The sequence below is a fragment of the Schistocerca serialis genome, chromosome 2, assembly GCF_023864345.2.
Source record: "Schistocerca serialis cubense isolate TAMUIC-IGC-003099 chromosome 2, iqSchSeri2.2, whole genome shotgun sequence".
NCBI lineage: Eukaryota > Metazoa > Arthropoda > Insecta > Orthoptera > Acrididae > Schistocerca > Schistocerca serialis.
In genome coordinates, this window is record NC_064639.1 from 867,494,688 (window position 1) to 867,628,351 (window position 133,664).

Genomic DNA, 133,664 nt, shown 5'->3' on the forward strand with positions numbered 1-133,664 from the left:
TAGCATTTATATATAACCGCTCGCTCACAGAAAGATCCGTACCTAAAGACTGGAAAATTTCTCAAGTCACACCAATACCCAAAAAGGGGAGTAGGAATAATCCTCTCAATTACAGGCCCATATCACTAACGTCGATTTGCAGTAGGGTTTTGGAACATATACTGTATTCGAATATTATGAAATACCTCGAAGAAAACGATTTATTGACACATAGTCAGCACGGATTCAGAAAATATCGTTCTTGCGAAACACAACTAGCTCTTTATACTCATGAAGTAATGAGTGCTATCGACAAGGGATGTCAAATTGAGTCCATATTTTTAGATTTCCAGAAGGCTTTCGACATCGTTCCTCACAAGCGTATTCCAACCAAACTGCGTGCCTATGGAATATCGCCTCAGTTGTGCGACTGGATTCGTGATTTCCTGTCAGAAAGATCACAGTTCGTAGTAATAGACGGAAAGGCATCGAGTAAAACAGAAATGATATCCGGCGTTCTCCAAGGAAGTGTTATAGGCCCTCTATTATTCCTGATCTATATTAACGGCATAGGAGACAATCTCAGTAGCCGCCTTAGATTGTTTGCAGATGATGCTGTCGTTTACCGTCTTGTAAAGTCATCAGATGACCAAGACGAATTGCAAAATGATTTAGATAAGATATCTGTATGGTGCGAAAAGTGGCAATCGACCCTGAACAAAGAAAAGTGTGAAGTTATTCACATGAGTACTAAAAGAAATCCGCTAAATTTCGATTACGCGATAAGTCACACAAATCTGAAGGCTGTAAATTCAGCTAAATACTTAGGGATTACAATTACAAATACCCTAAATTGGAATAATCTCATAGATGATGTTGTGGATAGAGCAAACCAAAGACTGCGATTTATTGGCAGAACACTTAGAAGGTGCAAAAGGTCTACTAAAGAGACTGCTTACACCACGCTTGTCTGCCCTATTCTGGAGTATTGTTGTACGGCGTGGGATCCGCACCAGATGGGACAGACGGATGACATCGAAAAAGTACAAAGGGCTGCTCATTTTGTATTATCGTGAAGTAGGGGAGATGGTGCCACAGACATGATACGTGAACTGGAGTATCAATCATTATAAGAATGGCGTTTTTCGTTGCGACGGGATCTTCCCATGAAATTTCAATCATCAGTTTTCTCCTCCGACTGCGAGAACGTTCTGTTGGCACCCACCTACATAGGGAGAAATAATCATCATGATAAAATAAGGGAAATCTCGGCTCGCACAGAAAAATTTAAGTGCTCGTTTTTCCCGCGCGCCGTTCCAGAGTGGAACGGTAGAGTGACAGCTTGAAGGTGGTTCATTGAACCCTCTGCCAGGCAATTTATTGTGAGTAGCAGAATAATCACATAGATGTAGATGTCTCTTCCTCAAATTTCGAAATCGAATTAATTTTTTCTTGGATGGGCTTCTCATTCTTTAATTTATTCAAATTCATCTTGGTTTGCATACCAATAAAATTGGCAGTCTTCTGTTCATTCAGACAACTTCGAGTATCGATTAATACATTTCTTGTTTCAACTACCGAGATTTTATTTTTCTCCATGCTTTTTATATTTCTTTCAAATAGACCAAGTTTGAGTGCAGAAACATAAAGTGAATTTCACTGATCGGAGTACTGAAAAAAATCTGAAATTATTGTAGGTGGCCTGTCTTCGGCGTCATAAAATTGTTTTAATGGAATCCAGAGCTTAAAAATTCTGTCAACTGCGGGCATAACGATAGCCACCTTGTTTTTGAGTGGGGTGAGAAGAGTCTGACGATTGACATCAACGTATAAGCAGAACTCTTTCAGTTTCTCTGTCCTTACCGTGTATATTGAAAAATAATTATATATTTCATGACGATTATTTCAATGTCGACAGTTAAGACACCAGTAGCGCTTGATATAGTATTGTGGAGAATATGGGCTGGGCATCGAATTCCCTCTACGTTTTTTCCTCGTTCTTTTTTAATTTGGTGAAACATTCCGTTGGCCGCGTCGATGAAGCCCTCCGAAGTTGGTTTTGGTAATATCTCTACAAAAAGCGATTAATTTATCTAATGGAATCTGCAGTTGTCTTAAAGTGTCTAGAAAAAACTTTGCAGTTATCTCCTATGTTTAGTTATTTAGCGAATCAAACTTCAACAGCTTCTGTTGGTTTCCGTCAGTTTCAGTAAAGTGTTGAAGAACGAAAGGAAACATCTTCTCAGCTTTGTGGCTCGATACGCAGCCCTATGCCGTAAAATGAAAATTTTTGCAATTGTTTTATGCGTTCGGATACGGAGTATGGCGCGAGAATATTTTTAACAATCACTGTAGCTTTGGTCCTAGCTATAGACTGCTTTGCATTGACTTTGGCGGCAGGATACATTGTGGCATTCAGCTTTACGGTATAATCAATAGAACCGAAGGATTGATCATGTTTGACAACTTTATAAACTGTTGTTAGTCCTGCAGTAGCTACGAGCAATTCTTCCTGAGTATTTTCTTTAGTCATGAATGTAGAAATACTCTTTGATGTCTATGCTACCTTGAATCTCTTTGTATGACTCTTGGTAGAAATGTGATGCCTCACATCTGCCTTACCTCCGTGAGTCACTGAGATGAAACAGCTACAAAATCACACAACTCTTTCTGATACGTACATCCTTTCTTGACAAAGCCACTCTTTTGTACAATCATCCGAAAAGTGACACTTCCTCTTTTCATCCTTGGGCATTTTCGTAAGATATGGTAAGGTAAGTTTATTAGAGGGTATACAGTCGACTTATGTTATTGAAACAAACATCACTATACACTTCATGCCTCATATACTCGCAGTAAGCACTTCAAACTTTAGTAACTTGTACTTGTTGTTCGTATTACGTTTAGAAAGAATCGTGTTAATCAGATCGCTATTCAAACGGGAACTGCCCGATTCTTCCGCGTGGCCCTGCTTAAGTAGTTCCAGCCTGTGTCTGGTATTTTCTCAAATGATGGCGCTAGATCTAGAAGGTTCTTCCATCGTCTATAGAGGACGCGAACATGCAATGCCATCTGTGATACGACCTTATCAACATAAACTTGTTGCCATAAATAAAACTAACTGAGGTTGCATTGACACCCTGCGCTAACAGATGGCGTTAATTCAGTACTTGAGCCAAGCTCGTAACAGTATTTTGCAAAATCGGAACAAGATTGGGGCTTGAAAAAAACATTGTTCAAAAATTTGTCGAGAGACGGGCATTAAATCGTAGGCTGAAGTTATGGAGTGATTTGCCAATGGATAGATGTGAACGGTCTTCTATTGAAGGTTATTCATTTGTGTATACCGTATTTTACTGACTGTATACGCTACACACTATAAGACGTACCTTAGTTTTTCAGCAGTTTTTTTTTTTTAAATAACATTTTTACCATTTTTTATCATTGCATTACAAAGCCAGACTAAAAAAATTCTTAGTTTACAAAATCGAACTGGTCTTTAAAATCTCTGAAAATCGTCATCTGAACTTCCTTTTTCTTCTTCTTCTTCTTCCTCTTAGTCGTCATCGTTGTCCTCTTCATAAAAAAGATGCTCTTCACTGCCATCGAGAGCGTTACCTATGCCGCACTTGTTGAAAGATTTAACAATAATCTCTTCTCTCACTCTATACCAGGACTGTTTTATCCACAGACACCCTTGTTTAATTGTAGGTCGTTTTAAAGCTCCCTTCGGTAAGAATTCACGTTGGGTTTCACCCATCATCCATTTGTTCCATTCCTTTCTTATACACATGTCAAACAGTCTATTTATCGAGATATCAAAAGGTTGCAATTATGAAGTAAGTCCTCCCGGAATTACAGCAAGCTCTGTATTTCCCTGTCTCTATTCTCTCACAGAACTTTTCAAATGACCAGTAAATTGATCTAGCACAACAAGAGAATTATTCTCCAATAAAACATCTCTCCTTCACTCCCACACTTCGTTAATCCATAATTTCATATCAACATCGTCCATCAAACCCTAATTATGTACGTGAACAATAACGCCTGGCGGTGTTGCAGACTGTTTTGGCATTGTTTCGGGCTTGAAAATGATCGTTGAATTAAATTTAGTAGCGTCAGCACAACAAGAAAGGACAACAATGTGATGCCTTTTTGCATGTCCACTTGTTTTTATAGTTATAGTTTTAGCACCTTTCATGGCAACAGTTTTGTTGTATTGTATTGTATGTTAACCGGAAGCCTAGAAACGACGGAGAGGCTCCGTCGCTGCCGCAGCCGCAGTGGTCCACAACGACTACCGCAGTGCACTTCACCCCTCCGCCGCCCCACACCGAACCACTCTTTCAGGGTTATAGTGCGGTACGGACCCCGGTGGAGTGGACCCTCCCTCCCCCCCCCCCCCTCTCCCAGGTAACGTCTCACACCAGACGAGTATAATCTCTACGTTTGCGTGGTAGAGTAATTATGGTGTACGCGTACGTGGAGAAGTTGTTTGCGCAGCAATCGCCGACACAGTGTACCTGAGGTGGAATAAGGGGAACCAACCCGCATTCGCCGACGCAAATAGAAAATCGCCTAAAAACCATCCACAGACTGGACGGCTCACCGGACCTCGACACAAGTCCGCCGGGCGGATTTGTGCCGGGGAACAGGCGCTCCTTCCCAATCCGGAAAGCCGTGCGTTAGACCGAACGGCTAACCGGCCGGGCAACTGTTCTGTTACTCACCACATCAAATGTCAGAGGAATGTCGTCCATACTCGCTATTTGGCTTAGTTCCACATTGGTTTTCTTTCATACTCTTATGACATTTTCGGAGATAATTTGATTTTGGTTCGCATGCTAAGTCCATGACGTTTCACAAACCTTTAGCATCAGTCAACTCCACCCTTAAAGTCTGTTAAGTTCCACTGCAGCGCCAGCTTACGCGCATGTATTTGACTCATTTTCGTATTAATTCCGGTGTTATTTTGACGGTGTCGTTGAATCCAATTCATACCTCATCTTCTGGTTGGCCATTTTGCATTCAGTCATCTATTTACACATTTAGTCTTCCTCATTTTTTCTTCTTTACTTGCCCGCCAATCGTGAATGGTTTTTTCTGTTGGAGGAGGTCCTAAATGCCGCTCAGCTGCTCTGTTTCCATGTTCTTCTGCATATGCTGTTACTTTCAATTTTTTTCCATTGCGAAACTACCTACTAACAAAAATATTGTACTGTTACCGATAACACAAATCACTTTCAGTTCAGGTTCACTGGCACCGTAGACTGCAATGACGCATCGTAGGCTAGACAGTGTTCTGGGTTTGTGATGGCGGGGCGGGTGGGAGACAGTGTTAGCGAGCTGCTGAGAATTCTTTCGGGTTGTATGGCCGTGGTCCATGGAACTCTTCCATCCCTGACGTTTCGTCCAAAGCTACGTTGGACATCTTCGGAGGTGCTCCTGGTTGTGCTGAGTCTTACCAGTCGGCAAGACTCAGCACAACCAGGAGGACCTCCGAAGTTGGACGAAACAACGGGGATAGAAGAGTTCCATGGACCACTGCCATACAACCCGAAAGAATTCTCAGCAGCTGAAACATCCGGTCGTGAAAGTCTTCATTGTATGAGTGTTAGCAAGCTTGTGAATCATCGTAAGTCATGTTCGACGCATCGGTGCACTGTTGGGGCCAGTTGAGTCGAACGTTGCTTGATAGAGATAGGTTTCCCGAGGCATCGAATATATAGCCCTTTTTAAGAGTGGGGGGAATTTTAAATCAAGCACTGGACACTTTTATATTAATTCATATTATAAGACGCACCTCATTTTGGAGACAATTTTTCGAAGAAAAAATGTGTGTCTTATAGTCCGTAAAATACGGCAAATGTTAACGAATTGAAAAAACTCGTGGTATGTCGGTCTCGAAAAGGTATTTGTGGAAAACTATTTAATGTTAAATCGATTATCTTCCTTTGTTTCTGTCCAGGATACGAACATCAAGCCTTCGTTTTACGTGACCATTAATATTCGTTACAGTTCGCCACTGATTATAAGAGGGAATGCTTCCACCCTTGCCTCAAAAGTAAAATGTAAACGTAATCACCACTGAGGGAGTATGCCTCGGGCCTGTCCCGACTGGCCAGTTACATTCCTACAAGGCAGTACGAGGAGCGGTCTGTCATCTTGAGACGAGTGATCAGCACGTCGCTGGTCCCTCGAACAGTTATGGCCAGTAGATGAGTCCTGCTACTGCCGCTGCTCCTTCTTGACTTAAGTAGCTGGCCACACGAAAGCGAGTAAATCCCGTTCGAGACCTGCCTACCTCAGAAAAAAATGTGAGGGGTACCGGAAATCGAACACACATTCTTCAGCACCTAAGGCAGCATCGCTAACGATTTTCTTTTCCCCTCGTTCTCCTATCTTTTTCTTTATCGATTTGTCGTCTTCGGATCGATGAGGATGTCTCTAGACATTTCTCAAATTCAGTCGGTGAGAAACGTCACTCACTTTTTTTTATTACGGAGGGTGGCCAATTTCCTCAGCGAACATGCAGACCTACCGTTAGCCATGAAGGCGAGCAAGGAAAATGTCTTAATGCTAAAACCGTACGGTGCTATGCGGTAAATATTTTTCGCCTGAATGTTTTGACACAGAGGCCTGTGATCTCGAAAGAAAACTAAAGCAAGATGTTGCGCCACCTATATTTTTATTTTACTTCGCATTTAGCACGTAAGAAATAGAAAGATAAAGCCACAAGCTCAGAGAACTAGGTCGCTAATTGTCGTCTGCATCATATAGTGATGTATATGTTCCATTTGCAGCTTTTTTATTTTACACTTGTAATTTGCTGCTACTAAGAGCAGAGCGGGCTGTTTAAGATCCGTTCCGTTACAAAGCTGCACTTCTAAATGTGGCTGTAAGAGAGGCAGATGCACTTCGAACTAGGAATGTGTAATGAGTGGAAGGGCGTTTACAGTGCCAGTGCAAATGATTCAAATGGCTCTGAGCACTATCCGATTTAACTTCTGAGGTCATCAGTCGCCTAGAACTTAGAACTAATTAAACCTAACTAACCTAAGGACATCACACGCATCCATGCCCGAGGCAGGATTCGAATCTGCGACCGTAGTGGTCGCGCGGCTCCAGACTGTAGCGCCTAGAACCGCTCGGCCACCCCGGCCGGCCTACAGTACTACAGTGCCGGCTTTCGCCCTGAAACCGAGGGAAGCTTCCCGAAAACCATGGTCGGAACCGGAGGAGCATCGGCCCTATTTTAATTTATTTTTGGGACAATTTTGTGCATTATCCCAGACAAAAAAACCACTTTGTGTATGTGTCTGTTTGTGTGTTTTTTCCTGAATCTGTACCGAGATGACACTATAGAAATTATTAAGCACAATCGATTAACGTACTTTCATTCGTTTCGAAACTGCATACGATAGATGACTGGTTTAGTGAGTATAAACATCTACGAAAATTACAATGTCCTGTTGTTACTGAGTGAGAGCTGGTATTATTAGAGAATTAATAGTCAGGATCTATTGAGAGAAAAATTTCAATTGCAGAATGCGGGTATTTACCCACCTAGCAGCACTTTTTCTTTTTTTTTTAAATTTGCGAATATATCTGATGTAGTCAGAATACGAGAAAGCGATCGTAAGCAAATAATCAAACATAAAATTAAAAAATTTTAAAAACTGTCTATACAACTTTTTAAAACTTTCAAAATCGCATTTAACATTTAATTTTTTTACAAAGCGATGACTAGTTTTGGTAGGTTAACTACCATCTTCAGATCTGAGAACAGACAAATCAAAAGAAATATTGTCTTAAGTAACAACGTTACGTAAAAATTGCTATTGACTTACTTTTAATTTTTTTTAATTTACAGGAAATTAAGATACCACACGTAGTGTTATAAATGCACTCACAGTGTGCTAAGTCCGTTGCATCGTCCATAGCATTCTTATTTTACATCTTCAGGTAAAATATGCAATGTGCAGCCTAAAATGAACTAAGGAAAAATACATCGTGTACTGGCAAACAAATAAGGAGAAGAAATAATTCTTTAGAGAAAAGACTAGTTCGTGACGTACGTAATTGAAACAAAAATCCTGTAGAGAGTGTTAATTTTTTTATGTATTGACGCCTCAAGTAATTACACTCTACATCTACATCTACATGATTACTGTGCAATTCACATTTAAGTGCTTGGCAGAGGGTTGATCGAACCACAATCATACTATCTCTCTACCATTCCACTCCCGAACAGCGCGCGGGAAAAACGAACACCTAAACCTTTCTGTTCGAGCTCTGATTTCTCTTATTTTGTTTTGATGATCACTCCTACCTATGTAGGTTGGGCTCAACAAAATATTTTCGCATTCGGAAGAGAAAGTTGGTGACTGAAATTTAGTAAATAGATCTCGCCGAGACGAAAAACGTCTTTGCTTTAATGACTTCCATCCCAACTCGCGTATCATATCTGCCACACTCTCTCCCCTATTACGTGATAATACAAAACGAGCTGCCCTTTTTTGCACCCTTTCGATGTCCTCCGTCAATCCCACCTGGAAAGGATTCCACACCGCGCAGCAATATTCTAACACAGGACGAACGAGTGTAGTGTAAGCTGTCTCTTTAGTGGACTTGTTGCATCTTCTAAGTGTCCTGCCGATGAAACGCAACCTTTGGCTCGCCTTCCCCACAATATTATCTATGTGGTCTTTCCAACTGAAGTTGTTCGTAATTTTAACACCCAGGTACTTAGTTGAATTGACAGCCTTGAGAATTGTACTATTTATCGAGTAATCGAATTCCAACGGATTTTTTTTTGGAACTCATGAGGATCACCTCACACTTTTCGTTATTTAGCGTCAACTGCCACCTGCCACACCATACAGCAATCTTTTCTAAATCGCTTTGCAACTGATACCGCTTTTCGGATGACCTTACTAGACGGTAAATTAAAGCATCATCTGCGAACAACCTAAGAGAACTGCTCAGATTGTCACCCAGGTCATTTATATAGAACAGGAACAGCAGAGGCCCCAGGACGCTTCCCTGGGGAACACCTGATATCACATCAGTTTTACCCGATGATTTGCCGTCTATTACTACGAACTGCGACCTTCCTAACAGGAAATCATGAATCCAGTCGCACAACTGAGACGATACCCCATAGGCCCGCAGCTTGATTAGAAGTCGCTTGTGAGGAACGGTGTCAAAAGCTTTCCGGAAATCTAGAAATACGGAATCAAGAACGATGTTTTCTGAAACCATGCTGATTACGTATCAATAGATCGTTCCCTTCGAGGTGATTCATAATGTTTGAATACAGTATATGCTCCAAAACCCTACTGCAAACAGACGTCAATGATATAGGTCTGTAGTTCGATGGATTACTCCTGCTACCCTTCTTAAACACTGGTGCGACCTGCGCAATTTTCCAATCTGTAGGTACAGATGTCCACAAAAAACAGAACACCTTGAACTACTGGAGATAGGAAGGTCATATTCAGGGGACATGTACATTAGTATGTTCTGCAGAGAGAATTAGCATTTGAACCACGTCGGTCCGTCAGTTCAAGGTCAGCATCGACATCGCGGCGCAAAACCACCTACCGCTAAAATGAGCCTGCGCCTCTTGTCGCTACAAACTCAAGGTACTGGGTCAGTACCACTTGAAAAAACGAGCAGAATGCCTAGCAGACGTGTGCGCGAACATTACCGTCAGGTCTGCGCGTTTGAAAGAGGGCGCATTGTTGGCATGAGAGAATGTGATGCATCCGTCCGGGAAACTGCTGCTCGTGTGGGACGTAGTGTTTCGACAGTGCAGCAGGTGTGTGCAGAACGGTTGACGGAAGGCCGCAGAACACGACGAGATGGGTCGAGTCGCACCACCCAAACCACCCCGTGAGAAGATCGACACCTCAACCGAACTGCATTGGAGGACGGCTCTGCCGCAGCACCGGAGCAGTGTAACACATCGTCAATTTCAGGGGCGGTAGTCCGTCGCCGTTTATTGCGGCACGAGATACGATGTCACTGGGGTTAGTAATGGCTTAAGACAGGGTTTCAGACGAATTCAGGTTCTGTTCGTTTGAAAATGATGGCCGCATTTTGATTCACTGAAAACAGGGGGAGCGGCATCACAGTGACTGCATTCGCACAAGACATACAGCACATCTTGAACTTTTATGGTCTGGGGTGCTATTGGGTATAACCAAAAATCACAGTTGGTTAATGTCCAAGGCACTGTGATCAGGGTGACCTAAGCGAATGACATCCTGTGACCCACAGCCATACCCTTTCTGCACTACACCCCAGACGCCATTTTCAGCAAGACCATGCACGACCAATGTTGGTGCACGAACACACTCCTTCTCGGTGTTACAGGTTGTCAGTCTTTTGCCCTGGGCCGCCAGATCAACAGACTTCCAGCCAATCGATAATGTGTGGGATATGGTAAAACGACGGGTGCAGCGCTGTGACCCAATGCCGACCATCACAGATGAATTTAGGAACCAGGTGAATGCAGCATCGATGGCAATGCCACAGAAAGCCATTCGCGCCTTATGCGCGTCGATGCCATCGCGCGTGGAACAATTTATCGGGGCCCATGGTGGACCGAGGTGACAGAACTGATAATCATTTCTGCAGAACATACTAATGTTCATGTCTTGTGAATATGAACGTCCTATCACTAGTCGTTCAAGATGTTCTGTTTTTTCTGAACATGATTGTATTTCCGTTATAGTCAATAACTTCAAGATTTGCCTATGAAAAGGAAGAAGCAAGTGAGAAATTGTTGCTTTTAGTTAGCAGTGCAAAACAGTAATATGTTTATTCAAAATAATAAAATATTCGCAGTGAAATATGCCATGTAAGCTGTACTTGAAGTCAACAGTAAAACCTAAAATATATGTACACACTGCCTAACATATCCAAACAGCAAAGACATATGTACTCTGGGTGACACGTGACCCCACGTACTCATGTGTTGTGGTCTTCAGTCCAAACACTGTTTTGCTGCAGCTCCCCATGCTACTCCATCCTGTGCAAGCCCTTTCATCTCCGAGTAACTACTGCAACCTACATCCTTTTGAATCTGCTTAGTTTATTCATCTCTTGGTCTCCCTCCACGCTTCCCTCCAGTACTAAATTGGTGATCTCTTGATGCCTCAGAACGTGCCCTACCAAGTGATCACTTCTTCTAGTCAAGTTGCGCCACAAGTTCCTCCTCTCGTCAGTTCTATTCAGTAGCTCCTTATTAGTTACCTGATCTACCCATCTAATCTTCAGCATTCTTCTGTACACTACATTTCAAAAGCTGCTATTCTTTTCTTGTCTAAACCATTTATCGTCCATGTTTCACATCCACACACGACTACATACAATGCAAATACTTTCAGAAAAGTCTTCCTGACACTTAAATTTTCTGCTCCCTTAACTACTTGAATAATTTCTTTTATTTCATCATACATGTCCTCAATCTCCTCCTCATCTCTCGAGCTAGTTGGCATATAAACTTGTACTACTGTGGTAGGTGTGGGCTTCGTGTCTATCTTTGCTACAATAATGCGTTGAATATGCTGTTCATAGTGGCTTATCTGCTTTCCTATTTTTTTACTCATTATTAAACCTACTCCTGCATTATCTCGCATTACCCCTATTTTAATAACCCTGTATTCACCTGACCACAAGTCTTGATCATCCTGCCACCGAACTTCACTTATTAGCACTATATCTAAATTTAACTTATCCATTTCTCTTTTTAAATTTTCTAACCTATCAGCCCAATTAAGGTATCTGAGATTCCACGCTCCGATACGTAGAACGGCAGTTTTGTTTCTTCCAATAGCGACGTCCACCTGAGTAGCCCCAGCCCGGAGATCCGAATGGGGGACTATTTTACCTCCGAAATATTTTACCCAAGACGACGCCATCATCATTGAACCATACAGTAAAGCTACATGCACTCGGGAAAAAATTACGGCTGTAATTTCCCATAGCTTTCAGCCATTCGCAGTACCAGCACAGCAACGCTGTCTTGGTTGATGTTTCAAGGCCAGTTCAATCAATCATCCAGACTGTTGCCCCTGCAACTACTGAAAAGGCTGCTGCCCCTCTTCAGGAACCACGTGTTTGTCAGGCCTCTCAACAGATACCCCTCCGTTGTGGTTGCACCTACGGTACGGCTATCTGTAAAACTGAGGCACGCAAGCCTCCACAGCTACGGCAAGGTCCATGGTTCATGGCGGAGGCACGTACTCATAGTTACAGCAATACTGTACGATGTGTTTACGTTGAAATGGCAAGTTAACAGTTAGAGAAAGTGCTGATAATTGGTGTTGTACAAAAGCGATAAGTGTGGGAAAATATTTTTTTTCCTTCTTTTTCTTTTTTGAAACAGAAAGTAATTAAATTAAAAATATGTTAATGCATATTGGAAAGGGCAACATTTCTTTCAGTTTCTATGGCCTCATATCGGAAGATGGCAGCTAAGCTACCGAAATTGGTTCAAAAATGGTTCAAATGGCTCTGAGCACTATGGGACTCAGCTGCTGAGGTCATTAGTCCCCTAGAACTTAGAACTAGTTAAACCTAACTAACCTAAGGACATCACAAACATCCATGCCCGAGGCAGGATTCGAACCTGCGACCGTAGCGGTCCTGCGGTTCCAGACTGCAGCGCCTTTAACCGCACGGCCACTTCGGCCGGCCCGAAATTGGTCATCACTTTGTAATACAAAAATTTATGTTAAATGCGAGTAAAATATACAGAAAATTTTGTGAGTTTTAAAAGGTTTTGAAGAAAGTTTTTAAAATTTTTATAATTTGACATTTTATTATTTTTTAAAATTTGTGTTGAGAATTATTGCAGTAAGTGAAGTAGATCCGTGTGGCACGAATGGCTGGAAGACACCGAAGGGTAGGCTCAGCCGCCTAATCGGAAAGATTTTTGCTATCCTTTGCGCCTTTCCTTCGTATGAGAATTGTGTGTGTAAGTGTCGGTGATTGTAATGTATGTTTAGTGTAATGAAGTACTGTGTTCGTGTTGGAGGTGACGAGAGAAGAGAGAGGGTGAAATTTGATGTCGGTATACAGCCTACTCCTCGCAAAAAGCACCATGGGGCCGCTGAGCTTAACGTCCCCATCCAACGGACGGGTCACCCTCCACCCGTACGCGGGCGGTCACCCATCCAAACACTGGCCACGCCTGACGCTGGCGACGATGTGACCGGAGACGGTGTATCCACCCCGGTAAGGATACCGACGAGAGTTAGTGCAGAAACGTGAGGTTTGCTGGTCCCCAGATCGAAAACTCGTTGTGTGGGGAAGGTTTTGAGGGACCAAAATGTTGTCTTGTCTCTCTCCCTACAACACTTTGCTGAATAAAAATAATTTCTGATGTATTCTGCTTCTTTTCTTAATATTGTTTCAGTGTTGTACTGGGTTCAGTAACAGTCATAATACGTAAACGTCATTTTATGTAAAAGTCGGGCGTGACAGGTTAAAGCTGATCTCACTTTTGGTAACAGATTAACAATAATTTTACATAAATTTTAGAGCAATCGCCGGGAAACGGAAAGCTTCCTATCAAACTGATGATTTAGCTTGCAGTATTGCTAGTTTTCGCTAAGCCCGACATACAGGTCCAGTCCAGGAATGTAGCTGAGAAGAGTAATGAAACCGAGACACTAACAGTAGAACTTAACAACTGCACTATTACCTCCATGTATAAACATCCACGCACTGAAATGAAGGCCAATACGTTCTGCTCACTTGGCAGTGAAAAGATACATTTCGTGGTTGCGGATTTCAACAGCCACAGCAGTCTCTGGGGGTACCCCGACAACGACAAGAAAAAAACACAAAACCACATTCCAAAACTGAAATCAAAACCGGACAGACACCGACAATGTGGTACTTATCAGCTCAGTTGCAGAGATTGTGAAAAAATATGCACAGGGTCGACTAGCAGGACATTTGACACAGGAGATAAAAAACACATCATAGCACTGAAATACAGTACAACGCAATCAAAATTTGCAGACCGTCTAAACCAGGAATACTACAGACCAACCGCTACTGAAAATAACATGAACGTCATAAGAATCAATAAAGACAGACACCTCCTCCCTTTCCACAAAATCTCCACATACACATACACAAAATATAAATACTTGCTCAATGACGAAATAAATATTGGAAACCAGGCACCATATAAAATAACTGAAGAAATCACATTAGAAAGAAAAGAGTCTTTTCCATCCTTCACCCTCTCCCACTCAGCCCCCTCCCCCAAATACGAGCGTTACATGGAGGAGATCGATGTACAGACGAAACGTATTAAAGAGGAAATTTTACCATTATGCAGATGGGTTTTTGGTTGGTAGAGGGAAAGATGGACCTAATGTAGAGTAAAGCATTATGTGGAGGAACGTTATAAAGAGATTTCACGTGTAGCAATTGATGATATGAAGTACACTGACTGATATATGCTTAATGCATATATTATTAGGGAAAGTGTAACTGTGAATCACGCAAGTGTGAAGTGAACGAAGAAACAAAGGAAAGTAGTACACAGCCTGCAAGCTCAATGATGACAAACGAACACTAACCGCTAGACGCTCTATTGTATAAGAAGAAACTAAACACCTCCAGAGTGATGCGCATGTGAAAGCAAAACACAGATATGAACAACAATCATAGTGTTCATCAGAGAGAAACTGTGTATCTTCTGTACGCTGTGTAGCCCGAAAAATCTGGAACAGAAGGGACGATCATGACAGCCAATAAACAACGTGGTCATGGAAACACAGTCTAAATCATACTCAGCAAGCCACCCAATGGCGTGTGGCGTAGATTACATTTTGCACCACTAACTGTGCGAATAGCGCATGGGAAGATGATTATCTGTGAGCCTCTGTATTGGCTCTAATTTCTCGATTTTTTTCCTCATATTCATTAGACGAGACATGTGTAGATGGAAGCAATATGTTGTCTGACTCTTCCCGAAAAGTGCTCTCTCGAAATTTCGATAGTACATTTCTCCGTGATGCACAACGCCTCTCATGTAAAGTCTGCCGTCTGTCGTTTGTTGAGCATCTCCATAACGCTCTCGTCCCGACTAAACGATCCCGCGACGAAACGTTTGCTCCTCGTTGGATCTTCTCTACTTTTCTGTCAGTCCCATCTGGCAGGGATCCCAGATAGATGAACAATACTCATGAATGGGTCGAACAAACGCCTTATAAGCCATTTCCCTCGTAGATGATTTACATTTCCTAAAAATTCTTCTTAAGAATCAAAGTCTGGCATCTGCTTTTCCCACTTAAGATCATTCCAGATGGTTACTACTAGATATTTTACGGCAGATACTGTTTCCAGAGGTTTGTCGTCAATAGTGTAGCTACAAGTAGTGGATTTCTTTTTCTGTGTATGTAAATCTGAAGCCTCCAGACTGGGCTGCGTGCAACGACCAGGTCCAATGCAGGTCCACAAGGATGCCTGAAAAGTGTGTGTAGTGACTACAAACTGCTAAAATATGTAAATAAAAACTATGTATAAACTCCCTGAGAAATGTTGTGATAACAGTAATGTGACTTACTTAAATTAATTAACAACCATCTACTTTGATACACCTGATGCAAGAATTTAGGTTAATCAAAGAAGAAGAGTAGCAGAGTAACTGTGTTCCTCTTTTTGTTTAATAGAGTTGTGTTCCTTTTTATGTGCATCATTAATAATTTTGTTGTTTGAAATGTTTCATGTACCCTGCCACCGGCTGGCAAGTGGCAAGCCATAAGTTTCTACCCTGAATAACCTACCCAAATGAACTTCAAACCTTGCCTGAAATCCATCCACCTGCCCCAGTTCATTGTATCCCACTGTATCAATGTACATCCACTTAATGATGTACAAATACTACGAAATATTGTTGTTAAACACAAACTTTTTTGTAATCATTTTGTGTCAAAAATTTCCAACTGTAACATCTTGAAAGAAAAGTTCAAATCAATGTTCGAAAATTTAGTAAAACTCTAAAGTCATGTTTCAAAATGTATGAAAAGGAATAGACATGTAATGTCACATTTAAACTGTTTCTGTATCTGAAACACACTCTAATTTTTAGGAAAAGTACTCTTTACAATGAAAATGCTGAAATTGTAAAAAAAGTTAATTAAATGTGAATTTGTAATAGAAAAATTCTGTGCAAGTAAATGTTTCATGAAGCTGAAGGTCTCCTCCTTAATTTTGCCAGGTTTTCCATAGAAACTGCAGCTGAATTGGGAGGCAAATACATACATAAATACTATCCAGGTTTTGTCAGAAGCATCCAGTCTCATGAACAGCCATAATCAGTACAGATACTGAGTCACATAACTCGTGAAATATCATCATTGTTGTGATGCTAATGGAAATTTATATCAGAAACTAATAGACTACACTCTGAATGTTTCAGAAAGAAAAATGATCTTCACTGTGTAATATTTATCTCTTTTCAAAATGAACAATAAAATTGAGATGGTACTGATAAAATGTGTCCACAACCACTATAAGAGAACGAAATCTGTTAAATGTCGTAAATAAAACGAAAAATCATAGTAGCAAGCGGATGTAGAATGGTTTGCTCCTCGGCTATCATCAATAATCCAAGCCTCTCGTCATTGGAGGCAAATGTAATATGTCTGTTTTAAAATGTATTTAAAATATGTACAAGTGTCCACGTGGCTTGGTAGCAATATCTTTACGTTCAGCGGCTGCCATCCAGAGAAGCTATATCAGTTTTCAATCTAGGGGTTTTGTGCATCCACTCACTAGTTCTTTATGTATTATAAAATTATTTGTAAATCGGCTTGGGAGCCCTGTTCTTCTTGGCTTCTGCCCACTTCTTCCTGAGTTAGTCTTGCCAACTTCCTCTTCATAACTGATGAATGTAGTTGCTCAGGTATGATATACAGAAGTGACAGTAAAAAGTGTTATCTTAAATGTGTGTTCTTCTTTAGTAATATGCAGTTGAACCACGACTTTTATCTAAAGGACTTAACTTGACATCACCTTCCGTGACATATGAAATTTAGCAAATATCCTTCGGCTATTCAAATATAATTCATTTAAGGAGCCTTCAGCTCTATTTGCACGTATATTTACTATGTTCTCAGCTTCAAGTTCTTATCTGCTGTGCAGGATTGCTAATGAAGTTCACAACACAAATTAGAGCCTACATTCCTTTACAAAGTCTGATACCCAAAGTTTATAAGTATTATCACAAAATTTAGCTTTATTATCACCATGTAGGGCTGGCGAGGTGGTGTAATGCAATAATGTGAAATAGTGCCTAAGAATTTTTCTAAAGTTGTTTCTCTTGTAAGATTGTCTCCTTTTAAAGAACCAAGACTTTTATATACTTACAATCTCTCACAGTATGAATTGGGTTTTTTTATTGAACTAATGAGGTTTATGAAGGGAATGGGTGAACCAGAAGGATCTTCACCAAAATTTCTTCAGGTTACCACATTTCCACAGATCACTTCTGCATTGAGTTTACTTAAAGTAGTTTCAGGGAAACTAATTATAATGTCCATAACTGATTGTGTGATGTAATGTTTGTAAGCACTGTCTTACAGGAACCCAAATGACATCATGTGGAATGCAATAGTACTGTTTTATAAAATGGCACTCACATCTATGTAACACACACATGTAAATTGTGATCTTTTTTGCTTTTTGTGTCATATCTTATATGTGAGTGTGCAGTAAAAGAGACAGAGTGGACACACTTTCAGGTGCATAATGTTACATTTTAAATTCTGACCATAAACTGGCTTACAAGCAATTAACACTTCTGCATACATTGTTACATGAGTTTAGTAACCACTACTTTTCATATACCATAGTTGTTTGAATAAATGAAGGGTACACCTATTGAGAACTGAGTTGATCAGAAATGTTAAATATTGATCATAAAATTTGTTACAGTTCTTACATGGCAGTAAGGACAGAGCAAGTACAAAGAAGACCAATGCTATCACTATGATCAACAATGGCTGGCAGAATTTGACACACTTTAGTTCACATTATTGAATGCACTGGACAGCATTTCTTAAACTTGCTAGTCCAGCCAGATATGAGCCTCTTAGTGAGATAGTGAGTGTACTTTTATCTACCATGGACTCATGGTCAATGACTGATGATGTGTCAGACACCAAACTTAGTAGCTCTGAACCAAACACTAATCATTGTGATGAGATAAAACTATGTATTTTTATTGGGCTTGAGCCCACATGCATAGTGCTCTTCCAATTTAGAGGCAATTAAGTACTGTAAATGGATCAATTCAAATAATTAACTTGCCACTGGTTCCTCTCAACTCCCACCAAATCCCACAGTCACTCTCACGCAGTACTGCCCCCTGAAAAAAGGGACAGCTGATTTGGTCAAATAGAAGTGTTGCATCTGAATGAAATATCTTGCTCTTTTACTGTAACAAACACAAATCATCAATTGTCCAACACAGGAAATGCCCCCAGTAAGAGTAAAAGACGGTATTGTATCTTTTTATGAATGTGAAATAAAATGTGAAAGTAAAAATTTTTACCAGTGATTAGATTCGTCATAAGTAAAGGCCAGCACAGATAAATGAAATTCTATCTACATACACAAGTCCCTTATCCACTTTTGCATCTGTGAGTGTTGTATCCAGATCCACAAGTATTAAAATTCCATAAGGCGGAATTCTGATTGTAGGCTTGCCCTTGGCTTGAATTTTCGTATGCTGAAGTCGGACTTCGTAATTTGCATACCTCTGACTCAGACAACGGTTCCCAACCTTTCTGAGATCGTTACCTCTGAGTGCAATCAGATATTAGCTAGTCAACCTTCCCCAAGATCATCAACATTAGCATATAGCTAACTGCAGAATGAAAAATAATGTTCCTTGAGCACTGTTATTTTTAAGAGGATGGAAGGTGAATGATATTTAGTTTCTGTAGGGTTTTTAATTGAAGTAGAAACTAATGAGTTGACTGTTATTGCTTTTTCTAAAAAAAATTTTTTTACATAATGGTGAAGCAATTCATCTATAAAGCTTTCTCAGAAAAGAAAGCTGACTCTCTACATTGAGGGTAAACACTTCTTACAAAACATACTTCCCTTGCACCTCTCCTCTTCCTAGTGACACTGTCTTCACCCCCATCCTGCACTTCCATTTACAGTCAACCAAATTAAAATTTATGCACAATACTTACCATTCATAAATAATTTGATGTAGGGGCTCCTTATTTCTGAACCAGTAGAAATTCAAATATTTCAAGCTGCAGTGCTTTGTATATGACTGCTGCCACTGCTGCTGCTATTACTACTATTACTACTAATAACAATAACAATAATAACAAAGATAATGATACTGTGTGGGATTTGCAGTGGTGTAGTAGTCATTACATAGTTACTGTTTTGTTTGTGTTTTCAATTAGTTTGTTTATTTATTGTGAAGAGAATAATGTAGTTCTTCCTGGTGCATTGTGGAAACTATCAACATTGCGAAGAAGGCATTTTCAGGAGACATTTAAACAAATCTGACGTAAATGTCTCAGTTTTGCTGTCATAGGTACATTATGCATATGTATGTCTATGGTGTATGTTTGTAGTGGGGTGGACCATGTTAGGGAGATGGTGATGATTTGTTCCTTTTACACAACATAACCTCCACCACGTTGTGTTGTGCCCTGATGCTAGTTTTGAAACAGAAAGTAATTATTGATAGCTTATGTTATCAGTTTTACAGTCTTACAAAACTGTGATAATAGTAAAGATCGTTACAAAATAATTTAGTTTTGGGACCAAGACACAATCGAAACCTTATGCTTTTAACCCTCAGAAAATTTCGTTTTCTCCTCATAGGGTATTTACCAGATTGGAAATCACTGAACTAAAAACATAGAGATCAGTCATGATCACACTTTAGTACTACATAGTATGTCATACTCTTGACACATTGCTTAAGTTACAACTTTTGGTCATAATTATTGGAAGGAATGGTTGATAATAATGTCTTAACTAGTAATAATTATTATCTATGGTTTGAAATATAAATAGACGAAAATCATAATACCGACACAGTCCTTTAGCTCTTGACCATGCATATGTAATCTTTGAACCTGTGCAGACCTATAGTCACAAGAAACTCGCAATTTTCCAAAGCTGCTTCCACAATATTCTATTTCGGGTTTGGTATTTGCTTTTTAAATTGTTCTTAATGCAAAAATAAGCAGAAGGAAACCATGTACTGATTAGACAGATTTTGTTAAAAAAAGTATTTCTCCTTAGGATCAAATAAATGATACACCAAAATCGTTCACACCTGTGGTTTACAAAGCTCCAGAGATGGAGATAATCTTTATTCTCACAGACAATCTATTTCTATTTGAGCTTTCTTGTAACCAGTAAAAGCAAATGAAGGACTTTGTATCCCTCTTAGCAAAGAACTGTCGACAAGAATATAAGAATATGGTCAAGATGATGAGCCACTTCTCGTTCACCTGTCCACAAGAAACTGCTACAGTTGTGTTTGGGGCTGGGACCCTTGTGCAACTGCCTCCACCACCAATTCGTTGACCTGTAAAAACAATTACATACATCAGCTGATAGAAAAAATCTTTTCACAGACTGTTGATGAAAGTAATTGTTTACATGACCAGTTTCGTACCATTTTCAAATGTGACATGGAAAGAAGTGTGTTGTAAGTCTCATGAATATGTTGTTAGACAACATAATCATTAAAATAATTAAGAGCCACATAGAATAATGTTATTGAATTTTAATCAAGCAATGGAACTAGCTGGCTCTAGATGTCAATATAGTGCAATGAATAATTTACAAATAGTGAAGGAGCTTTAGAATAGAATATAGCTTTCATGAACAAGTGGGGTGAATGGAATGGAGAGGAAGTGGGGTGGGAAATAGATAGGAAGGAAATAAATCTTCAAGGTACACAGGCCATTGTGTCTATACAATGGCGAGAGTTGAAACAGCCAATGAAGAAATACAAACATTTTAGGTTAGGTTTTACTGTGACTGTTATTGACATTAAATGGAACAACAAGTTTACTGTTACCAGTCAATGTTTATTTACATCCATGATGCGTTTCAAAGGTTTAAACTTGCATCATTAAGTGGATTTACATTTGTTGGTATGACAGTGTGAGTGTGTTGTGTTACAATTTTTTGGAGGAACTTGTAGCACAGTCTAGTGGGAGAAACAAAACACTATTTCAGAACACGATTTTAGGTTTCTTTTGACAAAAAACTAGGTGTGCATCTAACAGTAAAAATAAAATAAGTAAAATAGAGTACCTCCAGTGGTCACAGGAAAACTATCTCGTGCAAGGATCATATAGCAGAGGAGAAACATTATCACAAAGCACAAAGAATATACATCATAAGAACATTATTACAGAATAAATTTTAAAGGATTTTGGAGATCCTAGTTTTCAGGTGTTGAATAAATATGTTGGAATACATATTTGATGTGGTATATAAATCAGATTTTGTCAGGTTAACATAGCTTGACCTTCATATCCATTTATATAACCAGGTGACATGTTACAACCTTTAAGTACAACAATTATGTTGGCTACAGTGGTAAATTATACACAAATAACAATTCTGATCAGGAATCACAGATAGAAATTAAAGGCTGGATGTAGAGCAAGAGGAAGACAAAGAGAAAGTGTGTGTGTGTGTGTGTGTGTGTGTGTGTGTGTGAGAGAGAGAGAGAGAGAGAGAGAGAGAGAGGATGGAGGGAGTGATTGGACGAGAGCAAACTTTCCAAAGCAGAGGTTCTTAGGATTATGTCTGTTACATGTAATAACTACCTAAAGGTTGGGGTACTACATTGGTTGATGCTTTAAAATATGCATATGGATGTACAGTTTGTGCCATTAGTTGATGTGCATATAGTTTCAAGCTGTCAGGGGGTACAAGCTGTTGGTGTGATGATGTATTTGTAAATGAGATGAGTCCCTTGGTCATTTGGGGGATGTCGTTGTAACATAACTAAGTATTTATGGTAAATATTAAGGTGTGTGTGTGTGTGTGTGTGTGTGTGTGTGTGTGTGTGTGTGTGTGTGTGTGTGTTTGTGTGCATGTGTTTGTTTGTGTGTATGTGCATTGCAAATTTAATTATATAGGCAGTTGCTGAAAACAGAGATGGTACTAATGTAAATATTGTCATTTTTGTCATTTAAGATGAATTCAGGTTCTTTTCTTTGGTATATGCATATTTGGAGTGTTTCAAGGACATCCAGTTTCTGTCTTTAGGTTGGATGTGTAGGATGCTGACACTTGTGTTGTTGACATGGAGTTTTGTTTCAGCATCCTACACATCCAACCTAAAGTTCATCCAGTAGTTCATTTTCAATTATATAAACACTGTTTCTCATAGATATTTGACTGGCTATACTAGCACTGTCAGTTGCACAACAGAGATTATTACATTTATATACCTTATGTACTGTACAATTGTACCCTTCTGTACATTAAGGGTTATCTGTCAGTTTTGTGCAATGCTGCTAAATTTTCATGATCGAGCTACACTACCTGGCAAATAATGTGAAGCACCCAAAGGTATGGTTGGATGTCAGTGGAACATCATACAGGTACACACATTTGATGGCTATGTAAATGATTGGGGTTGCATATCTCTGTGGCTGACGGAAAGGCCGCCACGGAGCTTTAGTGTCCTCTGTTACCAGATCTATAGAATATATAAGGGGAGTGAACAGTGTCAGATATTGAATGTTGTTCACTGTGGAGGACACGGAAATGACGTGTACACCTGTGAGATAGCATTATCGGCACCTGACAGAGTTTGAAAGAGGCCTCGCTGTGGGTCTCTGTTTGGACCGCTGTTTAAATAGTGCAATATAGAGATTTGTACGTCATTCAGATGAGACAGTGACCTGATGTAGGACCGTATGAGAATGTGAGGACATGCATGCTCGTTGTCAAGCTTCCAGTCAACCACTTCTGACCACCACAAGAGGGCACAACCATATAGTGCACCAAGCACATCGATGCCACTTCATGTCTGCTCCTGCCATCCATACAACTTTCTGTGTATACATGCACCACTGGCCGATGAATAGCAAAAGCCAGACTAGGGAACCAGCATTCCATGCATAGGCTGCTGTTATCATCACATCACAAATGGCTGCATCTCGAGCGGTGTACAGTGATAAATCATAGGTGCTACCCAGGATGACTATCATTGGTGAGTACGGTGGCGACCTAGGGAGAGTTCCCATGCTTCCAATGTTTTCGAGACAGTGGTGTTATTCCTGGCACCATGTTGTAGGGTGACAACTGGTAGTGAATGGGGGAACTGGCTGGCACAATGGTATGCCACATACATCCTCCATCCTCACATGTTGTCCCTCGTGGGACAGTACCATGGTACCATTTTTCAAAAAACAGTACTCGTCCCCACATGCCACATGACTCTATGACTGTGTGTTTGCTGTTGAGCTACTCCCATCGCTAGCAGGATGCCCAGATCTGTCCCCAATAGAAGATGTGCAGGAACTGCTCAGACAATCACTCCATCCCAGGGCGAGTATCCAGGGTATCAAGGACCAGCTACAGCAGCTGCGGGCCAGCTTGCCTCAAGAGAGGACACAATGGCTGTATGACGCCCTTCCCAACTGAATCAGTGTGTCCATCCATGTCAGAGGGTATGCAGTATCATACTGATAAGTAGGCTCATGCTGCTAAGTTCTTTGTAAGTCTGACTCGGTTTTATAACCACTGAAACAGCATTACATATGCTCTCAGTCTTGTGAAATTTCTTTTCATTTCCTGCTCCCCTTCTGAGTGCTTCGGCGTTTTTGTGAGGGGGTGTATATATTACTACAGTTTCTGTTGTAAACCTTTACGACAGATGAACAGGCCACCTTAGATGCAAATGAAAGTATCTATTAAGTCATTCATATCATCATCAACACTGTAATTATAGTCGGCGGTTTGACTTACATGGCTCAGTATGAGCCTCCTCTACAATCTTCTGTACATTTCAAGCACCAACTGTATGTATCTGTGCAGCTCCTGTTTACTTCCTAACGCCCTTGCCCACCTTTTTTTAAGCAATCATCTCAGTCTTTACTTCTTTCCTGGAATCCAGCAGATCTACCACACGTTCACCTGGCTACATCTTCCGTTCGTTTCTATTTAATTTTCATTACAGTCATAATTTCTCTTCTCTGGGCAATTTTTTTGTTTTGCTGTCTCTGGTAGTAACTCACTGAGAAATTGACACTTCTTTGAAAGGTTTTCTTATTAAACATCCATGTTTCACCAAATATCTCAGATATATAGAAAACTTTGCTTTGAAAACCATATTTAGTTTTCAAAATGTACTCCAGACAATTTTTTCAATCTATTCATTTATTTCAATTCCATACAGTGGTTGTCTTCAAATCACTTAAATATTAAAACTGAATAGCAGACTATATGTTTTCATTGCCAATTTGCGCTACTTTTGTTTTGCCTGTACATTACTTTAATTGAATTGTAGTTTCAGAAGAGATCTGACCACACTGGAAAATTTTATATTCATTCCATAATAGTAAGGCATAGATGTTGAAATCGTATTTTAAACTATAAGACGTTTCTAGGGGCAGATGTGGCATCTGCCCATAATTAATTGGTTATGAACTCCAGATTAAAACTTAGGAAATTACCAAAAAGTAGGAAGTCAAGGACATGAGAGCTGAATAAACAGAACGAGCCAGAGGTTGCTGAGGCTTTCAAAGGAAGCATTAGATAACAAGTGATTGAAACAAAAGAAAGAAATACAGTAGATGACGAAATATTGGCATTGAGAGCCGAAATAGTGAAGCAGCATAGGATAAAATAGGTAGGAAAAAAGCAATTCCTAGAAGAACACACTGGAATCACAAGAGGTGCTGAATTTAATTTATGAAAGGAGAAAACATAAAAATACAATAAATGAAGCAAGCAGAAAGGAACATAGTCACCTAAGAAATCAAATTAACCGAAAATGCAAACTGGGTAAGCAGTAATGGCTAGACAATAAATGCAAGGCTGTAGAAGCGTACAGGATTGGGCAATACACATATATTCTACCTACAGAAAAATTAGAGGGACTTCTGTAGGAAAGACAAGAACTTGTATGAATATCAGGAGCTCGAAATGCAAGGAAGTGCTAAGCAAAGAAGGGATAGCTGAAAGATAAGAGGAGTGTATAGAGGGGACTACACAAGGGAAATGAACTTAAAGGCAAAGGGAAGAGCAAATTGATGAAGACAACACACTGAGATATGATGCTGCAAAAAGAATTTAACAGTACTCCGAAAGGTCCCTGAAATAGACCACATTTCATCAGAAATATTGACATTTTAAGAATAACAAGCCATTACAGAAATATTCCACATGATGTGCAAGATGTATGATCCAGGTGATATGCCCACAGTCTCAAGAAGAATGTAATAATTTAAATCCCAAAGAAAATCAATTGCTGATAGTTCTGAATAATACAGAACGATCAGCTTAATCACTCATGATTGCAAAATATTAAGATGAGCTGTTTATAGAGGAACAGAAAAACACGTAAAAGCTGACCTCCGTGATCAGTTTGTGTTCTGGAGAAATGCAGAAACATGTATGGCAATACAGACCCTACGACTTACCTTAGAAGATGAGTTGAGGAAAGGGAAATCCACGATTTTAGCACTTACAGACTTACAGAAAGCTTTTGACAATGTTGACTGTAAAATACGAAAAAGCGAAAATACGAGTTTTCCTTTTATTTAACAGTTGGTACAAAATTACTTCACAGAGAGCATTCACCCCATCATCATGGTCCCTAGGAGTTGGGCTGCAACGCCACCAGAGACGATTTATCGAGGGATGTAGAGAGGTTTTGGGCTTATCAACACTTTGCTATTTGCGAGGGACAATTGTGTGCCACCAATGACTGATTCTACAGCCACTTCAGCCTCCATCTAAAAATTTACGACAGTGAGATTGAGCTGCGACCTCAACTTGATACGAGGGATAATACTGCCACTATATGGAAATTCTTAAGTAGATTTATATTCGGGTATCTAGTGCACTTTGCACAAATTTTGAAATTATTAAAAACAGTAAAATTGCACTAGAAACATGATTTTATTAAAAGATCAGTAAACAATAACAAAAAATAGCCATCTCATGTACATGTATAAAAATTACCAGTTCTATTGATAATTATCATACTTCATAATTTTGGCCTATGTTTTCATGCATTTTTTGAATATTTTCTTATTTTAAAGTTTTTTCACTACTTCCTTCGAAAATGTCGTCAAATGGCCAATTGTCCCCTATAACTTTTCAAAAATTTCAAGGAATAGTCATGAAAATTCAAGCAAAAACATAAAAAATACATTTCAAGAAAATAACTTCCAAACTGAAAATTCTATATCAAGAAATTCATTGTAATTACCTTGTTTCTCTCTTCCTTTGTATCTCAAATTAATATTTTTATTTTCAAAAACTAAAAACCTCATTAACTTTTAGTTTCAAAATTTCTTTGACAAAATAATTTAAAATTCATTGTTGAGATCCATACAAATTTTTCCTCCATATTTTGTATTTAGGTAATCTCATCCATTAATGTTACATAAAACATAATAGAGTTTCTTAAACAGTTTCATAATACTGGAACATATTAGTTCAACAAATTTTCTATCTCACTTTTCAGCTGAAATGGACATTAATGTTTTTAGCACACTTTTTAACTCAAATGGACAGTGAAATTAAACGAACTAAATTAACCCTTTTTAAAACATTTTTCAAAATATTCGCTCTTTTTACAAACTTTTTCACCACTTTATCAAGCATTGTCGTATTTTTCTCGAACATTTAACATCTGATTAACCAACTGCTGGACAACACAAATGGACAGGAGTGATAAAAAAATGTGGCATCAAGTGTAAATGAGGGTAAATGAAGTAAATAACTGTAAATGAATTAAAAGGAAGTTAAATGAATGAAAAATGAAGGCAAATGATTAAAAACTGTGGGTAAATGAACATAAATGGCTCCTCCACTAAGATAATAAAAATTGACAACACAATGAGCTACTACACACAATACAAAAAATGAACAACAACATATGGAAAACAAAAAATTGACAACAAAAAAATCATATGACATCAAATGCACATCAAAACGTCATGTACCATCAATAGGACAGCAAAAGTGGACAATAAAGGATTAACAAATGGAGATCAAAAAGTTATGCACCATAAAACAAACAGAAAAACAGGGTAACAAAAATAATAACCATCAAAAGGACAACAAAAATTAACACCAAAAATTCATGTGCAATCAAATGGACAATTATTTAAATACAAAGATAAATAAAGGTAAAAGAATAAAAACTGATGTAAATGAAGGAAAATAAATACAAAATTGAAGTAAATGAATAGAAACCTGAAGTAAGTGAGAAAGAATTTTGGTAACTGAACGAAAAATTAAGCAAATGAAACAAAACAGAAGGGGAAAAATGAAAGTTGAGGTAAATAAACGAAATATTGAAGCAAGGAAGATAAATGAACACAATTAAATACAAGATTCATGTATAAGAACAGAAAATTTAGCATTAGAACGTAAGGTAAATGACATAACTAAATGAAAGCTTAAGAAAATCATTGGTAAATGAAGGGAAATTAATGAAAATGAAGGTAAATGACGATAATTTAATAACATGCATATACAAGAAAGGTAAATTATGGTAAAGAAACGTAAATAAATGCAAAATAGGGATAAATAACATAAATGAATGAACATTCAAGTTAAATGTGGTTAAATGAGTGAAAAATTAAGGTAAATGTTGGTAAATCAACCAGAAATTCAAGTAAACTATGCTAAAAAAATGTAAATGAATAAAAAATTAAGCCAAGGAAGGAAGATGTTACAAAACTCAGGGTAATTAATGAAAAATTGTGGTAAATAAATAAAAAATTGAGGTTAATACATGGGTAATTGAGAATGCAAAGCAGAAGAAAATTATGGTAAAAAAGATAAATTACAGTAAATGATTGTAAATTAATGTAAAATCAATGTAAATGATAGTAAATGAATGTAAATAAATGAAAAATTAAGATAAATGATGGTAAACCAAAGTAAGTGAACAAAAAAGGAAGGTTAATGAATACAAATTTGATATAAATGACTAAGAAATTGAGATAAATGAGTAATAAGATGACGTAAGTGAATTACAAATTGACATAGAGGAATTAATAACTTAGGCAGATGAATAAAAAAATAAAAACTACATGTATAAAAGGTTAATAAATAAAAATTAAGATAGATGAATGAAAAATGATGCTAAGGTACTTTAAATGAATGTTTCCTTCAGGCAACAAAAATTGATACTAATAATAATAGGTTTTTATTTTGTATATATTAAATAGACAACTATTTTGACAACACACAGCAGACCATAAAAATGTACTAAATATAATGTGGTTAATCAAATGAATGAATATAGGAACAAGTTAGACAAAATATGAGTGGTCTGTAATTTATGTGTAAAAAGGGTCAGCTTAACAGATATTATTCAAAGAAAATCTATAATGAAGGTGACATACACAGTTCTTTGGATGGTATTGGACAGGTATAAAAATTGTGCTAAATGAGAGCTAAAAAGCTATAACAGAATATGAGAAAAATTTTGCTAAAATCAGACCAGTTGGTAAGAAATGCTTAAGCTATGATCGTGTTTGTAGATATTATTTTTAAAAATTTGGTAACAAGCAGAATAAATTGAACAACATTGACACTGACAATAATAATGAGAACAGACTTAAAAAGACATACCAAACGTAATTGACAATGAGCTAAACAACAAGAAACTAATAACAACAACAACAATGAAAGTTCGAAAATTTGTTCATTGTGTAAGCATATAAAAAATTTAGAACCTTTTGTAAAAAATCAGGGAATGATACATCAGTTTGTGGATTTTGTAGAAAGTTAAGAAGATCATCAAATATAACTAAATAAAAGTATATTATAAAATTTACACCTCTCCAGATTGGAGAGATTGAAAGGAAACGAAAAATCATCTATATTTACTGATGCAGCAAGTTCACATTCTCATAATTTTATCATCTAAGAAAACTTGGCAATTAATTATGGTAAATGAAGATGAATAATGAAAGAATATAAATTAATGAGAAATTATGTTAAACAAAGGAAACTGAACATAAATTAACTGAAAATAGAAGTAAAACATAGAAAAATAAATACAAATTAATGAAAAATGATGATAAGTGAAGGTAAATGAACATAAATTAATGAGAAATAATGGCAAATGAGGATGAATAAATGTTAATGAAAGAACAAAGAAGGTAAATGAAGGTAAATAAATAAATATATATATATATATATATATATATATATATATGTGTGTGTGTGTGTGTGTGTGTGTGTGTGTGTGTGTGTGTGTGTGTGTGTGAGTGTGTGTGTGTGTGTGTGTGTGTGTGTGTGTGTGTGTGTGTGTGTGTGTGTGTGAATGAAGTTAAATGGTAGTAAATCAAAATAAGTCAATAAAGAATAACCATAAATCAATAAAAAATCAAGGTACAGTGATTGTTGTTGTTGTTGCGGTCTTCAGTCCTGAGACTGGATTGATGCAGCTCTCCATGCTACTCTATCCTGTGCAAGCTTCTTCATCTCCCAGTACTTACGGCAACCTACGTCCTCCTGAATCTGCTTAGTGTATGCATCTCTTGGTCTCCCTCTATGATTTTTACCCTCCACGCTGCCCTCCAATGCTAAATTTGTGATCCCTTGATGCCTCATAACATGTCCTACCAACCGGTCCCTTCTTCTTGTCAAATTGTGCCACAAACTCCTCTTCTCTCCACTTCTATTCAATACCTCCTCATTTGTTATGTGATCTTCCCATCTAATCTTCAGCATTCTTCTGTAACACCACATTTCGAAAGCTTCTATTCTCTTCTTGTCCAAACTATTTATCGCTTTTGTTTCACTTCCGTACATGGCTACACTCCATACAAATACTTTCAGAAACGACTTCCTGACACTTAAATCTATACTCGATGTTAAAAAATTTCTCTTCTTCAGAAACGCTTTTCTTGCCATTGCCAGTCTACATTTTATATCCTCCTGCTTCGACCATCATCAGTTATTTTGCTCCCCAAACAGCAAAACTCATTTGCTACTTTAACCGTCTCATTTCATAATCGAATTCCCTCAGCATCACCCGACTTAATTCGACTACATTCCATTATCCTCGTTTTGCTTTTGTTGATGTTCATCTTATATCCTCCTTTCAAGACACTGTCCATTCCATTCAACTGCTCGTCCAAGTCCTTTGACGTCTCTGACAGAATTACAATGTAATCGGCAAACCTCAAAGTTTTTATTTCTTCTCCATGGATTTTAATACCTACTCCGTTTTTTCTTTTTTTTCCTTTACTGATTCCTCAATATACAGATTGAAGAACATCGGGGACAGGCTACAACCCTGTCTCACTCCCTTCCCAACTGCTGCTTCCTTTTCATGTCCCTCGACTTTTATAACTGCCACCTGCTTTCTGTACAAATCGTAAATAGCCTTTTGCTCCCTGTATTTTACCCCTGCCACCTTTAGAATTTGAAAGAGAGTATTCCAGTCAACATTGCCAAAAGCTTTCTCTAAGTCTACAAATGCTAGAAATGTGGGTTTGCCTTTCCTTATTCTTTCTTCTAAGATAAGTCGTAAGGCCAGTATTGCCTCCAATATTTCTACGGAATCCAAACTGATCTTCCTCAAGGTGGGCTTCTACTAGCTTTTCCATTCGTCTGTAACGAATTCGCGTTAGTATTTTGCAGCTGTGGCTTATTATACTGATTGTTCGGTAATTTTCACATATGTCAACACCTGCTTTCTTTGGGATTGGAATTATTATATTCTTCTTGAAGTCTGAGGGTATTTCGCCTGTCTCATACATCTTGCTCAACAGATGGTCGAGTTTTGTCAGGACTGGCTCTCCCAAGGCCGTCAGTAGTTCTAATCGAATGTTGTCTACTCTCCGGGGCCTTGTTTCGACTTAGGTCTTTGAGTGCTCTGTCAAACTCAACACGCAGTATTGTATCTCCCGTATCGTCTTCATCTACATTCTCTATCATTTTCAGAATATTGTCCTCAAGTACGTCGCCCTTGTATAGACCCTCTATATCCTCCTTCCACCTTTCTGCTTTCCCTTCTTTGCTTAGAACTGGGTTTCCATCTGAGCTCTTGATATTCATACAAGTGGTTCTCTTTTCTCCAAAGATCTGTTTAATTTTCCTGTAGGCAGTATCCATCTTACCCCTAGCGAGATAAGCCTCTACATCCTTAGATTTGTCCTCTAGCCATCCCTGCTTAGCCATTTTGCACTTCCTGTGGATTTCATTTTAGAGATGTTTGTATTCCTTTTTGCCTGCTTCACTTGCTGCATTTTTGTATTTTCTCCTTTCATCAATTAAATTCAGTATCTCTGGTGTTACCCAAGGATTTCTACTAGCCCTCGTCTTTTTAACCACTTGATCCTCTGCTGCCTTCACTACTTCATCCCTCAAAGCTACCCATTCTTCTTCTACTGTATTTCTTTCCCCCATTCCTGTAACTTATTCCCTTATGCTCTCCCTGAAACTCTCGACAACCTCTGGTTTAATCAGTTTGTCCCGATCCCATCTCCTTAAATTCCCACCTTTTTGCAGTTTCTTCAGTCCACATCTGCCCCTGGAAATGTCTCACAATTTAATACTTGGTTCCTAAATCTCTGTCTTACTATTATATAATCTATTTGATACCTTCTAATGTTTCCAGGATTCTTCCATGTGTACAACCATCTTTTATGATTCTTGAACCAAGTGTTAGCTACGTTTAAGTTATGCTCTGTGCAAAATTCTACCAGAAGGCTTCCTCTTTCATTTTTTTCCCCCAATCCACATTCACCTATGTTTCCTTCTCTCCCTTTTCCTACCCTCGAATTCCAGTCACCCATGACTATTTAATTTTCGTCTCCCTTCACTACCTGAATAATTTCTTTTATCTCATCATACATTTCACCAAATTCTTCATCATCTGCAGAGCTAATTGGCATATAAACTTGAACAATTGTAGTAGGTGTGAGTTTTGTGTCTGTCTTGGCCACAATTATGCGTTCACTATGCTTTTGTAGTAGCTTATCCGTACTCCTATTTTCCTATTTATTATTAAAGCTACTCCTGCATTACCCCTATTTGATTTTGTCTTTATAACGCTGTATTCACCTGACCACAAGTCTTGTTCCTCCTGCCACCGAACTTCACTAATTCCCACTATATCTAACTTTAACCTATCCATTTCCCTTTTTAATTTTTCTAACCTACCTGCCCGATTAAGGGATCTGACATTCCATGCTCCGATCCGCAGAACGCCAGTTTTCTTTCTCCTGATAACGATACCCTCTTGAGTAGTCCCCACCCGGAGATCCGAATGGGGGACTATTTTACCTCCGGAATATTTTATCCAAGAGGACGCCATCATCATTTAACCATCCAGTAAAGCTGCATGCCCTCGGGAAAAATTACGGCTTTAGTTTCCCCTTGCTTTCAGTCGTTTGCAGTACTAGCACAGCAAGGCCGTTTTGGTTAAGGTTACAAGGCCAGATCAGCCAATCATCCAGACTGTTGCACCTGCAACTACTGAAAAGGCTGCTGCCCCTCTTCAGGAACAACACGTATGTCTGGCCTCTCAACAGATACTCCTCCATTGTGGTTGCACCAACGGTACGGCCATCTGTATTGCAGAGGTATGCAAGCCTCCCCACCAATGGCAATGTCCATGGTTCATGGGAGGTAAAGCAATTAAATACAGGAAAATAATGTAAATCTGTAATTTTTAAGGTAAATGAAAGTGAATAATTAAAAAAGCAGTTAAGTAACGATAAGTGAATATAAATGAGTGAAAAATGAATATAAATAAATGAATTCATTTTGTAGTGTAATTTTGCTCTAAAAATGAACCAAAAAACTTCAAACAATGGAAAACAAATATTCACCAAATATGTGGTACAATTTAGTTGATAATTATTATTCTTAATGAATTCAGATACATTTACCATATTTGTTAGTGCAGCTTTGACACAGTAAATTTAATCGAAAAACTCTTATTGTTAATACTTTTTGTTCAACATTATAATTTTTTTATATTTTATCTAATTTTCGTTTGTTTTCATACCCTATGGCCATTTCCATTTTGTAATTTATATTCAAAATATTTTCTATCTGATATTAAACAATACTAGTTAAAAACATTTTAAAATTACTCAGCTTCTTCTTTTTTTATCATAAGAGAAAATAAGTATAATTCAATAACAAATGTAGATGAGTTTTCATTTCCTTCCAATGGCTCCAAAGTGAATGAGTTTTAATTTTTCTGGTTTTTGATGAAAAAATTGAACTATACAAAACGTCTTACACTCACTGTCATTGATTTATATTCATTTATCTTCAGTTTTCATTCTTTTACATACATTTTTCATTGATTTATGTTCATTACGATGACTTACCTGCATTCTTTACTTATTTGTTTTTGGAATGTATTTTGGTAATTGTAATATAAACTCTTTTATTTCTTGATACAATTTCAGGGGGTAAATATTTAGGGACTTCAATAAGATACACAGAAGCCAAAATATGAACTATTTAGGACATTTTTCTGTTCAAAAAGGGAGCCAAATATCTTTGAGCCATGTAACTAAATGTTTTTGATAATCATTTATATTCATAAATTCAAGTATGTCTTTGGTTTTCCACTAATTTATATTCAGTTTCCTTCATTTATATCATTACTCATTATTTTATATTTAATTTTCTTTAATTTACATTTATTAATCTTCATTTACCATCATTAATTTACAAACTTTCTTAGATGATAAAAATAGCGAACATAATCCTGATACACTAAAAATATACACTCCTGGAAATTGAAATAAGAACACCGTGAATTCATTGTCCCAGGAAGGGGAAACTTTATTGACACATTCCTGGGGTCAGATACATCACATGATCGCACTGCCAGAACCACAGGCACATAGACACAGGCAACAGAGCATGCACAATTTCGGCACTAGTACAGTGTATATCCACCTTTCGCAGCAATGCAGGCTGCTATTCTCCCATGGAGACGATCGTAGAGATGCTGGATGTAGTCCTGTGGAACGGCTTGCCATGCCATTTCCACCTGGCGCCTCAGTTGGACCAGCGTTCGTGCTGGACGTGCAGACCGCGTGAGACGACGCTTCATCCAGTCCCAAACATGCTCAATGGGGGACAGATCCGGAGATCTTGCTGGCCAGGGTAGTTGACTTACACCTTCTAGAGCACGTTGGGTGGCACGGGATACATGCGGACGTGCATTGTCCTGTTGGAACAGCAAGTTCCCTTGCCGGTCTAGGAATGGTAGAACGATGGGTTCGATGACGGTTTGGATGTACCGTGCACTGTTCAGTGTGCCCTTGACGATCACCAGTGGTGTACGGCCAGTGTAGGAGATCGCTCCCCACACCATGATGCCGGGTGTTGGCCCTGTGTGCCTCGGTCGTATGCAGTCCTGATTGTGGCGCTCACCTGCACGGCGCCAAACACGCATACGACCATCATTGGCACCAAGGCAGAAGCGACTCTCATCGCTGAAGACGACACGTCTCCATTCGTCCCTCCATTCACACCTGTCGCGACACCACTGGAGGCGGGCTGCACGATGTTGGGGCGTGAGCGGAAGACGGCCTAACGGTGTGCAGGACCGTAGCCCAGCTTCATGGAGACGGTTGCGAATGGTCCTCGCCGATACCCCAGGAGCAACAGTGTCCCTAATTTGCTGGGAAGTGGCGGTGCGGTCCCCTACGGCACTGCGTAGGATCCTACGGTCTTGGCGTGCATCCGTGCGTCGCTGCGGTCCGGTCCCAGGTCGATGGGCACGTGCACCTTCCACCGACCACCGGCGACAACATCGATGTACTGTGGAGACCTCACGCCCCACGTGTTGAGCAATTCGGCGGTACGTCCACCCGGCCTCCCGCATGCCCACTATACGCCCTCGCTCAAAGTCCGTCAACTGCACATACGGTTCACGTCCACGCTGTCGCGGCATGCTACCAGTGTTAAAGACTGCGATGGAGCTCCGTATGCCACAGCAAACTGGCTGACACTGAAGGCGGCGGTGCACAAATGCTGCGCAGCTAGCGCCATTCGACGGCCAACACCGCGGTTCCTGGTGTGTCCGCTGTGCCGTGCGTGTGATCATTGCTTGTACAGCCCTCTCGCAGTGTCCGGAGCAAGTATGGTGGGTCTGACACACCGGTGTCAATGTGTTCTTTTTTCCATTTCCAGGAGTGTTGATCAGTTTTCATTACCTTTTAATCTCTCCAGTCTAAAGACATATAAATTTCATAAAATATTTATATTTATTTATATTTGATGATCTTCTTAACTTTCTACATGCTCCACAAATTGATATAGCTTTCCATGATTTTTCCAAAAGGTTCTTAATTCTTTTAAAATTACACACTGAATATATTTTATAACTTTCATTAGTGTTGTTAATTTCTTATCATTTAGTTCATTGTATATAACATTTAGTATGTCTTTTTCAGTTTATTTTTACTATTTTATAAGTGTCATTGTTGTTCAAATTATTCTGTGAGTTACTAAAACTTTAAAAATAATATCTACAAAAAAACCATGGTTTAAAAAATGTCATACAAACTGACTCCAGTTTTCCAAACTTTTTCACATGTTCTGTTATATTTTTTTCATCTCATATTTAGTACAATTTTTAATACCTGTCCAATGTCATCCAAAGAACTCTGTATGTCATCTTTCATTAGTGCTTTTGTTCGAATAATGTCCATTAAGGTGACCCTTAGTTATACATATTTCACAGGATGATCTTATTTTGTCTAACTTTCTCTCAAATTCATTCATTTGGTTCAACGAATTGCATTTAGTACATTTTTTTGTCTACTGTGTGTTTTCCCAATATTTGTCGATTTAATATACAGGGCTATTACAAATGATTGAAGCGATTTCATAAATTCACTGTAGCTCCATTCATTGACATATGGTCACGACACACTACAGATACGTAGAAAAACTCATAAAGTTTTGTTCGGCTGAAGCTGCACTTCAGGTTTCTGCCTCCAGAGCGCTTGAGAGCTTATTTATCATCATTTATCTCGATTTTTCGTTTATTTACTACCATTTACCCCAATCTTTCATTTATTTACCGTCATTTACCTCAATATTTCATTCTCAATTTTTCATCTATTTACAACAATTTTTTAGTTATTTACCTCAATGACTAATTACTTTACCTCAATTTTATAAATATGAGTTACCTTTATTTTTCATTCATTTACATTTATTAACCATCATTCACCTTTTTTGTTCCTTTTCATTAATTCACCTTCAATTACCTTAATTTTTCAATAATTTACATTCATTTACCATCATTTACCTTAACATTTCATTCATTTGCTATCATTTTACTTAATATCCCATTCTCCATTTTCTATTCTGATACACAAATTCTTTCTTCATTTATGTTCATGTACTTCTATTATTCGTTTATTTACTACAATTTTTCATTTGTCCCCCTTCTTTTTCTTTCATTTACGTCATTTTTCAACTATTTACCACAATTCTTTATTGTTATTTTATTTTCCTTCATTCACATCAACTTTTATCATGGAAGTATAAACTTACAAACGCCTTCAGTCACAACTTTTAGTGTTGTATTAAGTACACAATGCGTTTAGGACCCTGTGTGTCTGTCATCAGGTGTAATTTGTTTTAAAACATACTTTATTTTTTTCTCTTGAATGAAGTGATATGCATATTCCTGTAATTAAAAGGTTTGGTGTTAGGCTATGAATATTGTAAGTCAAACAGGGAAAATATGTATGAAATAGTGGAAAAGATGAACAGTATAAACTTACTACATAATCTAATAAAAGCGTTTTTAACGTTTTAGCACCAGCATAGATTCTTTTCTCCATCGTTTTCGTACACATCACTTTATTTAAGAAGCAGATTTGCAGACACATGTTTGTAAACACTTCACAGATGTTTTTCTACATGGTTTAATCAAAGATCAGTTTATTTGTTGTGCTAAAGTTATGATTATTAAACAATTGACATATTCAGGAAACAAATTTAGAATAGGTCTTTAAAATTAGTTAAATAACTGTGGTTTGCGTGATCTGTTTGTTCATTTAACAAAGATTCTGTATTTTTTATTTTGTGGAGGTATATCTCCAGTTGTTCTAAAAATTTTAGTGTCTTACCACTGGCTTAAATAGGTAGTACTATCAAATGGTTTTCTAGAATTTTGATGAAATGTTTCGTTTTCGACTCATATTGTGGAAAGACTGATTTTTCTAAGTGGTTGAGCCTGAAAGCATTAACGTGTTCTTGAAAATGGGTTTTGAAGTTTCTGCCTCTTTTCCCTACATAGTAAGCAGATCGACTGGGGCACAATACTTTGTACACTCCACTGTTGGTGTATGTTTGCATATTTGATTTTATGTTATGGGCGAGTAAGTTTCCTAACTTATTATTAGTTGAGAATGCGACTGTTACATTTGTTTATTTGAAGAGGTTAGCGATATTTGTAATATGGGACCCACTTATGGTTTCTGGCAAATATTTTCACTTCTTTCACAGTGTTGGCAGTCGTTGTCTTACTTTTGTGTATTTGTCTGACTGAAGTGTCAATTGTTTTGGCTGTATAGCCACTGTGTATGACAATCCTCTTTCTTGTATCTATTTCATTCTTCAGTGTGTTTTCTTCCAAATCAGGAGAGTGTACTCTGCATAGCATGAACCTAAATGCAGCATGTTTCTGTGTGGTCGGATGGCATGACGAGTTGTCCAGTGTTATGTCTGCATATGTGCATTTTCAGTGTAAACTGGACTTACGTTTTGTTGGTGGTTGGTAATTTCAAGATCCAGGAAATTTATGCTTTTGTTGTCCTCATGATCTATTGTGAATTTTATGTTTTTATGGAAAGAACTGAATGCTGCTAGTAGTTCTTCAATCTCATCTTTTGTTCCATAAAAGAACTTACTTGCCAGATGATTGAGAAATATGTCTGCCAGAAAACTTGATATGCTACTGCCCATGGCAGGACCCTCTTTCCATTGGTTCTTTAATGAAAACGATATATTCAAAAGGAAAATAATATATTACTGCAGAAATGTTCACAATACCAGACTGTGTATGACGACTGTAGGTGTTTGTTAATCCATACTTCCAGTGTGTTGAGTACAGTCACATTTCAAGTTGCAAAACATGGATAAAATTAATTTTTTATCATTTAACTTTGTTAACATTTGCTCACATTTGTTATCCATTTTTTGCTATGCTTTTGATGATACATGGTATTTGTTGCCCATTTTTTATTGTTTGTTTCAGTGTCATTATTTATGGTTGTCCAGAATTTATTGTCTATTTGATGATCCATGATATTTTGTTTTTCATTTATTGTTGTTTACTTTATAGTGAATGATTTTTGGTGTTCATTTTTTGTTTGTTTACTAACTCACTTTGCTGTACATTTTTTGTTATTGAGAGAAAAAGCCATTTACATTCAGACACCTTCATTTTTTATTCATAGTCCTTCATTTTTCTTTCATATACCTTCATTTTTAATCCATTTACTGTCGTTTACTTCATTTACCTTCATTTACATCTGTTGACAATTTTTTTTTTATTATTCACCTTCGATTTTGTTGTTCAGCACTTGGTAAATGTTTGAAAAAATATGACAATGCTTGAAAAAGTTTGGAAAAAATCGTGAATATTCTTAAAAAATGCATTGATAACGTGTAATTTGGTTCGTTTACCCATTATACTAGAAATAGTAATGTAACATCCAGAAAGCCATCTGAAGATGTACCTGAAAAGGTTCGAAAAAACCGGTTCATGGAATAGTAAATAACTATTACAAAAGTGACTGGTTGTAGGTTTATGTATTTACATTCATTTACTTTTGTTGTCCATTTGAGTTCAAAAGTCAGGTATAAACTTTAATGTCCATTTCAGCTGGAAAGTGAACTAATAAATTTGTCATCCATTTGCTTTACATACTGTTACTGAATGTGAATACCTAAATACGTTTTGTTTTTACCACGTGGCTAGGGCCTCCTGTCGGGTAGACCATTCGCCTGGTGCAAGTCTTTCGAGTTGACGCCACTTTGGCGACTTGCATGTCAATGGGGATAAAATGACGATGATAAGGACAACACAACACCCAGTCCCTGAGCATTGAAAATCTTTGACCCCTCTGGGAATCGAACCCGGGCCATTAGGTATGATATTCTGTCATGCTGACCACTCAGCTACTAAGGGTGGACAATACGATATACTGAGAAAAAGTTTGTACAGGTCTTAATAATGAATCTAAAATTATTTGCCAGACAAATATTTGCAATTGATAAGTGGATGGGATTTTCAGGTTTTTGAAAACGGAAATATTAAACAGAGATACAAAGTTAAAAGAAGGTGATTATAATGAATTACATTATACTGGATTTTTAGTTTGAAAATATTGTTCTTGCAACATTTTTGGACATTTTTGCTTCAAATTTTACCACTTTTATAGAAATCTTTGGAAAATGAAAGAGGAATGATCGGACCTTAGAAAAAGTTTTCAATCAAGTGATGAACAACTTGAAAAATAGTGGAAATATTCAAAAAAATTATGAACAAATCCGAGAAATGATGAAATATGATGAAAATTAACAAAAAATGAGTAGTTTTAATTATGCACATGTAATGTCCAATTTTTGTTATTACTTTCTGAAGTTTTGTTAATGTCTCGTTCTCTGGTGCTATTTTGCTGTGTTTTGACCTATTTTTGTGGCATTTAGTCAAATTATACGATTTACTAAAATTTGTGAAAAGTACGCTACAAAGTGCAATATATATCAACTTCCTTAACTTCAGGCCAAGCATCACTTTGAAGCATTGCATTCAGATTCAGTGACGAGCTTGCTTTCAGCTTTGACCACAGTTTCAACAAATTACCTTCTGTAGTACTGCTTGCCTTTTCTGATAATGGCATCACAGTCACAGTAAATCTTGGCGATTGCATTTGTCTCATTTACATGGTTATTTGAATCTTACTTCAGGCTCTTTTATCAGACACTGCAAGTTTTTACTATGATAATAATATCATTGCTTGTCAAATGTTTTCTTTAATTGGAAAAACCGAATTAATTGTGATTCTTGTTTCATTTAATGGTCCTACTTCATTATTTTGAAGGGGTTAATCAACAATTTCATATATGGGGCCCAGTTTCCACACCAACTTTGAATTACACGACTCTAAGCTAGCATCCCACTCTATATTTAGTGATAACTTGTCATCAAGCTTATTGTTCAATTTTTTCCTTACATTTACGTACCTAGAATATTGTGTGAATGGTAATTCGTTTGTCTTAATTGTTGGGAATCTCATATTTGGTAGATACTTTGATATAGTCATTTTTATTAAGAAGTGTGTTTTGGGTTAGCACAAGTTATCAGTCTGTTGTATATTCATGAGGTAATGTCATGTATGTTGTTAAGGTTAGGGTGGTTAGAAGCCATCAAGGGCACTCCAAGATAGGAAATTAGAGACACAACGCAGAGAGCAGGCAAAAGTGGTAGCGCTTAGGTTACTGGAGCTAAATAGTAACATTAGAGTCTCGCAAATTGTAGACGCTCTGGGCAGATGTCCAGGGAAGAAGTTTTACTTCAGAGAATTAACTGATAACTCCATCCACCGATTAGATTATGTTTAAGGCGTTACAGTAGAAGAAGGCCACGAAAAGGCAGATATTAGCAGAGGCAGCAAGCTTGATACTTGCTCCTGAGAACTGAAACACCAGTATATTTATACAAGTTAGAGTGCTACTACAGCAGTCTCCACTCATAAAAGGACTGAGGGTGGGGTCAAGTGACATAAAACACTGTTGCTGCTGGCCATAATAGGAGTGGCAGTGGCGTTTAGCTTTCAGCTGAATGCTGTTGCTACCAAACTTGGGAGTTTCTTGATGTAAAGTTCAAAAGTATCTGTACCTATTGAGTAGGAGAACGGGAGGAATCTAAAAGTGCCCAGAATGAGATTTTCACTCTACAGCGGAGTGTGCGCTGATATGAAACTTCCCGGCAGATTAAAACTGTGTGCCCGACAGAGACTCGAACTCGGGACCTTTGCGTTTCGCGGGCAAGTGCTCTACCATCTGAGCTACCGAAGCACGACTCACGGCCGGTCTCACAGCTTTACTTCTGCCAGTATCTCGTCTCCTACCTTCCAAACTTTACAGAAGTTCTCCTGCGAACCTTGCAGAACTAGCACTCCTGAAAGAAAGGATACTGCGGAGACATGGCTTAGCCACAGCCTGGGGAATGTTTCCAGAATGAGATTTTCACTCTGCAGCGGAGTGTGCGCTGATATGAAACTTCCTGGCAGATTAAAACTGGAGAATTTCTGTAAAGTTTGGAAGGTAGGAGACGAGATACTGGCAGAAGTAAAGCTGTGAGACCGGGCGTGAGTCGTGCTTCGGTAGCTCAGATGGTAGAGCACTTGCCCGCGAAAGGCAAAGGTCACGAGTTCGAGTCTCGGTGGGGCATACAGTTTTAATCTGCCAGGAACTATCAATCTAAAAGTGATTGGCCAGAAGCGCCCTGGAGGTGCAGAGTGGATCGCCAGATCGACCAAAGCTTATTAAGTGCTGGTGGATTGGTGGGTCGACTACAGGAAGACAGAAATAATTTTCCACCACGATTCTTTAGTAACCCATGTTTTTGTCTTCAGAGTGAGTTCTCAGTCAGGTCGTTGCTGCACCGACTCCGTGGCCCTCTTGGCCAGTCTCAGTAAGCGCCAACATGCCTGTTTTCTCACTTGGAGTGCTGCTCTCGAGTTTGTACTTAACATGCCGTTAGTGTTCGCTACTTCTGTTAGCGCCCACCCCCATGGATCCAGACACTGACTGCTGTTGTGCAACCTTAGCCTTCAATGTAGCAATTAGTCTGATTTCTAATAAAAAATGTTTATCAGATCTCTGCACTCCGTAAGTCTCCTGCTCCAAGAATCCTGTTGTGTTCTAGAATCCGCGCCTCTCGTAGGTGCCATGTGGCAGTGTTCGGCGTTTTTCCACGTCATAACTTCTTTCACTCAGAATTTGTCTTTCTGCATATGCTCCTCACCACTCGGAAATTGCACACTGACTCAAACCCGTCTTTCCTCTACACTGTGTCAGGACATGACAAATGTAAACATTTTCTTGTGTCAGATGTGGAATATTTTGTTAAAGATTTTTGAGACAGATAGGGGCTTCGCACATACTCAGCCCGATGTTGTGACTGTACTGACGTCTGTGAGACTCAAATGAGAAGAAGCACTTGGTATCCAATAAGAACAGATGGAGTGCGAAGAGCAGATGAAAGATGCAGAGGTCCGGAAATTGACATCTGACAAGGGAAGATATGAACAGGGCAGCACTTTCTACAGGACTTCACAACAGTGCAGGGCCACGGCAAAGCCTGAGTGACAACAAGATGGAGCTCAAGGTGCGGTCCAGGAAGGTCCACCAGGACAGCGACATGTGTCAACAATGCGACTCAGCAACGGAGGGCATGTGGCACCTTCGCAGGTTTCAGTAGTAGCAGTGGCCAACAAGCAGACAGCAGGTGGCAGTGGGCAATGGCGTGGCACAGTACAGTTGAGGGCAACATAATGCTGTGGACCTCACACAGTCACATTCTGCTCGACTCATCTTACCTCAGCTCAGATCTGCTCACCTCACCTTAGCACAAGACTCCACTTTCAGCAGCAAGTCACCTCGCCTCTGCACAACACGTCAGCAGACAAAAGTAGGTCTTGGCCTCCTCGAACAATGCAGCTGCCGACGGTGGAACAGTAGTATGTAACATTAGTAACAGTGATTGCTTTAAACTCAATTCCTATGCTTTCGTTGGTACAATTTATGCGTTAAATGAATTTGTCAATAATGTGAACATACTTTTTGAATTAGTATGTAATGCAGACCATCCAATATTGTTACAATTCGTCAAAAAACCCGTATTCAGGGTCCTGCACAAAGTAAACTGCTCGTACATGAATTATCATCCACATAGGAAGAGGCAAAAAATAATTTGTTGGAAAATTATGCATATAAACATAGTTTGTATTACTATGCTTGTAATATGTTTTCTAATAGGCAGACAAAGGGAAAAACGATTGTAGATTGGGCCACTAAAGTAGATACACTTCATCAGTTGTTTCGTGAAGCTCTCCATAGTGCAATGCTAGTATCAGAACTAGCGGAATACTTGTCATTAGTAGGAAAATTAATTCAGGTCATCTATGATGAGCGCATACAGACAACATTGTGGGTGTAACAGGCGAAAACATCACCTTCACTGAGGCTGTTGAGGTAGCTTTGACAGAAGAGTCGAGAATTATGTCCACCAAGGGAAAAGAATTTGCTGATGAAAGTCATCAGGGTAAGATGGGGAAGGGCACCCTTAAGTATTTTTCATATGGACATGTAGAGTATAGGACTGCAGAAGTAATGTTAAGAGTAGAATCTGTGGCATACCAGGGCATTTAACGTGAGACTGACGACCTGAGAAAGAATACGCAATGTAGAATCAGCTCAAGCTTGTCGAGAGAAGCCAGGACGTGTATAAAACTGAAGAAAGTATGAAGATTAAAGGTATCACAAGTCCGGTCATACATACATATGGGATGGCAGTTTTAGATCTTGGAATAGATCAGGAATCAAGAGTGTAACGTAAGTTTCATCTGGTAGGAGGGGAATTAGATATTCGCTACGCCAGTTCAATTGTTAGAGATTTCTATAGGAAGAATGGTGTAGTAGTTAATAGACGATGGTCAGTTGCACCTCCATGCTGTTTAAAGTGGATTTTCACCGTTTAGAATATGTCCAGCACATGTAAACAGACCTGCTGCTGTATGAGCGATATATATATATATATGGCCTCTTGAAAAAGGTGCTTTATGTTTTAACTATTTTAGTCATGTTAGACCTTTTATAACGTGCTGACTTTTGTCCACTTGACAACTCTAGGTGAGGTTCATCGGAAAATGAACATGTTTCACAACAGAGTGGCTTTTAAGATCTGAGGATGACACAAAGACTGTCGGAACTGGTTGTCTTAAATAAAGAAATATTTTATGCAATATGGTTCAAATGGCTCTAAGCACTATGGGATTTAACATCTGTGGAAATCAGTCCCTTAGACTTAGAACTACTTAAACCTAACTAACCCAAGGACATCACACACATCCATGCCGGAGGCAGGATTCGAACCTGCGACCGTAGCAGCAGCGCGGTTCCGGACTGAAGCGCCTAGAACTGTTCGGCCACAGAGGCTGGTTGCGATATAGGTTGTTGAATGTTTTTAACAAGTAAACAGATCGCTCCTTCAGTACTCTAAAAATCAGAAAATTCAAGCGAGACTTGGAGCACTTCCGACTGTTTGCATATGATACTGTCACTTACAAGGGGAGGCCGCCAATTGTGAAATTCAGATTCGATTCATACTGCGCATAATAAAAGCTCATGGCCAGAGGTGTAATGTGGCAAAGCACCAAGATGCACTTCTCAGCCGTTGTCGAGAAAATCGACAGTTAAAAGAAACCGTTGCGGTGAAATACTCTCTACGATTAAAGGTTTACTACAGCGTCGTGGCGCAGCGGTAAGCGCTAGGGTTTGTAATCCGAAGGTCGCCGGATCAAATCTCGCGCCATGCAATTTTTTTCATTATTAGTTTTTTGTAATTCAAATATATATATATATATATATATATATATATATATATATATATATATATATATATATATATATATACTATTAATGAATTGCTTATGCATGTTGGTGAAGGCGGCTCGCTCTCCAATTGTACCGCCTCCATTTTTCCGTTTTTTTAACAGGGTGTACCAAAGCTCTCCCGTCCCCACTGATTTTCGACGATGTTATAAGTTGCGCTAGGGACCGCATCTACCTTCTTTCTAAGTTGGCAGGCAACTACGCTGTTATGCGGCGGCTCGTTTCGGCCCATTCAACATCTGTCCTTCAAGTGTAACGAGCGAGTAACGGAGTTTATATTTCATACCTGCCACAGCGAATTTGTGTTCGTGGGGTCTCTATTCTAATTCGAACGTTTGACTTACGCTATACGTATTCGTTTCGGAATATCGTTTCTACGTCTTCCGTTAACTATACGTGGTTAACATTATGAAGACAATTAATAACATTTGTGAAATACAACTTTGTTTGCGGAAAACATAATGATGTTCGAAGTCGCCAGTTTTTCCACGACAAACGACTTTCAACAACTTTATATATATATATATATATATATATATATATATATATATATATATATATATATATTTGAATTACAAAAAACTAATACTAAAAAAAAATATTTACACGGTGCGAGATTCGATCTGGCGACCTTCGGATTACAAACCCGAGCGCTTACCGCTGTGCCACGACGCTGTAGTAAACCTTCAATCGTAGAGAGTATTTCACCGCAACGGTTTCTTTTAACTGTCGATTTTCTCGACAACGGCTGAGAAGTGTATCTTGGTGCTTTGCCACATTACACCTCTGGCCATGAACTTTTATTATGCACAATATGAATCGAATCTGAATTTCACAATTTGCGGCCTCCCCTTGTTAGAGTCTAGAAGAGTAATCAGAAGATCAAAACAAATCTCAAAATCAGTTATACACGATATCTGTGTAGTGCGAAAAGTTGCAGCTGTCTCTGAATAAGGAAAACTGTGAAGTCATCCACATGGGTACAAAAAGAAATCCGTTAAATTTCGGTTACACGACAAAACACACAAATTTAAAGCCTTTCAATTCAACTAAATACCAAGGGGTAACAATCACAAACATCTTAAAATGGAACGATCACATGGATCACGTTGTGGGAAAGACAAAACAAAGACTGCCTTTTATGGCAGAACACTTAGAAAATGCGACAGGTCCATTACAGAGACTGCCTACACTGCTGTGTGTTACGGGATCTTTACCAGATAGGGTTAACGGAAGACTTCGAAAGAGTCGAAAGAAAGGCCGCTCCTTTTTTACTATCGTGATATAGGGGGAGTGTCACGGATGTGATAAGTGAAATGGGGTGGCACTCATCAAAACAAAGGCGTTTCTCGTTACGGCGAGATGTTTTCATGAAATTTCGATCACCAGTTGTCTCCTCTAAATGTGAAAATATTTTGTTACTGCGTACTTACAAAGGAAGAAATGATCATTGTAATGAAATAACAGAAATCAGAACTCGTACAGAAAGATTTAAGTGTTCATTTAGAGTGTTCATTTAGAGAGTCAAATGATAGAGAAACAGTCTAAAGCTGTTTCAAAGAACTGGGTAAATGTGAAGAAATCATGTAGATGTGGAGACAGATGACAGTGACACTAAAGCGGATTTACTGAACAGGGTTTTCGGAAATTCGTTCACCAAAGAAGACGAAGACAGAATTCGAATCGAGAACAACTGCCAACTTGAGTAACTTAGCAGTCGCTGTCATGGGCATATCGAATATCTTAAATCACTTAAAGAAGGCAACGCCTTCGATCCAGATTGTACTTCAGTTAATTTTCTTTCAGGGTATCCTGATATAATAGTTGCATACTTAGCAATCATGTTCAACCACTCGCCGGACGAAATATCCGTACTTAGGCCGGCCGCTGTGGCCGAGCGGTTCTAGGCGTTTCAGTCCGGAACCGCGCGACCGCTACGGTCGCAGGTTCGAATCCTGCCTCGGGCATGGATGTGTGTGATGTCCTTAGGTTAGTTATGTTTATGTAGTTCTAAGTTCTAGGGGACTGATGACCTCCGATGTTAAGTCCCATAGTGCTCAGAGCCATATCCGTACTTAAAGATTGGAAAGTTGCACAGGTCACGCCAATACTCAAGAAAAGAATAGGGCAATCCTCTCAATTACGGACCCATATCAATGACGTCGATCTGAGGATTCAGGAAGTTATACTATGTTCGAACATTATGAGTTATCTCGAAGAAAACTATTTATGAGCGAATAGCCAGCACGGATCCAGAAAACATCATTCGTCTGAAACGAAATCTCAAATGACTTCCATATTTGTAGATTTCCTGAAGCCTTTTGCACCTTACCCCACGTCCGCAGCGTGTGGTCTAGTGGCTAGCGTTGCTGTCTCTGCATCCCGGGGTCCCGGGTTCGATTCCCGGTCGGGTTGGGGATTTTCTCTGCCCGGGGACTTGTTGATCCCATCATGTCATCATCATCATGATTCGTGACAGTGGCTAGATTGGGACTTTGTTCGGGCGCTGATGACCGCCAGTTGAGCGTCCTACAAATCGAACATCATCACCACACCCCACAAGCACCTTCTAATGAAACTGCTTGCCTACGGAGTATGGCATTAGTTGTGTGACTGGATTCGAGACGTCCTCTCAGAAAAATCTCAGTTCGTAGTAACTGAAGGAAAGTTATTGAGTAAAACAAATGTGATATCTGGCACCCTCAAAGGAAGTGTTAATACTTCCTCTGCTGTTTGTAATCTATATACACGATTTAGAAGACAATCTGAGGAGCTTTCTTACATTTTTGACAGATGATGCTGTCATTTACATCAAGTAAAGACATCAGAAGGTCAATACCTATTGCAACATGATTTAGACAAGATATCTGTACGGTGCGAAAAATGTCAATTGACACTAAACAAAGACAAGTATGAGGTCATCCTTAAGAGCACTAAAAAGCATCCGCTAAATTTCGGTTTAACGATATGGCACACAAATCCAAATGTTGCCAGTTCAATTACAATTACGATCAACTTAAATTGGAACGATCAAATAGAAAATGTTGTCTAGAAGGCGTACCGAAGGCTATGTTTCATTGGCAGAACACTTGCAAGATTCACAATATCTACTAAACAGACTGCCTACACTACACTTATCCATCTTCCTGTGACGTAATGTCTCGCGTTGTGGGATCCTTGTCAGATAGGACCGAACGAGGACATCGAAGGAGTCCAAAGAAGGGCAGCTCGTTTTGTATTGCCGCGAAATAGGGTATAGTACCACGGATAAGACACGCGAGTTTGGGCGGCAGTCATACAAAGACGAAAACTTTTAACGAAATTTCAATCATCAACTTTCTCTTCCGACTACGAAAGTGTTTCCTGACGCCCATGTAAACAGGGATAAATGATCATCGTAATAAAATAACAGAAATCGGACCTTGTACGAAAGGATTTAAGTGTTCGTTTTTCTCACGCGATGTTTGAGAGTGGAACAGTAGAGAAAGAGTCTGAAGGTAGTTCGATGAAGCCTCTGTCAGGCACTTAAGTGCGATTTTTAAAAATGAACAGTCGAGATCGCAATAATATTTCTTTGTTAACCGTTTTCGGCTTATCTACAAGCCATCTTCCGAACTTTTTGGTCCTGCAAGGGTAGGAACAGTGAGGTTACAAACTGTACTATTACTTATGGCCTTTAAATAAGATACAGAAAAGCTGTAGTAAAAATTACAGACAGTGCGATTGTATATGGCGTTAAAAAATACAGAAAGGTTATAGTGTTTAACCTTGTGGTTGGTACTGGCGGCTCCTAGGATTTTCCGAGATACCACGATTGTACACTGACTGATGACTGGAGCCACGGGTTAAATAGTGTGCATTTCGCGCGCCGACTATGGCTTACGTCATCACCAGCCAATGGCAAACGCTTCGAAAGAGGATTGGGTTGGGTTGTTTGGGGGAGGAGACCAGACAGCGAGGTCATCGTTCTCATTTGATTAGGGAAGGACGGGGAAGGAAGTCGGCCTTTCAAAGGAAGCATCCCGGCATTTGCATGGAGCGATTTAGGGAAATCACGGAAAACCTAAATCAGGATGGCCGGACGCGGGATTGAACCGTCGTCTTCCCGAATGCGAGTCCAATGTGCTAGCCACTGCGCCACCTCGCTCGGTACTTCGCATGAGCTGTGTGCAATTTGCACAGTAAGTTCGCGTAGTCCACGTACTACTACGTAAGATGTTAAAACATTATCAAGCATAAGGAAAGTAGTCATTTATATTAAAATAAAATAAACAAACTTGCAAAACAAACAGAAGGAGCAGTGTAAACTATTGACACTGGTGTGGAAGACAAATACTTCGTTCTTACAATGTTTTGTCGATAAAAGGAATAAACAAGGGAGTGATAATTATAAACACATAGATATTCATAAATAATGAGAGGTAAAAATGTATTAAAAGATACAACTATTAAAATATGTAAAAGCCGTGTGTGTTTAATAGGCAGGGCCCTCTGATTGGAATTTAAAACGACGCCGTTGCCTAGACAACGTGAAGGTTGAGATGGCCGCTATGGTATCATAGAAGTGTGTACTGACAAGGGAACTTCAACAATCGCTTAACACGATCCAGACTTTTTGTCAAAGATTGTTAGTGGCGAAGAAAGTTGGGTTTTAGCCGTGATTGTCGTAATGAAGAGTCATTCCCATAGACGAAAAAAAAAAGCTCGACAAGTCAAGAGCAATATTAAGTGCTTATTGATCTGTTTCGTATATTGACTGATGATAAAGAGTTCGTCTCACCTACTCACAACGTCAATAAATGGCTCAAATGGCTCTGAGCACTATGGGACTTAACATCTCAGGTCATCAGTCCCATAAAACTTAGACCTACTTAAACGTAACTAACATAAGGACTTCACACACATCCATGCCCGAGGCAGGATTCGAACCTGCGACCGTAGGGGTCTCGCGGTTCCAGACTGAAGCGCCTAGAACCGCTCGGCCACCAGCGGCCGGCGTCAATAAATAGTTTTGTCGCTTTACTCTAAGAGGTTTCAGAGAGGGCATGAGGAGAAAACGCCAATAAGATGGCTTACGAACGACTGGATGCTCTTCCGAGACAATCAGTGACCGCCTAAGACCTGCATTGTTCAGAAATATTTTACTACAGACAGGATGACAGTACTTTTCCGTACCCGCCATACTCACAACACATATCTTCGTGTGATTTCCTCCTCTTCCTCAAGCCGAAAAATCAAGCTGAAGCGGCAACTATTTGTTAGAGGGAAGATGATTTAAACGGAATCAAAGAGGGTACTAAACACATTTACAAAGAAACATTTCCGGGATACATTTCAAAAGGGGCAGTATCGTTGGGACCTGTTTATTCACTCTGAAGGGATCGTTCGAAGGTGGTGGTGCATTATAACAAGATGCACATAATAAATAATTTTAAATGTTGTTGTTCTAGCCTTTCCGAAGGCTGGTTCGATGCGTCCAAGCTACTCCATTCTGAGCGAGACTCTTCACCTCCAGATTACCACTTCAGCCTAGATCCCTTTGAACCTGCTTATATCCCATGGTCTCCCTCTACGATTTTTATCCCAAACACTACCCTCCAATACGAAATTGGTGATTCCCTGGTGTATCAGAACATGTCCTATCAACTGATCTCTTCATTTAGTAAAGTGGTACCACAAATTTCTTATCTCTCCAACTGTGCCCAGTACCTCCTTATCAGTTACGTGATCTGGCCATCTAATCTCCACCATTCCCCTGTAACACCAAATGTCAAGTGCTTCTGTTCTCGTCTTAACTGAACTGTTTATGGTCAATATTTCACTTCAATACAAGGGTACTCTCCAGATAAGTACCTTCAGAAAAGACTTTCGAATACTTAAATCTGTAATCTCTTTTAGTGTCTCGCGTCCTAATCTAATTCTTTCAACATCGCCTGATTTAATTAGACTACATTGTAATACACCTGTTTTGCTATTATAAATGTTCATCTCTCTTTCAAATTCTGAACGTGGGAGGGGTAAAATACACGGAGCGAAGGGCTATTTACAATTTGTACAGAAACCAGATGGTAGTTATAGGAGTCGAGGGGCATGAAAGGGAAGCAGTGGTTGGGAAGGGAGTGAGACAGGGTTGTTGCCTATCCCCGATGTTATTCAGTCTGTATATTGAGCAATCAGTAAAGGAAACGACAGAAGAGTTCGGAGTAGGAATTAAAATCCATGGAGGGGAAATTAAAACATTGAGGTTTGCCGATGACACTGTAATTTTGTCAGAGACAGCAAAGGACCTGGAAGAGCAGTTGAAGGAATGTACATTATCTTGAAAGGAGGTTATAAGATGAACATCAACAAAAGCAAAACGAGGATAATGGAATGTAGTCGAATTAAATCGGGTGATGCTGAGGGTATTAGATTAGGAAATGAGACACTTAAAATAGTAAATGAGTTTTGCTGTTTGCGGAGCAAAATAACTGATGATGGTCGAAGTGGAGAGGATAGACTGGAAATGACAAGGAAAGCGTTTCTGCAGAAGAGAAATTTGTTAACATCGAGTATAGATTTTAATGTCAGGAAGTCGTTTCGCCGGCCGAAGTGGCCGTGCGGTTAAAGGCGCTGCAGTCTGGAACCGCAAGACCGCTACGGTCGCAGGTTCGAATCCTGCCTCGGGCATGGATGTTTGTGATGTCCTTAGGTTAGTTAGGTTTAACTAGTTCTAAGTTCTAGGGGACTAATGACCTCAGCAGTTGAGTCCCATAGTGCTCAGAGCCATTTGAACCATTTGAAGTCGTTTCTGAAAGTATTTGTATGGAGTGTAGTCATGTATGGAAGTGAAACGTGGACGATAAATAGTTTAGACAAGAAGAGAATAGAAGCTTTCGAAATGTGGTGCTACAAAAGAATGCTGAAGATTAGATGGGTAGATCACATAACTAAGAGGAGGTATTGAATAAAATTAAGGAGAAGAGGAGTTTGTGGCACAACTTGACTAGAAGAAGGGATCTGTTGCTAGGACGTGTTCTGAGGCATCAATGGATCACCAATTTAGTATTGGAGGGCAGCGTGGAGGGTAAAAATCGTAGAGGGAGACCAAGAGATGAATACACTAAGCAAATTCAGAAGGATGTAGGTTGCAGTAGGTACTGGAAGATGAAGATGATTGCACAGGATAGAGTAGCATGGAGAGCTGCATCAAACCAGTCTATGGACAGAAGACCACAAGAACAACAATGTTCATCTTATATGCTACTTTCAAGATAATGTCTATTCCATTCAACTGCTCTTCCAAGTCGTTTGCTGTCTCTGACAGAATTACAGTACCATTGGGAAACCAGAAAGTTTTTGAAACTTCCTAGCAGATTAAAACTGTGTGCCGGGCCGAGACTCGAGCTCGGGACCTTTGCCTTTCTCGGGCAAGTGCTCTACCAACTGATGTACCCAAGCACGACTCACGTCCCATCCTCACAGCTTTACTTTTGCCAGTACCTCGACTCCTACCTTCCCAACTTTACAGAAGCTCTCCTGCGAACCTTGCAGAACTAGCACTCCTGAAAGAAAGGATTTTGCGGGGACATGACTTAGCCACAGCCTGAGGGATGTTTCCAGATTGAGAATTTCACTCTGCAGCGGAGTGTGCACTGATATGAAACTTCTTAGCAGATTAAAATTGTGTGCCCGACCGAGACTCGAACTCGGGACCTTTGCCTTTCGTGGGAAAGTGCTCTACCAACTGAGCTACCCAAGCATGACTGACGCCGCGTCCTCACAGCTTTAGTTCTGCTAGTGCCTCGTCTCCTACCTTCCCAACTTTACAGAAAATCTCTTCTGCGAACCTTGCAGGTGAAAACTTCAAAATCGTTATGCGTCTATACTGCCGATAATTTAAACTGGAAAAAGCACATTGTGGAACCCCTAAAGCAATTTAGTTCAGCCAGATTTGGACTTATAGTCATGGCAAATCTTGGGAAGAGACGTATCGGTGAGTTGACGTATTTTGCGTATTTTCATTCAGTAGTCTTGTATGGAATAATGTTCTGAGTTAACACACCTTTAAGAAAGAAAATCTTCATTGCTCAAAATCGTGCTGTAAGAACATTACTTGGTGCTCACCCACGATCATCTTGTAGAAGTCTGTTTAAGGAGTTGGGCATTCTGACTACTGCTTCACAGTATATTTATTCCCTCACGAATTTCGTTGTAGATAATTCACTACAGTTCAAAAGGAACAATTATGCACACAATTACAAGACATTCATTACCCGAAGTTAAGACTATCTTTAGCACGAAAAGGGGTGATCAATGCTGGAACAAAATTTTTTGATCACTTACCAGGTGATATAAAATGTCTGAAAGACAGCAAAGTATAATTTAAAAAAAAACTGGAGAGGTTTCTCCTTGACTACGCCTTCTATTTCGTAAGAGAATTTGTATCGTTGTAATATGTAAAAAGTGTTGGGTAGGAATTGCTTAGATCTGTATATTTAAATAAATCAGTAAATGAAATAAAATAAAAAAGGTTATAAATGTTCAGCATGTAGCTATACTTACAAGTTAGTTAGTCATGTGAATGTAAAATGAGTCGTTCCACGTCATTACGATTTATTGTGCTACATGATTCCTGGGATAAGAAAGTAACAGGTATATTTCGGGAGCTTTGTGATACCACATTGTACATTAGTTGCAGCCTGTGCCTTTCTAAATCAGTTCTTCGCTCCAAGGACGTGCTGTGTATTGTGGTCAGAGAGAAGTAAAGGCGGTACCCGGCGCAGCTGCGCTTACCTGCACGTGCGAGGGCGTGCTGAGAGCGTAGAGCAGCGCGTCGGCCACGTCCTCAGGCCGCAGGTGCGGCCGCGACAGCACCGCCTCGCGGGTCAGCACTTTGAAGTCCTGGAAGACGTCGGTCAGCACCAGGCCGGGGCTGATCACCTGCGGCACCACAGGGGGTGGAGTCAGCCGGGAGGGCACCGCCAGCACAGTAGGAGCAGGGTAAACACTTCAACATGTACAAGACTGCGATGGAACCTCAAAAAGTAAGTTCCACGTTATTACGACGGGGCAAGCAACTTATATTGAACGCCGAATGAAACAGATACGAGGGGAGTTCAATAAGTAACGCGACACATATTTCTCTCAGCCAATTTCGATTCAAAAAATGCTGAATTTGTTGTCGGACATCATGGAATGTTCCCGCTTCAGTCCCTATAAAGGTAATATAAAGGTAATATATATATATAAAGGTAATATATATAAGTAAAGCGACACATATTTTTGTCGGCCAATTTCGGTTCAGAAATGCTGAATTTGTTGTGGGACATGATGGAATATTCCCGCTTCAGTCCCTATAATTTCATGAAGTTGCGACAGTGGTGGCCTTATATGTAGCCTACAAAATGGGGTCTGTAACGGGGTGCGTTCCAAGCAGAGAGCTGTCACTGAGCTACTTCTGGCGGAAAACTAAAGCATCGCAGATATATTCATAGGCGCTTTCAGAATGTCTACGGAGACCTGGCAGTGAACAAAAGCACGGTGAGTCGTCGGGCGAGGCGTCAGTCATTATCGCAACGAGGTCGCACAACTGTGACTCTTGCAGTGTTGGAACGTGCGGACACTCTCACTCGAGGAGATCGTCGGATCACCATCAAACACCCTCCTGCTCAGCTGAATGTCTCTGCTGGTATTGCCGACATATTCGTCCGCCAGTTGGGGTACTCAAAAGCTGTGAGCCCGCTAGGTTCCTCACCGCCTAACAGAAGACCATAAAGAGCAACGAAGAACCCTCTGTGCGAAATTGCTCGCGCATTACACGGCTGATTGTGAGAATTTTTCGTCGATCATCCTCACATTTAATCAAACATGGGTTCATCACTTCGAACGGGGAACAAAACGGCAATCCGTGGAACTGCGCCACATCACTTTTCCTCCAGGAAAAAAAAAGTTCAAAGCCGCACCTTCAGCCGATAAAGTCGTGGCGACGGTCTTCTAGGACTCTGAAGGAATTATTCAGTTTGATGTCCTCTCTCACGGTGCAACGATCAACTCTGAAGTGTACTGTGCTACCCTCAAGAAATTGAAGAAACTTCTTCAGCGTGTTCTTAGCCAGAAAAATGCAAACGAACTTCTCCTTCTCCATGACAACACAAGGCTTCATACAAGTCTGCGTAACCGAGAGCAGCTGACAAGACTGCATTGGACTGTTCTTACTCATCCGCCCTATTGTCCAGATCTCACAACTTCCGACTTCAGTCTGTTTGGCCCAGGGAAGGATGCACTCCGCGGGAAGCAGTACCTGAATGATGGACAGGCTATTGATGCAGCAAGATATTGCCTGCAACGTTGACCAGTAGAGTTGTAAGAGGTCCATGACTAAGGAATTTATTGTTAGCGCACTTGAGCAGATGTAACTTCGATGCATTGCTCACGCGCTGCCTGCGATATGTAAGCTACAATAGAATCGCAGAAGAGAGAGCAGTGTCGGCAGCTGTAGTAGTAGTAGCTCGCAGTCGGGCGGTTGGGCCAGGTCGCTCGTAGAGAGCAGTTGTCGAGTTGTATAGCACACCGAGAGCACTTGTGTCCTGGAGTTCGGACAATGGAGTCGTGTTTTGTAGCTCGAGAAGAGCAGTGGAGTTATGGAATTACCAAGGCCGGTTGTGGAGAACGATGGCGGTGCCTGAGCGATGTAGTATAAGGTAAACGCAAAATATTGTTGTTCTTTATTGCCGCGGACGTATGTTAATTGCTACAACTGATTTTTATACTATTGTTATATCAAAGTCCCATGTAAATACTTTTCAAAAATCTTGCAATAATAATCTTTCTCATAAAGATAACTTTTGACAGTCATTCATCTGAATTTAAAGTTTTTACTAATTTCTCTATCCATAGTCATGCCATTTATCGTAAAGGAAATCAGCTGTTTTTCATACATAAGGCAGAATATAGTGGCCAGCACTGTACTGGGCTGTGCCAGAAAAATTTCTTACAGGAGCAAATATATATACGTTATTCGGCGACATCACTGAGGTAAGAATTTTCAGTTTATCCAGCATAATTTTTTAGGGCCATAACGCAGCATTGCTGACGTCCAGATTTACCAGTTTAGAGTCACAGTCAGTTAATTATTGAAAGGTTACATTACGAGATTTCTTTTGAAAAGTTTTATATGAGTCACATTTTTATTGGGAGGTTAGTCCCTTTTTATTGGTAGGTTACGGAATTTATTTATCTGTTGGGAGGTTACAGAATGGTACCACTCGGCAATACAGGCCCTTCCAGTAAGGTGGCGTAAGGCTGTCGCGTTGAACGGAGATTATGTTGAAAAATAGGATTTTGTAGCCAAATGTGTGGGGGAAATAATATGGTGTATTGGAATCCTGAACAAAAACCAACCTGCTTTCAGAAAAAAACGTCTTGCATTACTCCTTGAACGCCTCTCGTACATGTCCCTGTGGAATTTTTCAACGTAGTCACCAAGTCTCTGTAACCGACGGTCGCAACGTTCTAACACCCTTCCAGTTCCTCGGCGATAGAAACCCGCACCTTTGTAACGGAGCTGTTCGAGAAGCGTTCTCGTCATCGGCAAACCTGCGACTGCTGCCATTGCCCGAACAATGTCGCCTGTCGACGACGTCGATGGCCTTACTTCCCAACCAGCATCGCCCACACGTGCGCGACTTAGCCAAGTTGTTGGCACCATTTCACAACGACACTGCGCTTGGTCCGTATACCGCAAGAATTACACTGCGAATCTATGTCCAACTCACACACTTTACCGACAAGAATCTTAGTGTCCCTCGTACTTCAAATTTGTAGTACGCGTCCAGTTGTCCCTCCATCACATTTAAACACTGTGATACGCCTGTTAGCCGCACGGCAGCAGAACCCTGTCTGCAGGAAACCTGGAGTGCGTACTCCTTTCTAACAATGTGCCACTCCTGGTACACATGGTTCCTAGGGTGGGGACGACATGTGCAGCTTACCCTCTGAAGTCACCTCGTACCAGCAGCGTCAGACAAGTCTTTCTTTCCAGGCCGGCGTGCTCACAAGCGGGTTGCGTTAAGTAAGCAGTAGCCAACTACTCAACTGTTAGAACACGTCAACAAGACTACGGAAGCAAGCGCGTTCGCTTGTTTCGAAATCTGGGACGTTCCTCCGTATACTCCTTGGCGTAGGGATGGGAAAAAAACAGACCGATTCAAACCGATACCAGTGTCATAGTTCTGAATAACCGGTATTTTTAGGTCTTTATTTCATCTTCAGATAGTGAAGGGAGACGAAAATTTAATACTCATGGCTGACTGGAATTCGATAGTAGGAAAAGGAAGAGAAGGAAACTTAGTAGGTGACTATAAACTGGGGGCATGAAATGAAAGAGGAAGCCGCCTTGTAGAATTTTGCACAGAGCATAACTTAATCATAGCTAACACTTGGTTCAAGAATCATAAAAGAAGGTTGTATACATGGAAGAAGTCTGGAGATACTGACAAGTTTCAGATAGATTATATAATGGTAAGACAGAGATTTAGGAACCAGGTTTTAAATTGTAAGACATTTCCAGGGGCAGATGTGGACTCTGACCCCAATCTATTGGTTATGAACTGTAGATTAAAACTGAAGAAACTGCAAAAAGGTGGGAATTTAAGGAGATGGGACCTGGATAAACTTACTAAACCAGAGGTTGTACAGAGTTTCAGGGAGAGCATAAGGTAACAATTGACAAGAATGGGGGAAAGAAATACAGTAGAAGAAGAATGGGTAGCTTTGAGGGATGAAGTTCACTAGGTGAAAAGACGAGAACTAGTAGAAATCCTTGGGTAACAGAAGAAATATTGAATTTAATTGATGAAAGGAGAAAATATAAAAATGCAGTAAATGAAGCAGGCAAAAAGGAATACAAACGTCTCAAAAATGAGATCGACAGGAAGTGCAAAATGGCTAAGCAGGGATGGCTAGAGGACAAATGTAGGGATGTAGAGGCTTATCTCACTAGGGGTAAGATAGATACTGCCTACAGGAAAATTAAAGAGACCTTTGGAGAAAAGAGAACCACTTGTATGAATATCAAGAGCTGAGATAGAAACCCAGTTCTAAGCAAAGAAGAGAAAGCAGAAAGGTGGAAGGAGTATATAGAGGGTCTACACAAGGGCGATGTACTTGAGGACAATATTATGGAAATGGAAGAGGATGTAGATGAAGATGAAATGGGAGATATGATACTGCGTGTAGAGTTTGACAGAGAACTGAAAGACCTAAGTCGAAACAAGGCCCCGGGAGTAGACAACATTCCATTAGAACTACTGACGGCCTTGGGAGAGCCAGTCCTGACAAAACTCTATATCTGGTGAGAAAAATGTATGAGACCGGCGAAATACCCTCAGACTTCAAGAAGAATATAATAATTCCAATACCAAAGAAAGTAGGTGTTGACAGATTTGAAAATTACCGAACTATCAGTTTAATAAGTTACGGCTGCAAAATACTAACGCGAATTCTTTACAGACGAATGGAACAACTGGTAGAAAACCTCGGGGAAGATCAGTTTGGATTCCGTAGAAATATCGGAACACGTGAGGCAATACTGACCTTACGGGTTATCTTAGAAGCTAGATTAAGAAAAGGAAAACTTACGTTTCTAGCATTTGTAGACTTAGAGAAAGCTTTTGACCATGTTGACTGGAATACTCTCTTTCAAATTCTGAAGGTGGCAGGGGTAAAATACAGGAAGCGAAAGGCTATTTACAATTTGTACAGAAACAAGATGGCAGTTACAAGAGTCGAGGAGCATGAAAGGGAAGCAGTGGTTGGGAAGGGTTGGGACAGGGTTGTAGCCTCTCCCCGATATTATTCAATCTGTGTACTGAGCAAGCAGTAAAGGAAACAAAAGAAAAATTCGGAGTAGGTATTAAAATCCATGGAGAAGAAACTAAACTCTAAGGTTCGCCGATGACATTGTAATTGTCAGAGACAGCAAAGGATCTGGAAGAGCAGTTGAACGGAATGGACAGTGTCTTGAAAGGAGGATATAAGATGAACATCAACAAAAGCAAAACGAGGATAATGGAATGTAGTCGAATTAAATCGGGTGATGCTGAGGGAATTAGATTAGGAAATGAAACGCTTAAAGTAGTGAATGAGTTTTGCTATTTGGGGAGCAAAATAACTGATGATGGTCGAAGTAAAGAGGATATAAAATGCAGACTGGCAATGGTAAGAAAAGCGTTTCTGACAAAGAGAAATCTGCTAACATCGAGTATAGATTTAGGTGTCAGGAAGTCGTTTCTGAAAGTATTTGCATGGAGTGTTGCCATGTGTGGAAGTGAAACGTGGACGATAAGTAGTTTGGACAAGAAGAGAATAGAAGCTTTCGAAACGTGGTGCTACAGAAAAATGCTGAAGATTAGATGGGTAGATCACATAACTAATGAGGAGGAATTGAATAGAATTGGGGAGAAGAGGAGTTTGTGGCACAACTTGACTAGAAGAAGGGATCGATTGGCAGGACATGTTCTGAGGCATCAAGGGATCACGAATTTAGTATTGAAGAGCAGCGTGGAGGGTAAAAATCGTAGAGGGAGACGAAGAGATGAATACACTAAGCAGATTCAGAAGGATTTAAGCTGCAGTACGTATTGGGAGATGAAGGAGCTTGCACAGGATAGAGTAGCATGGATAGCTGCATCAAACCAGTCTCAGGCCTGAATGCCATAACAACAACATTTCATCTCAGTTATAACAGATATTTTTCCTTTTTTACTGATGACCAGGTATAAAACCGATATATCAGGTTACCACAGCAATGTCCTAAAAGGTTTGGTTTAATATAAAACCTTTTTAAAAAGAAGTTTTTGTATGTCCATCCTTTTGACTGGAGGTCTTGGGGGCCACGGCCGTTCACCATTGTAAGGAAATGAATCGCCTACAGCCGTCCTTATGATCTTATTTATTGTGTAGCTACCAACTTTGGCCGTTGTTCATGCTGAAGGGGCTATCACGATCCACGCATATACTGCATCAGTTGCCAACAATACTGGATTACGCAGGCTATATGTAACTGTGATGTCAGCACTCCAACCATCAACTACCAGCTGAGTTGGTATGCTGACATCACAGTTACAAATCAGATGGCTCCAAGCACTATGGGACTCAACATCTGGGGTCATTAGTCCCCTAGACTTAGAACTGCTTAAACCTAACTAACCTAAGGACATCACACACACTCATGCCCGAGGCAGGATTCGAACCTGCGACCGTAGCAGCAGCGCGGTTCCGGACTGAAGCGCCTAGAACCACTCGGCCATCACAGTTACAGATAGCCTGCGTAATCCAGTTATGTTGGCCACTGATACAGTATATATGTGGATCGTAATAACCCCTTCAGCATCAACTACGACCTGAAGATGGCGCACTGCAGTGCCGAAACTGGTAGCTACACAATAAACAAGATCATAAGGATGGCTGTAGGCGTTTCATTTTCTCACAATTTTTAGAAACAAGTTTGGCAGGAGCTATTGCGGCTTCTGAAATACTGGTATCGTCTCTGAATGATGACCGTTTCTAATGAAAGGAGTCAGATTACAGGTCAAAACATTATAGAGCGAGTATTTATGAACACAGTGGACGATAAAATTCGACATTGCGTTAATTCATTATCAAAATTTTAATTATTGTCATGTAATTCTTACTGGCAAATGTTATATTTTGCCTACTATCTCAATTGTTCATTTGAGTTTTTTGATGGAGCATGTTTGCTTTTTTCAGCAAAAACTCAGTTCTATTCAAATTCCTGCTAAAAATTAAAGATATATATATATATATATATATATATATATATATATATATATATATATATATATATATATATATATATGTCTACATAACATGGGTTTATCTGCTTTCAGCCCTAAGAAAAGGATAACATAAAACGAGAAATAGAGTTATTCGACCTCAGTTTGCACCCTATACGTAATGCCCAAATGGTGGTATGATCCTCGATTATAACGAACGTAGTTTCTTTACAGACATTTAAAAAATCGTAATCAGTAGGAGAATACTGGTAAATTTTTTACAGTATTCAGCTCCTCGTTATTTTTCGATGAAAGCAGTGAACAGTAGACGTATTATGTTTCCTTTTACTTGCCTACTTCGTCTGATATTTTGATTCTACGTATGCGGAAACGTATAACGCAAAAATCTGAGTGAGTCTTAGTATTTTTCGATCTTCGTTCAATGTCTGCGAAAATAAAAAACAGAAACTCGGCCATTTCAGAAACCAGTTATTCTGAGCGATTTCAACAGTCATGTTAAACTGGACGAAAAAAACAGGTGTAACCGAAAACCTGTAGTATCAGCCACAACCGCCATCCCTACCTTGGAGCTTCCATAGTGTCGCTGGGTATAATTCATGTATTCTTAGTGATCCACAGAAGGAATCTGAATCAGACTCACAACGTTTTGTGCTTCATGTAGTGGTAAAATGCATGATTTTCACGCTGGATGAGGTCATAGTTGAGGGAAAATCAATTGTGACAGTTTTACAACCATTTTGTGAGGGTAAAATTTTGTGTGCAAACGAATTACTTGTATTTTTAGTGCCCTTTAGTAGCGCCACAGAGGAGCTACCTGTTATCAATTCTACCGAACTGCAGCAGTTATCTGTATGTGTTCTGGAAGTAACTAGTACGTGAACAAGCTTTCAAAAATGTATGCATGACATTTATGAATAAGTGCTGTCGTAATGCTAAACACTACCACCAGCTGTTTTCCCTATATTTATTTAATTGGAAAAGCAGGTGTTTTAGTACTACGAAAGATTTGTTCGTTTGGCAGACCTTCTAGACAAGGTTTAAACAAGTGACGAAAATACAACTGTCAAAAATATGTAAACCATCATTTCAACAAGTACATTTTATATAAGAAACATAAAAATATTTGTGTAATATTAATATTCATTAACCTATGTATTCCCGCCGGCTCGAAAACGACCCTGCTGAAACCTGACAAGGACGCCTGCACATAGGCTAACCCGCACAACACATGTGCCAGTCCATTAGCACCGAGCTTTCTGGCTCCTATAGCAACAGAAGTAGAATGAAGGAGGGGCCGCAGCTGTTTGCAGCCTAATTTCCTGCATCAAGGACACGACGGAAATAGGCACAAGCTACAGTCCATACGCCGACTGGGTAGATGAAGTACACCAGTGGCAAAAAACAGTCAATACCGTCACTGCGCGATAGCGATGGAAATGTTACCGATGATGGTGCCACTGAAGCGGAGTTACTACATACAGTTTTCCGTAATTCCTTCACGAAAGAAGACGAAGAAAATATTCCAGAATTCGAAACCAGAACAGTTGTTAGCACGAGTGACATAAAAGTAGATATCTTAGGTGTTGCGAAACAACTCAAATTAGGCCAGCCAGGGTGGCCGAGCGGTTCTAGGCGCTACAGTCTGGAACCGCGCGACCGCTACGGTCGCAGGTTCGAATCCTGTCTCGGGCATGGATGTGTGTGATGTCCTTAGGTTAGTTAGGTTTAAGTAGTTCTGAGTTCTAAGGGACTGATGACCACAGCAGTTAAGTCCCATAGTGCTCAGAGACATTTGAACAACTCAAATTACTTAAGAAAGGCAAGTCTTCCGGTCCAGATGGTATACCAATCAGGTTCCTTTCAGAGTATGCAGACACAATAGCGCCTTTCTTAGCAATCATATGCAACCGCTCACTTGACGAAAGGTCTGTTCCTAAAGACTGGAAAGTAGCACAAGTCACATCAATATTCAAGAAAGGAAATAGGAGTAACCCATTGAAGTACAGACCCATATCACTGACTTCGATTTGCAGTAGGATTTTGGAGCATATACTCTACTCGAACATTATGAATCACTTTGAAGAAAACGACTTATTGATACATAACCCACACGGAATCAGAAAATATCGTTCTTGTGCAACACAGCTAGTTCTTTATTCCCATGAAGTAATGAGTGCTGTCGACGAGGGATCTCAGATCGATTACATATTCCTAGATTTCCAGAAGGCTTTTGATACCGTTCCTCACAAGCGACTATTAATCAAATTGCGTGCATATGGAATATCGTCTCGGTTGTGTGACTGGATTCGTGATTTCCTCTCAGAGAGGTCACAGATCTAGAGAGAATTTCTGTATGGTGCGAAAAGTGGCAAATAGCACTAAACAAAGAAAAGGGCGAGGTCATCCACATGGGTACTAAGAGAAATCCGATAAATTTTTGGTACACGATAAATCGCACAAATCTAAGGACTGTCAATTCGACTAAATACCTAGGAATTACAGTTACGAGCAACTTAAATTGGAAATACCACATAGATAATATTGTGGGGAAGGCGAAACAAAGAATGCGCTTTGTTGGCGGAACACTTAGAAGATGCGACAAACCCACTAAAGAGACAGCCTACATTACACTTGTCTTTCCTCTGCTGGAATACTGCTTCGCAGTATGGGATCCTTACCAGGTAGGATTGACGGAGGACATCGAAAAAGTGCAAAGAAGGGCAGCTCGTTTCGTGTTGTCGCGCAGTAGAGGTGAGAGTGTCAGTGACATGGTGCGCAAGTTGGGATGGCAGTCACTGAAACAAAGGCGGTTTTCTTTGCGGCGAGATCTATTTACGAAATTTCAATCACCAACTTTCTCTTCCGAATGTGCATATATTTTGTTGACACCCACCTACGTAGAGAGAAATGATCATCATTATAAAATAAGAGAAACCAGAACTCGAACGGAAAGATTTAGGTGTTCCTTTCTACCACGAGCCATTCGAGAGTGGAATGGTAGAGAAGTAGTATGAAAATGGTTCGATGAACCCTCTGCCAGGCACTTAAGTGTGAATTGCAGAGTAATCATGTAGATGTAGATGTAGATGAATAATTTCAGATAATAGTTATTAGTGCACGTTGGTACAAGTCCATTTTTGGAAAAAGTTTGGGACCGAGTGCATACAGTTGTAGGCATTTCATATGTATTATGTTATTTCTTGGTCAAATTCTGCTGTAGTTAATTATATATGTGATTTGGAGATCTAAATACGAATTATTCTTAGAAAATTTATTTTTCTAATTGAAATCAGTTGAAATATATTTGTGGATCTGTAACTACCCCGTGAGAATATATTATGCTTGACATTCTTATTATTTTTTTTTCTTAGGTCCAGTAACGTGCTTACTACTAATGAAATAGCCGAATTACTGGAGGGTGTAGGTGAGATAAAGATGTCCAAGGCATAGATGTTTACATGGCTCCTCCTCGCAGAGGTACAACATCAGACAGAAACACCGGAGGTTTGTGATGGCATAAATAGGTTGAAAGGAAATCAGTTACTCGTTCCAGCCAAGATGGCAGTACTACAACGCAAAAAGTTTTATCATAACGCAACCATCAGTAGGGGGGCTAAGTGTGTTTCAGTGCATTTTGTTAGTACAGGTTGCTTATATCAAGGGCAGATATGCACTCAGGGGAAAACCTATTGTTCTCCTTTGATTGACGTTAGTCAGTCAAACTGATGAGAGTGAGAGGGGCTATTCCAATAACTCAGCAAGGGGGAGGGGTGGGTTGGAGTTTTCCTGAGGAGGGGGATTCAAGCAATATTGTGGAACCAAGCAAAGAAGCATCAACGAGGAAATTATAATTAATTAATTATTAACAACAATTAATGATAATTTTGATGAACTTACTGAACGAGTTTAGGCAGAAGAGCTATCCTTAAACATTGGAAAGCACAGTTCACCCATTTCTACGTAGTCAAAATCATTCCACTTCCTATTAACTTAGTAAACCAACAAGAAATTACAAAAAGGATAGAAAACTGTAAGCTCTTAGGCTTGCAAATTTATGAAATCTGAAAAACCATGAAGTGATCTGCTAAAACGTATAGGTTTGGCTACTTTCGCCACAAGAATAATTGCCAGCTTCGGGGATATGGAAGTCAGTAAGTTAACATATTTTGCCCACCTGTATTTTCATTGACGTCTTATGGAATACTATTCACTAATTGCTTAGGCAAAAAGTATTCATTAAACAAAAGAATTATGTGTGAATTTCCCAAACGTATATCATGTAGGTATCTCTTTAAGCAGCTGGGAACATTGACCATAGCCTCGCTGTACATTTATTCACTTGTGAACTTCGTTATCAACAATCCATCTCACTCTCAGATAAACAGAGTTCTTCACACACCAGAAGGGAAAATCATCTGCATTACCCTTTAATGAAACTAACTTTGACACGGAAACATTCAGCTACAAAACGCTATGACAGAAAACCGATGTAAATAAAATGCCTGAGAGAGAGCTGAAGTGTTTTCAAACGTGAACTGAAACTGTTTTGCCGAAATAAATCCATCTGTCGCATAGAGGAATTACTGAGTAGAACTAATCAGTCATTTTTAAAAGAAAAAGACCTGGAAATTGGCACAGGAGGTGTTAGGGGTATAGACACAGATGTAGTGATCGTTGGTGCCTTAATACAGAATATAGCCATCATTGGTGTCTTATATGGAACATCTTTATGCTCAAGAATTACGACGTTTTTGGAAAATGAAAATCTCCTCTATAAAAATCAGCATGGATTCTGCAAACAGAGATCTTGGAAAACTCAGCTCGCTCTGTTCCTCCATGAGATCTACAGGCTCAAAATGGCTCTGAGTACTATGGGACTTAACTTCTGAGGCCATCAGTCCCTTAGAACTTAGAACTACTTAAACCTAACAAACCTAAGGACATCACACACATCCATGCCCGAGGCAGGATTCGACCGTAGCGGTCGCGCGGTTCCAGACTGTAGCGCCTATAACCGCTCGGTCACTCCGGCCGGCGAGATCTACAGCGCCGTAGACAATGAGGCTCAGGTTGATACCATGTTCCTTGACTTCAGGAAGGCATTTGACACCGTCCCATTTAGTGCAAAAAAAAAGGACCTTACCGAGTATCAGAGGAGATACAATTCAACACGTCGCTGTTAACAGAACAAAATCCACAGATGTAAAAGTAATTTCTGGAGTATCCCAAGGAAGTGTCATAGGACCGTTACTGTTTACAGTAGCCTACATATAAATGATATAGTATAAAGCGTCGGATCTTCTTTAAAACTGTCCGCAGATGATGCGGTTATCTATAACAAAGTACTAGTAGCAACGCTAGAAGATGGTAAGGATTTGTAAAATGACTTCGAGAGAATTGATGAATGGTGCAGCCTCTGGGAGTTGACCCGGAACGTAAATAGCTGTCATATACTGCGCGCTCATAGGAAAAGAAATCCACTGCAGTACAGCAACACTAGTGATGACAAACCACTGTAAACAAACAGTATCTGCCTTAAAACATCTAGGAGTTACTATCCAGAGCGACCTCTAAGTGGAATGATCGCAGAAAACAAGTATTTGGAAAAGCAGGTGTCAGACTGAGATTCATAGGAAGAATTTTAAGAAAATGTAACTCATCCACGAAAGGAGCGCCTTATAAGGCGCTTGTTCGACGGATTCTTGTTCGTCTATCTGGGATCCCTGTCAGGTAGGACTGATAGAAGACATAGAGAAGATCCAATGAGGAGCGGTGCGTTTCGTCACGGGATCGTTCAGTCGGTGCGAGAGCGTTGCGGAGATGCTCAAGAAACTCCAGTAGTAGGCGTTAAAAGAGAAGCGTCGGGCATGAGGGAGAGATTTACTACTGAAATTTCGAGACAGCACTTTCCGCGTAGGGTCAGACAACATATTACTTCCGACTACATACGTCTCTCGTAATGACCACGAGGAGAGAATTCGAGAAATTAGAAAAGATACAGAGGCCTACCGAAAATCATTCTTCCAAGGTTGGAGGATTCAGTTAGTGGTACAAAAAGTACCCTCCATCACACAGTATTAGTGGTTTGCGGAGTTTAATGAAGATGTAGAATACGTATCCACTTCAGTGTGTCAGTTGTTCTTCTTCTGCATCTAATATCCTTCCACAGACACATCACATAATTTGCTACCTGCTGTTTTCTGCATTGTCATAACTGCACCGCATAGTGTGCTACGCCTGTCAGTATAGACTGTCCGTTATGCGTCCATGTATCCACACTTCAACACATGACCAACGGCCAATGGGAAAATACACATAATGGCTCGACTGTGCCACACGTACATGGAGTTACTAACAAGGGAACCTCCCCATCGCACCCCCCACAGATTTAGTTATAAGTTGGCACAGTGGATAGGCCTTGATAAACTGAACACAGATCAATTGAGAAAACAGGAAGAAGTTGTGTGGGACTGTGAAAAAATAAGCAAAATATACAAACTGAGCAGTCCATGGGCGACATAGGCAACATCATGGACAATGTGAGCTCAGGAGCGCCGTGGTCCCGTAGTAGCGTTAGCAGCTGCAGAACGAGAGGTCCTTGCTTCAAGTCTTACCTCGAGTGAAAATTTTACTTTCTTTATTTTTACATAGTTATTATCTGTCCGATCGTTCATTGATGTCTCTGTTCACTGTAATAAGTTTCGTGTCTGTGTTTTGCGACCGCATCGCAAAACCGTGCGATTAGTAGACGAAAGGACGTGCCTCTCCAATGGGAACCGAAAACATTTGATCGCAAGGTCATAGGGCAACCGATTCCTCCACAGGAAAACACATCTGATACATTCTATACGACACTGGTGACGGCATGTGCGTCACATGAAAGGAATATGTTGTCGACCCACCTAACTTGTATACTTGGTGAATGGGTAAAAAGATTCTTCTACCTTGCCCGATTTAGGTTTTCTTGTGGATGTGATAATCACTCCCAAAAAAGTGATGAAAACATAAGAGTTTGTCACATAAACTGAAAATAAAAAATTAAACTTCTCACTCGATGGAAGATTTGAACCAAGGACCTTTCGTTCCGCAGCTACTCACGTTACCACGAGACCACGGCGCTCCTGCGGTCCCTGTGTCCTTGATGTTGCATATCTTCCAATGAACTACTCAGTTTGTACATTTTGCTTATTTTTTCACAGTTCCACATAACTTCTTCCTGTTTTCTCAATTGATCTGTGTTCAGTTTTTCAAGGCCTATCCACTGTGCCAACTTATAACTAAATCTGAGGGGGGTGCGATGGGGAGGTTCCCTTGTAAGTAATCTAAAAACATAGTGCTCTTAATACCTACACTACTGGCCATTAAAATTACTACACCAAGAAGAAATGCAGATGATAAACGGGTATTCATTGAACAAATATATTATATTAGAACTGACATGTGATTACATTTTAACGCAATTTGGGTGCATAGATCCTGAGAAATCAGTACCCAGAACAACCACCTCTGGCCGTAATAACGGCCTTGATACGCCTGGCCATCGAGTCAAACAGAGCTTGGATGGCGTGTACAGGTACAGCTGCCCATGCAGCTTCAACACGATACCATATTTCATCAAGAGTAGTGACTGGCGTATTGTGACGAGCCAGTTGCTCGGTCACCTTTGACCAGACTTTTTCAATTGGTGAGAGATCTGGAGAATGTGCTGGCCAGGGCAGCAGTCGAACATTTTCTGTATCCAGAAAGGCCTGTACAGAACCTGCAACATTCGGTCGTGCATTATCCTGCTGAAATGTAGGATTTCGCAGGGATCGAATGAAGGGTAGAGCCACGGGTCGTAATACATCTGAAATGTAACGCCCACTGTTCAAAGTGCCGTCAATGCGAACAAGAGGTGACCGAGACGTGTAACTAACGGAACACTATACCACCACTCCGGGTGATATGCCAGTATGGCGATGACGAATACACGCTCCCATTGTGCATTCACCGCGATGTTACCAAACACGGATGCGACCATCACGATCCTGTAAACAGAACCTGGATTCATCCGAAAAAATGACGTTTAGCCATTCGTGCACCCAGGTTCGTCGTTGAGTACACCGTCGCAGGTGCTCCTGTCTGTGATGCAGCGTCAAGGGTAACTGAAGCTATGGTCTCCGAGCTGATATTCCATGCTGCTGCAAACGTCGTCGAACTGTTCGTGCAGGTGGTTGTTCTCTTGCAAACGTCCCCATCTGTTGACTCGGGGATCGAGACGTGGCTGCACGATCCGTTACATCCATGCGGATAAGATGCCTGTAATCTCGACTGCTAGCGATACGAGGCCGTTGAGATCCAGCACGGCGTTCCGTATTACCCTCCTGAAGCCACCGATTCCATATTCTGCTAACAGTCATTGGATCTCGACTAACGCGATTAGCAATGTCGCGATACGATAAACCTCAATCGCGATAGGCTACAATCCGACCTCTATCAAAGTCGAAAACGTGATGGTACGCATTTCTCCTCCTTACACGAGGCATCACAACAACGATTCACCAGGACGCCGGTCAACTGCTGTTTGTGTTGGAAAATTTCCTCATGTCAGCACGTTGTAGGTGCCGCCACCGGCGTCAACCGTGTGTGAATGCTCTGAAAAGCTAATGATTTGCATATCACAGCATCTTCTTCCTGTCGGTTAAATTTTGCGTCTGTAGCAAGTCATCTTCGTGGTGTAGCAATTTTAATGGCCAGTAGTGTATATTTATTAGTCTGCAAATGAAATAAATACTGACATAAGATTTTTCAGTACACTGTCCTCATTCAAGAATAGAAGTATCTCCACCTATACCCCTAACAACAGGTAAAAAAATTAATCTTTATTTTAGTTCTGTATTAGCTTTCCGTGTTTGTTTCGTTGACTCGTTCCACATCATAACGCTTATAGCCCACTAGTAGCCGACTGACGGACGGCATTTTACTCACTGTGACCCTGGTGCGCGCGCCGCGCCCTGCCAGATCCTTCCGCAGCCCCTCGGCCAGGCAGCGGACGCCGTGCTTGGTAGCCACTGACAGCGCCCCCTCAGACGTCTCGGGTAGCCTCTGGGCCAGCGCGCTGCGGACCGTAAATACGCACAGAGTCACTGACGGAATTACATTAGTGTCCGAAATTAGAGTTTATTTCCTGAACAGATTGACAGATGAGTTACTGTACTCACTGACGGAATTATATTAGTGTCCGAAATTAGAGTTTATTTCCTGAACAGATTGACAGATGAGTTACTGTACTAGGTAATAACAAAATATTCGGCCTACAACGGCGTCCACAGTATGTAAACGCACAGCCATATCGATATCTACTGCTCATATCGGTGCAGTGGACTCTCTGGAAGCGCCTTAGGAGTTACAGTTTAAAGAGCAGTGTTTGTTGGGACGTGAACTTCAAAGTCGTATCAAAAGGGTCGAGTCATGCTGAAGGACAACACAGGGTGATTCCGTGATGATGTCACAAACTACTAGGGGTGTAGAGGAGGCGGAATTCTATCAATTTCAGTTATCGGACTCAGGTCCAAAAACGACTGAATCAAAAGTTAAAGGTGAAAATCGTTCTGATACTTCTGACACTGTGACTCTTCTATTGCAAGCTGTTTGCTTTCCATAGTTTGGGCGGAGGTAGTGTGTACCAAAACCGGAAAAAAGTCTAGTAAACACGAGCTCTGAAACGCATACCTTGAGGCATATGAGCAGTTGTTCATCTTCGTCCCTATGGAAATTCCTCTTCTACTGAACAAATGCCTTTATCTCTTAAGGCATGTGTTGTTGAGCCAATTTTAAGCAGACTTCTTTTCTTGTTTTCGTCCGTACTACGTCCTAGAAAAACGTGAAAACCAAATAGCTTGCTGTAGAAGAGATGTTTTTCAGAGAATCGAAGATGAACAGTCCGCAGCCCGTGGTCGTGCGGTAGCGTTCTCGCTTCCCACGTCCGGGTTCCCGGGTTCGATTCCCGGCGGGGTCAGGAATTTTCTCTGCCTCGTGATGACTGGGTGTTGTGTGATGTCCTTAGGTTAGTTAGGTTTAAGTAGTTCTAAGTTCTAGGGGACTGATGACCATAGATGTTAAGACCCATAGTGCTCAGAGCCATTTGAACCATTTTTGAAGATGAACAAGTGCTCGTATCTCGGAAGATAGTCATTCCGAGAGCCTATGTTTACTGAACATTTTTCCTTGTTTTGGTTCGTACTACCTTCCTGAAAGTTGCCTGCCCCATAATCTTACCAGCAACAGTACCGGCACATGTGTTCCACTGTCGCAGGTATCAGAACCATTATCGTTTTTAGCTTTCGTCTCCATCGTTTCCGGACGAGGGTCTCTTATCTTAAATTGATACATTTATCCTTTTCCATCACCCTTGGAAGTTTGTAGCATCATCACGGAATGACCCCATATATCGAGAGCTGGGATACGTGTGTTCACTTTGTTGACGACAACAACGTTATACTCACATAATGAAAACAAAGAATATGCAGAATGAAATTTTCACTTTGCAGCAGAGTGTGCGCTGATATGAAACATCCTGACAGTTTGAAACTGTGTGCCGGACCGAGACTCGAACTCGGCACATTTGCCTTTGGCAGGCGAGCGCCCTATCGACTAAGCTGGTCAAGCACGACTCAAAACCCGTTCTCGCAGCTTTGCTTCCACCAGCATCTCGTCTCCTACCTTGGACGTAAAGCTGTGAGGACACGTTTTGAGTCGTGCTTGGGTAGCTCGGCAGGTAGGGCACTTTCCCGCGAACGGCAAAGGTCCAGAGTTGGAATCTCGGTCTGGCATACAGTTTTAATCTGCCAGGAAGTTTCAAAGAATATGTAACTTAGCATAAAGAGGTAAAACAGCACTGCAGCATTAAGCAAAGGGCGAATACTGATTACCAGTTAATATGGAATGGCTATGGGAGTCTTTTCTGTGCATCGAAGATAGAAATCAAAGACACAGCTTTTAAACTGCAGAAAAGGGCCATAAGAATAATAAGTAGTGGTTTGCCAACTGCAAAGAAATATTTTAAAAAACTTTGTGATGGACTAAGTGAGTACATGTACTATTTTGTGGTGCATAGCAGACGATCAGTTCCAAATACAAAATGATCTAGAGAGAATTTCTGTATGGTGCGAAAAGTGGTAATTGGCACTAAACAAAGAATAGTGCGAGGTCATCCACATGGGTATTAAAAGAAATCCGATAAATTTTGGGTATACGATAAATCGCACAAATCTAAGGGCAGTCAATACGACTAAATACTTAGGAATTACAATTACGAGCAACTTGAATTGGAAAGACCACATAGATAATATTGTGGGGAAGGCGAAACAAAGACTGCGCTTTGTTGGCAGAACACTTAGAAGATGCGACAAACCCACTAAAGAGACAGCCTACATTACACTTGTCCGTCCTCTGCTGGAATACTGCTGCGCGGTATGGGATCCTTACCAGTAGGATTGACGGAGGACATCGAGAAAGTGCAAAGAAGGGTAGCTCGTTCCGTGTTATCGTGCAATATGGGTGAGAGTGTCACTGATATGATACGCGAGTTGGGGTGGCAGTCACTGAAACAAAGGCGGTTTTCTTTGCGGCGAGATCTATTTACGAAATTTCAATCACCAACTTTCTCTTACGAATGCGAAACTATTTTGTTGACACCCACCTACGTAGGAAGATGATCGTCATAATAAAATAAGAGAAATCGGAGCTCGAGCGGAAAGATTTACGTGTTCCTTTTTCCCACGCGCCATTCGAGAATGGAATGGAAGGAGGTGGAGGGAAGTGTCCGATTCCAGATGATATTGTGTTTAGTGGTATTTGGGGAGTTTTGTGATGCGGGTTTTTTTCGTCGTTTTGTGTGGTTTTGTATGGGGGTGTGTGTCTAAATTTGTTTATATTTAGTTTGCCCCCCACCCAAAAACACCCCATTTCCCGCTTTTGTCTCGTTAGTGTCATTAGGCTTTTTGTGGAAAGTATGTGTGTTTGTTTTTCGATGTATTTTCGTCCTCATAATGTGTACGTACCGACTTTATATGCGCATGTTGGAATTGTGGTTTATGGTCGTTTCTGCCATATTTGTGACTTCATGGGTCAAAGCAGACGGTCGGAATCGGACGCTTCCGTATTTTCGACAAAATAGGAATGTAAATATTATAATGTGTTTTTTTCTGGTTACTGCATAAGTATCCACAAATTAACACCGTAACTCAGAAGTTTCTACTAAAAGGCTGTATCCACATGAAAGCTGACAGTGTTCATGCGTTGATAGAGAGGAAGCGGAAGAAATTGAATAATATGAGCGTTTTAACACCCTGGGTCTGGCAACAATTCGTAAGACACACTTCTAGCAAGTACATTGTTCATAAAATAAGAGAAATCAGAGCTCGAACGGAAAGATTTAGGTGGTTACCTTTTTCCCCACATGCCATTCGAGAGTGGAATGGAAGTAGTATGAAAATGGTTCTATGAACCCTCTGCCAGGCACTTAAGCGTGAATTGCAGCGTAACCATGTCGATGAAGATGTAGATGGTAGAGAAGTAGTATGAAAATAGTTCGATGAACCCTCTGCCAGGCTCTTAAGTGTGAATTGCAGAGCAACCATGCAGATGTAGATGTAGAAAACATTAATGATGATTTTATGGAGCAAAATATAGTTTGGACTTACATTTACTAAGGAAAAACAACCAAAAAACTCAAAACGGCATTTTCTATCAGGGAATGAAAGTATATTATAAATTTACGAAGGATATGGAAAAGATTAATAAGATACATCTGTTACAAAGTCAGGAAAAACATTCTTCATGAGTAATGCGTACTACAACATTAAAGACTACTTAGAGACATCAGAGTAATGGTTAACAATGAAAGGGAACAACAACACCCTGTCACATTACAGTACATGATCACATTGTAACGATTTTAGAAAATAACCGTGTTCCAAGATCTATAGTACGTGATAGTAATGTCTTCTCATTCTCTTGAGCCCAACATTTTACCACATCATCCTGACAGTTTTTCAATAATTGTTCAAATGGCTCTGAGCACTATGGGAGTTAACATCTGAGGTCATCAGTCCCCTAGACTTAGAACTACTTAAACCTAACTAACCTTATGACATCACACACATCCATGTCCGAGGCAGATTCGAACCTGCGACCGTAGCGGTCGCGCGGTTCCAGACTGAAGCGCCTAGAACCGCTCGGCCACAACGCCCGGCGGAGCAGTTCCAGGGCACAAGACACGGGCAGGTGACGGAAGGTACATTGCGGCTACAGCCTCAATTCGCGGAGTTGCTCTATCTTCGCCCTGCTCACAGTACCTTGAAGATTATGGTAAGCGTCGCTTACAGCTCCGGCATATTAGGGCAGGTGAGAATATTGTAGTACAACTGCAAGATTACCATCACTGGCTCAGTATTCGTCAGTGTTTCCTCAGATCTTTAGCATTCTTGGGCGTTAGTTTCATAAGAACATTGTGATCGTCACGAACAGTTGCTGCACCTATTTCGCAGAATTAGATGCCGCGCTGGTTTCCGCGCGATCTGAGGCGCCTTGCTAGGGTTCATGCGTTTCCCCCCGTCGGAGGTTCGAGTCCTCCCTCGGGCGTGGGAGTGTGTGTGTTGTGGTTCAAATGGTTCAAATGGCTCTGAGCACTATGAGACTCAACTGCTGAGGTCATTAGTCCCCTAGAACTTAGAACTACTTAAACCTAACTAACTTAAGGACATCACAAACATCTACGCCCGAGGCAGGATTCGAACCTGCGACCGTAGCGGTCTTGCGGTTCCAGACTGCAGCGCCTTTAACCGCACGGCCACTTCGGCCGGCTGTGTGTGTTGTCCTTAGCGTAAGTTAGATTAAGTAGCGTGTAAGCCTAGGGACCGATGACTTCAGCAGTTTCGTCCCATAGGAACTCACCACCCCGAGCGGTTCTAGGCGCTTCAGTGTGGAACCGCGCGACCGCTACGGTCGGAGGTTCGAATCCTGCCTCGGGCATGGATGTGTGTGATGTCATTAGGTTTAAGTAGTTCTAAGTTCTAGGGGACTGATGACCTCAGATGTTAAGTCCCATAGTGCTCAGAGCCATTTGCACCATTTTTTTGAACTCACCACCAAAGAATTAAATCCGAGATTTTACGCAACTCTATCTCTTTCAGTAACTTTACCAACTCAGAGCTATCGTTTGCAGTAATCACAGTAAGGTATACCTTTCTAGAGTTGTTGTCTACATAATCGTATTTTGTTGCATTATTATCCATGTTTCTTTTTCAACAAATCATAGTGTTTGTTGAAATCTTGAGTGCACTATCACAACGATGTCCTTTAAATGATAAGTATTTTTCAATTCCCCACCTTCAGATTCAGTGCTCGGGCCGATAAATTCAAGAGTTGATAATTCCGTTACGCACACTAAATTCAGTACTCAATCTCTAGCGTGTCCCTGATTCATGATTAATTTCAGATATCTCACATTCTCAGACACCCGGAGTTTTGCAAAATAATGTTGTTGGTAGTTGGTGGCCGATTGCTTTCTTGACGCCACTGCATCCCCTCGGGTTGGAGTTCGTGCACGCCATGTGTCTGCGTCTAAAGTAAATATCATTTCAAAGTGTGAGAATGTTTTCTAAATGTCTGCGTAGCGGGTATCGGAGACGGAGCGGTGTTCACCGCGTGGGATGTTGGAAACCGCTTGGAAGCAACGTCCAGGCTTGACGGCTCACCAGCCCTCGTCGTCAATCGGCGTCAGGCTCGCTTCGTCGCATCTCAGAGGTAGCGCGGTAACGCGCTCGGTTATCCGCAGCGCCCACTGCACTCGCACTGCTGGAAGAAAGGGGATCGCGTGGACACAGCCCTGGTGTGTGCGCCCATAGTGAATCGTTCATTCTGTCACTCTGCAGCGCAGTGTGTGCTGTCCTAGAACGACTCTTAATGTTTGAAATGTGTCAACAGGAACCCAAGTGATATTACGAGCTTGTTCGTTACTATGGTTGAGACGTGCCACAAACGGAAGAGGTATGAAAACTGAAGGTGTAAGACGGTGGCGCTGTACGTAATTTCGCTTGACCTGTTAGCGAGGTTGTAGCCATTGATTTCTGTGACGCAAAAGGGTTACTCATAGTAATTACCTTTTAAGGGTGAAGCAGTAAGTGACAAATATTACGTATGTCTTATGGACAAACAGTTTTGAAACTCGGCCTGAGCAGAACAGAAGAAGCGCCACCGCAGAAGGAGGACATGGCGCACGAGGGGACACTAGGAACGGCTGGCAGCTGACTACCCACTGCCACCTGGCTCGCTGTTTTAATCCTTGTATGGGACTCAGCATCTGCACGTAAAACTGATTTGGCAGTAGGAAATCTGAGGGGTTTGAGTTACCAGTTGTTAAATTCTACGTCCTATTCGCCAGCTTTTGCACCCTCTGACTTTCACACACAGCCGCTTGCGAAAAAACTTCTATGTGAAAAATCCTGTGAGTCTGAAATCCACAGCTGCTCATTTGACAGAGGATGCAAGACGTCACTTTCAAACGACGAGTACAGTTCTGCTGCCGGCCGCGGTGGTCTAGCGGTTCTAGGCGCTCAGTCCGGAGCCGCGCGACTGCTACGGTCGCAGGTTCGAATCTGCCTCGGACATGGATGTGTGTGATGTCCATAGGTTAGTTAGGTTTAAGTAGTTCTAAGTTCTAGGGGACTGATGACCATAGATGTTAAGTCCCATAGTCCTCAGAGCCATTTGAACCATTTTAGTACAGTTCTGCTGTTCCACACTTGAATACTGCTAGCTAAAAATAAAACGTAAATCTCTCTGTGCCGGCTTCAACTTCTCTTACACTATTGCGATGCTCCTTATGGAAGTGGCGGAATGGGGGGGGGGGGGATATTTCGTCATAACGGAAAAGTCTTTCTTTTAATTAATACCATTGCAACGCTGTCCACAACTTCTTGCTTCTTGTAAACACAGAATAAGCCGTTATAAGAGAATGCAGCCTTTCTCGGCGAATCTCGATAGTAAAATCTTCCCGGGTTGACAGCCGAGTCAATATGTTGTTCGCCAGCAACGTTTCAGCAACTTTCTTACTTGCCATCTTCAGGCGCCTGAAGATTGCATGTAAGAAACTTGCTGAAACGTTGCTGGAGACCAACGCATTGACTCGGCTGTCAGCCCGAGAAGATTTTATCATAGAATAAGCCGTTCTTACCAGAACTTTTTTATGTCATCTGTCAGTCCTGTATGGTAAAAACAGAATCCTAGGCAGGAGCATACCAGTGTATAGTGATAGCAGTTTCTTTAGTGGGCTTATTGCTCCTTTCAAGTGTTCTGCTACCGAACGAGGTGGCGCGATGGTTAGGACACAAACCGCATTCGGGGGGACGACGGTTCAATTCCCTAAATCGTTTAAGGCAAATGCCAGGATGGTTCCTTTGAAAGGGCACGGCCGACTTCCTTTCCCATCTTTCCCTAATCCGATGGGACCGATGGCCAGCCCTGCCCCCAAATGAACCAACCAAGTGTCCTGTCGATAACAAGCAGCCTTAGATTCATCTTTCCTACAAAATTGTCAGTTTTCAGTTTAAGGTGCTTCTGATTGCAATCGATAGATATTTAGTTGAATCGCCGGCCGCGGTGGTCTAGCGGTTCTAGGCGCGCAGTCCGGAACCGCGCGACTGCTACGGTCGCAGGTTCGAATCCTGCCTCGGGCATGGATGTGTGTGATGTCCTTAGGTTAGTTAGGTTTAAGTAGTTCTAAGTTCTAGGAGACTGATAACCACAGATGTTAAGTCCCATAGTGCTCAGAGCCATTTGAACCATTTAGTTGAATCGACTACTTTTTACTGTCTTTCATTTCAAAAAAATAGTTCAAATGGCTCTGAGCAATATGGGACTTAACACCTGAGGTCATCAGTGCCTTAGAACTTAGAACTACTTAAGCCTAACTAACCTAAGGACATCATACACATCCATGCCCGAGGCAGGATTCGAATCTGCGACTGTAGCAGCAGAGCGGTTCCAGACTGAAGCGCCTAGAACCGCTCGGTCACCGAGGCCGACGTCTTTCATTTATCATGTAACAGAAATTCAAGGGCATTTTCGTAGTACTCATGTAGAGAACCTCGCACTTCTTATTTTTTAGGTTCAGTTGCCACTTTTTCTCACAAGTCATACATTTTGTCTGCACTGTATTGTAATTCGTTCTGATTCTCTGTTGATGTCACTAGACGGTTAGCAGTGGCATCGTCTGCTAACAATGTGGGAGGGATGTGCAGATTGCCTCCCAAACCATTTATATACACCAGGAATGGGAAAGGGTTTACAGTTCCAAGAGGGATGCCAGAGATAACTTCACCAGTTAGGTCCCGTCAGTTGCTACGAATTGTGACCTTTCTGACAGCAAGTCACGAATCCAGTTGAGACGATATTCCGCACTCACACTCTTTCCCTAGAGGAACAGTGTAAGAAGTCTTCAGGAAATCTCGAATGGACTTAAGGTCCCCTGTTGATTACACTTATTACCGGGTGCGAATAGACAGCGAGTCGTGTGATGTCAGCTATTGATTTCACACACCACCCAAAGTATGTAGATTCCTGTGGCACTGGTAGAAAAACGTAGGAACTGGACCAGCTTGTTAGGGGACTACGGCGGAATGCAGGTAAACTCTTCGACTTGAAACTAGTTTGAAATTATAATTAAATCAAGAGCCTACACTGTCGACAGGCGTTGATATACATCAACGGGGACAGTTGAAAATGTGTGCCCCAACCGGAACTCGAACCCGGGATCTCCTGGTTACATGGCAGCCGATCTATCCATCTGAGCCACCGAGGGCACAGAGAATAGTGCGACTGCAGGGATTTATCCCTTGCACGCTCCCCATGAGACCCATATTCCCAACTTAACGTCCACACACTACATTTGTAGTGCCCCTGCCCATTACACTCATTACTCGCGGCAGACAATCTTACCGAGTCCTGTAAGAGTTCGGGCAATACGAGTGCATCCGGACAGAAGAAGAAGGTCAATGGCCGGTTGGCCTTAACTATGTGGTGAAGATGGTATCTGTTCTTTCGGACATGTCCGAAAGAACAGATACCATCTTCATATGAAACTAGTTTTTCACTGTGAGGGTGACGTATTTTCCGCTTGCATCTGTGTGAGGATGGCCAACCTGCCGATGTGGACGATGTGGCCGTCGTGTACGCCCTGGTCGAGCATCAGCCTGACCGCCTCACGCGTGCACAGCGACAGACCCAGCAGGTTCACCCCCACCACGCGCCGCATGTCCTCCTCTGTGGCCTCTGGAAACATAGGAACCAAACGTAGGCCGCAGTGCACCGTTGTATAAAGGTACGCTACAGTGGATACTACAAGGTGCTTTGAGAGTAATGGGAAAGGTCCTCGACAGTTTCAGTTACTGATTACAGCGATGTTATCCCGCAAGAAATTTCTCAGGGAATCTCTGGGCCCGGAACCGGTTATACGAGGTGCGACAAAAAAGTAATGAGACTGATTTTCTTTGCAACATGTGGCAACCCTGCAGGCTTGTGTAGGCACAATATCTTTGACCTTGGTCTGTAAGCTGCTTCTAGTCCAAGCGGCACATCGATGCAACTGCTCAGGCGTGAGTTGTGCTGTAATAAGTTAACACTTGTTTGTGTCTCGTCACGGAAATGGAACCGCATAATATTGCGCAACGGTATGCCATTTCTTTTTGCGCTAAATTGGGTGAAAACGCGACGACAACTTACGGTAAGCTTCAGAAGGCTTTTGGAGAGGAGGTTATGTCAAGAGCTCAAGTTTTTCGTTGGCATAAAATGTTTAGTGAAGGCAGAACGACTGTTGAAGACGAAGGCCACAGTGGACGACCATCAACCTCACGTACAGAAGTCGACTTGGCCAGGGTGAGTGAACTCGTACGATCTGATCGAAGATTATTCGTGAAAATGATTGCAGAAGAACTGAACATCAATCGAGAAACGGTTCGTTTAGTAATAACTGAAGATCTTGGTATGAGAAAGATTTGTGCATAAATAGTCCCCAAAAATCTCACACCACAACAGCGAGAAACATGGAAAAATGTGGTAGCCGATCTGTTAGAGCAAACGAAATCAACCCAGAATTGTTGAGCCGTGTTATCACTGGTGATGAAAGTTGGTTTTTTCAGTACGATCCAGAGACAAAACGCCACAGTTCGCAATGGTGCTCAAAGGGATCACCCAGACCAAAACAAGCTCGCATGTCAAAGTCAAAAGTGAAAGGCATGTTTGTGTGCTTCTTTGATTCCAAGGGAATTGTTCATAAAGAGTGGATGCCTCCTGGACAAACAGTTAACCAATATTACTACAAAGCCGGCCGAAGTGGCCGTGCGGTTAAAGGCTCTGCAGTCTGTAACCGCAAGGCCGCTACGGTCGCAGGTTCGAATCCTGCCTCGGGCATGGATGTTTGTGATGTCCTTAGGTTAGTTAGGTTTAACTAGTTCTAAGTTCTAGGGGACTAATGACCTCAGCAGTTGAGTCCCATAGTGCTCAGAGCCATTTATTACTACAAACAAATTTTAGAAAGACTTAGTAAAAGAGTTCTTCGTGTCCATGCCATTATTGCTGATGATTGGATTCTGCATCACGATAACGTGTCATCCCATACTGCTCTGTCAGTACAGCAATTTTTAACCCCAAAACAAATTTCTTCGCTACAACAGCCACATTATTCACTAGATATCGCTCCAAGAGTCAAAATGGTGGTCAAGGGACACCATTTTCAAGCAACACAAGATGTCCAAAAAGCTGTGCCGAGAGTCTTGGAGGATATTACAGAAGATGAGTTCCAGAAATGTTACCATCAATGGCAGAAGCGCTGGAAAAAGTGTGTGCAATCAGAAGGGAACTACTTTGAAGGAGACAACACTAAACTTGACATCAGTCTCATTACTTTATTGTCGCACCTCGTAAATGTTGTGTTTGCCATATCTGTGATGTTCGACTCTTTGATCATATCTCACTATGATATGCACAACTATCCTGTCTCGCGTGAAGACAAGCGCAGAGATTCCCACACACTCTGCCACTTCTGTTGTCTTATCTATGTACACCGACCCTCTTCTCGACCATAACCCTGTGGTGCACATGGTCCACTGCAGTGGACAGCTGTTTCGCTTCTTTGGTGTCTTCGACCAGTCCTGAGGCTGCAAATGCATGCAGGGTACAGCACCAGTAGGGGCTGTCATTTGGAGTGGACTGTGTGCATTTGCAGCTTCAGGACTGGTTTAAGACACCAAAGAAGAGACTATTAAAAGCTGTTCACCGCAGTGGACATGCAGACCACAGGATTAACGCTCTTGTCTGAACAACATGGTAGAATCACCCGTTCCCGTCAGAGCAGAATCCTTTCTGTCCCACTTCATTGCTAAACCACTTTCTCGAAGTCCTCAGTAGCAGGAACCCGACTCTGGAATAACCTCCCGCACTATATTAGAGAACTGAATAACGTCTTCAGCTTTAAAAGATAGCTAATGATATAACTAACAATGCAACAATAATTAATACTATTGTTCCTGTATGCACGAGTTATTCCTTTACATCATTTTTTCCAAACACATTTTCCTCATTTGCCAATGTTCTTTGTTGGTGCAGTGTCCTTAAATTTTCCTTCCCCTGAACTCGCTACATCAGAAAATATGTATTTTTACGCTTATAAAGTCTTTTATATCTGTCACCGTCATTATTATTATTGTTCCCTTCACTTTCTCAGACATTAAGTCCGGTTAAAAATGGAGTGACGCGGACCTTGATCAAGCGTCACTTCCTTTTAACTGTACGGTATGTGTTATATTGCATTTAGGAACTTTCGGGTAATTGAACATGTATCAATAATTACGAATTTCTGTAGTTGTATATATATGTTTGGATGTAGCTGTATTGCATTGATGTACTGGTGGATATTGTGTGGTATGACTCCTGTAGTTGATAGTATAATTGGTATGATGTCAAATTTATCCTGATGCCACATGTCTTTGACTTCCTCAGCCAGTTGGATGTATTTTTCAATTCTTTCTCCTGTTTTCTTTTGTATATTTGTTGTATTGGGTATGGATATTTCGATTAGTTGTGTTAATTTCTACTTTTTATTGATGAGTATGATGTCAGGTTTGTTATGTGGCGTTGTTTTATCTGTTATAATGGTTCTGTTCCAGTATAATTTGTATTCATCATTCTCCAGTACATTTTGTGGTGTATACTTGTATGTAGGAACGTGTTGTTTTAAAAGTTTATGTTGTAAGGCAAGCTGTTGATGTATTATTTTTGCGACATTGTCATGTCTTCTGGGGTATTCTGTATTTGCTAGTATTGTACATCCGCTTGTGATGTGATCTACTGTTTCTATTTGTTGTTTACACAGTCTGCATTTATCCGTTGTGGTATTGGGACCTTTAATAATATGCTTGCTGTAATACCTGGTGTTTATTGTTTGATCCTGTATTGCAATCATGAATCCTTCTGTCTCACTGTATATATTGCCTTTTCTTAGCCATGTGTTGGATGCGTCTTGATAGATGTGTGGCTGTGTTAGATAATACGGGTGCTGGCCATGAAGTGTTTTCTTTTTCCAATTTACTTTCTTCGTATCTGTTGATGTTATGTGATCTAAAGGGTTGTAGAAGTGGTTATGAAATTGCAGTGGTGTAGCCGATGTATTTATATGAGTGATTGCCTTGTGTATTTTGCTAGTTTCTGCTCGTTCTAGAAAGAATTTTCTTAAATTGTCTACCTGTCCATAATGTAGGTTTTTTATGTCGATAAATCCCCTTCCTCCTTCCTTTCTGCTTAATGTGAATCTTTCTGTTGCTGAATGTATGTGACATATTCTATATTTGTGGCATTGTGATCGTGTAAGTGTATTGAGTGCTTCTAGGTCTGTGTTACTCCATTTCACTACTCCAAATGAGTAGGTCACTATTGGTATGGCATAAGTATTTATAGCTTTTGTCTTGTTTCTTGCTGTCAATTCTGTTTTCAGTATTTTTGTTAGTCTTTGTCTATATTTTTCTTTTAGTTCTTCTTTAATATTTGTATTATCTATTCCTATTTTTTGTCTGTATCCTAGATATTTATAGGCATCCGTTTTTTCCATCGCTTCTATGCAGTCGCTGTGGTTATCCAATATGTAATCTTCTTGTTTAGTGTGTTTTCCCTTGACTATGCTATTTTTCTTACATTTGTCTGTTCCAAAAGCCATACTTATATCATTGCTGAATCCTTCTGTTATCTTTAGTAATTGCTTGAGTTATTGATTTGTTGCTGCCAGTAGTTTTAGATCATCCATGTATAGCAAATGTGTGATTTTGTGTGGGTATGTTCCAGTAATATTGTATCCATAATTTGTATTATTTAGCATGTTGGATAGTGGGTTCAGAGCAAGGCAGAACCAGAAAGGACTTAATGAGTCTCCTTGGTATATTCCACGCTTAATCTGTATTGGCTGTGATGTGATATTATTTGAATTTGTTTGGATATTAAGTGTGGTTTTCCAATTTTTCATTACTATGTTTAGGAACTGAATCAATTTAGGATCTACTTTGTATATTTCCAATATTTGTAGTAACCATGAGTGGGGTACACTATCAAAAGCTTTTTGGTAATCAATGTATGCGTAGTGTAGCGACCTTTGTTTAGTTTTAGCTTGATATGTCACCTCTGCATCTATTATTATTGTTACTATTATTGTCATTACTATTATTATTGTTATTATTGTTGTTGTTGTTAGTAGAAGGAGCAGTACTAGAAGTATTGTCAGTATTAACTTTATTACCTCTTATTGTTCTTGCTATTATTGTTATTATTGCTATAGTAATTGGGAGCAGCAGTAGGAGAATTATTGCCAGTATTAACTTTCTTAGTTCATAGTTAGTATTCTTTACTCTCATTGACACTCACATCATTTAATTACTATTTGTTATATTAAAATGATTGTTATTTGTTTAGTAACTAAGATGTAAAAAAGATACTCTATATGTGAAAGCCTGGTCAGATGTAAGAGAGGACCTGATGGCCTTAATTTGATCAGGTTAAATAAATAAATAGAACAAAATACAAATTTCAGTGCTTACAATTTTCTGGCCTCACGCTGAGCGCCAAGTTAGACAGTGTGTTACTCTTGAGCGCCAAGCTGGCAAATAAATTATGTACTGACCCTCTTGCCGTGACGGCCAGTGGTCACTGAGGGTAAATCAAGAAAAAACAAATTTATAGATTCAGGGGCAGTTTATAAGAACGAAAATTGAGTAATATGGAATCTCCTACACTAAATCAAACAAAAGCATTAGTAACTTGTATTTTCCATCAAACAAGGAACTTAAATGATTGGTTGATAGTCTCAATGTCGCTTGGGGTGGGTGGGAGATAAAATATACATTAACCATCTCATGTCGCCCTCTGAATGCATTTGGTCGATACATTACAAATGTTCATTGAGCAGCTGAGCGAGCTGCCACCTGGTTAAAAGTGAGAATCTCACCTTTGTGGCTGCCTTCATTGTCACCCCACCTCACTGGATTTGGTTGGGTCTGCACATGTGTTGCTAGGCAGTGGTCTGTATAACGCTTTCTCTAATGTTCTCACATAATAAACATATTCATAGTGCAACCGCTAATTGCACCTCAAACCAAAATAATGAGTATGTAGCAATTTCTAAAAGATGTTTGAGAACAGGAAGCACAGCAGGTTTTCTATCTTTTGGATCGTTGATTTGATGGAAGTCTGTTATAGTCATTCCATTACAGTCTCAGATTCATTATAGTTTTCGTATGCTGCTAGTGGAATTGGTAATTGTGATTATTTTATTTTTACATCGAACTCATTAAGTTAACCACATCTAGACAGAATTTTATAACTTTCGTAATATTACATCTGACTTCAGCTCATGATTCTTTTATTGCTGTCCCCATACAACTCCATACAACAACTGTGTGGCCTTTATTATACAGAATCTCAAAAAAATTGGTCACAGATGTTAACAGATGTTCATAAATCTCAAATGTTGTATATCGAGAGCTATAAATATTAATTTCTGAATAATTTAATTTCAGTATGTGTTTGTGTATCTGATTAAGTGTATTTTATTATGTATTTAAAAGTACATAAATGAAAAGGAAATAATTATTTCGAATCTTGTTAGAACATGATAAAAATAAATTATTAATAGTTGGTTCGGATGTCACAGAAAAATATCCACAAGTGTAACTTACACAACATTACTTCAGAAGGGAACAACAATGATTTAACGGAATTCTAAATACGAAATTGACAAAAATTAACTGACTGATACGTTACCAGGACATGAAATGAAAAGCTCGATATCTGACAAAACAAAAACACCTGCCAGCCGCTCAGTGAGTTTCGCGCCTTGTGGGTGATGACCATCATCAACAAAAAAACATGAGACAGATAATATTCATTTCTTGTGTATGCATGTCTTCTTAATTGTTCAGCGTCGCTTGTGCTAAACCTACTGATACATCAGTTTTCGTCTGTTTCGTGCCACAGGTCATAGGTAATACGATAATCCGCTACTGATGTAAACTGCTACTGACCAAGCTTCTTATTTCGTCCAAATTCCTCAGCGATTTTCTTCCATCCCAGAATTTGTTATATTTCACCTGGTTTCTTGAGGGTTCCATCTACATCTAAATCATACTCCGCAAGCCACCTAATGGTGTGTGGCGGAGGATACTTTTGGTACCACTATCTGATCCCTCCAACCCTGTTCCACTCGCGAATAGCGCGTGGGAAGGCCCCAGCTATCCTTTCCTAGAGTAAACATGGACTGCGCCAGGACCAGGCGTTGCGGCCCACACTTTCTCGTGTCCAGGGTATCTGACCAGAGCAAAAGCAATGCCAAGAACATGAGGAATGCCACGGGGATCACGCATACCAGATCTCTGCCACAGAAAGTTCTATTCCATCATGTTTTGATCATTTCATTGAAACGCCACATTTGCAAAATATGGTTCAAATGGCTCTGGGCACTATGGGACTTAACATCTGTGGTCATCAGTCCCCTAGAACTGAGAACTACTTAAACCTAACTAACCTAAGGACATCACACACATCCATGCCCGAGGCAGGATTCGAACCTGCGACCGTAGCAGTCGCGCGGTTCCGGACTGAGCGCCTAGAACCGCTAGACCACCGCGGCCGGCCCACATTTGCACTTCGATGACGAATAAGAGAAGTGCGTGAAACAGCACAACAATTTATATTTTGAGAGATATGACTCTGTAATTACTGCATGTGTTGGCTTACATTGTTTCAAGTAAATGTTCAGGTTTTTCCCAAATAATGCCTCGTTTGTGGCACTTGTGCATCGGCTAGTCAGAACTGTGTGTTACGCGGTATTGTTTCTTAAGTGACTTGTGATTCTGTAGTTCTTAGACAGGTGGTAAGACAAACACATCCGGGTATTTTAAAATCATTTTTATTCGGTTTTAGCCACCTGAGCTGCGGTACTTCTCTTGTCGGTAGTGATACTATAGAAAATAACGTATTTCGCTCGCAAGCTCCTCAGTGCAAAACTAAATAAAGCAGTGCATCGTACTACAACAAATGCTTCAAATAAATTTCTGGTTTTTCTATTTCGGTATCTACATCCACACCCTGAAAACCGCTGTGAAGTGCACGGCGTAGGGCATTTTCCATTGTCCCAGTTATTAGAGATTACTTCACGTTCCACTTAGGTGTGGGGCGCGGAGATAATGACTTAAGTGCCTCTGTGGGTACTCTAATTAATCTAATCTTCTCTTGTCGATCCGTACGGGAGCAATACATAGAGGGCTAAAATGCATTGCTAGAGCCATCATTTTGCACTATTTCTTGAATAGAATTTTAGAAACACGATTTTGCACTAAATACTTTTTTCTGTTTCACCAAGGCTGTGCTAGCAGCCACAGACTACCAGTCTACAATGCCTGCAGTAAGAAAACATAAACTCTTTAATCAATTATTAAGTAGTAAATACGCAAAATAAAAATCATAATTCTATAAAAAATAAAGAAAGAAACTTAATGAACAAATTGGAAACAAACACACGACCTAACATGAAAAACCTCATATCATTGACCTCACAAAATAATATTTTAATTAAAATAGGTAAGATAATTTAAACAAAGAATGTTTAAAGGGAATCAGTGTAGAAGTAAAAGATGATACTCCCGAAAATAACTAAGAGAACAAGTATAAAAAGAAATGTTATCCAACATATGATGGAGTAGGTGCTGCAAAAGTGAGAAGAAATTACACCCCCCCCCTCCTCCCCCCCCCCCACCCCCATTTTAAGCACGTTTATTGCCGATTTTAAAAGAGTTCGTTTATTGACTCTAGTCGCTCAAATACATTCTAACAATTAGTCATGCCTGAATTTGCAACACAGATTAGTTTATCTGATACTTTGTCTGGTACTTTCGCATATTTTCGTGTATCGCGGTTTCGTTTTTTGCTCCTCCTGTTCAAATCAAATATAAGGTAGGTTAATAAATAAATATTCCTGACTCGTTCAGTCTGGGGGGCTATTTGAAATGTGTGATAACTGAAGAAAACTTCACCTAAGCTCGCTAAAAAAAAGCGTTTTATTGAGTGACAGCGTAACTCTGTCGAAACCGGTCATCCAATAAAATGCTTTTTTAGCGATCTTGGCTTGTGAAGTTTTCTTCACAGATCATTAATAACAAATAAGTTTTTTTTTTGTCATTCGCACACAATGGCTTCCATGCTTACGCGATTGTAGCACTTAGCACTTCTGTGCCCAAAACATTGAATGCTCGCAACGATTAATGATCTGAAATTAATTCCTTGAATATTCGTCCCAGCACCTCTTTCACATTCTATTTCATAAATTTAACGATGATGATGATGATGATTAGTGTTTTAGGGCGCACAACAGCGAGGTTATCAGCGCCCGCAAATTTAACGAATACCGCTTCTCACTGTATTTGCTTTATTACGTTTCGCACCACGGCTCTAGACGTCTGACCGGTCCAAGCTCGCCAACACAACTCCCCACCGTTCTCCAACAGGCCGACCGGTGTGGCCGAGCGGTTCTTCAGTCTGGAACCGCACGACCGCTACGGTGGCAGGTTCTAATCCTGCCTCGGGCATGGATGTTTGTTATGCCCTTAGGTTAGTTAGGTTTAAGTAGTTCTAAGTTTAGGGGACTGATGACCTCAGATGTTAAGTCCCATAGTGCTCAGAGCCATTTGAACTATCTTGTTCTCCAACAGAGCCGGAAAGAAGTACCACGGACCCCCATTGTCGGTGATAATCGACAATCACGGCATTGATACTAACGCCCAGAACGTTCCAGGAGGTCAGCAATGATGTTGTCGGTCCAAAATGAGGTATTGTGCTTATTGCAGCCAAAGGTTTCGATAGCGGTCCTGTTACAGTGGGCTCACTTCGGCTGAAAAGATAGAGTAAAAACTTTGTCGATATGTTACTTCGCGACTATGCTGTTACTGGTCTGACAACACGGGCAGAATTCATTAGTGGAATTGGCTTTAAAAATTTGCATTCGACAACATTAGTTTACGTTGTGCGTCCCCGGTAGCTGAGTGGTCAGCGCCACAGAATGTCAGTCCTAAAGGCCTGGATTCGATTCCCGGCTGGGTCGGAGATTATCTCCGCTCAGGGAGTGGGTGCTGTGTTGTCCTAATCATCATCATTTCACCGACGCGCAAGTCGCCAAAGTGGCATCAAATCGAAAGACTTGCACCCGGCGAACTGTCTACCCCTAGTCACACGACATTTACATTTTTTTTAGTTTACGTTAACATTAAAACATGCTGCTAGTTGTGATACCGTTTTTTTAATTTTACTGGATACTATATGTACTGCAGTAGAAACTCAAGTACATGGCTGTGCATTGCGTTTTTTTTATCATCAGAGCAAGCGAGTCCCTGGTTAATGCAGACCGCTGATCGGCTCACCGGTGAGGGAGGCCTCGCTGTAGATACCGGCGTTGTTGACGAGGATGTGGACGGCGCCGAGGTGTTGGCGCACCCACTGGAAGGCGGCCACCACGTCGCCCTCTTTGCTCACATCGCCCTTGAGCGCGTGCAGCCGACCACCACCGGGGTCGTTGGCGAGTTCCTGCCGCAGAAACACACGGACGGCTGTCCTCAGCTGCCTGTTACACTTAGGTGGGCATTAACAACATTCTTACCGTACCCTGACATTTATTTGTGTTAATACCTAAAGCCTGTCATTTAGTGTCTATTATGTCGTGGTCTTCGGTCAAAATACTGGTTTGATGCAGCTCTCTGGGGCTTCTCTATTCTGTGCAAGCCTCTTCATCTGCAACCTATATCCCTCTGAATCTGCTAACTGTATTCATCTCTCGATCTCCCTCTACTATTTTTACCCCACACGCTTCCCTCCAGTACTAAACTAGTGATCCCTTGATGCCTCACAATGTGTCCTAACAACCGATCCCTTCTTTTAGTCAGGCTGTACCACAAATTTCTATTCTCCCAAGTTATACTCAGTACCTCCTCATTAGTTACGTGATCTACCCGTCTATTCTTCGGCATTCTTTTGTAGCATCACATTTCGAAAGTTTCTATTCTCTTCTTGTCAAAACTGCTTATCGTCCATGTTTCACTTCCATACATGGCTACACTACATACAAGTACTTTCAGAACCGACTTCCTGACACTTAAAACTATACTCGATGTTAACAAATTTCTCTTCTTCAATAACACTTTTCTTACCAATGCCAGTCTACATTTTATATCCTCCCTACGCCGACCATCATCAGTTATTTTGCTTCCCAAATAGCAAAATTCATTTACTACTTCAGGTATCTCATTTCCTAATCTAATTCCCTCTGTATCACCCGACTTAATTCGACTGCATTCCATTATCATCGTTTCGCTTTCTTGATGTTCATTTGATATCCACCTTTCAAGATACTGTCAATTCCGCTCAACTGTCCTTATAACTCCTTTTCTGTCTCTGACCGAATTACAATGTCATCGGCAAACCTAAAAGTTTTTATTTGTTCTCCATGGATTTCAATTCCTACTCCAATTTTTTCTTTTGTTTCCTTTACTGCTTACTCAATACACAGAGTGAATAATATCAGTGACAGGCTACAACCCTGTCTCACGCCACTGCTTCCCTTTCATGCCCCTTGACTCTTATCGCTGCTACCTCGTTTCTGTACAAAGCCGGCCGCCGTGGCCGTGCGGCTCTAGGCGCTCCAGTCCGGAGCCGCGCTGCTGCTACGGTCGCAGGTTCGAATCCTGCCTCGGGCATGGATGTGTGCGATGTCCTTAGGTTAGTTAGGTTTAAGTAATTCTAAGTTCTAGGGGACTGGCGACCACAGATGTTAAGTCCCATAGTGCTCAGAGCCATTTTAACCATTTTCTGTACAAACTGTAAATAGCCTTTTGCTCTCTGTGTTTTACCCCTGTAACCCTTAGCATTTGAAAGAGAGTATTCCAGTCAACATTGGCAAAAGCTTTCTCTAAATCTACAAATGCCATAAACGTAGGTTTGCCTTTCCTTAACCTATCTTTTATGAGAAGTCTTAGGGTCACTATTGCCTCGCGTGCCGAAATCCAGACTTCTGTAATAGAATGTAATAATGTTACATACCTATGTTATTCATTTCCAGCTACTTGATAGATGACCAACAGATAATCCAGTCTATGGGTAAAGTAAAGAGAAAACCTTGGGTTAAATTGATGGAATAGCTAGACATGGAAAAAAACAGCACAGAAGTCTGAGAGCTACAGAGACCTCTGAACAATGAACCAATAAAAGCCATCGGGAAGGAGAATTACTGCCAATCCGGTTGTTCATCAGCTGCTAATAAATGGCAAAACAAATAGTTGAAAAAAGACCACCGAAGTTTCAAAGAAGTACTGAACAAGAAACGTGAAGTCTCTCCTATACTTTCAGTTTAGATGAGCTGGAAGATACCTTGAAAATTAGTTAGGCTGGCAAAGCGGCTGGACTCGGCGGTATCTTGTGGCGATAACGGATCAGAGATGAACACAAGCTGTATCTGTATCATCCGAAAGAGCACCTCTCGAACACCGACTGAGACAAAACCGACCGTGTTCAATTACTCGGACTGACAAAACTCTGATCCATCACCCCGAAATTCACTGCGTCCGGAAATTTTAAGTTACAGGAGCCAGAAATACTCTACTTTTCTTCAGTTTGGCTGAACACTACATTCAAACATTAAAGTAAGTACCCAAAAACTATAACAACACAGCAAATCAAACAGATTACCACTGATAAAATACTCTCCTAAACAATCTTAACAACTGACGACATATTTCTACCTAATAATACAATGACAGATAATGCATAGCGCGCAAAATCCATCGGCAGAGCACAATAATTTACATGAGATCAAATGCGAAACAATAAAAGATGCAAATGAAGGTAAACACTTAGAGACTACATAAATAAATAAACATTGGCAATTTAAAAAAAATTAAAAAGTAACCGAAACTGTTTTATCTCATTAACATTAGTACCTATTGTTTGCAAAACTGGCTGTGTCGGAACTTAATAGGTTTACAAAGTCATTATGGTTACGGAAAGAAATAATTAAATGAATGAAACCAAGTTTTGACTGCTGCTCTCAATATTACTGAACATAAAGCTCAACAGTTTTACAATATGGCAATTGACAATTATGTAAAATGAATGAAAAAGTTATTGCCGTTTTTACATCACTGATTAGAGCGATGTAGTTCGTGGCATCTCTTATTCAATGTTCCTTCAAAACAGTTTTCACTTAGCTGATGCTACCGGCGGGCGACTCCTCGTCATCCGCGTCGTTACTCCATGGTCGTTGGGCGTGCAAGCCAATAACTGCTGTTGTCTTGCTCACCTCCTTATTGGTGAACGCCAGTTGTGAATGTAATACGTACGCTACGTGTTTGCAGAATTAATTCCAATCTGCGTATCTGCATATAATGATGACAATAAAACACGCTTCTTTCCATTAACGCTTGAGGTATTCAGACGTCATAATGTTTGCTACACACATTAATCACAGTTTTCCTTTTTATGGTTTACTATCACGCCGCAGCCCTTTTGACAGTATATCCGAGCGCACTACGGAAATAAATCAAGTCAACTCTACTGTGGATGACCAGTCCGTTGCTTAAACAGAAAAATAGGTACCGTGCGCAGTCGCCTATGCAATCACTTCAATTACGCGGCAACCAGCGCACCATACATTCACACTGCAAGTTATTTTTATCAGTATACGACACGAAAATTTGTTACCATATTTTCTGTTTTATTCTACAGTCCGTGGTATGCACTAAACAGTTTGTGTTGTCTACAATCGAGAACAGTATCTTTACTGCATGTACACATGCATGTACACAGCCTACCGGTCTCCATATCAAAGCTTTATGCTTATTGAGGCAAAACACAGTTACGGCAAACGAACAACGCGACACGTAAAACCACTAGTTCTTTGATCGCGATAGACAGCGAGATCACAGATGTAGCACTGTCCAAACACTGATATTTTTCAGTGGCCTCGAAAACAGTGTGTGCAGTACATACACGTTGCACGACAATCACCTCCACTCTCTTCTGCTCACTCCCGACTTTTGGTGATGCCTTCTCTTTCGACCTGTCAGTATGACTCTACATCGCTCATACACTTCGCTTCACATAACACTTTCAGAAATTCTGATTACCTCTGATTACCTCGATTTACGGCTTTATACAAAATCACAGTCTCTTGTTACTCTGTCCACAGAAAATGAATTCCAATAACACGTTAACAAATAAGAAAGTATACAACATCAGAGTAACTGAAGATGGCAGCCACATTCATAACGACTATATTAGGTAAACAGAAACATAATCATTCAAAGAATTAAATTTACAAAACTCCTTCTGAAATATTTTTTCAATGTATGATGAAAATAAAGCAGGAAAGAAGTAAAAGAAAATATAGCAAAAAGTAAAAAAAATGTATATCTGCCTTTAACATTATCTTCACAATCTGTATGGAGCAGATTCTTTAGGAATATTACCAAATAATGGATCCTACCGCTGTTCAATAATTGTCTGGAACAATACCGTAGCGCTAAAAACAGGAATAAGACTAAAGTGTTATAAGCCTTACAATTAAATTTTCCCTGAGGCATTTAAGTCTCGTCTTTATCTACGATAACGTTGGAAGCTGAAGAAATAAACTAAAATTTGTGCCACGACAGGGACTCAAACCCGGCCTAGTAACCAAGAAGACCCGTTTCGAGTTCAGGCTGAGGCACATTTTTTAATTTATTTCTTGAGCTTCTAACATTATCGAAGATTAAAGTGGTTGCAATACTGAAACCTGGCAAGCAGCCTAAAGACCCAAGAAATTTAGACCACTTTCGTACCTGTGTCATCTGTATAAAGTTTTTAAAAGATCCGGCCGGAGTGGCCGTGCGGTTCTAGGCGCTAAAGTCCGGAACCGAGCGACCGCTACGGTCGCAGGTTCGAATCCTGCCTCGGGCATGGATCTGTGTGATGTCTTTAGGTTAGTTAGGTTTAATTAGTTCTAAGTTGTAGGCGACTGATGATCTCATAGTGCTCAGAGCCATTTGAAACATTTTTTTTTAAAGAACCTCTTTGAAACCTGCAAAGTACTTCTATGGGTTGGGGCAAATAAAAGTGGCCCAGAGAACTGAGTTAGTGAGCACCATTCATCTCTTGGCACTTTTGGGCCCTGGTCAACAGGTTATTGAAGACAGATGGAAGTCTGTTTTCTTTTTCTTTTTTCTTTTTTTACCTTTTTTTTACGCCTGGAATTGCTGCAGTCTAGTCCAAAATGCTCTGCTGCAGTCCTTGGAGACTATGAAGGTTGTTGCAATACACCATAGACTTGAGCGCTTCCCACACAAAGCAATGGCACACTGGCAGATCAGGTGATCTGAGTGACCAACTACAGGCTGCGACCAGACTGACCTCTGTCAGGTGCGAAGATTGTGTAAACGTGTAAAAGTGCTAGAACGTTTGGCTGTCTGTATGAGCAGCTGCTCCATCCTGTTGGAAGTAACTTCAGGTCTTTTCCACCCTCGTCAATGTTGCCACTCGCCCAAGCCACCCTTATTTGCCCCATCATGCAGAGGCCTACAGACAGGCAACTGGCAGAGAGCTGTATCAAGTGGTTGCCTACCTGCAGGTGCGTAGCTGTACTTTGGAGTTTTTCTCAGTAAAAGCACACTTTTAAAATTCTCAGTAAATATGGGGGGCGGGTCGAGAGATGGCACCGAGGTTATTGCCCAAATGGAGGGGATCCCTCTGCTGCTTTATTCACTCGTATGACAATGTGACAACTCTCCATTATCACGCCACAGGAGGGCATGAAACAGGAGCACTGCAGACACATAAGATACCTTTGCTGCTTCGGATCATTTTCAAATTTCGTCGAATCGGTTTCATCGGTCCCTAGTGGTTCCAACCTGTACACTAGAGCACAAATTGCGGTCGCCCTGCACTCCAAAGGGTTGAGATCATGCTCAATGCATTTGCTAGCCCATGATGTCCTCAGAGTACAGCTGAAGTGTGAGGAAGATATCAGCAATATCAGATATTGTTAAGAACATCTTCCTGTTGCTCATCACACTGCAAACTGTCCTTTTCGAATATGTTGAAATCAACGTCGCAAGGAAAGGGAAGGGGGTTTCATTGACGCTCATTTCGCACTCCCAGAGGCCTCTGAGCGGCGGTGTGTCTGAAGTGTTTTCTTCGGCCGTTCACAAGAAAACCTCGTGATTTCAGCGCTGGGAGTCGCGATTCCGACCGCCATTGCAGAGCTGTAAAACGAAAGGATGAAACGTAGGTTAATGGGGGCTATGACGATCTTGCTATCATATGACACGCCTACGATGGTTTTGGGTAGATTTGTGGTGAAATTTGGTGCCATCGGGACTTTACTTGTTACATGAAGTTCTGAGCTCTGGCGTTATTTCTGCACGTGTGGACACATTTCTGTTGGAAGCGTCGTCGAGCCCAAGGGTGACGTCGCGCGGCGGCACGCTTTTGCACCATTACAGAGGAAGGATGTAGGCACCTCTGAGCCAAATTTCTAATGTCTGCGTCGTAGTGGTGGTAATTACAGATTTCAGAAAACCTGTCCTTTGATTCTGTTGTGTACTGTCGATCACCTACATATGCTACAGCATCCAGAAAACCGAGATTCTGTTCCAGGATATTAGGCTAAGTGCCAAAGAAACTGGTATAGGCATGCGTACTCAAAAACAGAGATATGTATACAGGTAGAATACGTCGCTGCGGCCGGCATCGCTTATATAAGACAACAAGTGTCTGGCGCAGTTGTTACATCGTTTAGTGTTGCTACAACGGCAGCGTATTAAGATTTAAGTGAGTCTGAACGTGGTGTTATAGTCGGCACACGAGCGACTGGACATAGCATCTCCGAGTTAGCGATGAAGTGGGGATTTTCCCGTACGGCCATTTCACGAGTGTACCGTGAATATCTGGAATCCGGTAAAACATCAGATCTCCGACATCGCTCCGCCCGGAAAAAGATCTTGGAAGAACGAGACCAACGACGGCTGAATAGAATCGTTCAACGCGACAGATGTGCAACCCTTCCGCAAATTGCTAAAGATTTCAATTCTGGGCCATCAACAAGTGTCAGCGTGCGAACCGCTCAATGAAACATCATCGATAGGCTTTCCGAGCCGAAGGCCCTCTCGTGTACCCTTGATGAGTGCACGACACAAAGCTTTACTCCTCGCCTGGGATCGTCAACGCCGACATTGGACTGTTGATGACCGCTAACATGTTGTCTGGTCCGACGAGTCTCTTTTTAAATTGTATCTAGCGCATGTACGTGTACGGGTGTGGTGAGAGCCTCGTGAATCCATGGACTCTGCACGTCAGCAGGGAACTGTTCAACCTGGTGAACGCACTGTAATGGTGTGGCGCTTGTACAGTTGGAGCGATATGGAACCCCTGATATTTCTAGATACGACTCTGACAGGTGACACATACGTAAGCATCCTGTCTGATCACCTGCATCCATTCATGTCCATAGTGCATTCCGACGGACAATGCGACACCCCACACGTCCAGAATTGCTACAGTGTGGCTCCAGGAATACTCTTCTCAGTTTCAACACTTCCGCTGGTCACCAAACTCACCAGACATGAACATTATTGAGCGTGCTCGGATGCCTTGCAACGTGCTGTTCAGAAGAGTAAACACCCCGTCGTTTCTTACGAAAATATGAAGAGCCCTGCAGGATTCATGGTGTCAATTTCCCCCAACACTACTTCAGACATTAGTCGAGTCCATGCCACGTCGTGTCGCGGCACTTACGCGTGCTTGGTGGGGCCCTACGCGAGATTAGGCAGGTGTACCAGTTTCTTTGGCTCTCCAGTGTAATAGCTTGCTGTCTCCAAAGCAATTCCGTGTTCGGACTTGCATCTGTAATCAACGTGTGTGGGCCATATAAGAGCAGTCTGACTCCAAAAAAAACCCACATTTTCATTTTAAATTTTGTTTAATGTCATACAAAACCAGTCTTCATTAGCACTGGTCATGATGATGCGCGTTAGAAGTTCTCTGATATATATAATGAATACCACGCTAGTCATACAAGCTAAAGACGAATGTGCATCGCTAAGAAGGAGAACAAAAGAAATTGGACTGAGAAACATTGGTACTAGGAAGATAATCGCGAATAAACCTTGGGTAACGGCATAAATACTTCAACTGACCGATGATGGAAGGAATTACAAAAGTGTTCAGGGAAAGACAGGAACACAACGATGTAAGTCTCTCAATACTGAAATAAATGGGAAGTGTAGGAAAGCTAAAGGAAAATGGCTGCACGAAAAATTAGAAGAAATCCAAAAGAAAATGGACAAGGGAGAGCCAGATTCAGCATACAGAAAAGTCAAAACAGCTTTCGCCGAAATTAAAAGCAAAGGATTTAGCGTAAAGGGCGGAAGAGGAATCCCATTGCTAAACACAGAGGAGAGAGTGGATAGATTCAAAAAGGTTCAAATGGCTCTGAGCACTATGGGACTCAACCGCTGAGGTCATTAGTCCCCTAGAACTTAGAACTAGTTAAACCTAACTAACCTAAGGACATCACAAACATCCATGTCCGAGGCAGGATTCGAACCTGCGACCGTAGCGGTCTTGCGGTTCCAGACTGCAGCGCCTTTAACCGCACGGCCACTTCGGCCGGCAGTGGATAGATTGAAAACGCATAGTGAAGCCGTCTAAGAGGGAGACGAAAGATGTAAAAGAGGAAGAAATGGGATTCGATATGGAAGGCAGAGGGGGTCCAGTATTAGATTCAGAATTTAACAGAGCCTTGGAAGATTTGTAATCGAATAAGGCATAAGCGATAGATAACATGACATTGGAATTTCTGAAATCATTGAGAGAAGTGGCAGCCAAGTCGTTATTCAGATTCGTGTGTAGACTAACGACATACCATCACAGTGTCGGAAAAATATCATCGACGCAGTCCCCAGCGTAGTAAGTCTAAGCAAGTGCGAGAGCTATAGCACTCACAGCTTAAAAGTTCACGCATCAAAATTTGCTAACAGAAATAATACACAGTAATAATACACAGAAAAGAAAATGGAAGAGGTGTTAGATGACGATCAGATCGGCTTTCGGAAAGGCAAACACACCAAGAGGCAATTCTGACGTTCCACCTCGTAGTGGAAGCAGGACTTACGAAAAATGCAGGCACTTTGATAGTATTTGCCGATCCAAAACAAACGTTCAGCAATGTAAACTGGTGAAAAATGTTCAAAATTCTCATAAAAATAGATATACGCTATAGGGAAAGTAATACATGATGTGTAGAAGAAGCAGGAAGGGACAATAAAAAGGGAAGACCAAAAAAGAAGTGCTCGGATTAAAAAGGGTTTCAGGCTCAATATGCTGAAGTAATGAAGAGAAAAGTTCTGGTCTTACATTAAATCAGTAAGTGGCTCGAAACAGCATATCCAGACACTCCGGAATGATGATGGCATTGAAACAGAGGATGACACGCGTAAAGCTGAAATACTAAACACCTTTTTCCAGAGCTGTTTCACAGAGGAAGACCGCACTGCAGTTCCTTCTCTAAATCCTCGCACAAACGAAAAAATGGCTGACATCGAAATAAGTGTCCAAGGAATAGAAAAGCAACTGGAATCACTCAATAGAGGAAAGTCCACTGGACCTGACGGGATACCAATTCGATTCTACACAGAGTACGCGAAAGAACTTGCCCCCTTCTAACAGCCGTGTACCGCAAGTCTCTAGAGGAACGGAGGGTTCCAAATGATTGGAAAAGAGCACAGGTAGTCCCAGTCTTCAAGAAGGGTCGTCGAGCAGATTCGCAAAACTATAGACCTATATATCTGACATCGATCTGTTGTAGAATTTTAGAACATGTTTTTTGCTCGAGTATCATGTCGTTTTTGGAAACCCAGAATCTACTATGTAGGAATCAACATGGATTCCGGAAGCAGCGATCGTGTGAGACCTAACTCGCTTTATTTGTTCATGAGACCCAGAAAATATTAGATACAGGCTCCCAGGTAGATGCTATTTTTCTTGACTTCCGTAAGGCGTTCGATACAGTTCCGCACTGTCGCCTGATAAACAAAGTAAGAGCCTACGGAATATCAGACCAGCTGTGTGGCTGGATTGAAGAGTTTTTAGCAAACAGAACACAGCATGTTGTTATCAATGGAGAGACGTCTACAGACGTTAAAGCAACCTCTGGCGTGCCACAGGGGAGTGTTATGGGACCATTGCTTTTCACAATATATATAAATGACCTAGTAGATAGTGTCGGAAGTTCCATGCGGCTTTTCGCGGATGATGCTGTAGTATACAGAGAAGTTGCAGCATTAGAAAATTGTAGCGAAATGCAGGAAGATCTGCAGCGGATAGGCACCTGGTGCAGGGAGTGGCAACTGTCCCTTAACATAGACAAATGTAATGTATTGCGAATACATAGAAAGAAGGATCCTTTATTGTATGATTATATAATAGCGGAACAAACACTGATAGCAGTTACTTCTGTAAAATATCTGGGAGTATGCGTGCGGAACGATTTGAAGTGGAATGATCATATAAAATTAATTGTTGGTAAGGCGGGTACCAGGTTGAGATTCATTGGGAGAGTGCTTAGAAAATGTAGTCCATCAACAAATGAGGTGGCTTACAAAACACTCGTTCGACCTGTACTTGAGTATTGCTCATCAGTGTGGGATCCGTACCAGATCGGTTTGACGGAGGAGATAGAGAAGATCCAAAGAAGAGCGGCGCGTTTTGTCACAGGGTTATTTGGTAACCGTGATAGCGTTACGGAGATGTTTAATAAACTCAAGTGACAGACTCTGCAAGAGAGGCGCTCTGCATCGCGGTGTAGCTTGCTCGCCAGGTTGCGAGAGGGTGCGTTTCTGGATGAGGTATCGAATATATTGCTTCCCCCAACTTATACCTCCCGAGGAGATCACGAATGTAAAATTAGAGAGATTAGAGCGCGCACGGAGGCTTTCAGACAGTCGTTCTTCCCGCGAACCATACGCGACTGGAACAGGAAAGGGAAGTAATGACAGTGGCACGTAAAGTGCCCTCCGCCACACACCGTTGGGTGGCTTGCGGAGTATAAATGTAGATGTAGATGTAGAAAAGGTATAAGAATGAGATTTAATCTCCGGGTGAAATGAGAGCAATGATAAAATTAGGTGAAGACTTTGCTGTCCTCAGGGAACTAGAGGAAGAACTGCATGAGCTGTTAAGTGGAACGAACAGTCTAATTAGGACAGAATATGGATCGCGAGTAAATAGAAGGAATATGAAAGTAATGAGGAGTGGCAGAAATTATTTCATCGGCACACGTGAAATAAAAATTGGGAATCGCGAAATAGAAGAACTGAAGGAATTCTGGATCCACGCAATTAAAATAACCGGCCAAACAAGGAGGATGTAAGAAACAGTTTAGTACAGGCAAATAGAACATTCCTGGCCGAAGGAAGTCTCCTAATATCAAACGCCCGCATCTCGTGGTCGTGCGGTAGCGTTCTCGCTTCCCGCGCCCGGGTTCCCGGGTTCGATTCCCGGCGGGGTCAGGGATTTTCTCTGCCTCGTGATGGCTGGGTGTTGTGTGATGTCCTTAGGTTAGTTAGGTTTAAGTAGTTCTAAGTTCTAGGGGACTGATGACCTAAGATGTTAAGTCCCATAGTGCTCATAGCCATTTGAACCATTTTTTAATATCAAACATCAGCCTTGATTTTAGGAAGAAATTACTGAGAATGTATGTTTGGAGCAGAGCTTTGTATAGCAGTGAATCATGGACTGGGAGAAAATTGCAAAAGAAGAAGAGAATCGAAGCACTGAGGTGTGTCACTATTAGCAGGGTGTTGAAAATTAGGTGGACTGATTAGACAAGCAGTGAGGAGGTTCTTCGTAGAATCAGCGAGGAGAAAAACACGTGCAAAATATTGACAAGATAAGCAGTATGATATTCTGCCTTCCGGCAGGTCTTATCATGGGTTAAGTCTCTTCCACTTTTGTCTGTCCTTAGCCATTTCTGAATATTTGTCTCCTTTAATATTGTCCAGCATGTGATATCTTCTTTTTCCTCTTCCCATTTTTCCCTCCACCATTCCTTCTATTCCTTCCTTCAATAAACATTCCCTCCTCAAACAATGTCCAACCCAGTTTTCTCTTTCTGATCACTTTCAGCATGTTTCTTTCTTCTCCAACTATTCTTACTACTTCTTCATTCCTTACTCGGTCTTGCCATTTCACTTTTTCCATTCTTCTCCATATCCACATCTCTAGTGCCTCCAGTCTTCTTTCATCTTCCTTCCTCAATGTCCAGGTCTCCACACATACAGTGCAACCCTCCAGATGTAACATTTGGCAAGTCTTTCCCTCAGATCTTTGTTTAGAGGTCCGCAAAGTAATTTCTGTTTCCGCTTGAATCCTTCTTTTGTCATTCCAATTCTTTTCCTAATTTCTGTTGATCAATACATATCATCCATTATTACACTTCGCAAGTAATTGAAGTTATTCACTTGATCTATTTCTTCTCCCCCTATTTTCGTACGGGCAACGGCCTTGCCGCAGTGGATACACCGGTTCCCGTCAGATCACCGAAGTTAAGCGCTGTCGGGCGTGGCCGGCACTTGGATGGGTGACCATCTGGGCTGCCATGCCCTGTTGCCAGTTTTCGGAGTGCACTCAGCCTCGTGATGCCAACTGAGGAGCTACTCGACCGAATAATAGCAGCTCCGGTGAAAGAAAACCATCGTAATGACTGGGAGAGCGGTGTGCTGACCACATGCCCCTCCTATCTGCATCCTCATCTGAGGATGACACGGCCGTCGGATGGTCCCGATGGGCCACTTGTGGCCTGAAGACGGAGTGCTTTTATTTTCATATGGCATTTTCTCCCCCTTTCTCCAGTTACCATGCTCTTCGTTTTCTTCTTGTTAGCCTTCATTCCACAATCTTCCAATTTTGTGTTTATATCATCTAACATTTATTCCCCCCCTCTTGCATTCTCTGCCATCACAACCATGACAAGATGAAGGGACACGATAATAGAACATGCGTTAAGACGACAGGCAGTAACTTCCATGGTACTGCAAGAAGCTATAGGGGGGTGAAGATTGTAGAGGAAGATGGAGATAGGAATGCAGCGAACAAATAGTCAAAGACATTTGGTGTAAGTGGTGCTCTGAGATGAAGAGGACTTCACAGGAAAGGATGCCTTGGCGGGCCGCAGCAACCTAATGACCAGACTGATGATCTGAAAAGAAAAGTCCCTTTTATAGCTCGTCCTTTGTGTCCTATACCTAATCAGCCAAAAAGTTTCGAGACAAGGTTAATAAAAAAGATAGAGAAAATCTAAGATGATGATTTGCACACTTCAAGTGTTCTATAGAGTCTCTCCTCATTTGAGTACAACACACAAAATGTTCATACATCCATGAGAAACTGTCAGATAAGTATCTCTTTGGGCTGTTGTTCAATTCGTCCGTCACATTGGCGTGAATGTCAGGTACGTCGTCAGAGCTTTGATTCTTCATGTGAATTTCTGCACATTGCCGTTTTCTGCTAGATTCGTATTGATAATGCCAAATCTCGCCGCCCATGGTGATTTTTTCAGAAACACGATTTTCATTTCAGTCAAGTCGTGGCAGGCGACCACACTTCATCGTTTTCCTTTGGGAGGTGTATGGGACAAACTTTGCCTACACTATTCTCTTCTTCAAAATTTTCTGTAGAATGTTTTGAACAGTTGATTCAGAGATGTGCAGTCTGTTGTTCCGCTGGGATTCGTTACGCAACAGCGTTGCCACACTACGGCTGCATGGCCTCTACTAAACAGTCTATCGCAAAACCAACGAACCTGAGGACAGCTGTCGAGAGTCTAAATGCCGACCTGACTGCTGTATCAAAATAGGCGCAGGTGAAAGCTGAACCCATCCAAAACGCAAGCGGTACTGGTTGGTCATTCTAGGCACATGAGCCCGAAATATCGGGAATCCCTACCATCTTTAATCCTAAATGGGACAAATATCAACTGACTTACTTTAGTGAACAGTCTAGGAATAACAACAGATGTAAATCTAAATTGGACTGAGCACGTAACTATAATGTGCAAGAAGGCATCACGATCTCTTCATGCCCTACAAAAATCTAAATAGCTCACCCCTCTTGACCCAAAAAAGAAACTTGAACAAACTCATACACTTCCAATTATTTATTGAAAAAATGGCTCTGAGCACTATGGGACTCAACTGCTGAGGTCATTAGTCCCCTAGAACTTAGAACTAGTTAAACCTAACTAACCTAAGGACATCACAAACATCCATGCCCGAGGCAGGATTCGAACCTGCGACCGTAGCGGTCTTGCGGTTCCAGACTGCAGCGCCTTTAACCGCACGGCCACTTCGGCCGGCAAATTATTTATTAGAGAGACGTTATCCTGCAAGGTCTTTATGAGAAACGCTCACGGCGTATGGAACTGGTTATGAATGTCTGTGTTTGCTACAACTGTGATGATCAATTTCCCCATCATGTGTGCAGCTATCCTGGCTGCGTGCAGACAAGTGCAGGGGCTTCCATTCCACCCTGTCATCTCTGCTGTCTTATCAGTGAAGAGTGTGGCTTGATATCTCTCCTCGACCTTAACGCTTTCATCTGAACAACATGAGAGAAACACTCATTCCCATTAGAGCAAATTCCACTCCGTCGTTCAGCCAGTTTTTCGAAGAACTCCTCAATAGCAGGAACCAGAATGTGGACTAACCTCTCACATTATATTAGAGAACTGAATAAGATCTCCAGCTTCAGAAGACACTTAATGAGGTGTCTAATGAAGGAACCATAATGAGTAGCATTCTCCCTGTAAGCACTGATTACCTTTGTTCATCCTTCTTTCCAACCAGATCTTCGTCATTTCCCAATATTCTTACTTGATGGTGTCTCCTTAAATTTGGTTTCCCTACCTCGCTGTATCAGAAAATATCAATTTTGTACACTTATAATTATTTTTATATCTATCGCTATTATTATTATTATTATTATTTCTTTCTTTTCTCAGACGTTATGTCTGGTCAAAAATGGAAAGTGACGCGGACCTTGATCAAGCGTGACTTCCTTTTAACTGTACGGTATATGTTATATCGCATTTAGGGACTTTCGGGTGATTGAACATGTGTCAATAATTACGGATTTCTGTAGTTGTATACATAAGTTTGGATGTAGCTGTATTGCATTATTATTATTATTATTATTATTATTATTACTATTACGAACATTAGTGGCAGCAGCAAGCACTGTCACTATTAACTTAATCAATTCATAGACAGTAAAATTTACTCACACTGCCACTTCATACGCTAAAATCATGCTAATACTATTTTTCGTATTAAAACTGTTATTTCAAGGTAGCTGTGATGTAAAAAAACAGACTGATGTAAGAGAGGGCCTCATGGTCACAATCAGGTTAAGTTAAATAAATGAAATAAACAAATAACACTGCCTGCTCACAATTGAGGGAACGGCCTTGCTGGAGTGGATACACCGGTTCCCTTGATATCACCGAAGTTAAGCGCTGTTGGGCGTGGCCGGCACTTGGATGGGTGACCATCCAGCCGCCATGCGCTGTTGCCATTTTACGGGGTGCACTCAACCTCGTGATGGCAGTTGAGAAGCTACTCGACCGAATAGTAGCGGCTTCGGTCAAGAATACCATCATAACGACCGGGAGAGCGGTGTGCTGACCCCACGCCCCTCCTGTCCGCATCCTCCTCGGAGGATGACACGGCGGTCGGGTGGTACCGGTAGGTCACTCGTGGCCTGAAGACGGAGTGCTGCTCACAATTGACTGTACGAATACACATCTGTTGTTTGCAGTAGTTAGTTGAATCTGCCACTGTAATCACTGCACTGACGTCGCTTATCAGTGTTGGAACATTTTGTATGGCCGATGTATACTTTCCATATACCAAGTAACTGGTCACTCTTCTAATATTAGCAGTCGACGCCACAGACCACTGTTTCTGCGCATGCATAGTCAGCAGCATTCTCAAGATTTTTGAACTGGTCACTGGTGACTGACGTGCCTAACCCACTTGCGATGTAACTGGCGGCTGAACTACGCACAGACACGTGACGCGCGTTCACCACATGCAGTCGGCTTTGACCAGAAAGTCACTCCCACGGAACAGGCTTTAAACCCTGCCGGGTACATAAACAGCTCTCTCCGGTGGCTGCGGCCCGCTACATGCACCGAAGAGCGAAGTGTCCCGTGCGCATGCGCAACACGTACAGCCGAGACCTGGCGTTAAGTATCGGGCCTATCACACATAGAGTAGAAATACCTCTGGAGTGAGCATTGCGTCCTGCGCATGTTGTCAACTTTAAACTGGAATTGTCACGTGATCTAGGGACGACGTCGATTGTTTAACGCCAATTCGCGTCCGCCATCAGGTGACGTCACGTCTCGTCACACAACGTCAAAACATTCTACAATACCTTTCGAATGGAGGAATTCGCACAGGTCGTCAACGGAACGTCACGCCATTGCACGGTACGTCAAGGTTTCTCGGGAAGATAATTTTGACGGTACCTGTCTGTTAACATCTTAAGTTAACCTATTTCCGCCGCGCTCATTCTCCTTATAATAGTGGATTTTGTACTGTTGTATCTTCATAATCTTTATTTTATAATAGCGCTTTGTTTTAGTGACAAATTGGATATGTTCCATGACGGCTGGGATATTTTTTCCACTTTCTTACACAACCGAGGTCGTATATCTGAAGGCGAAAAGTTATTTAGGTTTTACGATAACACAACGGCGCTGACGCCCACAATGTATATGTATAAGAACATCAGCAGACGAAGCAAATTCCACCATATGACATTTTAAGCAAAAAAGTCAGCTTTAATGAAGGAGTAAAATACAGTTGTTTATGACGTTATTAATTACATAAGAAAAAACATAATGGATAAGTTTGACAGGCTTCATTAATTCATTTGAAGCTTTCTTTGAAGTGTATGAATGTACATATTTTCCCTAGCAAATAATTTTTAAACGTTGTCTCACTTCTTAGTAATTTACCAAACATAATTGATCAAGAACATAGGTTATAGAGTTTGCTTCAGCTACTGACAAATTTGGTCCTTGTTAGCTCCTCAGTTCTGATACTATACTCTAACATTTTATGCATATTCGGGATGGTGACTCAAAACCCCAATTTCGCCGTTCAGAACTATGTTAAGCGACTTGACGAGATGTGACATGAACGACGTAAATACATGCTGACGTGAAGCTTCTGTGACGTCATGCTCGTTCATTTTGCTCTTCAAAGCTAAGAGCCCAATTTATTTCAAATATCAGACGTAAACTGCTATGGTGCCTGCGAAACGTCTGTACTAAATCCACAGCACTTACGAAGGGAATCTGTATTTACTAGCGACATGACAACATTCAAAATTTATAGGACAAATGTCGGACAAATCTACGGCGTCCCGAGATCACGTGAACATTGTGGCAACGTATGTTGACAACACAAAATCAATTCTGCGCTTCTGAATGCTCTCTCCAGAGATATTTCTACTCTATGCTATCACAGTTAGCATGCTTAGTGGGGCAGTGTCGGCAGCTGAAGCTGTAGCTGCGGCGGCCGCTCCCGCGACTGACCTGCACCCTGCCGGGCCTGCGGGCGACTCCCACGACGGTAACGCCGTGCGGCAGCAGGGCGCGCACAACGGCGGCGCCGATGCCCGCGCTGGCGCCAGTCACCACCGCCACCCGGCCCCGCCAGCGATCCATGGCGACTGACTGTGCGCTTCTGAGCTGGCCCTGCCCTCCTGCCCGCCTCTGCTGACGTCACGGCAGCAGATAACATGCCGCCTGGCACAGCTGAGGCCCTCTACCGGCTGCATTCGTGGCCGTTATCGCAGTGAGAACAGCGGCGGAGCCACTGTGTAAACATAGCGATGCTAGAGGGCAACTGTGTAACAGGATAGCTTGACAGTAATTCTTGGAACTCAATCTGCCGCCGCACTGGGTCCTTCAGGGGAGTCCGTGGCACCGCACCGCCGGCTTGCGGTCCGTGCCTGAACGGCAAGTTGAAATAGAGAAAGGAGAGAGGGATACATACTCGTACACTACTGGCCATTAAAATTGCTACACCACGAAGATGACGTGCTTCAGACGCGAAATTTAACCGACAGGAAGAAGACGCTGTGATATACAAATGATTAGCTTTTCAGAGCATTCACACAGGGGTGGCGCTGGTGGCGACACCTACAACGTGCTGGCATGAGGAAACTTTCCAACCGGTTTCTCAAACACAAACAGCAGTTGACCGGCCTTGCCTGGTGAAACGTTGTTGTGATGCCTCGTGTAAGGAGGAGAAATGCGTACCATCACGTATCCGACTTTGATAAATGTCGGATTGTAGCCTATCGCGATTGCGGTTTATCGTATCGCAATGACTGTTAGCAGAATATGGAATTGGTGGGTTCAGGAGGGTAACACGGAACGCCCTGCTGGATCCCAACGGCCTCGTATCACTAGCAGTCGAGATTACAGGCATCTTATCCGCATGGCTGTAACGGATCGTGCAGCCACGTCTCGATCCCTGAGTCAACAGATGGGGACGTTTGCATGACAACAACCATCTGCACGAACAGTTCGACGACATTTGCAGCAGCATGGACTATCAGCTCGGAGACCGTGGCTGCGGTTACCCTTGACACTGCATCACAGACAGGAGCACTTGCGATGGTGTACTCAACGACGAACCTGGGTGCACGAATGGCAAAACGTCATTTTTTCGGCTGAATCAAGGTGCCTTTTACAGCATCATGTTGGTCGCATCCGTGTTTGGCGACATCGCGGTGAACGCACATTGGAACTGTGTATTCGTCATCGCCATACTGGAATATCACCCGACGTGATGGTAAGGTGTGCCATTGGTTACACGTCTCGGTCACCTCTTGTTCACACTGACGACACTTTGAACAGTGGACATTACATTTCAGATGTGTTACGACCCGTGGCTCTACCCTTCATTCCATCCCTGCGAAACCCTACATTTCAGCAGGATAATGCACTACCGCATAATGCAGGTCCTGTACGGGCCTTTCTGGATACAGAAAATGTTCGACTGCTGCCCTGGCCAACACATTCTCCAAATCTCTCACCAACTGAAAACGTCTCGTCAATGGTGGCCGAGCAACTGGCTCGTCACAATACGCCAGTCACTACTCTTGATGAACTGTGGTATCGTGTTGAAGCTGCATGGGCAGCTGTACCTGTACACGCCATCCAAGCTCTGTTTGACTCAATGCCCAGGCGTATCAAGGCCGTTATTACGGCCAGAGGTGGTTGTTCTGGGTACTGATTTCTCAGGATCTATGCACCCAAATTGCGTGAAAATGTAATCACATGTCAGTTCTAGTATAATACACTCCTGGAAATGGAAAAAAGAACATATTGACACCGGTGTGTCAGACCCACCATACTTGCTCCGGACACTGCGAGAGGGCTGTACAAGCAATGATCACACGCACGGCACAGCGGACACACCAGGAACCGCGGTGTTGGTCGTCGAATGGCGCTAGCTGCGCAGCATTTGTGCACCGCCGCCGTCAGTGTCAGCCAGTTTGCCGTGGCATACGGAGCTCCATCGCAGTCTTTAACACTGGTAGCATGCCGCGACAGCGTGGACGTGAACCGTATGTGCAGTTGACGGACTTTGAGCGAGGGCGTATATTGGGCATGCGGGAGGCCGGGTGGACGTACTGCCGAATTGCTCAACACGTGGGGCGTGAGGTCTCCACAGTACATCGATGTTGTCGCCAGTGGTCGGCGGAAGGTGCACGTGCCCGTCGACCTGGGACCGGACCGCAGCGACGCACGGATGCACGCCAAGACCGTAGGATCCTACGCAGTGCCGTAGGGGACCGCACCGCCACTTCCCAGCAAATTATGGACACTGTTGCTCCTGGGGTATCGGCGAGGACCATTCGCAACCGTCTCCATGAAGCTGGGCTACGGTCCCGCACACCGTTAGGCCGTCTTCCGCCCACGCCCCAACATCGTGCAGCCCGCCTCCAGTGGTGTCGCGACAGGTGTGAATGGAGAGACGAATGGAGACGTGTCGTCTTTAGCGATGAGAGTCGCTTCTGCCTTGGTGCCAATGATGGTCGTATGCGTGTTTGGCACCGTGCAGGTGAGCGCCACAATCAGGACTGCATACGACTGAGACACACAGGGCCAACACCCGGCATCATGGTGTGGGGAGCGATCTCCTACACTGGCCGTACACCACTGGTGATCGTCGAGGGGACACTGAATAGTGCACGGTACATCCAAACCGTCATCGAACCCATCGTTCTACCATTCCTAGACCGGCAAGGGAACTTGCTGTTCCAACAGGACAATGCACGTCCGCATGTATCCCGTGCCACCCAACGTGCTCTAGAAGGTGTAAGTCAACTACCCTGGCCAGCAAGATCTCCGGATCTGTCCCCAATTGAGCATGTTTGGGACTGGATGAAGCGTCGTCTGACGCGGTCTGCACGTCCAGCACGAACGCTGGTCCAACTGAGGCGCCAGGTGGAAATGGCATGGCAAGCCGTTCCACAGGACTACATCCAGCATCTCTACGATCGTCTCCATGGGAGAATAGCAGCCTGCATTGCTGCGAAAGGTGGATATACACTGTACTAGTGCCGACATTGTGCATGCTCTGTAGCCTGTGTCTATGTGCCTGTGGTTCTGTCAGTGTGATCATGTGATGTATCTGACCCCAGGAATGTGTCAATAAAGTTTCCCCTTCCTGGGACAATGAATTCACGGTGTTCTTATTTCAATTTCCAGGAGTGTATATTTGTCCAATGAATACCCGTTTATCATCAGCATTTGTTCTCGGTGTAGCAATTTTAATGGCCAGTAGTGTATGTGTTTGTGACATAAACCCCTTCCACCGAAAACTTCTCTCCTTCATACCTCTTCTGTGTTACCACAGATGATGTGTCACTAATCTTATTTGTACTATGATTGCAGTACACGTGAGGTGCCTATTTGGTTCCACCGCCCTGAGTGAAATGTGTAAGTTCTAACTAATGTTCACCAACCTACAATCTTCTACAGTTGTTTTCCCCTGTGCAGAAAAGAGCACTTAGGTCGTGAATACGTTATCTTGAGGCTATAATAAACTCTTAGCGAGGAACTGATGTTTTAGAAATAAATAAATTTCCAATCATTTTGTTTATACGGGATGCCACTCGCATTTTATTAACAGAATACGAGAAACTGCTCAATTACATTCCACTTTACAGTCACAAATATTTTCCGTTCTTCGACAAAATAATGAACTGCTTAACTCCGTAATTATTATCACATTGTTCTCAACTACATGTTCGAATGATGAGAAGTTGGTACTTAAGTCCTTGGCTGATACCGACCGCGGCAGACAACACGTCTGTACTCCGAGAGTGCAGAACCACCTCTGATCTCACAGCCGAAGTACTTCGCTCGCCATCCCAGTTAGGCGCGATCCGAAAATCTACGAAGTGCTTCGTCCACCTCTACGTTTAGCAGTTGTTTATTATTCTGCTTGTAATTAACAGTTTTGAAGTAATGGAAGGCTGCTATTGAGACATGCTTTTACATGAAATCCAAGTAGATACACTGTTTAGTTTTTCTAATATTAATAACAAAAGATTATCATTTTGGCGCGCAACTCCCTTACGCAGCATCCAATCGCGGAGAAGGACCACGATTTAGGCGGTCTTTCCCACGATACCCGTACCGAACAAACCATCTGTCATCGGTACCTCACACATTATGTCAGTTTGCCACTGCTGTCTTCTCAACTGCTCTAAGAGAGCTTCTTGTAGCCGAATATGATGGCTGTAAAGCGAGAAATATTGCACCTGCTGCCGCCGATGTGTGATAGATCCTGCCATGCAAATGTAACAGAATGGCTAAAATCGGAATCAGTAGAGTCCAAGAAATAATCTAGGCATAACATGGAGGGACCATGCCACAAATGAGATGACCCTGACAAGGGAAACTCCCCATCGCACCGCACGCAGATGCAGTGGTAAAATGGCGCAATGGACAGCCCGTCATAAACCGGACTCAGATCAAGCATGAAAACAGGAAGAACTGTGAAAAAAGAAGTAAAATAGAAACACTGAATAGTCCAAGGTCAAGATGTGCATCATCGAGCGAGTTGTCAGAACCACGGCGTCATGTTTGTGTACTCACGGTGTGTGACTGCGAACGAGGAGATCTCTGTTCAAGTCTTCCTCGTGTCCCCCCCATTTTTTCACGAAATTATGAACCGTCCGTCCGGTCATTGAAGTGTCTGTTCTCCTTCTCTGATCATGGCATTTGTCATGCTGTACATTGGCTATAAAATATGAGTCATGTGGTAAGAATATATTATTGTCGCAAGTAAACGTGATGAATAGTGAGGGTAGATGAGATGGAGCGGAAACGTGTCACAGAAATGAAAACAACAATTAAAACAACAAATAAACGGGTGTGAACCATGTTAGAACAAAGGAATTCAAAAGTCAAAACTTCCAAAACGGAACGCATGAGTAATAACATGTGGTACTTAGGAGGAAACAAATAGGAGGTACGTGCATCTGGAGGTCCCTTCCTTACACCACACTGTTGCAAACAGACTTTGCTCCGCGACAGAGACATCAATTGGCATACAGCGAACAGACACTTCAGTGACCGGATGAACAGTTCATAATTTTTGAAAAAAATGGGGAACCACGTAGATTTGAACACGGATCTCCCTTTTTCAATTCCAACACCGTGACCTCATAAACACGACAACGCGACTGTTTCAACTCGCAGGATGTTGCACATCTTGAGCTTGGACCGTTAACAGTATCTATTCTGCTTCTCTTTTCTCATAGTTCAGTACACCTTTTTCATATTTACATCCTTGATCTGGTTTCAGTTTCTCACGGGCTGTCCACTGTGCCATCTTACCATCACATCTGAGGGGGTCGCGATGGAAGTGTCCCTTGTCAGTATTGCGAAGCTACCCAGTACCACAGCCAGTAGCTACTCTCAAGCAACGTCGCCTGCGGTGGCACTCAAGTCGTATGGACCACTCCCGTCTTCCTCGACGCACACCACTCGGTGAGACAGTACCTTCCACCAAACTGCCTGGTAGACATGCATTGCGCTTTAAGCATTGCGCCAAGTGTGATATGAGCACATTCAAAATTATACGTAATTCACTGACCAATTCATACAGTATAACATATGTTTATATACATGTGTTAAAGCTATTAAAATATAAAACTGAATGAAAAGTCCAAGAGTTGACAGCAGCTGTTTTTATTGAAGTCCATTAGAGACTCACCCAAACGGTTTCGCAACTTCTAAGTTGCATTTCTGGTGTATATAAAGCTATGTCATATGGTATAGAGAACTAGTGCGGCATGTCGCAACCATAACAGTTGGCATCGCTAGGCAAAGTTCTCAGCCTTCATAAATGATTAAAGTCGAGTCTGCATCATCAATTGATCTATTAAAATATATTCTTGTGGACATTTGTCAAGCAACGGAATATGACTATTGACTGCAACGAATGGGAGGAGGTCGTCGAAGACCGCACTAGGCGTAGGAAAGGACTGCAGCAAGTTCCACGACGGCGCGTGGCTGAACAACTTAGCTGCAGATCGAACATGTAGACAACTGCGAACCCCTGTTTCGGGATGATATACAGGGTACACGTAACACACCTGTGGGTGCCAGGTGGACTCTCGGATTGGACTCTTAATTCACTAACGAAAATTCCTGCGTGGTGCTACTTGAATCTTCTGTTGGGAATTATCGGTCTCTATGTACTAATCTGTAGTGGCACCTCTTTATTATGGCGTGTATGTGTGTGTGTGTGTGTGTGTGTGTGTGTGTGTGTGTGTGTGGTGGTACTGTAGGTGGTGGGAAACTACTGGAAACGCTGTGGACTATTTACCAATATAACTTTATTATCCCCTTATTTCTACAAGAAACAGGCACTCTCTCCTCGTGATCTCTGGAGGGTGCAGCTGGTGTCGGCTGCTGGGACGGCGCCCGGCGGTGCTGCGTCAGGATTCCGGCCCGGAGTACTCAGAATCATATGCAACGCTCCGCGCTACACAAGCGCCGCGGATCTTCAACGGAAATATCGGCTAGACACCATCTTGCAGGTATTCCAAAAACTCTCCACACGACTGTTCAGTAACACGAGACACTCGCGTAACCCGTTTATCCTTTCTCTTGGTAACTACGACCACAAACATAGACGGAAACATAATAGACCAAAGACACTATTAGCAAGAAACTAAACATCTATGGTCCATAGCACGCTAACACGACAATAGTGGCGAGCCCCTGCAACACAGCTACTACTGGCAACCCCAGATGCTCGACCCGCCGAAAAACAGGCAATCGCAAGAAAACCGTACTGTACACAGCACGCAAACCAGCCACACACACACCCCCTACACACTGATCTGTGACCGATCGCCCACTAATGTAAGACGACCTTGAATTGTTACAGAGACGCAGCAGCAGCAGCAAGCCCTACAACGAGCTTCCGCAACGACAAAGGTAACGATGCACGATACCTCGCACTAACATAACCACACCTTGCATGCAATGTCGCAGCTAGCAAGCAACTTCTGCCCTTACTACTGTCGCAGAGGTTTTGCGCTTGCCTTGGCACTTTTTCCCTCTGCCCTTACAAACCGCTACCCTTCGATCGCTTTCGTCCACTTTCTGTCTCATGATGGACCATGTCAATGAGTAATCCTACCCAGACGCATGGATAACATCACAGCCCTCATCCTGTGACTCACGATTTGAAAACTAACATGTTATACGGAGGTGACAGTAGACACGTTGGTGTGGGCGTGGAGGGGCCCCATCCTTTATCCGGCCCGGCGGCGAAGGCAGCGCCGCGGCCAGTTGTGATGTGCTTCGCAGCAGGCCGACACGCCAGCTGGTCAGATGGCGACCCCACTGCTGTCCGCTCCGCGGTGGCGGAAGCGGCTGTGCGAAGGTCTCGACCCCCGACACCCGGGCATAGAGGTGGGCCAAACGGTTATTCTGGAGTAACCGTTATCACAGTTCCAGTTATTCTTTGATAACCTTTATTAATAACTGCCAAGTTATTTTTCGCTAGCGAATACCGAATGCTCCGACAGTTAAATAACGACATAGTTGGAATCCATCTGTTTAGTTATCAGTATAACTGCGAGTAGTGTGAAATAGCAGGAATGTCGTATGAATCGTGTCATAACCTTAGCTTATTAACTCCGGGTACATTTTAGTTGATGTTAGAACGATTATTAGTGTTTCATATTATATGTTTGTAGGTTATCGGTCGCTATTAGAAATATTATCTTCGCAGCTGCGACAGAAAGTACGCGGAACTTCGCCAAAGCACTGTTTAAGTAAAATGTTAACAACGTGCGTTTTTAAGTATGAAGTAATATGTAAACTGAGTACTGTAGGTTAAATTCGAAGCTTAATTTCTTGTGCTGCTCACATAATAGAATAAAGTGTACAGCCTTGTAATACAACAAAAAATATACGTAATGTGACAGATTCGTTTACTCCCGTGCTGTAAAAGCTAGTCCTATTGGGGAAAGTGTGAGTACGCTAATCCAAGTTTTATGTCAGATTTGCAGACTGCTCGATTTCTCCAGCGACAGCATGTTTATAACATATGAAGACATGCAGATCGAAAAGGTTGACAGTGTTACATTTCTGGGACTACAACTCGATAATAAATTCAGTTGGGAAGGGCATACCACATTTTTTCATTCTATTATTTCATAAGGGAGCATATTCTGTGGTAACTTATCAAACGTAGCAAAAGTTTTTCGCATGTAAAAGCGTGTAATAAAAATCGTTTGTGGTATCAATTCAAGAACATCATGCAGGAACCTGTTCAAGGAACTTTGTATTCTAACCGCTGCTTCCTAGTATATTTATTCCTTAATGAAATTTGTTACAAGTATTTCCAACCAATAGCTTAATACATAATATCAGTACTAGAAATGGGAACAGCAATCTACATAAAGACCTAAAATTACTTACCTTGGTCCAAAAGGGGTCCAATATTCAGGAACATGCATTTTCAATAAACTGCCAGCAAGTCAGCAACCATTAAAAACTTGGTTTCAGATAAGGCACGGTTTACAGTGTGTTTGAAAGACTATTTGATACAGAAGTGTCTGATTCCACCCGTCATCAATATGCCGGAAATGGCTATTTTAAGTGTATCTATGACGTCACTACATACACATGGCAACAAACACGAAGATACGTATAAATAATAAAATAACATTTCCCACCAAAAATACAATCAAACCAATGGGACAACTGCGGGAAGTTGGGGGTTTTAGGGTGAGGGCAAGCTAGTAAAAAAAAACACACCATGATCCCAAAACACAAAATGAAGAACAAAAAGAAAAAAAATACAGCATTCTGCTACACCAACAAAAAATCTGCAGGATTCGAACACTTCACTTGAACAATATAGGTCAACTATAGGTGACCATACCAAAACACCAATACCCACAACTAAAAGTACGAAAATTGGAATCAGACATTTCCCTTGACCTACATAGGTCAACCTCAGATGACGATACTAAAACATCAACATACACAACTATGAAAATGGGAATCGGTCATTTCCGGTCACCTATATAGGTCCACCACAGCTACTGATGCCAAAAAACCAACACCTACAACTGCGAAAAATAAAACCACAATCCCAAAAGTCCACAAATCAATCATCCCTACATAAATTAAATCACATTCAATACTTCATAAATACACAAAACATCACAGCTAGAAAAAAAAAATTAATTACCACCAGCAAATTCCGGCACTGCAACCTAGATCGACAGCCCCCCCCCCCCCCCCCCCCACCACACACACACACACAAAAACCAACTCATAAATACCGTGCCGTAATGACATTCACACACCACAACACCTTTACGTCGAAGCAGACGGGTGGAATAGACGCTTCCATTGACCCCTCCTTCTACTCTGTAGATGAATATCGTAACAGAGACTGATAGACCAGCTTAGGTAAAAATTCTGCTATATTTCAGTTTTGACAGCACTTGGTTGCAACAGTCAAGATCGGGTATTCTGTGTACGATAAATTTATTAAAAGTACGTAACTGTGTTTTATTCTGTCAGTGTACCAATTCTGTAAATATTAGCAGTTACTGTGATATATTCACATATTTTGACAGTCTCCTGACAAATGATGAGGATAATAATTACTATATTCCACTGTATTATGTTATACTTTCTGACATGTTATTTGTCATTCGCGATGGCCAGCGGCTATTTCCGTAGCAGCACGAAAATATTTGTTTGCTCCAGTTACTATCCTTTCTGGAAATATCACCTGGAACTACGACCTTTAACTGGAGTCACCGAGTCAGGAACGTCTAGACACACAGTTATTCCGTTACCAGCTTCAAGGTTATCTGTGGTGGTAGCCCGATAACTACCAGAGAACTAGAACTACGAGCCAATAACGATAACTGCCAGAGGAGAATACCGGTCTCTGACAGTTATTTCCATAGTCGCTCGAATGCCTTAGTAACTTTCCTTGTACTACCCGTCCAAGCTGAATTAACACGTAAGGCGGTGGCTTAAGGGAACGACCGTACTTGTTAATGCCTGTACTGCAGCTCCTATCAGCCACGGCTCGGACATTAACTTTATTTAATTGTTTATGCTAAAAGTAACGAAGGCCCACGAAATAGTACACAGTTCTTATCAACAGATGGCGCGCAGTCTCACAGTTATTCCCATGGTCTATAGAACGCCTTCCAAATGCGCAGTACGATCTTCGGTCAACAGATGGCGCGAGGCACTGTTGACACTAAACAGTTATTGAAATAACTGCCAGAATCAGAGGAACGGTTATCGCAGTAACCGTTACTTCTCAGTAACCGGTTATTTCTATCAGTTATGTTATTTTTTGCCACCTCTACTCGGGCAGGCGGCGAACGGCGGCTGGCAATGTGACGCCGAATCCCCCCTGGGCCACCGCCTCAGAGGCAGAAGGTGGGGCAGCAGGCCGGCGGTACTGAGGGACCAAGATCCGTCGAAGACCCGGTGCGGCGAGGGACGCAGCCTGGACTCAGACCGAAGGCTGCTCCTGGCGCTTTCCAGTCGTTTCGAGGTCCGGCGGTTCTGCTGTGTCGTGGTTCGGCTACTCATTAATGACCAAGTCCCCAAACGGAATGCCTTCCTGTTCTGACAAATTCAGACGCATTTATACTCCGTTACTGCCCATTTGTTTCTCCAAACCTGGTGTCTAGTCACGTCGCCCGTAACAAAGAGATTGGCTACAGTGTTTTTGTATGTCCTTGTGGTTGAGGTTAGAGGCACTTCGGCCACCATGTACACTACTGGCCATTAAAATTTCTACACCACGAAGATGACGTGCTACAGACGCGAAACTTAACCGACAGGAAGATGATATGCAAATGATTAGCTTTTCAGAGCATCCACACAAGGTTGGCGCCGGAGGCGACACCTACAACGTGCTGACATGAGGAAAGTTTCCAACCGATTTCTCATACACAAACAGCAGTTGACCGGCGTTGTCTGGTGAAACGTTGTTGTGATGCCTCGTGTAAGGAGCAGAAATGCATCCCATCACATTTCGGACTTTGATAAAGGTCGGATTGTAGCCTATCGCGATTGCGGTTTATCGTATCGCGACATTGCTGCTCGCGTTGGTCGAGATCCAATGACTGTTAGCAGAATATGGAATCGTTGGGTTCATGAGGGTAATATGGAACGCCGTGCTGGATCCCAACGGCCTCGTATCACTAGCAGTCGAGATGACAGGCATCTTATCCGCATGGCTGTAACGGATCGTCCAGTCACGTCTCGATCCCTGAGTCAACGGATGGGGACGTTTGCAAGATAACAACCATCTGCACGAACAGTTCGACGACGTTTGCAGCAGCATGGACTATCAGGTCGGAGACCATGACTGCCGTTACCCTTGACGCTGCATCACAGACAGACGAACCTGGGTGCACGAATGGCAAAACGTCATTTTTTCGGATGAATCCAGGTCCTGTTTACAGCATCATGATGGTCGCATCCGTGTTTGGCGACATCGCGGTGAACGCACATTGGAAGCGTGTATTCGCCATCGCCATACTCGCGTATCACCCGGCGTGATGGTATGAGGTGTCATTGGTTACACGTCTCGGTCACCTCTTGTTCGCATTGACGGCACTTTGAACAGTGGACGTTACATTTCAGATGTGTTACGACCCGTGGCTCTACCCTTCATTCCATCCCTGCGAAATCCTACATTTCAGCAGGATAATGCACGACCGCATGTTGCAGGTCTTGTCCTAGATACAGAAAATGTTCGAGTGCTGCCCCGGTCAGCTCATTCTCCAGATCTCTCACCAATTGAAAACGTCTGGTCAATGGTGGTCGAGCAACTGGCTCGTCACAATACGCAGTCACTACTCTTGATGAACTGTGGTGTCGTGTTGAAGCTACATGGGCAGCTGTACCTGTACACGCCATCCAAGCTCTAACTCAATGCCCAGGCGTATCAAGGCCGTCATCACGGCCAGAGGTGGTTGTGCTGGGTACTGATTTCTCAGGATCTTTGCACCCAAATTGCGTTAAAATGTAATCACATGTCAGTTGTAGTATAATATATTTGTCCAACGAATTCCCGTTTATCATCTGCATTTCTTCTTGGTGTGACAATTTTAGTGGCCAGTAGTGTATATAATAAAATGGAACACCTATAGACCTCATTATGATCTCCTTTATTGTATGGCTAGCAGTTTCGCGTCACTACACCATCTTCAGCCCTTAAATGACGTTGAGGGAGTTAACTCCATCCGTACACACGTTTCGTCAGTGGCCAACATCTTTAACTGGTTATCGCAGACTACCCGTAACAACGATGTTGTGCCTCGGACCATCTACTACCAACGCTCGAGTGTGGAGGCAACGCCCCACTTGCTACATCACTTTTTGCTGCGCGGGGCAGTTTGCCATTGCGCTCAGCTATCCTTGTTTCGCAGCTCACTTGCGCATCTGACATCGTGCCCATGTCGACATAGCGTGGCTGACGGCCAGCGCTGTCGTCGCAGTATTCCGTAGCGGCCTCCATGCTACTTTCAGTCACGTACGCTAAAGATTTAATACCTTTACCTAAAATACTGGGTTGTGCCATTATAGACCATCGATGACAATAATGTGACATATTCATTCACCTACATACGTCGTAATCCTAGCAGCCTGTGTAAAGTGCCTCTGACATTTTCCCAGGTTTCAAATTGTAAGACATTTCCAGGGACATATGTGGACTCTGACCACTATTTATTGGTTATGAACTGTAGATTAAAACTGAAGAAACTGCAAAAAGGTGGGAATTTGATGAGATGGGGCCTGGATAAATTGAAAGAACCAGAGGTTGTCGAGAGTTTAACAGGGAGCGTTACAGAACGATTGACAAGACAGTGGAAAGGAATACAGTAGAAGAAGAGTGGGTGACTTTGAGAGATGAAATAGTGAACGAAGCACAGGATCAAGTAAGTAAAAAGACGACGGCTAGTAGAAATCCTTCGGTAACACAACAGATGTTGAAATTAATTGATGAAAATATAGAAATGCAGTAAATGAACCAGGCTAAAAGGAATACAAATGTCTCAAAAATGAGATCGACAGGAAGTGCAACGGCTAGAGGAAAAATGTAGGAATTTAGAAATATGCATAACTAGGGATAAGATACATGCCACCTACAGGAAAATTAAAGAGAACAACTTGTATAAATACCAAGAGCTCAGACGGAAAACGAGCTCTAAGCAAAGAAGGGAAAGCAGAAAGGTAGAAGCAATATATAGAGGGCCTGTACAAGTACTATGTAGTTGGTTGGTTGGTTGTTTGGGCAAGGAGACCAGACTGCGTGGTCATCGGTCTCATCGGTTTTAGGGAAGCATGTGGAAGGAAGTCGGCCGTGCCCTTTCAGAGGAACCATCCCGGCATTTGCCTGGAGTGATTTAGGGAAATCACGGAAAACCTAAATCAGGATGGCCGGACGCGGGATTGAACCGTCGTCCTCCCGAAAGCGAGTCCAGTGTCTAACCACTGCGCCACCTCGCTCGGTACACTATGTAGTTCAGGGCAATATTATGGAAATGGAAGACGACGTAGATGACGATGAAACGGGAGATATGGTACTGCGAGAAAAATTCGACAGAGCACTGAAACACCTATGTCGAAACAAGGCCACAGGAATACACAAGATTCAGTTAGAACTGCAGATAGCCTTTGGAGAGCCAGCCAGGAGAAAACTCTTCCATCTGGTGAGCAAGATATATGTGTCAGGCAAAATAAATCAGACTTTAAGAAGAATATAGTAATTCCAATTCTAAAGAAAGCAGGTGCTGACGGGTGCGAGAATTACCGAAATATCAGTTCAATACGTCACGGCTGCAAAATACTGACGCGAATTCTTTACAGACGAATGGAAAAACTGGTAGAAGCTGACCTCGCAGAAGATCAGTTTGGATTCAGGAGAAATGTAGGAACACGCGAGGCAATACTGACCCAACGACTTATCTTAGAAGAGAGGTTAAGGAAAGACAAACCTACATTTATAACATTTGTAGACTTAGAGAAAGCTTTTGACAATGTTGACTGGAATGCTCTCTTTCAAACTCTGAAGGTGGCAGGGGTCAAATACAGGGAGCGGAAGGCTATTTATAATTTGTACAGAAACCAGATGGCAGTTATAAGAGTCGAGGGACACGAAACGGGAAGCAGTAGTTCGGAAGGGAGTGAGACAGGATTGTAGCCTATCCCGAAATTATTCAATTTGTATATTGAGCAAGCAGTAAAGGAAACAAAAGAAAGATTTTAAGTATGAAGTAAAATCCAAGGAGAAGAAATAAAAACCTTGAGGTTCGCCGATGACCTTGTAATTCTGTCAAAGACAGCAAAGGACTTGGAAGAGCAGCTGAACGGAATGTACAGTGTCTTGGAAGGAGGATATAAAATAACATCAACAAAATCATAACGAGGGTAATGGAATGTAGTCGAATTAAATCAGGTGATCCTGAGGGAATTAGATTAGGAAATGAGACACTTAAAGCAGTAAATTAGTTTTGCTATTGGGGCAGCAAAAAAACTTATGGTCGAAGTAGAGGAGATATAAAATGTAGACTGGCAATGGCAAGAAAAGCGTTTCTGAAAAAGAGAAATTTGTTAAGCTCGAGTATCGATCTAAGTGTCAGCAAGTCATTTCTGGAAGTATTTGTATGGAATATAGCCTTGTATGGAAGTGAAAAATAAACGATAAACAGTTTAGACAGGAAGAAAATAGACGCTTTGAAATGTGGTGCTGCAGAAGAATGCTGAAGTTTAGATGGGTAGATCACGTAACTAATGAGGAAGTTCTGAAGATTAGGAAGATGGACAATTTGTGGCACAACTAGACAAGAAGAAGGAATCGGTTGATAGGTCACGTTTTGAGACATGAAGGGTTCACCAATTAAGTACTGGAGGGAAGCGTGGAGGGTAAAAATCATAGAGGGAGACCAAGAGATGAATAGTGTAGACAGATTCAAAAGGATGTATGTTGCAGTTGTTACTCAGAGATGAAGAGGCCTGCAGAGAATTGAGCAGCATGGAGAGCTACATCACACCAGTCTTTGGACTGAAGACCACAACAAACAACAACAAGAACTGTTATTTCGAAACTTCGCTTCCCCTCTGCCATAAATTTTAAAGATTCATCTACATCTACATCTACATTGATACTCCGCAAGCCACCCAACGGTGTGTGGCGGAGGGCACTTTACGTGCCACTGTCATTACCTCCCTTTCCTGTTCCAGTCGCGTATGGTTCGCGGGAAGAACGACTGTCTGAAAGCCTCCGTGCGCGCTCTAATCTCTCTAATTTTACATTCGTGATCTCCTCTGGAGGTATAAGTAGGGGGAAGCAATATATTCGATACCTCATCCAGAAACGCACCCTCTCGAAACCTGGCGAGCAAGCTACACCGCGATGCAGAGCGCCTCTCTTGCAGAGTCTGCCACTTGAGTTTATTAAACATCTCCGTAACGCTATCACGGTTACCAAATAACCCGGTGACAAAACGCGCCGCTCTTCTTTGGATCTTCTCTATCTCCTCCGTCAGCCCGACCTGGTACGGATCCCACACTGCTTTGTATATTGAGCAAGCAGTAAAGGAAACAAAAGAAAGATTTTAAGTATGAAGTAAAATCCAAGGAGAAGAAATAAAAACCTTGAGGTTCGCCGATGACCAACACAAACTTTTCTTTTCTTTTTTTTTAATAAACAACAAGACAGTGACGACAGAATATTTATTTCATGATGTGTGGGGATGACGTGACGGCTTCTGGAAACTGTGTGAAAGGTATTATCATGGGGGCAGGATTGACGCAGACGGTTTGCGGAAGAGGGCGTGTTACTGTATCAGGAAAGGATTTAATGGCTGGGATTTTGGTGTCAGACGGTAGGTGGGGTTATGGTTGACAGGAGGTACGGATTAGAACTTTTTGAATCAAACGAGAAGGATTGTTCGCTCCTGTCACATTGTTGTAGGACTGGGAATGTTGAACTATCGTGGATAGAAGATTGAAGAACTGTATGTCATCTTGGGTACAGATGGCTGCTGGTCCTGCGTATGATCCATTGGACATTTAGAAAAATATGGCGACACTGCAAATGAATGTTTTGCAGGTCTATTGTGACGATTTTTACGTTGTCCTCCGTTGCAGGAGTTGTTGGGTCGGACGGGAACCGTGCGTCTGGAGTTCAGTGGGGGAGATTTGGCTTAGCGTTAGTGGGAATTTGTGGGACGAGGTTCATTGCAAGTATTACCTATGGGAGGCAATTTCAGGTTGAGGATGTCTCTATGAAGATATTGCGACGTTATAGCACTCAGGCGGTGGTCATCTGCAGACTAAAGGCACTTGCTGTACAATGCAAGAGACACCCCTTGCAGCATGGCATTTAGTCTACAGATGACCACTGCGTGTGAGAAACTGGTTAGGCCATGAAATGCACATGTGATTGTGTCGTAGGAAACTTAAGAAATTAAATAACATAATCATTTAAATTAATATGAGGTCAGCATATTTGGTACAAATGTTGGTCGCTAAATGAAACGCTACTAGTTAGGAAACCAATGACTTTATTTGAGTCATGATCATATAGGTGCTGAGATGGATAAAGACATGTTGTAACTTTCATGGCATGTATCAGTTACAACATGCCGCCCCATTCTCCACCCAGAGGAGCCACCTCGCTATCGTCGCCACCGCCCCGATGGGGCTCTGCCCTGCCCCAGTTGCTGCCGTCGCCGCCGTCTGCAGCCGGCGATACTAAGCTGCCCCTACTGCCGTCACCATCCAGCTGCTGTCCGGAGGGATTCGCCGGACTGCCTTCGCCACTTGTTGGAGGATCTGCTGCCCCGCCCTGGTCGAGCCGCCGCAGCTCCCCCTAGCTGAGGGCTACCACACCACTGCTGCCGCTGCCGCCATCGCCGCTGTCCTTCGCCGAGGCCGCTGTCATCGACGCCGCCGCCGTTTCTATTCCCTGGCGCCGTCACCGCCACTGTCGCCGTCACCACCTTCGCCATCTTCACCCCCCACATGCTCACCACCAACATGGCCCACCCTACCACCTTCATCATTTTCACCTCCCCTAACACTGCTCCAACCGCCATCACATGGAGTTCATCAGCAGACCCCTTAACCCATTATCCATTCCCTCCCTGTCCACCACACTCCTGCTCTGTTTTCAGCTGTCGCTTCCCCCGACTCTCCCCCACCCTTAGGTGCCATCCCATTGTCATCTTCAGAATTCCCACCACTCTCTGCACCTCTACGACAGGCTCCCAGCTGGCACAAATTTCAGTGCACCGTGCCACAGTCTCTGCCACACCCACGACCCCACCCCCTGAATCACCTGCCCCTCAGGGAAGATCTGCCCTTGACACCAACGCCTCTGACCCATCCCCCAGCCCCTTTCCCAACCTGCCCTATCCCAGAAGCCTACCAAACACCCTAATGTTGCCCCTGCCCCCGCCCCATGCACAAAGAAAACTCCTGATCCCCATGACACACTCTCTCCCATGGACACTACCTCATCCCCCACCTCTACATCTCATTTGACCCACACCTTCATCCTCTCAAATCCTGACCCTCAATTCCTCGACACTCACACCCTCAGCCTGGCCGTCCGTAAATACTTCCCCAATGGTCCCATCTCCCTTATCATTCATCGCAAGGACTCGGTCCTCATCAAACACCCCCCAAACACCCTTCCACACCAATCGCCTATCAAAAATCCCATGTTTCCACTTTGGCCCATAAGCCACCCTTACCCCCTTCTACACCCTCCTCTCCCCAACAGCCTCAACCTCCCCAACGTCCACCAATCTTCACCACCGTGATCACGGAGCTTAGCCCTGTGGTCACGGAGGCTGAGGGGTTGGCGGAACTCAATTCCCACCCTGACCTTGAAATCCACTCGGATCGCTGCATCTTTAATGACGCCGGAATGACGCCGGGCCGACTTACCTTATGAGAATCTTCGCTGAACCCTCCTCCTCCATTGACTGCCTTCTTAGAGAGGGAGCCCTCATATTTAACAAACGTCACAAAGTTGACCCCTCCCATTCCCGCCCTCCAATCCTACCACTGCCAACAATGTCTTGAAAATAACATGCCACTGCCCATTGTAAGAGCCCCCCTACCTGTCCCCACTGCAAAGACATTTCCTCAAGAACTGCCCCAACCTCGCCTCTTCCCCCTCCTGTAATGCCTGCAATTAATCTCATCCTACCTACTCATATAAATGCAAAGCAAAGCCTCATCCCATCACCCTAGACCTCACTGTCCCCATCCACCCAGTAGATGATCCCATCCACCCCAACAACTCCCTCTGTCCTCTTACTGCAGAGGACATCACCATTGACCTAGAAAACATCCACCATTTCCAACACTCCTGTACCCTTTCCCAAATGCCCCTCGCTGCCCATTCTACACCACCTACTCCCACAACCACACCCAGTTCACCTTCAACCCCCTCACCACCCTCGTCTAAATCTCCCCTACCATGGTGCGATAACACTACAGTATCCTTTACAGTAGTATCTACTTCCTACCCACCCACAAACATCTCATCCTGCATGCCCTCAATCAACACTGTATGGATGCCTTCATACGAAATAAAACCTTCCTCCAACCCCATCTCTCCATCTCCACAGCCCCTTACAACCTCCACCACACCAGTAACTCATACTCCCTAGAGCGTGGTAGGGTTACTATTGGTCACCTTAAACATCTCCCTGTTTGACTCCAACCTCTCCTCCACAGTCCCACCAAGCATCTCACTCTCAGCCTCTTCTTCCCCACCCTTACTGTCACATGTGCCACCATCTACATCCGCCCTCACATCTCCACCCCATATCATTTCCTGGCCCACATTGACAGCACCTTCTCCACCTGTGTGATTGCCACAGACCTCAATATCCACAGCGATGATCCTGCCAACCTCTAGCGGTGAGATCAGTTTATCACCACACTCCAGGGAGACCTGATTCCCCTCCCCCAACACACCCAACCATAATCCAGCACCACCCCCTGAGGTGATGCTAGTGTCTCCCAACCTCCTTGACCTCATTGGCAGAAACCATGGCCCCGTCCTTCTCACTGTCTCTGACGGTCGCCGTCCCTGCCCCATTCCTCGACCTGACATTCCCCCTAAACTTGTCCATGATTACCCCCACGTCAACTGGGAAACGCCACAATCTTACCCTCCATTCTCCCACTGACATCTACCATACCACACTACCTTCCTCCACCAGATCTTGACTGACACTGTAGCCACCCATATCCCTACCAAAGCCACCCACTCTCACCGCCCAGCCCTTGACCCCACAGGTGGTCCTTTTATGTGAATGCTGTTGACTCTAGCGATCCTACCTCTGCATGATGGAATCTGCTGCATGCTTACTGCAAAGAAACACCATACCTTGCGACAGATATGCATACAACTCAACGCCACACTCTCAATAAACTCTTCCAAGTATTGGTCTCTTTTCCACTGCCTTACTGGGAACTGTCCTACCCTGCAATACCCTCTCCCCCATGATGACCATCCCTTTCCTAACAACCTAAGTAAGGCCAACCACTTTGCCTCGCACCTACCTGAAGTCTTTTCCATTCCAAATGATCCCCAATTTGATTATTCCTTCTTCCCCAACGTGATCGAACATGCAGATATCTCTGCTCCTCCCCTTGCCCCTAGCTTCCAGTACTTGGGCCACACACCACCATCAGAACTTAACACTCCCATCATTACACAGGACATCATCCTCATACTCTGCACTAAACACAACAATGCCCCTGGCCACCACTGCATTACCTACTGCCACCTCAAACACTGCCCTCCCTCCTTTCTTGCAGTCCTTGCCGCCCTTTAAATGTAATCCTTGCCATCAGCTTCTACCCTGTGGAAAACCTCCCGTATCCTTATGTTCCCCAAACTTAACAAGCCTCTGTCTGATGGCTCTTCCTATCGCCCTATATGTCTTACCTCAGTGTTCAGCAAACTCTTAGAATCCATCCATCCTTACCCGGTGATCTATCACCACCTCTACCAACACCGCCTTCTCCCCAACACCCAATATAGCTTTCGACCTTCCTTCTCTGCCGACAATCAACTCCTATGCCTCAACCACCTCCTCTCCCTCCAGCTTAGTTCCCGTCGCTCCACCATTTTTGCATCCCTAGACCTCGAAATGGCCTATGACCATGTATGGCATCCTGGTCTCCTGTTTAAACTCCAGACCTATGCTCTTCCTATCAACTATGTCCATCTGATTGCCTTCTTCATCTTCTGCTACCCCTCCTATGTCATTGTCCATAACACCAATTCCTGTACCTTCCAACCCTCTGTGGGTGTACACCAGGGCTCAGTTGTCTCCTCTCTCCTCTACCTCCTGTACACAGTAGATATGCCCCAACCCCCCATCCATAACACCAATTCCTGCAGGTCTACCCCTCTGCAGATGTGCACCAGGACTCAGTTCTCTCCTCCTCTCTCCTCTACCTCCCTTACACAGCAGATATACCCCAACCCACCCACCCCCCATCCAGTCCAACACCTGTAGTATACAACAACACCAGCTTCCTTGCCCTCACTCTTACCCTTCAACAATCCCAATGCCTTCTCGAGAATCACCTTGACCTTTTTATGACGTGGTGTAAGCATTGGCTCCTAAAACTCAATCCTTCCAAGACCCAGGCAATCATCATAGGTCGTACCACTCCCTCCTTCTGGCCCCTTGCTTTTTCCCTTACCATCTGTGCCTGTCCTGTCCACCTCTCCCCCACCCTTACCTACCTTGGACTCACCATTGACTGTCACCTTACCTGGATCCCCCATCTCTGCTCTATCCAATCCAAAGCCCACAACCACCTCCATCTCTTTAAACTCTTCTCTGGTCATACATGGGGGTTGAACCTCTCTACCATTCTCCACACCTCAAATCCTTGATCCATCCCATCCTCTGCTGTGCCAGTATCACCTGGATCTCTGCACCCACCAAATTCTCCAGATCCTCGAGCACCATGCACTCCACCTCACCTTCTGTATCGCTTCCTGTCCCCCATGTGGATCCTCTATGACCTGATTCCTTTCTACCATATGCTCCTTTTCCTCAAACATATCCGAGTCCTCTACACCTCCAACGGACCTGATCCCTCCCCCATCCCCTGGTTGCTCCTCTCCTCTCCAACCCCCACCTGCTACCATGCCTTGTTCCTACCTACCCTTCACTTCTACACCCTTCATCTCCTTTCCCAAAGTGACTTCCGTCAACTCCTCCTCCAAGATGATGCCCCATTCACTCCATTTATCCCTCCTGTCAACTCTGATCCTCACCTCCCCCTGTCCACCTCTGTCCTTTTCCCGATCTCCCTCTCCTCCCCCCCCCCCCTCTATCATGTTTTTCCCTCTTCCCCACCTACGCTCTCTTTGACTCCCAAGTCCTTTCACATTCCCCTCCTCTGCCTTTCCCCACTCCCTCTCGTGTTCGCCTTGCCCCCCCATGAGTCCTCTCCCTCCATTGGCTCCTCCTCCTCCCTTGCTTTTTCCTCTCCTCACCCTTTTTTCCCCTCATCTGTCTGCACCCCCCCCCCCCCCCTCTGCCCTAGGCCGTGGTGTGTCATCTCCATGCTAACTTTTTAGTGCAGTATTTTAAGTGAGTATTAAGTGTTGTGAGTCATTTCCGTAGTGTAGCGAATAGAAACCAGACTGTCACTGTGTTCTTTAATTGTCTGTCTACTATTGTACCTGTATGCTTACAATGTTTTTTTAATTATCATCGCCAACTCTTGTTCCATATTTTAACTTCTACAAATTTCCACCATTTCTAAAATTTAAAGTCACTGTTTTTATCGCCTGCTTTTATTATTATTATCTTTTTATTGCGTTTTTAAAATTCCGTAGGCTGAAGAGCGGCATACCAAGCTGCTACCAGCCCGGCCCCCTTTGGGGGGTAATTGAAAACCAATAAAGGAAAAAGAATCAACATGATCCGGCTGCAATCCCGAAACCTCGTAGAATACAGCACCAACTATCGACTGGGTAGCTTTAGATGGGTTGAAACGACCCTGATGGATATGTTACTCAGCTGACATCGATGACACTGAGCTTTCCTGACGGATCCATTAACTGTTCCTGCTTCTCTACTGACAACACGGTACTCCCCACCTTCTTTTATACTGTCGGGTGTTCGTCTCTTAAGATCTTGTGGGCAATCCAGCATTACGTAGGGGGTATTCGGATATTTTGGATCAGACAGTCGATGTCTCGCCTACGTATGATAAGAGAAGGATAATAAAGATTAGGGCGCGTGCACAGGTACGTAGGTAAGCAACCATTTTTCCATCGCTCAGTACGCGATTGGAACAGAAGGGAAATCTATAATATTGATGTGAAATACCCTCCGCCATGCACCGTAAAATCGCTCTCGGAGCAGTGGGGCATGTAGGAGCTTACGGCCGGCGACCACATCATCGATTTCCAACTCTGTTGGTGGTTTTATCCTTACGATTCATGATGAGCGTCAAGCCACCGAAAATTTGCGGTCCACGCAATCTCGACCCAGTGCACAGCTACTCTGGCGGTGGTGACTCCTCGTGGCGAGGTCTTTATTTATTTTTTTACATATTTATTTGTCATCACTTTTTCTGTTTGCTGCCTAGTGGCTATGGCAAACCGTGCTAATTGCTGTATAGAAAAACGATGGGATTGTATATTATAGTTCCGGAGTACAGTCTCCGCTTTACATAAATTGCAGCATAATGCATTACCGATTTACTTCAACATACGCGTGTTAATTCATCGGAGTAGCTGCTCTACAAAACTGACTGTTTTGGGGAATCTGTGCGACATGTCGGTAACTCCGGCAGTAAACACTTTATTTACTTTCAGGTCTTTGAGAAAGGTGATAACGCCCGCGCCCGACGTCTGTTTGGATACAGCAAATAAAGTCAAGAGCGCAGAGATTTCTTATCTCCGCCACTGTCGGCGACAGACTACCGTTAGTCACTCCCCAGTCCTTCACCCAGTGCGTATGACCTCCAGCGATAACACCAGACGGCCCAGACGAAACCGTCCTCTCGATTAAGAAAGCACTGGCAGTGGTGTTCGCAGAGAATGGGTTTTGGAACAATGGAAGAAAGGGGCTCGCTGAAATTGTAAGTAATATCGGTATTGTAAATTAAGTCGAGCGATGGGCAACATAACCCCTCACTGAGAACATTACAAAATACGCCGCCGGACTGAAACAATATAACCACTGCCTATCGCGAGATCGAATGCCGCTCGAGACGTCACGGGCACGAGACGCCGTAAGAAAAGTGTATAAGCGGAGCACAGACGAATGGGGGATCAGTGTAGCGATGGGGAAACAATCTAGCGACGCTAGAGATCGAAAATAGGGAGATACACTGACGTGAGCCACTTTGACAAAGGGCCGATTGTTGTGGTCCAGTAGAGGCGGGAAAAACCAACCGGTTAAAACTGATACCGCTATCTTAGTTCCGAATAAGCGGTATTTAACTGAATCTGTGTGGTCTCGGTTATAACGGATGTTTTTTTTTTTTTTACATTTTACTAATAACCGGGTAAAAAAGGCGAAATATCAATTAGCTACAGCAGCAGTGCTAAAAAAATTTTGGTTTTTAAATAACCCTTTTTTTTAAATAGTAACTTCTATTCGTCAAATTTCCATTGCTTTGAAATATTGCGTTATTACAGAAAATATGAAAAGTGATCAGTGCTATTTTAATAAGAATTCCGACAGAAACGAGCAACAGACACCTGCCACAAGAACTGCTACAACATTGCTGAGACCATAATGAACCCGTTACCGTCTCGCATGGTGTACTGGATGGTGTGCGTGTATATGCAGTGTGCGAGACTTGCTGCGTCTGGTCTCTACAGGGCGTAACAAAGACGTACGGCACAAACTACAGGACACGTGCCTCACACGTAGACGAAGAAATTACGTTATATGAACATGAGTCTGGAAACACTTTGTTTCCATGTTACAGCTCATTTTCTCCAACTCATTAATAATGGGAGACACACAACAACATAATTAGAATCATGAGAAACATGCAATCTTGGTAACGTGTGGTTACTTTGAACACCACTAGTGTTTTGTTTTACATGTCTCTGTCGTCATTCACGACAGGCCGCGGCGCGCACGTCACGAAGGTAGTCCTGAACTCGCTCGCTCAGCTCAGCAGACAAAATGCGTTTCTAAACCTGTTAACTCGCAGCTGGGTGTGTAAGTACTAACGAGAATTGCACCTTCCACTGGAATCTACTATTACGAAGTCTTATTGATCAACAGTTCCACAGCAAAATTTAATTTTAGATCAATACTTGTAATAAAGGATTACAAATGTCTCAAAAATGAGATCGACAAGTACTGCAAAATGGCTAAGCAGGGATGGCTAGAGAATAAATGTAAGGATGTAGAGGCTTATCTCACTAGGGGTAAGATAGATACTGCCTACAGGAAAATTAAAGAGACCTTTGGAGAAAGGAGAACCACTTGCATGAATATCAAGAGCTCAGATGGAAACCCAGTTCTAAGCAAAGAAGGGAAAGCAGGAAGGTGGAAGGAGTATATAAAGGGTCTATACAAGGGCGATGTACTTGAGGACAGTATTATGGAAATGGAAGAGGATGTAGATGAAGATGAAATGGGAGATATGATACTGCTTGAAGAGTTCGACATAGCACTGAAAGGCCTGAGTCGAAACAAGGCCCCGGGAGTAGACAACATTCCATTAGAACTACTGACGGCCTTCGGAGAGCCAGTCCTGACAAAACTCTACCATCTGGTGAGCAAGATGTATGAGACAGGCGAAATACCCTCAGACTTCAAGAAGAATATAATAATTCCAATCCCAAGAAAGCAGGTGTTGACAGATGTGAAAATTACCGAACTATCAGTTTAATCTACATCTACATCTACATTTATACTCCGCAAGCCACCCAACGGTGTGTGGCGGAGGGCACTTTACGTGCCACTGTCATTACCTCCCTTTCCTGTTCCAGTCGCGTATGGTTCGCGGGAAGAACGACTGTCTGAAAGCCTCCGTGCGCGCTCTAATCTCTCTAATTTTACATTCGTGATCTCCTCGGGAGGTATAAGTAGGGGGAAGCAATATATTCGATACCTCATCCAGAAACGCACCCTCTCGAAACCTGGCGAGCAAGCTACACCGCGATGCAGAGCGCCTCTCTTGCAGAGTCTGCCACTTGAGTTTATTAAACATCTCCGTAACGTTATCACGGTTACCAAATAACCCTGTGACGAAACGCGCCGCTCTTCTTTGGATCTTCTCTATCTTCTCCGTCAGACCGATCTGGTACGGATCCCACACTGATGAGCAACACTCAAGTATAGGTCGAACGAGTGTTTTGTAAGCCACCTCCTTTGTTGATGGACTACATTTTCTAAGCAGTCTCCCAATGAATCTCAACCTGGTACCCGCCTTACCAACAATTAATTTTATATGATCATTCCACTTCAAATCGTTCCGCACGCATACTCCCAGATATTTTACAGAAGTAACTGCTGCCAGTGTTTGTTCCGCTATCATATAATCATACAATAAAGGATCCTTCTTTCTATGTATTCGCAATACATTACATTTGTCTATGTTAAGGACAGTTGCCACTCCCTGCACCAAGTGCCTATCCGCTGCAGATCTTCCTGCATTTCGCTACAATTTTCTAATGCTGCAACTTCTCTGTATACTACAGCATCATCCGCGAAAAGCCGCATGGAACTTCCGACACTATCTACTAGGTCATTTATACATATATATTGTGAAAAGCAATGGTCCCATAACACTCCCCTGTGGCACGCCAGAGGTTACTTTAACGTCTGTAGACGTCTCTCCATTGATAACAACATGCTGTGTTCTGTTTGCTAAAAACTCTTCAATCCAGCCACACAGCTGGTCTGATATTCCGTAGGCTCTTACTTTGCTACGGTCGCAGGTTCGAATCCTGCCTCGGGCATGGATGTGTGTGATGTCCTTAGGTTAGTTAGGTTTAAGCACTTCTAAGTTCTAGGGGACTGATGACCTCAGATGTTAAGCCCCATAGTGCTCAGAGCCATTTGAACCATTTTGAAAGCGGACAAATTAACACGAAAGTTGCTCTACTTCAGTTTCACCCTACAGCGCTCACTATTACTAATGCCGAAACGACAGTATGATCCTCGATTGCAACATGATTTTTGAACAGAGTTTCAAAAGATAAGAATCAGTAGGAAAATACCGGTGATTTTTGGTAGTATTCAACCACTTATCACTTTTCGAGAAAAGCAGCGAACGGTGAACGGATTAAGTTTTCTTTTATTTGCCTATTTAATTTCGTGTTTTTATTTTATGTATCTTGAAACTGAGAGAGTCAACATTTTATCAGTCTTTGTTCGATTTCTACGTTTGTTTCAGAATATAACAGGAATAAAAAACCGAAAACAGTTTTTCCAGAAACTGGTTATTTTGCGCAATTCAACTGGAATTGAAAAAAGCGATAAAACCGAAAACCTGTTGTTTCTGCAGTAACCGCCAACCCTGTGGCCCAGTGCGTGGGGAAAAGATCCTCAGAAGCAGCGAAGATGATCGTCTGTTCGCACGCTACTGCCGTAAACATTGCACTGCCTGCCCTGGTGAGAACAATATTTATTCATATGGAATTACGAACAGCGCAATAAATTAAGACTTTTATGATTCTTGAACGACGTGCGTAAAAATGTACGGAAAAATATGTTTCATTCAACGTAATTGTATTTTTAAAAATATCGATTTATTATGTCTTTTATTCCTTGTTCTATGTTAAAAATATTAATAACTGTGACACAGCCGAATGATTTTACGTAGTTATTTATTCTGGTGTTTATCCAGGATGAGGATAGACGTGAGAGACATTGCAAGTGTACTAATGTTGCACTTTGGGTAAATATATGCGTTTATTTGCTCTTAAAACCTTTATTTATGTGACTTTAGCATGCCGACATGTTAGGAAACTAGCAGCTTGGTATTTCAGAGCATCAGAACAAGCAGTACATCGCGAGCCTATGACAGATTGTCGTCGGCCATTTGCACGGCAGCAATGTCTTATTTGAATATTGTCAATATTAAACGGCACAGAGTCGCGGAAATAACTTACAAAGTTTGCATTTTAATTATATTATTTGACTTCAGTGTCATTTTAATTTATTTGCAATGATTAACAGCGGTTTTCATTAAATTCTTGTTGTCGCATAGCGGCTATCTTTTGTCTCAGCTACATAGATTCACAAAAATTAACTTGATCAGTGATAAATTTGCCACACAATAATGTTTCCCTACGAGAGCCCCTGGCATTAAAGCAGCATTTTTTTCAAAGAAACTTAAATGCAAAAAGAGCCTGAGATATATTGTTAACATATGAGCTAGACGACGCTTCACGCTGCTCTTTACGTGTTCCATATTGCGTGCATCAAACCTTCAAATAAGATTTCCATATAAGGAAAAGACTGTGTAGTCTTGTGTTGTTACTTTAGTGTGTATGGCGTCATTTGGTGTGTAACTATACGTATATGTGCCTACTGATCATACAGTTTAATAAACTGCAAATGTACAAACAATTAAAGTACACCACTTGATGTACAGAACAGGGCACAACATACACTACATATTAAAAACAACGCACTGGCGCCCTGCCGTGTGGCCAG

The 133,664-nt window shown here is 42.1% G+C and overlaps 1 protein-coding gene and 1 pseudogene across 2 annotated transcripts; one reads left to right on the plus strand and one right to left on the minus strand.

The window, feature by feature from the left end:
* Window positions 1–20,330: 20,330 nt before the first annotated feature.
* Window positions 20,331–106,164, minus strand: LOC126455993 (farnesol dehydrogenase-like). Of its 2 annotated transcripts, XM_050091750.1 has the most exons (6): window positions 105,955–106,110; window positions 88,694–88,856; window positions 78,890–79,019; window positions 69,675–69,804; window positions 53,686–53,832; window positions 20,331–20,584 (listed from the first exon to the last, which is right to left on the minus strand). In XM_050091750.1, exons 1-6 carry the CDS (start codon window positions 106,084–106,086, stop codon window positions 20,525–20,527), a joined length of 762 nt encoding a protein of 253 aa, XP_049947707.1. In that variant the 5' UTR covers window positions 106,087–106,110; the 3' UTR covers window positions 20,331–20,524. The 2 variants fall into 2 exon arrangements, with proteins under 2 accessions (XP_049947707.1, XP_049947708.1); XM_050091751.1 differs by lacking the exon at window positions 78,890–79,019 and having other exon boundaries at window positions 105,955–106,164.
* LOC126459470 (5S ribosomal RNA) lies at window positions 100,847–100,964 on the plus strand (annotated as a pseudogene).
* Window positions 106,165–133,664: the final 27,500 nt, after the last annotated feature.

What these genes read in the sequence shown, in the direction of transcription:
- LOC126455993 (XM_050091750.1), bottom strand. Translation starts at nt 106,086, where the DNA reads ATGGATCGCTGGCGGGGCCGGGTGGCGGTGGTGACTGGCGCCAGCGCG. An exon ending in CACATCGTCCACATCGGCAG is followed by an intron (nt 69,805 to 78,889) that starts GTTGGCCATCCT and finishes TACGGTCCGCAG; the next exon opens with CGCGCTGGCCCAGAGGCTAC. An exon ending in GCGCGCGCACCAGGGTCACA is followed by an intron (nt 53,833 to 69,674) that starts GTGAGTAAAATG and finishes GTGGTGCCGCAG; the next exon opens with GTGATCAGCCCCGGCCTGGT.